The sequence below is a fragment of the Suricata suricatta genome, chromosome X, assembly GCF_006229205.1.
Source record: "Suricata suricatta isolate VVHF042 chromosome X, meerkat_22Aug2017_6uvM2_HiC, whole genome shotgun sequence".
Lineage (NCBI taxonomy): Eukaryota > Metazoa > Chordata > Mammalia > Carnivora > Herpestidae > Suricata > Suricata suricatta.
In genome coordinates, this window is record NC_043717.1 from 18,561,889 (window position 1) to 18,677,948 (window position 116,060).

The following is a 116,060-nucleotide window of genomic DNA, read 5'->3' on the forward strand; positions in this document are numbered from 1 at the left end:
GTTTACATTCCCACCAACAGTGGAGGAGGGTGCCTGTTTCTCCACATCCTCGCCAGCATCTATAGTCTCTTGATTTGTTCATTTTAGCCACTCTGACTGGTGTGAGGTGGCATCTCAGTGTGGTTTTGATTTGGGACCTCATCAAGACAAAAAGCTTCTGCACTGCAAAGGAAACAATCAAGAAAACTAATAGGCAACTAATGGAATGGGAAAAGATAGTTGCAAATGACATACCAAATAAAGAACTAGTATCCAAAATCTACAAGGAACTCACCAAACTCCACACCCCAAAAATGAATAATCCAGTAAAGAAATGGGCAGAAGACCTGAACAGACACTTCTCCAAAGAGGACATCCAGATGGCCAACAAACACATGAAACAATGCTCAGCATCACTCATCATCAGGGAAATACAAGCTACAATTTTTAAAGTAATTTGGAAGACTGTAAGGCAAACTAAAAAATCAGCTTAAAAATCATTATTTAAACTAAGCAAAACAAAACTTTGTCCCTGGGTAAAGCTGTGCAACTTTTTTATTTTTTTAAAGTTCACTCATTTTGAGAGAGAGATAGAGAGAGTGAGAGAATCCCAAGCAGACTCCTAACGGTCATCGCAAAGCCAGACATGGGGCTCGAACTCGTGAACCATGAGATTATGACCTGAGCCAAAATCAAGTTAGAGACTTAACTGACTGAGCCACCAGGTGACTCTGCAACTTTCTAACTGTGTTAAAGCAAAAATATAAGCAGGTCACCAAAAAAATGCAAGTTCTCAAAAATTAAAAGCAGTATGTATGGCCTGATCCTGCTCTGTTCTTAAATTTTTCCAATGGTTTCTCCTTCAACTTGCAACACCATTCACCTTGTTCCCAGAAGTTAAATAGTTGTGACTTTAGTGTTTTTTAATCAACATGTAAGTCAGAAGTTCTTAAAATACATTTTAAGTTGTGGATCACACCAATACATGACTTTGTTTATAAAGCAATGTGATTTCTTTTAAAAGGCAACTCAATTTTAGAAACACACACAAATGTTCAGTTGATTACACTTAAGACTATTTTCTTCTGGTGCGTCAGCATGATTTCTTCATCAAATTAGGTACTTTGTCTGCTTTGTGAAACACTGACAGTTTCATTTCCTGTTAAGGAAACAGTATCTTCAGAACTCAGATAAATCTTTGCTTTTACAATTTGAGTACTGAAAATAAACAAAGAAAAATATAAAACACATTTATGTATATTTGGAGATGCTAGTATAAGAAGAATGTTTTCAGATTTATTTAAATGCTCAGACGGGGATTACTGTGATTTTTAAAAATTACCTTTTAATATGAGTATTTATATATGAAAGACCTATTCTTGAAGCTATTCTGGCTGACGCTGTTGGGTTTGTGCCTAACTTCTTTCTTTTTGTAAAAAATTCAGAATCACATCATCATCACCATCTCTACTTCCACCTGGACTCGCAGTGAAGTCTGGGGTGACTCTGGGGCCAGCACATGTCACATACAACATCTCAAAGGCTTTTAAGAAAGTTTTTCATGACTAGTGTTTTGTTTCAGAAAGAATCCAAAAGAGGACATGGGGAAAATCAACAGGCTAAGACAAGGAGGAAGAGAAAACATTTCAAAATAGCATCACATGGGGCGCCTGGGTGGCTCAGTTGGTTAAGTGTCAGACTCTTGATTTCGGCTCAGGACATGATCTCATGGCTTGTGGGTTCAAGCCGAGCCGCGTCCCGCTTTGCACTGACGGCTGGAGCCTGCTTGGGATTCTATCTCTCTGCCCCTCCCCAGCTCTATCTCCTTCTCAAAAGAAATAAATTAACATTTTATAAAAAGCATCACATGGGTTTGCAAGCTGGGAAAGAGCAAGAAAAAGGGACTTGTAGAAACTGTAGAGAAAATGTGCTGAGCGCCAGGAAGGAGAGGTGAGCAATACGGTGACCATCTCCTCAAATGTCTGCATAGGGCTCAGTATGGCAATGACCTTAATGTAGCACCTTGTAGACAATGGAGGGGGACTACCTACAGAGTTGTTTGGTTTCTGGTGTTTTGATGGAACAGTTCAGATTTTTGGTTTTCTGTCTAGAAAGCAAAATATCAGAATTCCAAACATCATGACCTGTGATGGCTGTAGTCTTTGCCTAGCGCACTCGTTTCCCCTTTCTGGTTCCTTTGCAGAACTCCCCACGCCATCTTCTTGGCCCTGGTGCTCCAGCAAGGTTTTGGGTAATGGTACCCAGGCCCCTCTGGAACCTCTTGTGAGGAATTGGCGCTGGGCTGGGTATACTCAGGCTTCAAAGCTCCCACTATTTCCAAGTCATCCCCAAGCCGGAGACTGGAGCCTAGGGCTGTTGGATGCCGTCTTCCTTGCCTTGAGGGAGCACCTGCTGCAAACGCAGCCAACGCCCATGGGAATCAGAACCAACTGCTGAGCTAAGAGAAGTTTGAGCTGTTCCTCCTTCCTGGAATTCCTCCTCAGTCTCTGCCCTTGAACTCCTAGCTCAAGCTCCACCCCAGCCCAGGAGAATGAACCACAGCTGGTGCTTTACAGACGGCCTCATATTATCTTTTAAATTTTTTTAAGTTTATTTATTTATTTTGAGAGAGAGAAAGCATGAGCAGGGGAGATGCAGAGAGAAGGACAGAGAGAGAGAATCCCAAGCAGGCTCCATGCTGTTAGTCCAGAGCCCCAAGCAGGGCTCGATCTCATGTACCATGAGATCATGACCTGAGCCACAATGACGAGTTGGATGCTCAACCGACTGAGCCACCCAGGCACTCCTGCCACGTATTATGGACTATAGCATATGGGGGTGGCTCTTCTTACCACCTAGGAAGGTCCTAAAAGGCTCCGTAGGTGTCATGTTATTGTTTTCTTCTGCCTCCTGTGTGCAGGAGCGTGAGTCTGGCATGTCGCAGAGTGACAGGGACGACTCATTCAATTTAATTCTTTTCTTATGACAGAAAATATACTAAAAGCAGAATGGTTTTCTAATAAGTGATCAGCTTAAGTGGCTGCATAAGAAACATTTACTATGCATAACTAATATCATTTAATGTGCACAAGCAACTTGTGGGGTAGATGTTCAAGTTTATGAGCTTGGAATTCTGAAGGTCTGAGTTATAAACTGTAATGAGCACAAGTACCTCCGACTCCAGATTCTAAGGAAAGGTACGGCCTTTGGGGTGCCTGGGTGGCTCAGTCAGTTAAGTGTCCGACTCTTTTTTTTTAATGTTTTAATTTATTTTTGAGACAGAGAGAGACAGAGCATGACCGGGATGGGGGCAGAGAGAGAGGGAGAGAGATACAGAATCGGAAGCAGGCTCCAGGCTCTGAGCTGGCTATCAGCACACAGCCTGGTGCAGGGCTCAAACCCATGAACCGTGAGATCATGACCTGAGCCAAAGCCGGAGGCTTAGCCGACTGAGCCACCCAGGCACCCCCGTGTCCGACTCTTGATCTCAGCTCAGGTCTTGATCTCACGGTCATGAGATCCAGCCCCCACATTGGGCTCCATGCTGGGTGTGGAGCCTACTTAAGAAGACAAGAAAAAAAAAGAAAAGAAAAGAAAGGAAGAAAATGTACTGCTCATAATGCCTCCTCTTCACCCCCTCCCACCAACCAACAGGCGAACTTGCACCACATAATTCCCAGCATCTCTGGGGTAAAGGACGTTCAAGGACAAGGCCATACAAGCTGAATAAAGTGGGACAAATCATCCATTTTGAGTTTTGTCAGATATATTTCCCAAGCAACAAAAACTGACCATTCACTCAGATAGCACATTTTTTCAGAGAGCCTTTGGCCAACCTTAATAAGTGTGCCCCCACAGGAGAGGCCTCCATTTGGGGAACAGAGGGAGGGAGGACCAGCTAGTTGTTGGCCCGGGAGACCTTTGAGAACCACAGCTGTGACCCTTAACAAGATAGCTGACCTGGGCCTTTCATTTGCTTTGATTTCATTTGTGTTTAATTCCAAAGTTGCAAATAACAGGAAATGAACCACAGTTTAGCCAGTTAACATCAAAGGTAGGAGACCAGGAGGCCGACCGTGAAAAAGAATTAAAAGGGCAAAAAATCCAGTGAGTCACACCCATTCAATACTCCCTAGAATCACAAGCAGCACAATGTGTGGGACCCTCCAAGTGGACCCCCCAAATACAACAGAGCCGGAACTCCTTGAAAACTTCAAAGTTGCCCACAAATGGGAGAAATAACACATAAGCCACAGTTCGGGCAAATGCTCCTAAGATGGAAAAATGTTTTTTTAATAGAAATTAAATTGAGGACCTACAGATTGGGTGTGTGTACATTTCATCCATTTGTTATTTCTTGCAGAGAGAACATTCCTGGAGGGACCTTGCTGTTATATATCAGACCATAAATGTCTCAGATGATGTGGCACATCAACTTTGTAACGAGCTTGTGTGCTGTTCTTTAACAAAAATGGCAAATTTACAATTCACGCTGCTGGAGAGAAAGCAGTAGCAATCTGTTCTTCCTCTTTGGCACAACGGTTCTCAGCCTTGGGGAGCTTTCAAAACATACTGTCGCTTGGGTCCCCCCCCCCCCCCCCCGCCACCAGCCCAGATTCTAAAGTCACTGGTTTGAATAGCCAAAATTTTTAAATTGCCCCAGGTGACTCAAATGCATGGTTAAGGACAGGAAGACTCACCGTCCTCAGGGCTTCTTAGGAAGCAAGGCAGCTGCCCAGAGAAGGAAGGACATTTCTGGAGGTGGGCAGAATCCACAGTCTTGATGCCACAGCCTTTAGCTTAGCACCCTCCACTCCAGGAAGTATCCTCCGAGTATTTCTACTGAAATCTGCGCTTCAAACAGCACCTCTTAACCTTCCTATTATTTCAGATGTTTGGGGGAAAAAAACGATACAAAGGAAAACTTGCATGCTTGCCAGCCGTCGCGCTGGGTTTGCTTGACCCCACCACTTAGGCTGAGTTTGGACCAACAAAAATGTTCAAGCTGAGACTTTCTGATATGATCTGAGACCCTCTTAGAGTTTGTTTTAGTTGCAGTAGAGTCAACATACACCATTCTATTAGTTGCAAGTGTACAACATAGTGATTCCACAGTCCTATACATTATGAAATGCGCACAAGCGTAATAGCCGTCCGTCACCAAAGTTATTACAATATTACTAACGGTATTCCCTCGCTTTACTTTTCACCCTCATGACTTTTTTGTAACTAGAAGTTTATCCTCTTAATCCCCTTCGCCTGTGTGGGTGTCCATGTTTTAACAACAATCAGAGTAAATTGGTGTCAGTGTGTAGCATAGCAGTGTTTGAGATCAAATTTATGGCTAGTACCTCTGGCCAAAAGTGCACATAACCTTAACCATAAAAATATTTATGTAACGGTGCACATGAAAGAGCTTTGCTTACTGTCCAAATTTATTTTACATAACAGTTCAAGAGAACTAGGAGAGAAAAAATTATGGCTAACTCTGCTGAGAACTCATCAGAGTAACGGAGAATAAGGTATGATGAGAAAAGGCCAAAAACAGTATAAAGAAGTGAAGATTGGCTTGAAAATGGAGACACATTTTCCAGAATCTGATTTCAAAATGAGATTGAGCATTATTGACAATAACCAACACAGGGAAACAATCCCAGTGTCCAGGGATGGATGAATGCCCAAGGAAATGTAGTACGTACATACAGTAGAATGTTATTCAGCCTGAAAAAGAAGGATATCCTGGGGCACCTGGCTGTCTCAGTTGGTAGAGCATGCGACTCTCCATCTCAGGGTTGTGAGTTCAAGCCCCACTAGGGGGTGGAGCCTACTTAAAAAAAAAGGACCTCCTGTCATATGTCATCCTGCCGTATCCAAAACATGGATAAACCGCATTATGCTAAGTGAAATAAGCCAGTTGCAAAAGACAAATACTGCATGATTTCACTTATGTGATGTATCTAAAGTAGTCACATGCACAGAAGGGTGGTTAGCAGGGACTGGGGGGCGGAGGGAATACGGAGTTGTCATTTACTGGGTTTCAGTCTCGGTTTTACAAGATGAAAAAGTTCTGGAGATCTTTTTCACAACGTGAATATATTTAATCCTACTGAAGTGTACACTTTAAATGGTGAAGATGGTAAATTTATGTTATGTGGGGTTTTTTTTTTACCACACATTTAAAAAAATCTTGGTTTCAAGCATCAAAAATAGAATCCGTGGAACTTTAAAAAAATTTTTTTTAAATGTTTTATTTGAGATCCAGAGCATGAGCAGGGAGGGGAAGGGAGAGAGGGAGACACAGAATGTGAAGCAGGCTCCAGGCTCTGAGCTGTCAGCACAGAGCCCGACATGGGGCTCGAACCCACAAATGTGAGATCATGACCTGAGCCAAAGCCGACGCTTAACCATCTGAGTCACCCAGGCGCCCCAGAATCCCTGCAACTTAAAGGAAGAACGTTTTGGAAGACTGATCACTCATGGAACCTCTGGGAAGCCTGAAGATCCACAGTTAGCCTGTAAGAACGAGAAAGGCTTGGAAACCAGAAATTCAGTATTTCCTTTAAGTTGGAGAGTTTTCTGTGTTACCTTGACTGGGAAGCATCCAATAATAAATCTCGGGTTTGTAAATATTATGTAAAAAAACATAAAAACAAAAAACTACAAGAGGAAGGCTGAGCTAAAGGAAGGCCAGGGCTGTGGCGGCAGGTGCACTGCGTTCTAAATTAGGACAGGAACACTCATTCAGCTGTAGACTCTGAAACAATGAAAGAGGACTCAACGGTACTGCTAAAAGACATTCCATTGTGATGTAAGTATTTTGATCTAAGTCTGAGCCTATTCTCCCTGTATGTAAAAAAAAAAAAAGTCTCTCTTTGGTGGGAACTAACAACACAATCTGATTCATATTGAAGTTTTTCCCAAAACTCACACAAAGGGAAGTAATAGCACTGACTGTGAGAACTGAGGTGGAAATCGGATCTCAGACCAACCAGAACGACCAATGGAGACAATAGACAATAACTGTGACTCTAATGAAATTCATTTCTCAGCTGAAGGCACTGGGCTCGTGTTTCTCTTGCTCTATTCTTAGTACTAAATCGAACTGTTTCTCTGGAAGGGAAACAGTTCTCTTCAATTTAAAACAATAGATATTCACACCGCATTCCATATTTTCTGGGATCTCCGTGTTGCCTAAAATGTCATGACTAGCTTGCTTCCCCCACGAGGTATGACCAAGACCTCCGCATCTGCAGGAAGTCATGGCTGTTTTCAGAACATGGGTGTGCAGAGCCAGGCAAAGGAGCCCAAATCTACGCAGTGCAGCGGGAGCGGTAGTGATGAAGGGAGGGAGGGCTCAAAAGCTGGGTCTTACTCATCTTTGCATCTCCGGGGCTGTGCTTGCCATTTACTGGCATTCAGTAAATGTTGTTGAATGACTACGGCACCTTTAGTATCTTTATACACAGCACACCGAAAGGAGCCTAAAGTTTTAAGGTTAAAGTGCTTCTTGCATTACAACCCCTTAATAAATGCTTAAGGAACGTGTGGTTCAATGAACTGGATTTCCTGATGACCATAATAGAGGCCTTCCTGCCTACCAAATACCTATTCTCCAATCCTCTCTCAAATGAAAAGAATCCCAGTTTCTCAGATTGCATATTGTTTCCCAGCTAAAAAACTACATTTGTCAGACTCCGCTGTAGCAAGGTTGAGTAACAGTCAATAAGTAAGCTGAAGTAATGGATGGAAGTTCTGGGAAGTCTTGAAAGGGCAGTGGCATGTGCCTTTTCTTCTTTTCTTCCATTCTGTGGCTTGGGAGTATGATATGATGGCTGGAGTTCCAGCAGCCATATTAGACTATAAGGATGTTGACCATATCCTAGGGATTGCAAAGTGGAGAGTGTGGAGGGAGCCTCGGTTCCTGAGGAGCATGGAGCTGTCAAACCAGCCCTGGACTGCAACCTTCTAAACTTCTTTTATTTGAGAAATAAACTTATGTCTTTTCGGCCCTTAGTTATAAGTTCTCTATTACTCACAGCTGAACCCAGTCCTAACTGACAGCTGTCAGAAAATATGGCATTGGGGGGAAGGGCTCAGGAATCTATGTCCCCTCTCCCCTCCGTTTCTTCACGACATCACACTCGGTCTAGGGAGGGTGCCAGTCCTCCACCTCATAAAGGCATCCCAGCTTAGGTGTTTCTATGATACATCCCTGTAAAACTGAAAAGGTGGTTTAACTCGCCTGGCAGTCTCCCGGCTCCTGACTTCTCTCCCGTGCCCCAGAAGCCAGTGCGCTGCGGTGGCACTCGCTGAAGACTCCCTTGGCCTGTCTGTCTCTCTCACTCCTGACCCCTTCTAAGCCTGCCTTCTTCACACAGCAAAATTATCCAATGCCCCCTCCCAGTCTGATTACCCTGACTGACAGTAAGAGACAGAGTGACTGACCGCCTTAATCTAAGAAGAAGGGTAGACGGGGCACACATTCTCTAAGGGTGTAATTCAGAATGTCTTTGTGACAGGTGGGGGGCAGCAAGAGTGGAACGGGGTGGTAAACCAACTTGTCCAGGCCACACAGGCAGTGAGGCACAGACCTGGGATGTGAATCTAGGCCTTCTAGCTTCTGGCTCAGAGTTCTTTCCCTCAAGCCAGGGGCCATACACCTTGGGGGCTCTACTTGAGAACTGGTGTTGCCAGGTCCAGGGTCACCGTAAGGAGCGTGTGGCCGAGATGGGCACCTTATAAGCTCTGCCATTGGAGTCTATCAATAGAACTGAAGCCACGGGACTGGAAGCATGCGTGGAGGATCACCGGCTGAACTTTCAACCCAAAGGCTGTCAGTGGCACATGACAGGAAAGGGAAGTGGCTCACAGTGTGTGCGCTTGACTTCTTTTCCTGTGTAGCTCTTCCACAGAAGTTTTCTGAGGAAGAGAAGAAACGGACTAGAAAGCATCTCTAGGACTTCTCCCAGGGCTGAATTTGTGTAACAGCTGCCATAGCTTCTCGGTGATGTTCTAAAACAATAGGTTATACAGGTATCTTTTTTCCCCAATGTGGTAAAGTTTACAGAATATAAAAATTACCATTGTAGCCATTAAAAAAATTTTTTAACATCTATTTATTATTGAGAGAGGGAGACAGAGCATGAGCTGGGGAGGGGCAGAGAGAGGGGGAGACCCAGAATCCGAAGCAGGCTCCAGGCTCTGAGCTGTCACCACAGAGTCCAACCCGGGGCTCAAACTCACAAACCGCGAGATCATGACCTAAGCCAAAGTCAGACACTTAACCAAGTGAGCCACCCAGGCTCCCCAGCCTTATTTTTCACATGGCATAGTATCATTAGGGTTCATCCATGTTGTAGCATGCATCAGAACTCGATTCCTTTATAAAGCTGAATAAAGTTACATTGTATCACTAGATACAAGAATTGGGGTTTTTGAATGTTTATTTATGTGTTTTGAGAAAGAGAGGGTACAGGAGGGGTGGAGAGAGGGAGACAGAGAATCCCAAGCAGGCTCCACGCTGTCGGTGCACAGTCCAACACGGGGCTTGAACTCATGAACCCTGAGGTCACGACCTGAGCTGAAATCAAGAGTTGGACAGTCAACAGACTGAGCCACCCAAGTGCCTCTAAGAATTGTTTTTTTTAAATACATACACACACATACACACATACATAAACACTGCTACTAAATATATCCGACATTGTACAAACGGTATGGATGTTGAGGCTCGGGTCCATGCAGTGGGGACCCGAGGCGCTGTTAGCTTTGCCACGTGTCAAGCGCCAGTGAAGGCAGAGAACACGTGGGCCTGTTCTCCAACACAGCTCAGAGCTGACCTCGGATACAGACACAAATAACTTCCACAGTATGCTGAATGTTCTGTCCAAAGAGGTGATACAGATGAATGCCCCTAGGCACTGTCAGAATGACACAAGGTTGACCAATTTTTTAAAATGATTATTTAGGGGCGCCTGGGGGGCTCAGTCAGCTAAGCATCTGACTTTGGCTCAGGTCATGATGTCACGGTCCGTGGGTTCAAGCCCCATGTCGGGCTCTGTGCTGCCAGCTTGGAGGCTGGAGCCTGCCTCAGATTCTGTGTGTGTCTCTCTCTGCCCTTCCTCTGCTCGCTGGGGCTCTCCCTCTCTCTCCCCCTCATTATCTCTCTCAAAAGTGAATACACATTTAAAAATATATAAAAATTATTATTTATTTTTGAGAGACAGAGAGAGAGTGTGTGCACAAGCAGGGGAAGGGCAGAGAACAGGGCTGGGGTGGGGTGGGGGGGCAGAGGATCCGAAGCAGGCTCCACGCTGACTGCAGCCAGCCCAGTGCGGGGCTCGAACCCACAAACCGCAAGACCATGACCCCAGCTGAAGCCAGACGCTCAACTGAGCCACCAGGTGCCCCCACAAAGGTTGACCTTTGACAAAGCCTTTACAAGCAATAAAGACAGGGGTATCGGGGCCAGTGACCTCAATGGCAGGGCTGAAACCCTCACGGGTGTGGGTATTCCAGTTGTGATGGCTCCACAACAAATGAGTTGGTGGCATAAAACAAAAGCATTTACTACGCTCATGGATTCAGTGAGTCGTCACTTCCGACATGGCACAGCAGGGACAGGTTGTCGCGTCAGCTGGACCTAAGGGCCAGCTCCGTCACGTCTGACAGTTGATGCTGGCCGCTTGCCCAGGCTGCAGCTGGAACTGTCAGAGGACACCTACTTGTGGCCTCTCCTGAAGACGAGGGCTTCCTCACAGCAGGGTGACTGGGTCCCCAGGGCGAGAGCACGCATTGGGGGCCCAGGTGGCAGGAAGCCACGTCACCTTTTATGACCTAACCGCGCAAGTCAAGCAGCCTCGCTTCTCCTGCACGCACTCCGACAGGAGGAAGTCACTAAGGACAGCCATATTCAAAGGGAGGAGAATCGGACCCCACCTTCTGGCAGGAGGCATGGAGGTTCTACAAGAACATGTGGGACCAGAAATATTGCTGAGGCCCGGTTTGGCGGTGTGTGCCTGAGGCTAGGCGCGCCTTGTCACGTGGGACTCCCTCTGGGAGATGGCTGGGTCGGGGAGCAGGAAGCGGGGTAACCTTGGTAACCACCCCAGCCTTTGCAGTGACCGATTTCTGTTGTGACCAAGTGATAAGAACTACATAGCTCTCTTTCACTTACAACTGATGAAATCAGACCTACTAAAGCCCTGGGGTTCGAACACTTGGGGTGTTTGAAAACAATTTGGTGAGGAGGGAGGGAGGGAGGGGGGAGAGGAGCACACAGTACCGATCACCTACTAATTTGCATATGTCAGTGTTAGAGCAATTAACTTGATTACAGGGAAGTGACAAAGAGGTCACACCTACTACAACTTTCGTGTGCTAATTCGAGGGCCGGTCTCCCCCTCCACCAGATGGGAAGCTCTCTCAAGGACAGGACTCGCACCAAAAGACCAAACAAGCTTGACCTGTGGAATCACAGCTTTGATTTAAATCTCAGCTCTGCCGCGTCCTAGTTGTGTGTGGCCTTAAATGTTATTTGATTGTGGGAGACTTGGGTGTCCTCATCTCAGAATTATTGAAAGGAATAAGATTACTTTGCCCTGCCCTAGACGGTACTCAATATACTTCTTTTCTTTCCCACTAAAAATGGTGAATGGCCAGGTACACTGGGACCCCCCTCCCACCATTTCCCATTCAGCTTCGCAGTTTCCAGAAGTTCTTCCTCTCTACCCCCTCCTCCGATGGCAAAGGTTCCAGGGTCTTTCCCTGAGCCCAGACGGTCTGCTTTTCCCAGGGGCCAGGCCCCCAGTATTTTCACTCCTGGGTTCCCACCACAGTAGGCGAAGGAGGTGAGGAGTCAGGAAGGGATCAGAGGCTTCAGGACAAAGACAGAAAGAGGAGTTGGCATGCCCTGGGGGGCAGGGAGGAGGCTGAGTTACTAGAGCAAACTAAATCCTTTTCATTCCTTGATGACACAAATACTGGCTGCATCTCACTAGGACCCCCCAAATTATGTAAGCCGCTGGGGGTAGAGCAGTGAGGAGGAAAAAGGTCTCTAATCTTTGCAGACTTCTGGAATTTATATTCGTTATCAGTATATGGCACCTGGGAGGGGTGGCAGGGGGAGATCGTGCAGCCAGAAGACAGACAAACAAAACATAACATAGTGAGAGTGTAACGAACAAAAGAAACCTTAGCTGGCTGATCAGAACCCACTGAGCAATGATGGATTTCAGTCAAGACCTGGGTGACAAGGCCCCAGGCAGGGTGGCCTGCCTCCTGCACTACTGGGTCATCCTCTATTGGGGTGCTGTTCTGTGCTTTGGAGGGAGTTCTGCGGCATTCCTGGCCTCTCCCCACAAGATGCCTCCAGCACTCATCCTCCCAAGTCGAGACAACCAAAAATGCCTCCAGACTTCGCTTAGTGTTGTCTGGGGGCAGAGCCGCAGGACTGGAGAAACTCTGCACTAAGGCATGGGCTTTCCTGGCAGAAGGAACAAGCCCCCCCCCCCCCCACCCAGGGCTGCCCGCCTTTGTCAGTTCCAGCTGCCCCTCCCCCTGGGGGAATCTGTCTGCCACAACCAGAGGCAGTAGATCTTAGAGGGGAAAGAGGTAAATCGGGAAGCAGGGATGCTTTCTGGTTCAATACTTGGGGGCCATTGGCTCTCTGCTTCCCCACTCTCAGCCTGAACAGTCCCAGACAGTCCCAGAATTCACTTGGGTGGGCCCTGCTCCATGTCACTTCCGTGAAGACCACCCTGCTGTGCACCAAACTCAGAGATGGGCCAGGCAGCCACATTCCTATCATTCAAAACCAGATTTTTAGTTGCTTTCAGTTGTTGCAGTTAATGAGAAAAAATACATGTGCACAGCCCTACCTCAAATTTTTATCCTGTAAACTCACCATCTCTAAATATCATCAGCTTCCTAGAACTAGGTTACTGATATTAAAATTAGCCGCAAATAGGGGCGCCTGGGTAGATGGGTCGGTTGAACGTCTGACTTCATTTTGGCTCAGGTCACGATCATCTCATGGTTTGAGGGTTCGAGCCCCATGTCGGGCTCCACCCTGGCAGTGTGGAGCCTGGTTGGGATTCTCTCTCTGCCCTCCTCTACCCCCGCCCCCCATGTCTCTCAAAATAAATAAATAAACTTAAAAAAAAATAAGCCACAATGAGAAACGACTGTGCCAATATCACGTGAACTCGCTCAGTATATTTTGATGGCATTTTGAGAAATGCCCTCATCTTCTCTGCAGAGACCATACACAGCCCAGTGTGGGACAGAACAGGCCGTCAGGGCAGACAGAGTTCAGGTAACGGGTGCTGCTCAACAACGTAGGACACAAAGTCTTGGTTTTTTCCAATTTTTAAATTATGGCAACATGTGACATTTACCCTCCTAACCATTTCCAACTGTACAGTTCAGTTTTGCTAAATATATTTATGTTTCTATGCAAGAGATCTCCAGAACTTTTTCATTTTGCAAACCTGAGTCTATACTCATGAAACAAGAACTTCCCTCCTACCAGCTCCCGCCAACAACCATGCTTTCTGTTTCTGTGAATCTGACAACTTTAGATAACCTGGTATCCGTGGAAGTACACAGCACTTGTCATTTCGTGACTGGCTTATTTCCCTGAGTACAGTGTCCTCAAGGCTCATCCATGTTGCAGCTGGTGACAGACTTCCTAACTTTCTTTTTAAAAAAGTTGTATTTGTTTTGGGTTACCTTCCTTTCTAAAGCTGAGTAATACTCCACTGTATGGAGAGCTCACATTTTGTTTACCCTTTCATCTGTCAATGGACGTCTGGGTTGCTTTTACCTCCTGGGTATTGTGAAGAGTGCTTCTCTGCTAACACAGATGTTCCAGGACACATACGGTATCTGTACCTTATTAGTTATACTAACATCCTCACTGAGACAGACTTCACAAACGACACAATTCACCCATTTAAAGCATGTCATTCAATTGCTTTTCCTTTTTGTCTTTAAAATTTTTTTAAATGTTTTATTTATTTTTGATACAGAGAAAGACAGAGCATGAGAGTGGGAGGGGCAGAGAGAGATGTAGACACAGTACCGGAAGCAGGCTAGAGGCTCTGAGCTAGCTGTCAGCACAGAGCCTGACGCAGGGCTTGAACCCACGAATGTGATATCTGACCTGAGCCGAAGTCGGAGGCTCAACCGACTGAGCCACCCAGGCGCCCCTCCTTTTTGTCTTTAAAATTTTTTATGTCTTTATTTTATTTTGAGAGACAGAGACATAGAGTCGGTGGGGGAGAGACAAAGAGAAAGGGAGACACAGAATCCAAAACAGGCTCCAGGCTCTGAGCTGTCAGCACAGAGCCTGACGCGGGGGGGCTCGAACCCACGGACTGTGAGATCATGACCTGAGCCAAAGTCAGGAGCTTAACAGACAGAGCCACCCAGGTGCCCCTCAATTGCTTTTCCAATATTCACAGAGCTGTGCAACTATCACCACAAGTCTAGAACATTTTCATCACTCCAAAGAAATCCATTAGCAGTCACACCCCCTCCAGGCTTGGCCCCACGATGGTCAGTTTTATGTATCAATTTGGTACTACTGTAAGATATTTTACAGATGTGATTCAAGTTCATAATCAGCTGACTTTGATCTAAGTGGGCTTGATCCAATTAGTTTACAGGGGTAAGAGCAGAACCGAGTCTTCCCCTAAGAAACTCCATGTGTGGACTGTGAGTCTAGCTCGTACCCGAGAGTCCCAGCATGCCCTTCCTGAAGACTCGCCCTATGGATCTTGGACTTGCCTAGCTAATTCCGCCAATCACCTAAGCCAGTTCCCTGCAATAAAGTTCTCAGTTTCTATCTGTTATGTGTTTCGTTTCCCTAGTTGAACACTGATACACTCTGCTCTATTCCTACCCTCCAGAATGCTCAGCAACCACTATGCAGCTTTCTCTCTCTATGGATTTACCTGTTCTGGACATTTCAAATGTATGGAATCATACAATTTGTGGTCTCACCATACACTCTGTGACTGGTTTCTTCCACTTGGCATGATGTTTTCAAATGTAGCATACACAAGTACTTCATACCATTTTAGGGCTGAGTAATATCCCACTGTATGAAAACACATTTTGTTTATCCATTCATCTGTTGATAAGACATTTAGTTGTTTCTCCTGTTTGGCTGATATAAATAATGATGCTATGAACATCTGTGTAAACGTTTTCATGTGGACCGTGTTTTCATTTCTCTTCGGTATATACCAAGGAGGGGAATTTCTGAGTCATAGAAGAGCTCTGTGCTTAACACTGAAGAACTGCGCGACCATTTCCTCCACATCCTCATCAATACTTGTCTTTCTTCCTTATTACAGCCGTCCTAGTAGATGTGAAGTGGTTATCTATCTCCTTGTGCTTTTCATCTGTACTGCCGGAATGCTAATGATGTTGAGAATTCTTTCATGTGTTTATTGGCCACTTGCATATCTTTTCTGGGGAAATGTCTGTTCAAATCCTTTGCCCAGTTTTAACTGGGTTGTCTTTTTATTGTTGAGTTGTAAAAGTTCTTTATATGTATGCCTGCATAGAGTCTCTTATCAGATATATAACTTGCAATTATTTCCTGCACTCAATGGGTTGTCTCTTAATTTTCTTGATACTACCGTTTACATGTAGCACAAGAGTTTTTAACTTTTGACGTAATCTAAGTTATCTGTTCTGCCCCTTTGTGCTTTCGGTGTTGTAACTCAGAAACCATTGCGAAACCTGAGGTCACAATTTACTCTTTTACCAAGATTTACTCCTCGGGCGTCTTCTGAGAGAGAGTTCCAGTTTTAGCTCTTACATTTAGGTTCATGGTCCCACACAGTTTCCTAAAAGTCTTACCTATTTGGTAGTGCTTTCCCAAGAAAATATTTATGGCGCCATCAAAAGACAATTACACTGTTGTGTTTAAAACCAAATGTGCAATGTGTACTCCTCAGCGTTCTAATCTAGGCTGAGAACAATATTTGAGATGAGCCAGTACTCTCTCTGCAGGACAAAGAAATGCTTTCATACGTACGTCACTTTTGAATGGAGTGCGGTTTATGACCTATTTACTTATGAACCAGCCCAAAGAGCTTGCTTCCATAGCGTGAGGGAAGGAAGAAAGACTCTATTGTAAGAATCAGAAAAAATCCAATCACTCATTTGGTCTAAACAAGAGAGCTTAGAGCTTTCTGTGGCTTTCAAAAACTACTTTCTCTTTGCTTGAAAAAGATGAATAAAAACTGTTTTTTAATGTCTTGTGACCTGGAAATATGTAATGTAAATATAATAGTCCTTTTATTTATATTTTTCCTCTAAAGCTGAGGGGAAGACAGCATAACAGAGATGAAACAAATACCATCTCAATAGGCTGTTTCAGGGGGTACCCAAGATTACCTATGCATTTGGCGGTTCGTCAACATGCCTCACAGGACGCAGCATATAGTTGTTACTTAGGCTCAGGGTTATTACAGCAAATGGTACATGACATGACCAGCAAAGGAAAAGGACACAGGCAGAGGTAGAGGAGACCGAAGCACAGGCTTCATGGATTCTCTCCTTCCCTGCCTGGGAGGGGAGACATTGAACATGTCCCTTTCCCAGGCAGAAAAGATGCAGCCACACCTGTGTAAGTAGTGCTTCTCCCTGGGGAAGCCCATTAGAGACTCTGCACCCTAACTTTTTATTGGGGGCTGGTCATACAGACACCCTGGTCCAGCAACTACCAAAATTCCCAAGTCCTAGAAGGACATCAGGCATTTGTCATAGATCACATCATTTGCACAAGTGATATACGTGTAAGGTCTGGTGCCCCAGCTTTTTACCAGCTTTGAGAACTCAGGAGAAAATGAGTTTCCTATGGGCCATGCACGTAAGGAGGCCTTTCTAAAGATGGCGGTCTTGCACCTGCTATGTTAACCCTCTTCTGCACAGAGGCTGGAGCACTCACTCAAGCTCTACTTTAGAGTTTACATAAGGAAACATTCAAATTTGGTGTCTAGTAATATTCTGAATTTATTATCATTTCACTGAGGTGAAGTTTATCCTATTCGTGAATTTTTAAAAAGTAAGTATATTACTATAGTAAATACTGTATAGTGGCATGTTTAAGCTACTAACAGATTTTTAAAGGTCAGCAACATACTTTATTATGCAGATAGGTATTAATTTTTTAAAAAACGTATCTATTCATTAAAGCAGGACCTGAAGGATCTCATCTGGTACTACTCTAAGGCAAATGTTTAAATTCCTATTTGTACTTGAAAGTAATAAGATATTAAATCTTGCAATCTGCAGTAACCTAAAGAATGAGCTGGGGGGAGGGGTGCCTGGGTGGCTCAGTCCGATAAGCATCAGGCTCTTGATTTCAGCTCAAGCCATGATCTCACGGTTCACACACTTCTGCACAGAGCCTGCCTGGGATTCGCTCTCTCTCTGCCCCTCCCTGTCTTTCTCTCAAAATAAATAAATAAACTTAAAAAAAAGATACACATTAAACAAACACAAAAAAAGTAAAACCATCCATCCGAAACCAATGTCCCGTTTTAAGAGGCCTGTTTCCTCTGATTACTCTTCTTCCTTCTCTAAAAATGTTAGCATATACAAAAAATGTAAAACCACAGCCTTGGTACAGTAAATTCACATTTTCCACAAATAGGCTTGGGTGCTTTTTTGCATAAGATCAATATACAGAATTACTTTCAGACAGTTAATCTGTACTTTAAAATGAGGCTGCCCTCTAAATGTCCATCACCTGATGAGTGGATCAAGAAGATGTGGTATATACACATGATGGAGTACTACATGGCAATAAGAAAGAATGAAATCTTGTAGGAAAGTGGATGGACCTTGAGGGTGCCATGCTAAGCGAAATAAGTCAGGCAGAGAAGGACAGATACCATATGTTTGCACTCATAGGTCTAACAGGACAACAGGAGAAACCTAATGGAGGACCAGGGGGAGGGGAAGAGGGAAAGAGAGCTGGGGAGAGAGAGGGATGCGAAACCTGAGAGACTATTGAATGCTGAAAATGAACTGAGAGTTGAAGGGGAAGGGGGAGGGGGGAAAAGGGGTGGTGGTGATGGAGGAGGGCACTTAAGGGGAAGAGCACTGGGTGTTATATGGAAAACAATTTGACAATAAAATACTATGAAAAAAAAATAAAATAAAATGAGGCTGCCCTGTAACTATTCTGATTGTTTGGTGTGCTTGCTTTGTCTTCGTAAACTGTATTTCTCCTTCCTGCACACTAGAACACAGTACCTACAACCATGCACTCAATGGCGGCTTAATTCACCTGAATGGAAAGAGTCACAGAGACCAAAGCCTTTAGAGAGCGGCGAGCTCAGCCTCCTGTTCTGCGACCTGGAGGTCAGAAACAGAGGGACGCGCACTCTCGGACAAACCCAATGCTTATGGGGTCCCTCAAAGGCTCGAATAAAACCAAGTCATAATGCAATTTTGAACACTAAAGAACACTCGGCAGACATTTTGCCATGTATATGTCAGCACGTTAGGTCAGCACTGTGGGAACATGAACAAGAGAGATACCTGGCCTGGCCTCAGGGAGAACGGTCTGCTAGAGATCTAGGAGTTCATTCAGACAGAAAAGGTTTTCGTGTCTGGAAATTTAGTTCTTTAGATGGTGAATTCAATAGGAGTAGAAACAACTTGAAAAGTTTCTGTCGATCTCAGAGTTGGCCTAGAAAGGAAACAGAAGGTGTCCCAAAGGAAAACCAGCAACCACACAAAGCAGTTCTGAGTAGTAAGTGAAGCATCTTTAGGTCAGTGGGGCCCACGAAGACCCCGGAATGCAAAGTGAGGAGCAGAAAACAATGTTGCATTTGCCTGAGACGATAGAAAGGAGATGCAGAAGGGAGGACATATGTGTCACCACCCTCACCAACAGGAGGCAAGTGTCCTGGGGGCACTAGGACCACCTCTGGTTCTAAAGAGCAGTGGTAAGTCTCACGACGCACTAACCCGTCTGCTTTTCTCTGTGGAAACATGACTTCCGATCCCAGGGAACATGCCCCCAAACATTCTTGAGTCGTGTTGTAACGGAGGGTTGCATTCCTGAAGAGGGATTCAGAAAACAAATCAGAGACATATGACCCAGAAAATGCCATAGATGAAAGTTACAGCACAACCTAAAAATGTTTAAAATGGACAGAAGCGTATCATACTGCATTCATTACAGGAAGGGCCCCACTGAACAGGCGGAACCAAAGTTTACAAAGTAAATATGAGACTTTTAATGTTAACTTCCTTGCTTTTCTTGGAATTCTTTTAAAAATATTTTTGTTACTTCCGTTTGGGCCAATATTATATGGGTACAGGGTTTCAGGAGACACACAGTTCCACTAAGCGTGTTGCAAAAACCAGAAGTCCCATTGCCTGTCTCTCTCCCCATCCTTCCCCGGTGTGCTAATACCAACCTAAAAACCCCTCTCTTCCAGCCAATAAAAAATAAAATAAAATCCCTCTCTGACGGTCTTCCTGGGGGGGGGGGGTCTCAGGAGAAAGTCACATGTGTATTCACTCATTAACTAAGGGCCATTTTCTCCTAATTTAGAAGAGATGTGGAAGATAAACCAGACAGCTGATATTGAAAGGCTGGTATCTTCCCTGTAGCGAACAAAGCGTTTAAAATCCGAGTGTAGAGAGCCACCTCTGAGTCCTATCCTTTTCTCCATCTGTGCCTTTACTCTGTTGTCCACTTGTCCTCTACGCTCCCAAGATAGGCCAGCGCTGTAGGGAGAGTCTTCCAACGGGTACTGAGAAGAACAGTTCGAGGGCCTACTCGAAGACGCTGGGTCCGCAGACTTTCACAGGCTGGGGCGGGCGGGGAGAGGAGTCGCTTCCCAGAGTCACAGCTAAAGTGCAACAACAAAGCTCTAGAATTGATTAACAAGACAAAGGCCCTTAAATGTGAACTAAAGGTCACTCATCCAGCACTGCCAGAGAACAACTGTAAACCAGCGAACGCTTGCTTATGAACGCAAGCATTTGCTCGACCCAGAAATTTCTTTGGCTATCATTTGCTAAACATAAATAACCCTGAACTTTGGTCATGTCTAGAATCTGACCTAACTGTACCTTTAGAACTATGTGCTTAGCCAACTGTGGGCTTGAAATGTGAACCTATCAAAAGGGAAACAAAACATCAGACAGAGGTGTCCAAAGTGAAAACCAAAACCACAAGCAAATTTCCTTCAGCGGGTGGTGAACAAAACCATTATTTCTCTTTTTAAAAATCATTTTATTTCTTTTTCCGTCACGATAGGTGTACTCTTTAATCTCCATCTTCTATTTCACCCATTCCCCCACGCACCTCCCCTCTGGTAACTGTCAGTTTGTTCTCTAGAGTTAGGAGTCTGTTTCTTGGTTTGTCTCTTTTCTCTGGCTTGTTTTGTTTCTTAAATTCCGCATGTGAGTGAAATCATATGGTATTTGTTTTTCTCTGACTGATTTTGCTTATCATATACTCTAGCTCGATCCATGTTGTTGCAAATGGCAAGATTTCATTCTTTTTTATGGCTGAGTCACATCCAATTGAATATATCTACCACATACTCTTTATTTGGTCATCTACTGACGCACACTTAGGCCGCTTCCATACTTTGGCTATTGTAAATAAGGCCGCTAGAAACACAGGGGTGCACGCATCTGTCTGAACTCGTGTTTTTGTATTTTTGGCATACACCCAGCTGTGTGATTACTGGGTTGAAGGGTAGTCCTATTTTTATTTTTTTGAAGACACTACATACTGTTTTCTACAGCGGCTGCACCAGTTTGCATTCCCACCAACAGTGTGTGAGGATTCCCCCTTTTCAACATCCTTACCAAGACTTGTTGTTTCTTGTGTTGTCATTGATTTTATCATCCTGACAGATGTGATGTGATATCTCACTGTGGTTTTGATTTGTATTCCCCTGATGATGGTGATGATGATGATGAACATCTTTTCATGTGTCTGTTAGCCATCTGGATGTTTTCTTTGGAGAAATGTGTGTTCATTTCTTCTGCCCATTTTTAAATTGGATTATTTGTTTTTTGGGTGTTGACTTGTATCAATTCCTTATATATTTTGGATACTGACCCTTTATACGGTATGTCATTTGCAAATATCTTCTCCCATTTTGTAGGGTGCCTCTGAGTTTTGCTGATTGCTTCCTTTGCTGTGCAGAAACGTTTGACATTATTTAAAACAATTTTTTAATGTTTATTTATTTTTGAGAGAGAGCACACGCGCATGAGAGAGCGAGCAGGGGAGAACAGAGAGAGGGAGACACAGAATCCAAAGCAGGCTCCAGGCTCTGAGCTGTCAGCACAGAGCCAGATGTGGGGCTCAAACTTGGGAATGGCAAGATCATGACCGAAGCCAAAGACAGACACTTAACCAACTGAGCCACCCAGGCGCCCCTTGTTTTTCTTTCTTAAGACTGCTTTGGCCATTCATGGTCTTTTGTGGCTCCACACAAATTTTAGGATTGTTTGTTCTAACTCTGTGTAAAATGCTATTGGAATTTTGATAGATATTGCATTAAATGCATAGACTGCTTTGGGTCATATAAACATTTTGACAATGTTGGTTGTTCCAACCCATGACCATGGAGTATCTTTCCATTTCTTTGTGTCATCTTGAGTTTCTTTCATCAGTGTCTTACAGTTTTCATAGTATAGGTCTTTGACCTGCTTAAGTTTATTCCTAGACATTTTATTTGTTTTGGTACAACTGTAAAAATCTTAATTTCACTTTCTGCTGCTTCATTATTAGTATACAGGAATGCAACCGATTTCTGTACATTGATTTTGTATCCTGCGACTTTACTGAATTCATTTATCAGTTCTAGTAGTTTTTTTTTTTTTGGTGGAGTCTTAAAGGTTTTCTATATATAATATCATGTCTTCTGCAAAGAATGAGAGCTTTGCTTCTTCCTTACCAGTTTAGATTTCTCTTATTTCAAATATTTACCTTTCATTAAAATTAAGCTTTGGGTGAGAATTTAGTCCCACAAATATATTGCTGGTCCCTCTCACAGAGGTTCTTTTATTAGACTGGGTGGGTGCATTAAATTAAAAAGTGAAAACTCTTATACTCATGGTAAATAATTCAGCTTAATACAATCAGCATGAATACTGTTGGTCATAAGGAAAAGTGTTTCTCTACACATCAAACCTTTCGCAGAAAATGAGTGCAAAGTGCATTAATGTAGGACAATGAGGAAAACATAATCTCTGTCTCTTTTTGGCTCAATTTAAGGATTCCAAACTTTATCTTTAAGCGAATAAAAATCAGTAACACTCACTACACGGTGTTGGTTTGCTATTTAACTACAAGCAAGTCACACTTTTCCATGTGTATATGTGAACACAAGCATTTTACCTAGAGTGTGAATTTCCTCGAGGCCATTTGAATATAACGTTATTGATCCATTAGGGAAGTACTTTGCATTACAGGGGTCACCTCTGGGCTGGGATCAGGCTGCGCACCTACAATGAAAGCTGCCAGCCCAGCCGCCACACCTGCTACTGCACTGCCTCAGTGGGTGGTCCCTCAGCTGGCCCTGGTTCTTCCCTCTGCTACTCTTTCGATTTTGCCTCAAGGGGTAACACAGGCGATAAGACTGATGAAGGCATTCTTTAGCACCTCTGGTCCCTTTTTCCCACTGAAACAACTGCATACAATCCTGATTTATGACAAAGCAACTCCGTTAGGACTCCCACTACCGCATCATCATCACAGAGCAAGCAGACCACCCCACACTTGTCCCTTCAGGGGAACTTAAATGACTCTCTATGGTACAGAACATTCCCTCCAAAGTCTCTAAAGCTATTCAAATAGAATTGTGCTGATTAGTTTATAGCTAAACCAGATTCAGATTCATAGGTTTTTTTTAAAGCTTATTTATTTATTTTGAGAGAGAAACAGACAAACATAGCATGAGTGGGCGAGGGGCAGAAAGAGAGGGAGACAGAGCATCCCAAGCAGGCTCCACACTGTCAGCACCAAGTCTGATGCAGGGCTTGAAGTCACGAAACCATGAGACCATGACTTGAGCCGAGACAACACCCAGGGGCCCCTTGAGATTCATAGTTTTATCATAAGGGAACCAGTCATAAGTCACAGATTAGGAAGTGTAAATGTAAATAGAAAGCATTACTTCAGGACGGAGGAAAAACAGAGTACAAATGTACGGAAATCAGGAGTAAGCCAAGAAGACACAAACAAAAACTTTGAAAACCATAAAGAGCTAGAGAAATGCAAGATCTTATAATACACAAATGTTTTCTTCCCTACACTTGAGGGTCAATGGAAGGCATGCAAAGAGTTAAATATAAAAGGCAGACAGCACTGCATCCAAATCACCCTGGAAGGAAAAGGTCACAGGATAAAGGGCAGCTGAGCTAGCCTGCTTGGAAAGTCATGAGCTCGCTGTCATAAATGCAGGCCACATACTACTCAGAGCCAGCGTGGTGACCCCTACCTCCACCTCCCCTCCTGCAAGAGTTAAAAGGTTTCAGAGCAGTGTTTTGATAGCAATTAAAGGGTTAAAAATGGGAAGTAATATCTCACAGTTAGGAGGCACCCAAATACCTTTTGATTAATGATCTCTAGAGCATGCAGTGGTGTGAGCCATTTCTTCATCTTCTCTAGATCAAGCAATCTCAAGAACGAGGAAACGTGTGGAGTCTGTACTTTTTGGGGGTGATAGAAGAAGCCATGCCAATGGGAAAAGCCTGAAATAATAATGGAATATTTATGAGGTATTAAAATTAGGCACAGCTTTAATATATTTGGACGAGTGGCACAGTAACACAAAAGTATTTCGGCAAGAAAGGAAATAAAGATTTCTGGGTCACTACAGGGATTATTCTAGGGACAAATTTGCTTCAGCTCATTCGTCCAGTAACAAAGCTGGCAACAGTGCCGCCATTTTGGCTCCCTCAAATGTATTTAACATTAACATAAGCACATTCCATTTGGGTATTGCTATGTTGCCAAATGCTGTCAAATCTGGAAGGTCACCAATTAGGAATAAAATTGACATTACAAGAATACAAAGACAACTTTTCATTTCCAATCTGAGATTTGAAAATTGTCAGTCCTCTTTCACATGTTCCCCGGCCGGCCTCCCTGGCTGGCTGACAGGTCAGCGGGGGCTCCTGCTCTTCCCATCAGCCCTGAGAATACAGAGCACAGTGAGCCGCGCAGTCGGGGCTACAAAAGTGGATATGAGGCCTACACACACCAAACCAACACACGCGGCCACATACCATTCCTCCGCCGGCAGAGGACAGACGCCACTTCGTTATGCATCCCGCACTGGCATTCAAGCACTGGAAGATCTGGATACGCTGGGAGGCAGCAGAACACAACAAGGGGTCACGGTGACTGTCTCTTTTGTATGTCTTCTAATTTCTGCCAGGCCGACCATTACTTACAGGTTTTGTTCTCCTACTGGCCATCAGCCCTAGAGCCAGCCTGCTCAACTCCGCACTAGTGGGGCTTGGACTGTGCAGACTGCCAGCTGGTACCGCCCTGAGGAGTTAATGCTTCTTCTTTTTTAATTAAAAAAAAATTTTAATGTTTATTTTTGAGAGAGAGAGACAGAGTGTGAGCAGCGGAGGGGCAGAGAGAGAGGAAGACACAGAATCTGAAGCAGACTCCAGGCTCCGAGCTGTCAGCACAGAGCCCAAAGCCGGGCCCGAACTCGAGAACGGCGAGATCACGACCTAGGCCAGAGTTGGATGCTTAACCGACTAAGCCACCCAGGTGCCCAAGTTAATGGTTTTCTTAAACACACCCCCCACACACACACACGTACACTCAGGCACACCATGCATATACACCACACACATATACACACACATGCACACACACGTACACTCAGACACACCACACACAGCACACACATGGGCACCAGATACGCTTGCACTGTCACTCAATAATGTAAAAAAAAGCAGAATGGTTTTTTTAACTTGGAAGTTTAATTATGTACATAAATAGCAACATGAGAATGAGGAGCTCTAAGGCTGAACATTACTCCAGGTGAAAAGATTTCCAATTTGTCCACTTGGAGTGTGGTATCACCCAAGATCACAAAGAGCCTAGTATAGTTTTTCCTGAAGAAGAAAGCCAACCCACTACATTCAGAACTGACTTCTCTGCCATTTTTTCTGTAGAAATACTGGTTTACTGCATGGAGTTTCCAATGTTTACCTATAACTAAAAGAAAAAGAAAACCGTAAGTAAACTGTCAAAAAAAAAAAAAGAGGAACTCTAAAACTTTGCTTCTTAAAAATTCATTAGGTTTAAAGCGGGAAGCCATTTCAAATATTGACATTACTCATTATTATTACATGACCGCGAGGATCATAATGAGCTGGAGAAAACCATAATTATTTCCATTTCACAGATGCATAAAGTACAAATCAGAAAGGTTTTGTTTCTTCCAAACTATGTTCAGATTCACTGGCTGTGTACCTGAGCACAATGAAACAGAAGGATGGATAAATAAGGAATAAATGCCTAAATGGCACAACACACACATCTCACCCATTCTGAGAAACCAAACGACGACATTTCCATCCGCATGACGAAGGAGAGCATGATCATATCACCGTGGGTCTGACGTATACCGTTCTCACGTCAGCCCATTGTTCTCTTCCAGAGTGGAAGACACACCCTCCAAACACACACCAAAGACCAAAGCAATTCTTCTCCAGATTGCTTTTTTCCTAATATGTAATGAACCTACTTAGCAATAGTGGGTTTATAAATATTTTAGAGACATACACAGATCTTTTCTCTCTAAGAGGTCAATACATTTACTGCACTGTCAGAACTACAAACGGGGGCGCCTGGGTGGCTCAGTCGGTTAAGCGTCCGACTTAGACTCAGGTCATGATCCCATGCTTTGTGAGTTTGAGCCCCAAGGAGGGCTTTGTGCTGACAGCTCACAGCCTGGAGCCTGCCTCAGATTCTGAGCCTCTCTCTCTCTCTGCCCCGTCCCCTGCTCATGCTGTGTTTCACTCTCTTTCTCTCAAAATTAAATAAACATTTAAACAAAATAAAAAAAGAACTATAAACTGGAAACAGCCTATATTGATAAGGTAGTCCATATTAGGAAAATAGTAAGCAGCTAAGAGGAATGAGAAAGAAGGATCTCTAGGTCCTAAGAGAAAAAGATGTACATAATATGTTAAGCAAAACAAGGCAAGTTATTTCATGGGTTCAACAGAGCTAAACACAGCACTGTCTATGAAGTATTCTTAGCAAAATTGAACATAAATCTGATTAAGCCCTCAATCTAACTATTGTTTTATGGGAAATGCAGAGAAAAGCGGAACCAACAGATAAACAGAACGACACTAAATGGATGCACTGAGCCACGGCCAGGACGTGGGATCTGGGATAAATAGGCCTGTTTTTCAAAAAATGAATGGCAAGGGGAAAATGAAGGAGAAGGAACTATTACAGTTTAAAGGGGACTTCAGGGACCAATCAGTCAAATGTAATGGGGAGATCGTGTTTGGATCCTGATTCAAACAAAACAAATGCAAAAAGACAATGAGAGAGATCTGCATGCTACCTGAATATGAGATGATATTAAACAATTAGTGTTAATTTCTTTCGGTTTGATGATAAAATCGCGATGTTCCTTCATAGAGGTTCCAGTGTCCTTGCAAAACAATACAAGGAATATGAGTGCATTCTGTCAAAAAACCCAAAGCAGGTATGGATGTGCACACATCTACACACAGAGAAAAAAGTCTGGAACAGTATGCCAAACTGTTAATAGAAATTAACTCTGGGGGAAAAAAACAGAGGGCAAGAAAAGTTTAAAAATATTTATCTAAAAAAATTTCTTTACAACCAATTTACACCACTTTTATAACTGAAAACACCATCTCTCCAATTGAGATGTAAAAAAATAAAGAGTGAAATCAAGGTATGTACAGTAGCTGAACTATGGCCCAGAATATTTGGGAAAGGTGAAATAGATATTTACATAGTTTCCCTGTATTCCAAGTCTCATTGTCCCTGCAGAGAAACATACTTATATTCAACATAAAGTCTCTGGAGGGCATATGTGGCTCCCTGGCCACTCCCACTCCAGTCTCTCTTCCAACAGCAGGTCCATCCAATGCCCCTCTCGTCCTGCTCTCCAACCAAGCTGAATGGGGGAGGGGTTGGGGGAGGGGCCTAGGCCTCTGCCTTTTAACAAGCTTCGGCAGTAATTTGGCTGTATAACAAAATTTGAGAAGTACGACTTGGGGTTACCATATGAAGGGCTGAGATGTGAAAGAGGATCTGGGTTTGTTCTTTGTGACCCCAAAGGCAGAATCAGGACCATTGCATAAGAGTTACAAAAAAAACATATTTTTGCTTAGTACCAGAAACAGCTTCCTAAAAATGAGAACTGTCCAATGATGGCTGCCCTGTGGGATGGGCTGCCTATCAGTGGACATGAAAAGTGAGAACACGCAGGGCTACAGGGTATTTATGCTTGAGCCTGGCTGGGGGGGCCCAATGATCTCTCCTGAATTCTAAGATCATAAGACTCTCTGCGTCTCTAAAAATATGGAGACAGCCTGAGAAAGAAAAACCTCACACTGAGGGCTTTTGTGGATTGTAAATAGCAGCCATGATTTATAATAAATGTAGCAGTGATTTTTTAAAAAAGACTATAAAAGAAAATTCATATTCACTACAGCAAGTTTTAAAATATAGAAAGTTAAGGGCTCCTGGGTGGCTCAGTCAGTTAAGCATCCGACCTCAGCTCAGGGCATGATCTCAAGGTTTATGTGTTCAGGCCCCGCGTCAGGCTCTGTGCTGACAGCTCAGAGCCTGGAGCCCGCTTTGTATTCTGTGTGTGTCTCTCTCTCTGCTCCTCCCCTGCTTGTGCTCTGTCTCTTCCTCTCAAAAATAAATTAAAACATTAAAATTTTTTTTAAATACAGAAAGTTATATAGAAGAAAAACTATAGAGGCGCCTGAGTGGCTCAGTTGGTTGAACATCCAACTCTTGATATCGGCTTGGGTTGTGATCACTGATCTCACAGTTGTGAGTTCAAGCCCCACCTTGGGCAGCTCACTAAGCATGGAGCCTCTGTGGGATGCTCTCTCTCCCGCTCTCTCTGCCCCTTTCCTGTTCACGCTCTCTCTCTTAAAATAAATAAACTTAAAAAAAAAAGAAGACAAGCTATAAAGAACATCCATAACTCTACTATCCCAAGATTAATACTTAAATTTTTTGTTGTATTTCCTAGTCTTTATCCTCTCTAAAAATGTATTATACTATTTTTTTCCCACTTAACAAGTTATCATGCAATTAAATATTACTGAAACATAGTTATAGTGTTCTTTATGGATATATTAGAATTAAGCTAATTTTTATAGCTGAATATTTAGACTATCTGCAAAGTCAATATAATCTTATCAGGAAATCATAAGTGCTATCATATAATTTTTAATATATACAAAAACTAATATTAATAGAACTAATGTTTTGTACTTAGCTGGTACTCGTGAGTAAATACTGAACAAATGAATGAAAATAAACAGCGAATGGAGTATAAGACCAGAAGAAATCATACTGATTTTTCTGGCTTCATCTGGCATCCTAAATTTCTCTAGCCTCCAGGTTACTCAATCTTTAAAGAAAGAATAATTACACATATGAATTCCCAATGGCACTTACAATATCTCTATATAATCTTGAGTTTTTCCACAACCGTCATGCATTCAACAAATGTTTCTTTAATGACCATTCAATGAATACAAGAGTGCCTACTATAGTAAAGTGTTATTTGAAAAAACATAAAGTGAAGAAATAATGGCACTTTTCAATTGTTTGAAATAGTTTTGTAGTTTTGTAGCCAAATCCCAACTGTCAAGTTCGGGCTTGCCTAAACACCCAGGAACTTCTCAGGAATGAACACATAAATGAAGGCACTTAAGCCCACAATTAAAGATGGAAGGAAACATCATCCTGACCCTTACGTATCCACATGAAGTTGAAGCCGCTACAATTCATTACATTCAATTAAGGACAAATCATTTCAGCTGGTGCTAACGATGCAAAAAAGAACTAGAGTTCTCTTGTTCTTTACCTGATTAAAATGGGCAGAGCATGGAGTAGTCTACTTATTCCCAGGTGAATTCTTCACAGTTCCTGGCTTATAAAACCAAAAATAAGCATATTAATACAGTTTAAAAAGAAACAGTGACACTTTTAAAACAAGGGTGGAATGTCTAGAAGTGCCCATCTTCAGTATTTGGCTGAATACAACATTAACTATTAATATAATAAAACGTGACCCATTTCTGAGTTAACTGAAGGAATTAGTAGGGCTCCCTGAGGGCCTGCTGTACACAGTGACTTAGGCACAGAGCGCAGGAAATAAAGCTCCATTAATCCTCACCACAGAGATCCAGCCAAACAGCTGATTCTATTAAAATACCAAACTGAGAGTGAAAAGAGTTCTTTACTACTTCATGCCGCTGTCACTGCTAAAGAATAAAATAAAAAAGAATAAAACTATTCTTCTCCATGTATCATCCACCATAGGGGCCAAATCACACAATATGTTTACTGAAAAAGAGGTTATAATTGGACCACACCCATTCTGCCTGGCCGCCATCTGGGAACATATAATTAGGTCATGTCAACCACCAGAAGTGATGCAGGAAAGTTTCTAGTAGGAAATGTTCATGTCCTAAATGTTTAAGGCTTTACGTTCTTTACCTATATGTTTTAAACAGTTTAATTCTGAAAACACGTTAATAAGCGCTGATGCCCAACAAGGATGTGAGCTCTCATGAGGTGGCAACCAGAAGACAGCAGGCTGCAGCGGGGGAGGCGATGGGGCTGGGGTTCTGTGCTCTAGACTTGGCGCGGGCTCTCCTGGTGGCCTTCTTGCAGAGTTAGCCAGGAGAAAGCAGGAACACAGGACTAAGCCTGTCATTGCAGAGCGTGGCTTCTAGGCAACTCCAGGCTTCCTGGAGTGGGTGAAAACTGGTCTCTAAGCACAGTGATCATAGAGCCTGGCTTGCCCAAGTCATACGAGTTTATACCCAATGTTCCAGCATAATTAACAGCACCCCTTTTCACTCTCAAGTCTATTATCCTGACTTGGATGGTAAATTATACGGTTACTGTATCTACAGACCACATCCACTTGACGGTGGGTGTTTGTTGTATGATGATACACGTCTACTTGTTGCTCCAAAAAGAGCTCTGCAGGACTCCATACTGTGTACCTTACTCTATTCCCCAAGGCACGCTAACGCGCGTGCGCACACACACACACACACACACACATACACACACGTACACACACACCCAGAGGCCTTCCAACCTGCTAAGCTCTTTCCCAGGATGAGAACTTTGCAAAATGTATCCCCTGACCTAGACCAGTCAATCCCAGTATCTGCCTGGCTAAATGCTATTCATCCTTTAGATCAAGGCTTTCCCCTGTCACCTACTCTTTGAATTAGACGAGAACCTTGTATTCACATTCATAGCACCCATGTGTTTCCTGATCTGTATAATTCTTTCATTCATGTTTGAATCATTCACTAATATATACGCTTTGTGAGGGCACAATATCCCTAGGACCTCCTAGCACACAGTATTCGAACATTTGTTGAATAAACAAATGAAATGCAGTAGAACCTAGAGACCTGATGGGAGTAAAAAAAAAATGTTTGGGTATGTAATTCATGAAGAACAAAAAGAGATTTAAAAAAAGAGGCTTATGAAGCTAAGTGCGATAATCATGTCCAGCAATTGGGTCTGTCATAAAAACCAAACACCTGTCTACCTAGTTAAATATATTTTAGGTCTGAATGACCTCAACCTAATGCTCGCCAAGTACTTTTGGTGATATTCTTACACATTCTACTATCTACACTCACCAGCATCTCCATCTCAAAAATATAAGATGCTAAATACATAAGCCTTTTCATCTTCTTGACATTAAGAAAACAAACGAGCACATAAAATATTCTTCTGGTTGAGGAAAACAACTCTGTTGCTAGGAAGTTTTTCTTGTTTGGTTATGTATCACTTTCAGTGTAACAAAACATGACAGTCAAATATCTCACTCAAGAACTATTGAGCCCTTCCTTCCACCCTAGTACAGATCTCTCTGGGCAGCAACTGCCATGAGCTCACAGAAAAACAACATTCTGACTTCAAAAGACAGACTGTGACTTAGCACGAGCCAGAAATTAATTTGTTTTTGCATTTTAGACAGCTCAATTTGGAATATTTTATAATTCATTCTCATAACTAAATTCTAATACCAGTCAGGTTTCGTTGTTTTTTAAAGAAATTAATACATTTTATTTAACCCAACATATGTAAAATACTACCATTTTCAACAGATAATCAGCACAAAAACGAGAATTTATGTTCTTTTTATGTGTACCATGTCTTCTAAATTTGCTGTGAATTTCTATTTACAGCTCACACCTCAATTCAGACTAGCTGTATTTCTAGCACTCAATAGCTAGTGGCTGCCATATTGGAGGATATAGAGCTCGCGGACTAAATAACACCGTGGCGGCTAGTTCTTTATGTCAACTTGGCTAGGCTACAGAAGAAAATTTATTTTCTTACCACATCCATGAACATGAGTGATCATTTCTATTACCAAAGGTGAAACATTTGTTTTAATCAAAACATGTATTAATAATTAATATGCACTGCCATGTGAAGAGAGATTTCTAGATAAACCTCTGGGGTACAGCAGCCCCCCTGAAATGTCTGAGCCACTCATCAGTTGATTATTTTGATCAATTACTTAACTTCCCCAAATGCAGTTTCCTCATTTGTAAAATGGGGATAATAATAAAACCTGCCTCACAGACGCTTTGTGAACAAAGAGTTTAGTGCCCAGGGCCAAGCTCACAGCAAGTGCTCAATAATCATTAACTATCCTATGTAAAAGGTCACTTAGAGGAAATAAAAGGTAAGGATGAAGGACCTGTTAAAGACCCCAGTGAAATTCCAGTTCACTGGATATGGTACAGGTAGAAGCATGCCTCCCCCAAACATGTCTGCATCCTAATCCTGGAAACTGCCACTTTCCGAGGCAAAGGAGAATTAACGTGGCACTGGGATTCAGGCTGCTAATCAGCTGACCTTCCATTGGAGAGATTATTTTGGATTATCACATGGGTTCCTAGAGTCAAAGAAGGAGGCAGGAGAGAGGGTCAGAGAAATGGGATGTGAAAAGGACTCAACGTGAAGTTGGCTGGCTTTGAAAATGGAGGAAGAGGGCTGTGAGCCAAGGAAAGCTGCAGCCTCTAGACACTAAGAACCACCCTTAGCTGACAAAATAGCCAGCAAAATAGATCTTGATCCTACAACTCCAAGGAACTGAAATGAATTCTGTCAACAATCTGAATGGAGGAGGAAATGGATTCTCCCCTGGAGCCGCCAGACTTCTGACCTATGGAGTCTAAGATAATATAAATTTGCATCACTTTTAGCCAGTCAATTTGTGGTCATTTGTTGTGGCAGAAATAGGAAACCAAAACACTGGTGGGGGCTCTTGACTAAGGCAGATAAGCCCCAGGGTTCCATTTTCCATCAGGAGATGTTGTCTTCTCAAGCAGGAGCAAAAATGTGCAGTGTCCCATGACCGCTAGCATGGCCATCATGTGCTAGAGTCCTGTTATGAGTTTCCCACAGGACAAATTCATTTAGTCCCCATTCGATACTACTCCCATTTCCCAGAGGGCCAGAGCTATTTCCCAAGGTTTCAAGGGAACCTTGTAAGAGGCGGGGTGGGGTGGAGCCTGGAATACCCGACTCCAGAGTCCACTCTCTTGGCCATTAGGCTACGTTGAATTCTGCCTGGTCCACCTTTCTGATACCAAAGCTTTACGCCTTTCAATAAAAGGAGGTACACCCCACCACCCAGTATTTCCAATTTTATTTTGCTAACTAATGAAGTTTTAAAAAAAGAAAAGAAAGGAAGTCATTGCCTGGTACTTAGAATTTTTAACAGCAAAAACTAGAAAAGGCACAAATTCAGAACAAATTTAGCTCTATGGAAAACCCACCCTACTGCCCTTATTTTTATTTTTATTTTATTGTATTGAGGACACTTAACATGAGGGTTACTCTCCTAACAAATTTGTAGGTGTCCGATATGGTACCGCTGACTGTAAGCACCATGTTGTAGAGCAGATGTTAGAACATATTCATCATGCGCGACCGGGACATTACAGCCGTTGAACAGTAACCCCCATTTCTCTTCCCCGCCCTCACCAGCCCCTGGCAACCACCATTCTGCTCTCCGCTCCTACGAGTCTATTTTAGATATTTCATATATGTTGAATCATACAGTATTTCTCCGTGTGTGATAGAAATATCAAAAAGGATCATTTTGAAACTGTGTAACTTTCTCAGAGCTAAACTTGAGTGTGCTTAGCAAGCGGAGGAATTTGGAGGAAGAGAGAACAGGGCATATTGACGGAGGGTGGTGACTGCTGCTTCCCCTTCATTTTCCTGCTGAGCCAGCAGGGGACTGAACACAACTATTAAAAGCCCAGCTTTAGAAGTTCTGCTCGGTTTTCACATTAGTAACAGGTTTCTATTTCTTCATGTATTTTCCTGCCCTTTAAAGCATTATTAGGATTTTACTTTTTAGTTATCATTGGCATTTAACAGTCATTCTACAATTCTTTCATAGTAACTGGTTACATTGTTTTAAAAACCTAGTGAAAACTAAACATGCCCTTTACCGAGACACACTGCTGTGTTTGGCTAAGTACAGGAGAACTCCAAAAGGGCCATCTGTGGGCCTGAGTTCTCACACCCACAACTGGCTTCCGTCTTGGGTACTCAGACGTTGGGCTGATACTAATCGCAAAGGGTTTCATATTAGCAATGGACAATCAGTAAATAGTTGCAGGCTTTTATTAAGCTCCTAGATTCAAAGAGCGAAAACCATAATGGAAAAAAAAGTCAATAAAACCAACTACATTAAGAACTTCTGATGCTCAAAAGACACCCGAACTGAAAAGACAAGCCTCAAACTGGGAGAAGACATCTGCAAAAATGTGACCAAAACGTGAGTATCTAGGAAAAAAAATAAAGAACCCTTATAAATCATTAAGAAAGGAACAAATTACCGATACAAAAAATGCCAAAAGACATGAGTAGGTGTTTCGGGAAGAAACCAATAAACATGTGAAAAGATGCTCAACCTCATTAGTGATCAAGGAAATGTACATTAAAACTACAATCAGAAATTCTGAGGAGCGCCTGAGTGCCTCAGTTGGTTAAGCGGCTGACTGCTGACTTCAGGTCAGGTCATGATCTCACGGTTCAGTTCGTGAGGTCCAGCCTTGCATCATGCTCTGTGCTGACAGTGCAGCCGGCTTGGGATTCTCTGCCTCCCTCTCTCTCTGCCCCTCCTCCACTCACTCTCGCTCAAAAATAAACAAACAATGGGCTAAATGGGTGGTGGGCATTAAGAAGGGCACTTGTTGGGATGGGCACTGGGTGTTATATGTAAGTGATGAATCACTAAATTCTATCCCTTAAATCATTATTATGCTACACATTAACAAACTTGCATTTAAATTTTAAAAAATAAATAAAATAAAACAATAAACAAACATTAAAAAAAAAAAGAAATTTCTTGGGACGCCCGGGTGGCTCAGTCAGTTAAGTGTCTGGCTTCGGCTCAGGTCACGATCTCATGGTCTGTGGATTCGAGCCCCATGTCAGGCTCTGTGCTTAGCTCAGAGCCTGGAGCCTGCTTCGGATTCTGTTTCCTTCTCTCTGACCCTCCCTTCTCACACTGTCTATCTCTGTCTCTCAAAAATAAATTTAAAAAACATTTAAAAAATTAAAAGAAAAGAAATTCTAAGACAATTTTGACATGCCAGACAGCGAGAAAACTATCACAGACTACCAGGGTCATGTCAAAAGCGCTCAAAGCCAACTTCTACTTGCCAAAAAGGGATGATTTGAATTTTAATAAGAAATAATAATTACAAAACATTCCAATCAAATATTTATAAAGCTATATATTCATGATGATATTTAAATAACTAGTCACTATTTGTTAGTCAACTTTACAATAAATTATATTAAAAGAAAGAACTAACTGGTGACCTTCCAAGGATTAGTGGGAACTAATTCATTATTTTAAAAACTGAAAACAGAAAAAAAATGAAGCATTTATCCTGTCTTTCCTATAACTGAGTAACTAAATGGTAGATGAGGAGAAGTGGTTCCTTATTTAAGTATTCCAGCTAATATGTGAAAAATGACATGGCAAGGGTAGAATATAGCCATTTTCTAGCCCCTAGTGAATCAAAGGGTCTTGGCATTGGGCATCAACACCCACTAACATCAAAACAGCAGAGCAAAACTAGACTTATGTGTCCACATAGACCTTGCCAACAGGATCAGACACAAACCTCATCAAGCAATCATCTAGATGCAGTTGCCAATCTGCAGGAAATGCAGAGAAGAGAGAAATATAGTCAACTGCACCTTACGTGTGACATGAGCAAAGCTCAAACCAATGGAAACTCTCTAGGTCCAGTATGCCAGGTTCTTTTATTTATTCTAGGGAGAGAGAGAAAATGCAAGTGGGAGAGGGACAGAGAGAGAGGGAGAAAGAATCCCAAGCAGGCTCTCAACTTAGTGCAGAGCCTTATGTAGGGCTCAAACCCACGATCCGTGAGATCATGACCTGAGCCAAAGTCAGACACTTAACCAACTGAGCCACTCAGGTGCCCCTTGCCAGGTTCCTTTAACAGATATGTTGTAAGTAAAATAAAAAGATGGAAGCAGAACCTGTAGATTTAAAGTGATTTAAAAAGAGGAGGGGAAAAAGACTTAAAAGCATTTATATGAAGTCAGAAACACTAATAGGCAAAACTAAAGTGACAAGATGATAAAACCATAAAGGAAGATAAGGAAGTTATCCCCCTAAAAGGGTAGGAGGTAATTCTGGATGGAGGGAGAGGACTGTAACCAGAGTGGGCTGCATGGAGGGGGTTCTGGGATGGTTGCTTAAGTTCTCCGTTTTTGTCCTTAGATGATGGTCACAAGGGTGTTTGCCTTATACTAACTCACTAAGCTATAAGAAATGAACTGAGCACCTTGAGTCTGGTGCCTTAGAACACTCAGCCATCCTGACGCCCTATAAGAAATGAATTGAAAAGCTGTTGCAGGAACGCACATTCAATTGCGGTAACCAGGGAAACCTGAATATGGACTGCATAATTAGGTAGTATTTATGCAAATATTTATGTATCTTTCCTCAGTGTAATAATGTATTACAATTATATTAGTGAATGCTCATGTTATTTGGAAATGCATGCTGAATTAGGTATGAGTGGCAAGTGCAATGATACCAACAACTGACTCTCAAATAGTTCAGAAAAAGAAAATATAGGCATGAGAGAGTATCTACACACCTGCAAAGTGAGGCAAAGCAAATGTAGCAAAATGCTAATCGCTGAATCTAAGCGAAGGGTAGTCATTGTATACTATTTCTGCAAGTGTTCTGTAGTTTTAAAATTTTTTTAAATAAAAATTGGAGAATAAAGCAACACACACACACAAAGACACACACACACACACACACACACACACACACACACACACATACACACTCCAGAGGGAAGAACTATTTTAAAACTACCACAATGGCAACCACTTTCTAAGACTACTTGGTATCATCTAGTAAAACTGATGTGCAGACCCTATGAGCCAAGAAAACTCTTAATAAACCATGACACGTGTACAAAAATGCTCACAGCTGTGTGTGCAACAATATACTGAAAACCACCAAACTGGTCACCAACATGGGTATTTTCCCCCAAAGGAATATTCTACAGCAGGGAAAATGAATACAGTATAGCTACATACAGCCCATATTAAGGGGACAAAACAAGTTACAAAGGACAAAAGAGTACATATAGTTAAGACTCCATCTAGATGGTGTCTTTATATTTATTTGTATATATATTTGATATCTTTATTTATATTTTAAAGGTAAAAACACAGACAAGTTCAATTACAATGTTTTATGAAAAACAGGGAAAGAAAAACAAAATTCTAGAGATTAGTTCCCTCTCGGGAGATGGAGCAGGACTGGGAGGGCATGGAGACTTGGAAGGCATGGGCAACTTCCTATCTTTTAAAAGGTGAATGGCTGGCTGGTATATATGTGGTCATTATACAGTTGGATTTTAAACTCTGTATGCGTGTCTGTAAACAGAGTTTGTTTATTTATTTTTCCAAAGATTTTTTTAAGGGAATCTCTATACCCAATGTGGGGCTCGAACTCACCACCCCGAGATCAAGAGTTGCATACTTAAATGAGCCAGCAAGGTGGCTATAAACAGAGTATAAAATCCAAAAGTTATCTTCTATTTCAAAAAAACAAAACCAAATAAAACAAACCACGCTAGACTGCACTAGGATGGCAATATTATTCCTGGACATACCCACCATTTCTCCACAGTTCTGATAAAGAGTTTATTTTAGCTGAAGCAGATAGATTTCTCTTAAATAACCAAACATAATGACAAAACTGAAAGACCATCTCACGTACTCTTCACTGGTCAAAGACTCAGAACAAACATTTAGTATTAATTCCTAAAAGGCAAAAGGGATGTAGCAGAGCAGAAAAATACCACAGACTTATTTAGGGTCTTTGAGAGTACTACAGCGTCATGGCAAATAATATAATGGAGAACTGAGCCATCATTCATACCAGTGAAGATTGCAGGGCCCCATTTTAACACCCTGTTTACAAATTCCTTTGACTACTAAGAATCACAAGCACGTACATTTCTGAGATCACTACAGTGCTAACTCTGAACAACCATGCATAAGGCTGCATCTAACTGAGACTGCTAATTTCAAGCCTGACTTGAAAACCAATTTCCAAATAAGCTGAGGAATAAACAAACAAAAAACTCAATCATGAAGCGTCCCCCTCCCCCAGGTCCTTTCAAAGACACAGGTTCTGAGCCCCAAAGGATTCCTCTTCCAGGGTAGCTTAAATTTTTGCTCTCAGTAATAAAACAAAAACGACTGAAAGCCACAATATCCAAAAAGGGGGAAGAGCAAATAAATAAAGAAAAACAACAACGGCATTTCACTATCAAATAGTTGCTGAACTCTAAGTATATCAAATTTTGATTAGAGCCTTCTGCTGTTCTTCATTTAAAATTAGTGCTAAATATTTAAGTATTCAACATCAATTTTATTACCTTCTACTGAGATCAGACCACCATCAGGAAAATTATGCTTTCAGAGTAAACAAATGCAAGAACATTACATTCTCAAGGACTCTGAAGAGGGCAAGGGCACAGAAGACCAGAGGAAAAAAATGCAAACCAACCATGAGCTAATGAGACATCTTTACTATCTCACTCCCCAAAGTCTCACATATAAATGTGAGTAGTTTTAACATCTAACGTTTTCAAACTACCACAAAATGCTGGCCTTGTTTAACTTGCATTCCAGCCACAGTCCTGTTGTTTCTGCCCTGGGCAGAGCAGAGAAAAGCTAGCTTTGATTAGGAAGCTCTGTATGAATGTTTCTCTCAGAGCAGAGAAAAGCTCTTTCCAAGCCAGAGGCTCTGTGGGGATCCCCTCCTTGGCTTTAGTGTGTAGGGAGTCTGGGCTGCCGAGGGACATGGCAGTGAGCATTCAGAGGCCCCCAGGAGACACCTCCCCTACTGGCTTTGGTGCACCTGTATCTGCGCTAACATCACAGTGACCACATGCAACTGAGGATGCGTTTCATTTGCCACGTTCCTTTCTAGGGCGGTGTGTAGCTTACCTGACTTTCTGTTTCCTTTCCCAGATAAAACTCAGTGTAGACTGAAGGAATTCTTTAAACAGGAAAGCAAGCTTCCAAAAAAAATGTCAGAGGAATGAAAACAAAACTAAGAGTGTTTATTCTTTAAAGGGAATTGCCAAAGGGCATTTGACATTCATACAAAACTTCCTAATCAAAGCTAGCTTAAATAGGCTCCATGGAGACTAATTCCTTTAGATATCACCAATAAAAAAATGAGTCTTAATATTTCACTGGAAGATGATTTATGTAAATAAACAATGACAAGGGCTTACAATTTATTCTATAATGTTATATTCAGTTCAAAATTCTGGATTTCAATTTTTGAGACAGTTCCTCATATTTTCAGAGTATTTTTTTGATTTGAGATGAGAGAAGGCAAGAAGAACACTCTTCAATCTATTATGTAGAAGATATGTTCACATAAGAACCCTAATTCTTCCTTAAGGCATAATGCCTCCAAGTGCTTGGAGGAAATAGGATGCCTTGTTCTATGCCCATTCTTTATTGTCAGGGGAAGGAATGTTCCAGCAAACATGGGCAATGTTCAGTCAGCTATGTGGTGGTAAGAAGAGAAGACAACACCTTCTTACAATAACACAACCTCCTTCCTCTTCTGCTTATCCACCCATGAGTCAGCACGGAGAATACGGTCTGGAGCTGGAGGCTGATCCCCACCACACCCCCACCACACCGCAGCTCATGCCCTTGGTGCAGATGGATGGGCTACAGTCCTGCTCAAGGAGAGGAGGGAGCCTCTAACAAGTGAACCAGCCAGAGGAGGAGCCTTGCTTGGTTGGTTGTTTTTTGCCTTGCAGCACAGTATGTTCCCTTTGAATCCAGTTTTGATAAAACTTTCAGATAATATGCTACACGTTAAGCACATTATAAATATGGTAGAGTGGAAATTATGATCTAAGATGGCAGTGGAATGCATTTTATGGTCCCCACTTATTCAGCTCTGCTGATAATAAGCAAAAGCATGGAGGTTCCATCGCGCCTCCAACAAAGGCCACCAAAAGAGAATCTGAGCTAGAAGTGAAATGAAAACAACAGAAAAGGCAAGATCAGGCAACAGGGTTATCAAGAATTGTACAAAGCCCTAGAGAAACCATATATTTACACCAAAAGGAAGATAATGAAAAAGATCTTTCTTACCTTTTGAAAGTTCTCCTTCCACAAATCTTCCATGACTATGTATCCTCGTAAACCCCAGTCATATAATTTCTCCCCACTGACCTTGAAACAAAATATAAAAGATCCATTGCTATTCCATCCATGACTGGTAAGAACGAGAATATTCCATTTTCCTTTTTCCTGTTTCCCAAAGAACTGTATTTAAGCATATGATGACCCCAGAAGAATTGTAGCATAAGAAGAAAATATAGTCTGGTTGTGCAGTTTAAAATAATTTGCCATATGGGGCGCCTGGGTGGCTTAGTCAGTTGAGCGTCTAACTTCACCTCAGGTCATGATCTCACGGTTTGTGGGTTCGAACCCCACACTGGGCTCTGTGTTGACAGCTCAGAGCCTGGTGCCTGCTTCGGATACTGTGTACCCCTCTCTCTGCCCCATCTCCATTCATGCTCTGTCTGTCTCAAAAGTAAATAAAACATTAAAAAAATAAAAAAAATAATTTGCCATAAATTATAGGTGTATAAGGAGAAAATGTAGGAGGTCAGCTTTGGCATGTGAAATTCCTGAAAGTGAGGCACATAAAGAAGGCTTCTGCCCATCACATCTAGCACATCATGGCCCACCGAGTCACATTGGCCCAGCTGAAAACACTCATTCACTGTAGAGGCCGAGGTAAAAAAGAGGGGATCCTAATGAAGATGTTTTTTGTTTTCCCAGGTCCCCCAAAACATAAAGTCTTCAAGTTTCTGCAGGGATTTTGCCTCCTGATCCAAGAGCCTTTCTACAACATCCTGAGAGGTGGGCCCCACGGTCAGAGAATACTTCGGGGCCAAGGAGCTCACTACTAATACGATACTATAATAGTAGTGCATGGTGACGGGCAGTAGCTACATGTGTGGTGAGCACGTCATCACATATAAATTTGTAGAATCACTATGTTGTATGTCTGCAGCTAATGTAACATTGTGCGGCAACTATACTCAAATAAAAAACTTTTAATTAAAAAAATGCACTGGTCCACATTTCACTAGCTAATTTTAACTGTTGGAATTTTTTTTAGTATTGAAGTTTCCTTTTTTTTTAATTTTTTAAAGACTTTTAATATTTATTTATTTATTTATTTTCAGAGCAAGCAAGAGTGAACAGGGGAGGGGCAGAAAGAGGGAGAGAGAGAGAATCTCAAGCAGGCATGTACTATCAGCATGGGGTTCGATGCAGGGCTCGAACTCACGAACCGTGAGATCATGACCTGGGCTGAATTAAGAGTCGGACACTCAAATGACTGAGCCTCTTGGGTGCCCCTAGTATTGGCTTTTCTTTTTTTTTTTTTTCTTAATGTTTCTATTTATTTTTGTGAGACAGAGACAGAGCGTGAGCAGTAGAGGGATAGAGAGATAGAGAAAGGAGACACAGAATCTGAAGCAGGCGTCAGGCTGATGCCTGCTTCAGATTCTGTGTCTCCCTCTCTCTCTGACCCTCCCCTGCTCTGCTGTCTCTCTCTCTCTCTGAAAAATAAACAAAACATTAAAAAAAATGCTTCTAGTGGGGCACCTGGCTGGCTTAGTTAGTAGGGTATGACTCTTGATCTCAGGGTTGTGAGTTTGAGTCCTGTGTTGGGTATGGAGCCTACTTAAAAATACACTTCGAGGAATTTGCATTCATTGGTCCTATATATGACACACAATGTTGATTACTCTTGCACATGAAATTTCCACTTCAAATTTCTGAAAGCAGTTATTATTCTCTTTCTAATTGTTATAATAATCGATCTATGTATGGCATTTTAGTTTACAAAGTACTTTCACATCCATGATCTCTATTTTAAACAATAATCCTGTGCAGTAAATAGGCAAAGATTATAAGGAAATATTCAGAGGCCAAGTGACTTGTCTAACTAAGGTCACAGCACTGGTAAATCCAGTGTTTTTACTAGCTGGCTTCTTACAAGTTACAGTCTTGCAGTTCTTCTAACTGTTCTTAAAATATATGATATTCAGACCCATCAAGCATTTACCATGTATTATATGACACTATTCTTGGGGTTTTAAATTTCTGAGAGGAAAACAAGATTTGCCATTTAAAAAGGGTTTTCTTATAGTACTTGTACCCAAATGCTACTGAACAAAAAACAATGTGAGCAATTAAGTGGCTGATCCAAGGTCAGGGTATTCGTAAAAAAATTAAAACTATGAAAGAGGAATTAAATGACACTAAAACAGTAACAGAAGATCTCTTGCAATCACTGGTGTCTCTTTTGTTTTATTGTAGCCAGATATATGTATAATTTATCATTTTAGCTATTAAAAACCATTACCATTATTCATTTCCAGAACTTTCTCATCACCTCAAACAGATCACTAATGTTTTATATCTAGTGAACACAAAGTTAATGGTTTTGTTCTGGCCTACTCTAAGGACAAAATAAAAGCCCAAACTCCTTCCCACTGACTTTAAAAATAAATTAGAATACAACTCATATTTTCATTCCACTATCTTGGTTGTGAATACAAAAGCTATTTTGCAACATATGCTGTGGCACGTAAGATACAAAAGCCCTCCGCTCAGGGGGAAGCCACATATGCTTCTCAGGCAGCAGCCAGGCCTACTCTCCAGACCCTGTCCACTTACTGTCAGAACCACAACACACTGAGGTGATGCGTGCGTATTCTGATGACCAAGGGCAGGCAGACATGATTCACTGCTCCTGAGCTGGAGCTGAAGCAGGCAGAGGGACATTCGGTCTCAGCCTCCAGGGCTGCTGTAAACAATGTTAAGCCCATGCTATAAAGATCTTACTGAGGGCGCCTGGGCGGCTCATTTGATCGAGCGTCCGACTTCAGCTCAAGTCATGATCTCACAGTTCATGAGTTCAAGCCCCACATGGGGCTCGCTGCTGTCAGCACGGAGCCCACTTTGGATCCTCTGTCCCCCTCTCTCAGCTCTTTCCTTCTTGCACTCTCTCAAAAATAAAGAAAACATTAAAAAAAAAAAGATCATACTGGCATCTGCTACCAAAGCCACCAATTTCTCATAGCCAGAGGCCCTGGCCTCCCACCCACAACTGCAGCACGATCCCGGAATCCAGACTCAATCCTGTCACGAGGACTCCGGGAGCACAATGTCAGATCAGTCTGGCTCAGAGCCCCGAGAGCCCAACTGTGATGACAGTACTGCTGCTGCTCCTGGGACCAAGTCTCCAGGTGACAGGGCACCTCTAGCAACTGGGTCCCCATCTCCATTTGCAGTCTGGGACTTGAAAACCTACAGCCCACCTTGTTCTCTCCAGTTTTCCAAGGGACTCTATGTCTAGAGTTCCGCTAACTCCAGACACCACCACCCTGAGGAAGTGCAGTCTACTTCGGAGGTTCCCAGACATCCCGGACATTCAAATCCCTCAGAGAGCTTGCTAACACAGGCTGCTGGCCCTAACCGTCAGAGTGTCTGAGTCAGTCTGTCAGGGTTGGGGCCAAAGAATGTGCATTTCTATTTTTTTTCTTTAATTTATTTTTGAGAGAGAGAGAGAGGTATCAGGGAAGGTGCAGAGAAAGAAGGAGACAGAGGATCCAAAGCAGGTACTGCACTGATAGCAGAGAGCCTGATGTGGGGCTTGAACTCACAAACCATGAGCTCGTGACCTGGGCCAAAGCTGGACACTTAACTGACTAAGCCACCCAGATGCCCTGGGAAAGTGGGTTTCTAACAAGCCAGGTGATCCTGATGCTGCTGGTCTAGGAATCACACTGGGCGGCTAGCTGTTAGAGACTGAATCGTGTCCCTGAAAATTCATGCTGAAGTCTGAACCCACAGCGTGACTGTATTTGGAGACAGGGCCTGGAATTAAGGTTAAATGAGGTAATAAGAGCAGGGCTCTAGTGCAATATGAATGGTGTCATTATAAGCCAAGGACAAGACACCAGGGATGTCCATGCACAGTGAGCTGGTGGCCATCTGCAAGCCTAGATCCTAGAGAGGATCTAGGAGAAAGCAATCCTACTGACACCTTGATCTTGGACTTGCAGCCTCCAGAACAGTGATAAAATAAATTGCTGTTGTCGAAGCCCCCCCCCCCCGCCCCCGGCTGGGGCACTTTGCTACAGAACCTTGAGAACACCAAACCATAGTTCTACCCATCTCGCCTGCCACTCTGTTCTCCTACTTGACAGGATGCCACCAAGCTGAGGCTTGAAGACAAAGAAAGAAGCAACCAACTGAAAGCCCCAGGAAGGGCATTTCTAGCAGAGGGGACTGCACTGCTTGAAGCCTCCAGCAAGGCAAGGGAGGCTGGCACCAGGACCCGGGCCAGGGTGCAGGGAGCCAGGGCACAGGCCTATGCCTACAACTCCGGGGAGGCCAGGCTGTGAGCAGACACATCCAAATGGAGAATGACCCATAAGTATCAGCTGTGGAGTCAGAGTCTTTAGACTTCCACGTAAGCGTGCCAAGAAAAGTTATCCTAATTTTCTTTGACTTGTATTCAAAAGCATGTGCATTCTCTGAACACTGACACGAGTGGAAGGAGGGCCAGAACTGAGGCATGTAGTGGAGAAAAACATTTAAATTTGTGGTAGTTCATCTATGTGTGCAAAACCATTTTAGACTGGTGCTATAAAAGCTGCAAAATAAGAAAATTAAGCAGTAAAGCCAAACCTACATAAGCAAGAACAAGGGACACCCCAGCTTAGGGGGTCTAACTTACCTGGACAAATACGATGGCTTGTTGTGGATAATAGAGAGAGGCAGCTAATCCCATGAACCCGGGTGGATACACCAGCTTCTTTATTTTTGAACCTATTAAATAAAAAGTTGTAGATACCATCAGATGATTCATTATCCTTACCGTCACCATTTGCCCTGGACATCTAACACTGAATACAACTTCTTTTCTTTGGTCCTACATGAACAGAGAACGTGCCCCAAAATGTCATATGCACTGGAAAGAACCACATTTTCACAGCTCTACTGAGATAGAATTCACACAGCTCACCCATTTCAACTGTATATTCAATGGTTTCTGATGGATTCACAGAGGTGTGCAGCCCATTGCTACCATCAATTCTAGAATATTTTCCTCACTCCATAAAGAAACCCAATATCCATTCACAGTCACCCTCCGTATCCCCCTATGACCCCATCCCTAGGGAACCACTAATGTACTTCCTGTCTCTACACATTTGCCTAGTCTGGACATTTCACATAAATGCAGTTATAATATGCAGCCCTTTGGGCCTGGCTTCTTTCATCTGCACAAGGTTTTCAAGAGAACCACACCTTCTAAGGGAACAAAAACAAAGACCGATCTGAAAAGCAGCACACAGCCCTTTGGTTTCTATGGTTTATGTTCTTTTATAGTAAACTGGCTTCCTAATAAGTACCGAATACAAGCACTGCCCTCCTCTTCTTTCTGATGCTCCATGAAAATAACAGTAAAAGAATAAAATACAGATAATAAACCCACAACGAAGAGGGAATCTGTGGAGAGGCCACTGGGGGATAAGATGTGTCATCCAATATTCTGGAAGTGGTGAGCGGAAGAAGCAAGAGGACACACAGCTGTGAAGTCCTGAGGAGGGGTTGCAGTGAAGGGAGCGCAGTGTCCCTGGCAGCCCAGAGATGGCAGGTCCTGTGAAGGACGGAGAGGTCAGCCAAGGATCCAAGATGGGGGTTGGGGTGGGGGGAGATGGGGCGGGGAGATGGGGGTATTTTGGACAGACACAAATCCAAGTCCTGTGCACAGCTGACGTGCCTCTCTCCTTCCTCCATGGCATCTTAGTGCAAAACTGCCTGTGGCCAGTCTAGCCAGGCAAAATTCCACAAAGGTGGGGAAGTCTCTCTAAAGGAATGCCATGAGTTTTCTGCTGAGAACCGAGAGAGCTGGTGTGCGTGCACATGAGTGTTTGGCCCAAGAGGAGAGCCTTCCTCGCGTGGACCTGGGTGTAGGCACCCTCCACAGAGAGGCCATTCCCTTCAGCTCACCCTGAGGTAGAACGTGCTAGCTGGCAAGCCTCATCTATGCACAAAAAGTTCTTGACAGCATTTCAGTCACCTTGCTCTTAAACATGACTGTACAACCAAGGATCACTAGTCATTTGAGGAAAGCCTGAACATAAAAGAGGAGACCAGGATAGGCAAGAAGGGGCAAAATATGACCTGGTAGGAAACAAAAGAACTTAAAAGCAAAAGTAAACCTGTTATTAAGTATCACTGAATGAATTTAATAAATTCAAGCAGCTACTCCATTAAAAGAGAAAAGAGTTCTATGACAAAGGAACATTCAGAGAACAAGAAAGAGCTACTTGGAAATAACAAAAGTAAAAAGTAATCAAAAGGAATAAAATAAAATATTAAGATAATAAAAGAGATATTTAGGGTCGCTTAAACAGCTCCACTGCTAATTAATATGAGTTCAGGAAGGAACAAGAATGAGAGTAAAGAGAAACTAATTTTCAGACTTGCAAGGATTTGGAAAGTTTCCCTCCAATGAGGGCTTTTTTGAAAGTGGCTTGACCATGTAGTTCAACAATATGGCAAAGAAAACCAAAGAGAAGATGACACGGAACCAAAAAAAAGGGGAGGGGGGTCAAACCCAAGAAAGCATAGGGCCATGTCCCAAGACCACAGCCGTGCTGAGTCTCAGTCCAGACTGCGAGAGGACGTATGAGAGAGGACTCCAACTACCTCCGTTGTGACCTCAGTCTGAACTTTCTTTTTTTTTTTTTTTAAGATTTTGTTTTTAAGTAATCTCTGTACCCATCTTGGGGCTTGAACTACCACCCTCAGATTAAGCGTCACATGCTCTACCAAGTGGCCAGCCAGGTGCCCCTCAGTCTGCACTTTCTAACTGATTAAATTCCTCTTTCCTGCTTATCTTTTAATACAGGCAAAAGACCCCGTGAGCAAAGCATGACGATGGGAACAGAAACTAACCCCTCAAGCAATACGGATGACTCTGAGCCAGTAAGACCCACGTGACTGACCCCAAGACACCAGACTTGACCCTCAGTGAGTACCTGAACTTATCCACCGAGCCTTGCCCTACATTTCCCTGACATAAACCGGGAAGCATTTTCAGGACTTTGGAGACAGTATCTGAGATGCTAGTCTACTAACCTTCATGGTGTCAGCCTCACTTAAATAAACACCTTTGTTTCACCACCGCTCATCTCTCTGCCTGTGCATTTTGCCAGTGGTGAGTGACTGAACCGGGTGTGTTTAGAAGACACGCGCTTGCACCCTTGCACCCTGGCTATGTGTAGAGCCCTGGGAAAAGGGGAACGGGCCGAATAGACAGCAGCATGCAGAACCAGGAGAAACCTGAGAATGAGGTTAAGGAAACTGGAGAGGGGCGCCTGGGTGGTGCAGCTAGCTCAGAGCCTGGAGCCTGCTTCCGGTTCTGTGTCTCCTTCTCTCTCTGCCCCTCCCCCTCTTGTGCTCTGTCTCTCTCTGTATCAAAAATAAATTTAAAAAATTTTTTAAAGAAAACTAGAGAGTGGAGAGTGAAACCAGATAATCCTCTAGAAATGAACTTGGACCTAGAAAGTCTCTGCTGACAGGCACAGGGTTTTTGACATGGGACACGGCTAGATGCTAGCACAATGTATATTACTGACACACAGTAAGCACAACCCTAGTGGTGCTTATTGGTTTGGAAATTTAATGTTTTAGGTGTTTTTTTTTTTTGAGAGACAGAGAGAGACAGTGCGAGTAAGGGAGGGTTAGAGAGAAAGGGAGATACAGAATCCAAAGCAGGCTCCAGGCTCTGAGCTGTCACCACAGAGCCTGACACGGGGCTCCAACCCACGAACCTTGAGATCATGACTTGAGCCGAAGCTGGACGCTTACTGAGCCACCCAGGTGCCCATGGTTTCAAACTTTAAACAGACATGTCTCCAAAGAAGGAACTAGGGTCATAGGAGACAAAACAAATGTTATCAATCTAGACTCTTAATAAATTAACGTTTCTCTCCCTGTCCCTACTGCTTGGATTGAAAGAATATAATTACTCTAGAAGAGAAAATGCTGTTATATCCCTGATGCTCTGCCCATACACTCAAAGCTTTAAGTTCCCAAGCAGCTCACACAAATGAGGAGCAGGTGAAGGGCAGCAAGCCCGACACCAGCCATTTTTCAGCCATTATACTGTGTGAAATAAGCCAAAAAGAGAAAGAACAAAAACAGCATAATCTCACTGATATATGGAATCTCAGAAAGTCAAATGCAGGGGCTCCCGGGTGGTTCAGTCGGTTGTGCGTCCGACATCAGCTCAGGTCGTGATCTCACAGTCTGTGAGCTTGAGCCCCACATGGGTCTTGCCGCTGTCAGCAAAGAGCCTGCTTCAGATCTTCTGTTCCCCCCGCCCTTCCTTCTCGGCCTCACAGCCTCACTCTCAAAAATTTTAAAAATGTACTGAAGCAGACAGAAGGGCGGTTACCAGGAGCAGAAAGGTGGAGGAAATGGGGAGATATTGGTTGCAGGGTACAAAGTTGCAGTTAGACAGAATGAGTAAGTCTAAAGAGTAATGTGCGGCATAATGACTATACTTAATAATATTGAACCTTGGAAATTTACTAAGAGAGATTACAGGTGCTTTCATCTCAAGAAAAGGTAATTAGCCTGACTCAGGTAATCATTTCACTAAGTATTTGTCTATCAAAACGTCACATTGTACACCCTGAACATCTGAACGCTGAATTTTTATTAAAAAATAAAAATTTTTTAAAAGTGAGACAAAAAAAGAAAAGAAACCCCACCAGGAGGGATCTTCTGAGCCCACCCTGCTGCTGCCAGAACAGGGGACCCCCTATCCGAGGGGCCTCCTAACTGCAGGCCACGCAGTAACCATACCTACCCCCCCCCCCACTGAGTGGCCACCTGACGTTCCCGTCAGGCCCTTCTACTCCAGCACCCCGAGGAAAAGACCCACTGTTGAGTATGTGTGTGGGAATGTGTGCGTGCATGTGTACTTTTTTGAAAAAGAATTTAGGGTATTACATTATTGGAAACCTACTGAGCCCTCCCAGGAGAGGGAAAAGGAGAGAACACATGAAGCAGCAATCAAAAACCAAGGAATAGAACCGACAGCCGTGGGTGTCCTTATGCTGCTGCTGTGCCCAGGAGAGTACAGTCCCCAGGTCTCCTCAGGATGGTCCATCCCAGTGGGTATGTGGAGGGCGGGGCAGTAAACACCAGGGAGCACAGCAACACGGCCAGCAGCGGTGGGAGGAGGCTTTCTTTAGGGCCGGGCTCTAACCATGCGGGGGGGGGGGGGGGGGGGGGGGGCAGCGCTAATCTCACTTGACTCCACATTCCTGGCTCTCTAACAGTAGCCAAGATTCCAGCACCCTGGCCTTGGGATCTTCATAAATTCCAAACACTGTCTAAATAAGACAGGAATGCTTTTTTGGACAGCTTTACAGAAAGGAGGGGAAAGAAGTTTGGGGGGGAAATATTGGTTCAACTGTTTCTCAAGTCCATTAGTAAAAATGAATTCTAACTTTGGGAGGAAGGCACGTAAACTACGACAGGAGTTCATTCCACAGGTTGAAGGAGTGGCGCCAGTGCTGCCTGTCTCTAGATACTAAAATAACAGCCAAGGCATGTACAGAGAAACTTCTTGAATGGTTTGGTTCTTTTTTTTAAAGTGAGCTTCATGCCCAGTGTAGAGCCCAAGGTGGGGCGTGAACTCAGGATCCTGAGATTAAGACCTGAGCTGAGATCAAGAGTCGGACACTTAACTTACTGAGTAACAGAGGCGCCCCCAGAAAAGTTTTTTTTTAAATAGGAGAAATGGGTACCAAAGCAGTCACTGTAGTTCATCTTTTATAAGGGTCTGGTCACAGGGTTCATAAACTCTCTATTTTAGGAAATTCTGTAAAGTCTGAAATTTATAGTCAGTGAAACTTCAGTAGTTCATAACACATTCATCTCATAGTAAAGTACCTTATCATCCTTTATTTCTTATAAATGTTTTACAATCCAGCAGTATGGTGTAGTGATATATTTCAGTTGACATTTGTTAGCTTTTAAGTGTTTTAAAAGTTTTAATATCATCACTGATGACCAAAGCTATGATACATCAAGAAATTAACAAAATTAAAAAAAAAAGAAATTAACAAAATCACAGTTCTATTTATACTGTGATTAATACTCTTATCCAATAGTGAGACAAACAGAAACAGTTTCTCAGGTGTGACAGACTTTGTTTAACAAAAATTCACTCTTTGTGTAGCAAAGAGAGATAGTAATTTGATCAAGAGAATGTGCTATAAAGGATAAGTGTATTCCTTTTTTAACCAAAAGTATATAATTTTTTTCCACATATTCTTATAATTTTCATATATGCTTAAAATAAAATATACTGGAGAAAAGAACCCTATCAATTACACATATATTTTTTTTTACGAAAGCCATATTTCAGGAACCAACTCATTCTGACAAGTGGCAAATAAAAAGAAAGAACCACATACCTCTTATCTCTCCCTTATGAGCTGTTTAAAAAAAAAAACAACCCATAAAATTGCACATACCTCTAGCCAAAAGAAGTCCAAGAATGCCAGCAAAACCAATAACACCAAGTCTTGGAAAAAATCCAGGAGGTGCATTTTGGAGATATTCATAGTTGTCTATAAAAGAATCAGACCAGGAAACAGTTCTGTAAATTGCCCATTAAAAAACAAAACAAAAAAATCTTACATATAACTAGAAATGCTTCTCAAATAATGTGTTCTTTGCTTTATGCTAATATGCTTTATTTTCAACACATTCTTTTTTATGTGATATATAAACATGATTTACTATTCATACGGCAAGTATTCAATTTTCAAACGCTTTTGGTCTGATGACCTACTGACAACAAAGAAATGTTAGATTACCTTCATATCCCTTGACGCAACAGATTTGAATCAACTATCCACAAGGAGAGAAATACCAATTCAGGGATTGCGTGCTGTCCAAACACAGAAGCAGATAAGATTTGGACAGATCTGTCACTATCTTGAAGCTTTGCTTCAAGTTCTCTGAAAGTCAGGGACCAAATACATGAGACTCGGGGACTAATGTGTGCTTTGCCCTGTGAATTCATTATCAGAACTCAAATACAGAACACATTTGGACAATGAAGGAATCTTGTAGCACAAGTATGTGCAGGAAATAGTCAATGGATGAAATGAACACAAATAAATGCAACATGTGAGCCTATCTGTCATGCCTCAACATGCCTTATGGCTTCACTTGAATCATGCTTCCTCTCCAGTCCTCTGAGCCAGTCCCATCAAAGAACAGCCATCTGCATTCCTAACCTCCTCAGAAAAGCCCTTCCTATTAGACTCATCAGCCCATGCCTCTCTCCCCCCTCTGATGTCCCATCATAGGTTTTTGCTGTACTATCACCATTTGGTATGTAATCTGAGAGCACCTTGTGTTTAATTATTCAGGGGTGTGTTTTATGTCTCCTCAAGGAGAATGTATACCCCTGAATGGTGGATCGCTTAGACTTCTATGTTATTTTCCCTCAGTGCTAATAATGAATGTTCCTCCAACAGATATTTACTAAAAGCACTGCTAGGTGTTGGTGGATGCTGAATGAATTAACAAATGGGTTTCAGAGAAGTTGTAACTTAAAAAGCCTTCATGTCTCTTTCTCAACCCCATCTATGGCATTCCCTATCTACTTCCGGTTTCCAGCACATGAAACACAGAGTCACTCTTCCAAGCCTCTATCACGCTGTGCTTCTGTGTGGAATGCCACCCAAGTTCCACCCACATATCTTGGTGAGGCTGACTCTGTTCTGAGATTCACCTCAGAAATCCTTCCCTGACTCCTCCCATCCCTCCCATCTCTATCAAACCAGTCTCCTTTTCTTACCCCTTTGACAGTGCTCTGTAACTGTCTCTGTATTTGTGCTAGTGTTGAATAATCTATGATACACGCCTCAGTGGTTGTGACCACTCTTAACTGGCCATGATCGTCAATGCCTGCTGTGATGGTGACTTAACAAATGTACATGGAACTGAACTGACCAGAATATTCGGTAATTTTCTCCCCCGGAAAAGAGCAGATACATGCCAGTTTTCCATTTCCTAGGTTGTTTGGGAAATGCAGTGATCATTTCAAATACTACTCTACAGCTTGTGCTGTTTGCATGGATTCCTGTCTGGCTTTTACTGATTTCGCCTTTAATCTAGTTTTCACTTTCCATCTTTTGTCTGGGTCATCTGAAGCAATGTTCTACTTCCTTGTTTTTTGTTTTTTTTTTTTGGCCTACCAGCACAGTGTTTTCAATTTGAGATGTGTACCCAGAGCAGTTGATAGGAGGGCACCCAGAAGGCCTTGGTGTCCTGAGTTGAAGTGGGTAAATCACAAAGAAATGGGAGAGGAGATAAGCTAAGAGATTGCAAGGAAGCCACAGCCCAGCTTCTGGTAACATGTCTTGGCTGTGCCTCCCAGGAAATAGACAGACCACCTTGGCAGATGACAACACAACTCATAATGGAATGTCTCTTCTGAAGGGCTTTTACAGTATCTGGACCAAGAGAAAGAAAACAAGACTTACGCTGCCAATGATGCCTACGGCTAGGAGTCACAGGGATGTGACAGGTAACAACGGAAAGATCTGAGTCACATGTGTACTGATAAAAGATGAGGAGTTCTTTAGTTTCTTCAGGTTAAAAATGAAGATAAAGAAAAGCACCCAACTGTCAGGATTATGAGGAGTATACATAAATTAATATTTTAAAGCACTTAGACTAGTTCCTGGCATGTAATAAAAACTAAGTGTTTATAAACTCAATAAAATTAAGATGTCACTCATACATGATATTATTCATGGATGTCAGCAATCACGTATCAGCGCATCAACACCCTATGATGATCTTCACAAGGAAATAAACCATATTTGTGTTTGTTTTATTCAGTCATGGGAATAAACACTTGTAAAAAAATGAGTTTTTCTTTGCTGAGTTCCCCAGTAAGGGGAATGAAATAGGCTCAACGTCTATTAATTCACCAGTTTCTGATGGACACGAGTCAGAATATAGGCTGTGAACCCAGTTCATGAGTGTATGGCATAAGTGGATGTGAAAAACAATCAAGGACAATAAAAAACGCAAGGAAAGAATATAAGAACAGCACTCATGTAATAAGGCCTTCCCCAGCCACACCAGCCCAGTTCCTTCTTGCCTCTGAACTTATGTGACATGTATTAACAACCATACACATGAGCTATCCTCATTCTGAAAAATGACTGATGAGTCAGTGTGGGTTAGTGTGAGTTAGGGACAGTGCACTTGGAAAGAGATGTAAAGAAAAAATAAAATCCAGTGTATCTGAACTCATTACCCCAACAATCCTTGAAGGGATCTTGAAGAGACTTCCCAAATGTTTAGGGATATTGGTTCTCCAAAATCTGATGAAAATAATAGATCTTCTTTCCAGAAATATCCATATAGCTCTAATATTCTGCATACAACTTTAAGAAATTCCCAGGTCTCTTGGAGTCCATTCATGGAATCCCCGTGAAAAAGTCCAATGTTAATGAAGGAACTGATTATGCCTAATTAAAAATCAACTTACCTAACCCCCACTGAACCAAGCTCTGCATCTTGGGTTTAGTTTGTGAGTACATTTCCTAAAGAGGTAAAAGAAAATGAGTGAGAACGATATGCTGATTAAAAAGTAACAACAAATATAATCATTTTTACTGAATAAATTCTCACATTAATAACACTTTTTTTAAGAGAACCTTTTTTTTAATTTTTTTTACGTTTTTTAATTTATTTTTGAGAGACAGAGAGAAACAGTGTGAGCAGGAGAGGGTCAGAGAGAGAGCGAGACATAGAATCTGGGCAGGCTCCAGGCTCTGAGGTAGCTGTCAGCACAGAGCCCGACATGGGGCTTGAACCCACGAACTGTGAGATCATGACCTGAGCTGAAACTGGACGCTTAACCGACTGAGCCACCCAGGCACCCCAAAAACCTTTCTTTTTTAAAAAATAAAAAAAAGTTTATTTATTTTGAGAGAGAGAGAAAGAGAGAGAGCGCACAAGTAGGGGAAGAACAGAGAGAGAGGGGGTGAGAGAGAGAATCCCAAGCAGATTCTGCACTGTCAGCACAGAGCCTGATGCGGGGCTTGAACCCACAAACTGCAAGATCATGACCTAAGCTGAAATCAAGAGTCAGACACTAAACTGACTGAGCCACCCTGGCACACCAGTAAGACTTTTTGAACAAAGGGAAATAGTGTCTATCTGGGTATTTTTCTGTTCTTTTTTTCTTTTGTAATTTCCCCTTCACCACAAGTTGCTCAGGAGAAAGTGTATTATTGCCACAGGAAGGAGATTTCATGTAGAGTGATTTCAACAAACTCGGCCTTTTAATTCTTCTATTACATTCAGAGAGAACAGGCAAAAATCAACCCTGCTGGTAATTAAAGTGGCAATTTTTCCCTGTGAGATTAAAGTTGTCTCTCGTATTAAGTCTATAAGCCATGATTTTAGAGTCTGTATCTGAAAACTGCCCATCTGAAGCAGGAATGACCAGCTTGAATGGGACAAAGGAGTCTATATCCAAGTTTTGAGAGACATTTACCGCAATCCGGGAGCAAATGAAGTATTAACATTCTCTTAACAACAACAACAACAACAACAAAATGGCTTTGTACATGAACATCATATATCCTAAAGAAAACAAGGGGCTAGCTAGAAGGTACCCCACCTTCAAGAAGTATCAGAACCAGATGCCACCGGGAAAAGGATTTGTTTTATTTACTTTGGCCCAAGTCAGAACAAAGTAGCCTAATACTATGACTGTCATTAAACAGTAAGTGATGCATCACTGAATTCTACTCCTGAAATCAATATTGCACTGCAGGTTCACGAACTGGAATTTAAATAAAAATGTGAAGAAAAATAAATAAAATATACTTACAGACTATTAGGAAAATTAACAAAAACCAATAAATACTGAATTTAGAGGAGGACATAAAGAACATTTAAAAATTCAATACTGCTTCATTAAAATCCATTATTGGTATTTTATGCCCATAAGAAGAAAGAAAAGCTACAGATAAATATCCAGAGTGATGACCTATATCTTTTGCTCGCATCATCTTTTCACCATAAAGGAAAACTAAATTAGTTCTTAAATAAAGGGGTTAGAAATTGTTGGCCTGAAAAAGGAGCTAGGAATTAGAAATATTTCTATTGAAGAAGGCTTCATTCTGTAGAAAAATAAAGCCACTGTAACCACAAAACAGCCTTTTTATTTAGAAGTCATACAAACAAACATGTTGATGACTATTCTATCATCTAGAAAAGTATTTTGCTGCACTGAGCATCATGCACTGATGAAAAAGTAAAAAACAAAAAGCAATCTTAGGTTGAAAGGTTAAGAGACAAAGTACTTTTATAACCAAAAAAAAAAAAAAAAAGCATGAAGTAAGAGTAGTCATGCCTACATGATACGAAAATATTTGCACAAATTTGCTGACCTTATCTTAACCAGCAGATGGTTTAAAAATCTTCTAGAACAAGAGAATAAAGTCTAAGCTTTTTATAACACGTTATGTAAACATCTTTAGATATTCATAACTCAATAATGTGGTTATGATACTTAAGTATACTGGCTTAATTTATATTGGTGAGAGAGTCTATGCTTACTATTTTCTTCTAAATTGGTGAAAAGAAGTTCAGCACTGGCACAGATAGTGGAATTAAAATTTTTTTAACAAGTTCTGGATAAAAATTCAGTTTGTAACTCTCAAGCCAAGTAAACCTAGACCGTGTCACACACATCTACAGACTTTTACTGATCTATTATCAAGTTTTGAAATCCAGATCCCGTATGACAAATACTTTATGTGTCAAAGGCCACACAAGCATTCTGTAGATTGTAAATTTGCATTTCAGATGTTAAAAACCGCCAAAGTGCTTCCCTGAACATAGTAACAAGTGCCTGACCTAAGACCTGAGCAGTGACGGAAGCCAATCTGTATATGTAGCTCTTTAGCGGCGGGGCAAACAGGTCAGTACTCAGATGTGTCATCCCACACGTTTTTGGTGATCCACCCTCTGATTACAGCATTCAAAATGTTCTGTAACCATTCCTGTTAAAATGGTACTGATTTGTAGAATCTCTGGGAGGAGAAAAACTTTCCAATTCGGATATAAATGTTTACACTATATCCTTTTCCTTCTACTAGGGTTCCAGCCCCAAATCCCCCTGGAAGACGACACTGGTGGATGCTGTGGGTCAGGAATTCGAAGTGAGAGTCCTTTATCGTGCCTTTTTCTGAAAACACACAGACAACACACACAGACTTTTCACTACTGACTCTAAACAGAAAAGTGTCACTCTACTTTCAGAACAGCTGTACCTGACACCAACTTGTATATGGCTCGCAGTAATGTCGGATATGTGAGATGCTTTCTTCAAGTTGGGTCCTCGGCTCCTCCACATATTTAGATGGACTCTCAGGAACGGAGTAGAGTGAAAGCTGCATATATTAAAAAACAAAACAAGTAGAAACAAAAAGGTATAGACAGCCATGAGAGAATATAATCAACCAGTAAATTGGTAAGCATCGTATTCCTTTTCTTCCTTTAAGAAATTTTTCTTAAGTTTATTTTTTTGGTGAGAGAGAGAGAGAGAGAGAGAGAGAGAGAATGAGCACAAGCACAGTAGGGACAGAGAGGGAGGGGGAGAGAATCTCAAGCAGGTTCTTCACTGTCAGCAAAGGGCCCAATGTGGGGCTTGAACCCACAAACCATGAGATCACGACTTGAGTCGAAATTAAGAGTCAGACCCTTAACCAACTGAGCCACCCAGGTGCCCTGGTAAGCATCATATTTCTAATAACTCACAGACTCTAAGGGTTACGTGCACCCTGAATCTTACTTCTGGGGGTCTTTGCACTTATGAGTAAGGACAAGGCCAAGAAGACAGGACTATGAGGTGTCCTTATCTTCTTCCCATTCTAGAGGTGGCAGACAAAGCAACCCCCTTCATCCATTTTATCACATTTGGGATTTCACCTTAGGTTCCATTTGGAAAAACAATTCTATTACTCTAACATGGGAAGGGAGAGCTTAAAAGCTGAGTTCCAAAGATCAGTCTGGTGCTAATCCATGCAGGACAGTAAGTTTCTTCCCTACCCAGAAAAGAAACTGTACACAGTTACTAATGGCTGCCTTCTTCACCCTCAAAAAATCTCAGTGTCGCCCATGTCCCAAGGTCTGAGAAGAAGAGTATAAAGGGCAAAACATAAACTAATTAGCTTTAGGTAAACACCATTCAAGTAAACTGGCACATGACTAGAGGTACTATTTGTGACTATACACTAAGTCAACAAATACCCAAATACCCAAACCAAATACCCAAAATCATCAGTGGGAAGTAAAGACAAAAAAGACTATAAACAATGGAGAGAAGATTTCTTGCTTTATTTATTTTGTATTTATTAAGCACTTACTTATGAGCCTCTAATCTCACTAAGAAGAAGAATGAACCCAGGTCTTTAATTCCTTAGAAAGGGAACGATGCAAATGTTCTCTTGGCTTGCAAAGCAGCCTAGGAGCAGGCAGATCACTCAGAGCTGAGCTGTGCTTACAACCTACTGGGACATGGCAGACTCCCCACAAAAACATTTAGGAAATATTCTTTAATTATGCCCTTAGCTAAGTACCATTAATTAAAGTTTATTTTTTGAAAAAGCTATATGTTAGTTTTCCACGAAGAAAAGCTATAAGGAAATATATTTCCTCCTTTTAAGTGTCCTCTGAACTGTCATATCTCCTGATAGACCATTTGTATACTTCCTATAGTAACTACAGCAGATGCTCAAAATATATCATGGCATGAAAGGTGTGTTACCTCATTAACCTTCATGGAAGTTTTGTGAGGTGAATCCTTTTTAGATGACGCATAGACTTTGAAGGTGAGCAGACTCAGGCTGGCCGGCCCCACAGACCTCTGAATTACCTGAAACACAGAAGCAGCCTTAAGCCTTCTATCAATGCAACCAACTGAATGTGCATAACATGAGCATTTTTGTAACCTCAGCGACCTTTTCCTTTTTGTAGCCTCTGCGACTTCTGCCCCTGGAAGGCTTATGGCGCTTTATGAGAAAGAGACGTGTTCTTAAAGTTCTACGGAAGTCAGAAAGTAAAAATGTGTACTCACAGACTTCAAATTTCAGGTCACCTTTAATTTCCAAGACAGTAGTTCCTAAGTTTTTCTACTTAGCCTGTTAAGTAAAATAAAAGATACACACACAGCCTGTCAAGTAAAATAAGATACACACACATACATACACACACGTGCACTTTTAAAAATAACAGAGAAGTGCTATGGAGTGAACTTAAAATTATAAAATAGTCTCTTTCTCTATTTCTCTCACATATACATGCCCTCCCCACACCTACAACAATGGAAGAGGTTTCTAGATTTTTTTATTTTAGAGAAGGAGAGAGCGCTCAAGCTGGGGGAGAGGGGCAGAGGGAGAGAGAGACAGAATCCCAAGTAGGTTCCACACTCTGCACAGAGCCAGACATGTGGCTTGATCCCATGACCCTGGGGTCACAACCTGAACCAAAATCAAGAGTTAGACGTCAACTGACTGAGCCACCCAGGCATCCCAACAATGGAAGAGGTTTCTAAGGATCTTACCTAGCAATTCATTGAACACAACAAAGATGATTTCTGTAATTCTAATAATTTAACTTTCACAAGCTTTCCCTCTCCATTCCCATTCAGATTCTCCCCTGATCTCAGTTCCCCAACTCAGTATCTTTTTGTGCCTTGCTCTCCCTCACTGGGTTGCTCACACCCAGGGCTTCAATATGAAGCCAGTGACTCCCAGATCTGTAGCCGCAGCCCAGAGCTCCCTCCTGAGCTCCCAGCTTGCTTATCCAATTACTCCTGGAGATTTCTACTTTTTCCAAGCAGGCCCAAAATGGACGCATCAGGATCTTGTCTGTACCTCCAACTCCACACTTGGCCTGACGGTGGGTGTGTGCTGTGGAATCAAGTCAGAAGGCTTTTTCTCCCCAATAATAACCCCCGACATTTACATAGCACTTGACCCTCTAGCATCTTTACCCCAGACCTGCCCCCCCACCCCCACCCCCCGTCTCCCTCTCTCCCTCTACTTCTCTCAGGCATGGTGTCACCACCTGACCAGACAACCCTATCGGAAACTGTGAGGTCATCTTCACCACCACCAGCCCATCCTACTGGTCATTAGGTCCTGTCAATTCTGACTATTAAATGATCTCAATTCACTCTCTCAACTTTATCCCCTCTGGTAAAATCTTCCCTTGGGCCCTCATTTTTTTTTCTTGGATGGTTTTTAGCTGCATTTTAACTGCTCGCTTGGCCCTCTGAACTCAAACCACCACAATGCAAAATAATGATCTTTCTAAACTACAAACTGATTATCTTCTGCTCTTATTTGAGATCCTTTGTTATTTATTATCTAGGACTTTGATGGGGCCAAACCAAGCCCCTTATGATCCGACTCTGAAGACCTCTGACCTCATCTCTCTGCCACACTGCCTTCTCCCACAGCTTACGCACTCCACAGCATATGAAGATGTTGCCCAGCTCCCTGCGTTTAAACGAGCCGGTTGCTCTGCCTGGAATGTCTCATACTGGCTTTGTCTTTCTGTGCAACTGCCTAAAAGCAGGGAGATACACTGCTTTTTGCTTTTCTTTCCTTATTTATCCATTTATTTATGTCTATCAAGTTCTCCCTACTAGATTGAAAGCCCGTTCACTGTGGCGCCATGTCTTACTCTGTTTCCCTAGTGCCCGTGACTGTGCCTAGGACAGAAGGAATGCTCAGTAACTGGTTGTTGCCTGTACGAATAGATGGAAGAGAGGTCGGAAAACGAATGGTTGACTTATTCCAACTACAGAAGCATGATTCAGCCACATGGAAATCATATCACTGAGATTTGCAGTGCCTGCAATGTGAAAGACTATGCTATTCCATAATATTCACAAAACATGTAACGCTAAATAAAATATAACAAAAATGTCTATTGAAATGTATGCCTGGAGGTCTAAACAAAAAGAGAAATTCTCATTTTTTAGAAGCAAATAAAGAGCTAGGCGCTATTTAAAAGAGCGATTACGGGGTGACTGAGTGACTCAGTTGGTTGAGTGCCCTACTCTTGATTTCGGCTCAGGTTGTGATCCCGGGGTGGTGGGATCGAGCCCTGTGTCGGGCCCCGTGCTGAGCGTGGAGCCTACTTGAGATTCATTCTCTCTCTCTCTCTCTCTTTCCCTCTGCACCCTTCCCTGTTCCCACTCTCGCTCTAAAATGAAACTAAAGAATTTTTAAAAAGAATGGTTATGACTTTAACTGGTTTAAAAATAGTTAACATACCCTGAAGAAGTTAAGTGTTCACCTCGAAAGGACTTCAAGGCAATATTGCCACACATTTCTTTTGCTTCCAGGGGAAAAGTCAGTGTGGTTGCTCCCGGCACCCCAGGACAGGGCCTGTGAGGCTGCTGGTATTGGGAGGTGCTAACTCAGTGCCTTCTGCCCCCGGGGACTGTCCACGACCTACTGACAACAGTGCTTTGAACTTCAGACTTTCCACTGAGCCAGTTAGCCCCACCCTGGACTTTGATCCCTTCCTTATCGGCAAGAGCTGGTACCTCACCTTTTCCCCTGCCCATCCAGCACTGGTGCCTCCAAACATTTGGGGTTCACACTGGCCTCTACCTTCATCCTAGTTTGATGTAATGCCTCATGTGGACCTTTTTAATTCTAAATTCTGGCTTTCGATCCTTAATCCTATCTACTTCTCACATATTTCACTTTTCACCTCATGGCCTTCTGTTGGTTAAATTCAGGTCTCCACCTGTGAGTTCTTAGTGATTATGATCATTCCCTTTCATCTTTTCAATCTCGGCATGTTTACTTTTGAAATTTAACATTTTATTAGACTCTTGATTACTCTGACTTTATTTTTCCCTCTCGTCCACTTGTCTAGTTTTAATATTAAGCAAAGATTGGCCCTTTACTGCTCTTGTTTTCTTCCTCTTCTCCCATCAGCCTTCCGCCTCCTCCAAAGCCACCCTCACTCCGCAGCCACGGCAAGAACTGTGGGCGCAAGGGCAGAGCACCCGAGAAGGGCCCTCCAGCAGCTGCTCTTTCGGCTTCCTGAAGGCTCTCAACAAATAAAGAGAAAACAAACCTCACGCCAGGACACTTGGGACATCTACAGATTAACACTCCCTAGGGCCACAATTCTCTTAGCAGAGAGCACACAATTTACTTCAGGGTTTCTCAATCTCCGCATTATTAACACTGGGGGCTGGCTCATTCTTTGATGTGAGGGCTGTCCTGTGCACTAGAGGCTTCTCAACATCCCTGGCCTCTACCTACTGGATACCAACAGCACCCCTCCCAATCGTGACTCAAAAATGTCTCCGGACACTGCCAAAGACTCCTGGGGGGCATCCCACCTCACCACCCCCACCTGCCACATTGAGAACCACCGATTTGCCAGAATAAATATTATTTTCTGACATCTCTCACCATCCAGACTTCAAGAAAATATGTGTGTTTTATTTTTTTATTTAATTTTTTTAATGTTTACCCATTTTTGAGAGACAGAGAGAGACAGAGCATGAGTGAGGGAGGAGCAGAGGGAGAGGGAAACACAGAGTCTGAAGCAGACTCCAGGATCTGAGCTGTCAGCACAGAGCCCAATGCGGGGCTTGAACCCACAAACTGTGAGATCATGACCTGAGCTGAAGTCAGATGCTTAAACAACTGAGCCACCCAGGCGCCCCTGAGACCCTGGATTTTTAAAAGATACGTATTTGGGGCACGTGGATGGCTCAGTCGGTTAAGCATCTGACTTCAGCTCAGGTTATGATCTCAGGGTTCGTGGGTTTGAGTGCCTGTCAGCTCAGAGCTTGGAGCCTGCTTTGGATTCAGTGTCTCCCTCTCTGTCTACCCCTCCCATGCTCACACTCTCTCAAAAATAAGTAAACATTAAAAAAATTTTTTATAGAGCCTGGGCCTCAGATCTAGCACACAGTGATAGAAATCAGCATAGTCTTGCCTGAGAGGTGGAGCATGGGGACAGGATGGACTTATTGAGAAGGTACAGGGAACATTCTGGGATGGCAGGAATGATCCATGCCTGGATTGGGGTATGGGTCACAGAGGTAGATATACATTTGTTAAAACTCAAATTATTGTAAGATCCGTACAACTTAACATCTGTACATCTCACTATATGTAAACTATATCTCAAAAAATCCACGTACACGTAAACTGCACCACGTTTGTGCCAAAATATGAGTGGTAACTGCAGGCCAAGGGTGATTCCTAAGGAATCTGCCCACAGTAAGGAATCAGGTGCTAGTGACCTTTGTGACGGGAACCCACAGAAGGAGCCTCGAGAACAGGTCCACAGGCAGACGAGCCTGATGCTCCTCTTAGTGACAGACTATCCCATCCTGCCTCAGCCAGACCAGATGTTATCATGAGTGGGGGTCCTGGAGGCAGGGGTGCCCCTGCCAGGTGGCGATCGTAACTTGCTAGAACTCATCTTAACTATTCAGGCCAATCTATTTGATATCAGAATTTAAGAAGGGAAAGGCTGTTTAAATGGGCAGAGATCACTCCAGGAAAGTATAAGAGCAAAAGAGGAGACACAGAAGAACCTTCTTCAATTTTCCATTCCCTGAAGAGAGAAAAAGAACACTAACCTGGAAGTTAGGTGTCTTGGGAAAAGGTTTAATCAACTTCCAGAGTCTGGGTCATCAGCACTAATGCTCGGGCTTTATCACCTTTTCTCCCGCAGACACTACTGCCGGGTGGCCTTGTGTGAGACTGCAACAAAGGCCTTCTCTCTCCACGATGAGTCTGGACCCACTATGGTACAACCAGTCTGAAAATGCCTCCTGAGAGGTGAGATCTCCCGTGGATCTTTTCTGATGAGGAGCTGGAGCCTCTAAGCTGTGCCTACACCTGGCCAAAGCACCACTGTCCCAGTGACAGGCCTTGAGAATCTAGTTTGCAAGGTTCACCCTCTACCCAGGGCAGATAGCTGGGCTCTGAAAATGGGTACAGATGCACCTTCCAAGAGACCAGACATGCTCTGATTCAGCTTGGATGAGTTTGGCTTGATAGGCCAAAGCCAAGCCCATTGTTAAGAGCCGCTTCTTCAGTGAGTACTAAGCTGCAGGTACAGACTAACTAGATGGAACAGCTTTGTTGCTTTAGATCCAGCTTAGCCTGTTAGATGGGGGTCTCAAAGTAAGGCTTGCCTGAGGTCTGAATACAGTTCTAAGACACCCTCAGTCATAGAGAAAATGAAAATTTGACTCAGACAAAGGTGAGCTAGTGACCCCTAGCTTTGCAAAGCTCCGGGGGAATGCTATTGAGTTCCTTGGTTTGTGCGGCTAAACCTTCTTTCTTTTTTTTTTAATGTTTTATTTATTTTTGAGACAGAGCATGAAAGGAGGAGGGGCAGAGAGACAGGGAGACACAGAATCTGAAGCAGGCTCCAGGCTCTGAGTTGTCAGCACAGAGCCCGACACGGGGCTCGAACCCACAAATGTGACATCATGACCTGAGCCGAAGTTGGCCGCTTAACCAACTGAGCCACCCAGGGGCCCCAACCTTCTTTCTTTCTGATTCTATTTCCCAGCAAGATATCTTTTCTAATTTTATTTTTTTTATTTTTTATTTATTTATTTTAAGAGAGAGAGAGAGAGAGAGAGAGAGAGAGAGAGAGAGAGAGAGAGAGAGAGAGAGAACAAGCAGGGTAGGAAAAGACGGAGTGGGGAGAGAGAAAATCCTGAGCAGACTCCACACTGTCAGCACAGAGCTCGAGGGAGGACTCGAACCCACAAACCAGGAGATCATGGGGTGAGCCGAAGTCAAGAGTGAGACACTTAACCAACTGAGGAACCCAGACGCCCCTCCCCATGAAGAGATCTTAAACTCTCCCTCATTAAAGTATATGCTCCAACTCAGACATATGGGTTATCTTTCAACATTTGGTTTTACACAGCCCACAGAGGGTTAATCGGCCATGTAAAGTGACCACAAGGATTGGCAGTTGATTGGATGGGGCCCTAACAAGGGGTGGGCCACCCCTGTCTAACAGGCTTTCTGCTTCTTCCTCTCTCCACTGAAGCTCATCAAGAATGGAGGAGAGCAAAAAAATCTGGCTGCAGAGCAGGGTTACATATGATCTAACGATTAGGTCAACTACGATTTCATTTCAAAAACAAATATTTATTGCATACCTACTCCATGTCAGACACAGTGCTCAATATGCTACAACACTTAAGCAGTCATGGTCCTTGCCCTTACAGAGTTTCCAGGAAGCTAATGAGTTTACTCAAAAAGAGTAGGGTGACAATTTAAAAAATAAACTCCTGGAAAAAAAAAAAACACCAAAAAACCTCAGGCCTAAGACTGAGTTTATCCTTCAGCTCCAGCAGCAAAGGAGATTCTTGGACACAGTTACCCAAAATATGAATCTGGTGAGGTCATAAACACTCAGCTCATAATGGGTAAAAGCGACACTGTCCTTGCAAATAAAAGTGCACTGCCTTGGACTCTGTAGCTCTAGGACCACCTTCTGATTGTGTCCCAGTAAAACTGTTTTAAATTATTTTTTAATATTGTTTATTTATTATTTTTGAGAAACAGAGAGAGACAGAGTGCGAGTAGGGGAGGGCAGAGAGAGAGGGAGACACAGAACTGGACGCAGGCTCCAGACTCTGAGTTGTCAGCACAGAGCCCAGCACGGGGCTCAAACCCACAAACTGTGGTGAGATCATGACCTGAGCCAAAGCTGGATGTTTAACTGAATGAGCCACCCAGGAGCCCCTAAAACTGCTTTAAAGACAAATAAAAACCTCAAGCTAAATAAGCCACTTTGAGAATTACTCAAGGGTCCTCACGAATAGTGGGGCTCACCCCTGACAACTTGCTTTCTTTTCAAACTTCATGGGGAATCCAGTATATAGTCTCTCCCATTTTTAAGAAGCGTGATCCTTTATTTGCCCCAAATTATAGATCTATTATTTTATTAGGCCTTTCATTTAAAATATATACCAGTTTCCTTTTCGGATAAAATGTAAGCTTCACTTTGCAGACCTGCATACACAAGAGACTTCAGAATCACTTGGGGAGTCTTTTTTTTAGGAGCATAGATTCCAACACATTCCCTCCCTGCCCCCGCCCCCGTCTGATTCAGTAAACCTCTGGGGGGTCAAAGAATCTATTCCCACAATCAGCCAACTTTAGAAAATCAGTATTTCACAAGCAGATGCTTGGGGGAACAGTTATTAAACTTAAGTTAGTATAAACACTCAAACATACTTTTAAAAATACTCGAAATAATTAAATGAAAATTGTCCTAAATCTAAAAAGACACAGTGACTGGCCACCTATTAGAGAAGTTATGGGATTTATTTACATTCAAGAAAATGTTCCCCATCTTAAATCCAATACAACCAACACCCTCCACCCCTAATTCTCATTCTACCACCCATCCTTCTATTTCTCTTCACTGACAAATTTACTGTAGAAACAGACTGTGGTTAGGAGGCAAAATAGTGGATACCAATGTGCCTGGCTGTCTCAGTCAGGGCATGCGATTTGATCTCGGGGACATGAGTTCGAGTCCCATGCTGGATAGAGAGATTACTTAAATAAATAACTATTTCTTAAAAAAAAAAAAAGAATAGTAAATACCCGTAGCAGGCTGGCGAATGACCAGAAGGGCCCAGGAGGGCTTCTAGAATACTAGGTAAGCTGGTATGGTCAGTTTGTAGAAATTCACTTGCGATCTGTGCACTTTTCTGTATGTGAGATTTGAATACAAAGTTAGAAAAACAGACTCTTACTTGCTTTCTCTACTTCATTCCCTTCTCTCCCTTTACTACTCAAGGTACCTGAAATTGTTCTTCCCAAGGCCACCAGTGGCCTCCCAGTTACTAAACTCCAGCAGACATCTGGCATCCTGGCTGCATCCTGAAACTGGCGACCCGTCCATCATCTTCAGACTCTCTTCCTTTCCTTCAGCTGCCAGGATTCTACTGTGGCTCCACTATACATGCTTTGTACGGCACTCCTTCCCTCTCCTTTTGGACCTTCGCTTCCTCTGCCCATTTGAAGGTTGGTTAGAGTAATCCTTAACCCTCTCTCCTTGCTCTAGAGCAATTTCATTTAAATCTAAGTCTTTAACTTCCACCCTACAGCTACTGATGCCCAAATCTGTACTCCCAACCCCAACCCCTCCCTAAGCCAGGGGCTTGTGTATGGAACTCCCCAAGGTCATCTTCAGCAAGTGTTTCATCACTACCTCATAATGAACTTCCTTTCTCCAAAACCCTGTTTTTCTCCGAGTTTCCCCACCTCATTTAATGGTCCTCCAAGCCACACAAAGGACAACATCAAAGGAACTCTTTAATGAAACAATGAAAACAGACTTCAAAGACACTAAGATGTGGTTGCTGCCTCCACAATCTAAAAAAGTGTAAAATAATTATACCACTTGTGATGAGTGCACTAACCAACAGAGGACAGGAGGAACACAGAGAGAAGAGTAATGTACCACAACTGGAAATTCTGGAAAACCACTGCAGAGAGAAGGCAGCCTCAACAATCAGAAAGTTTACACAGGTCTTTCTTTCAGTAGTCACCCAACAGACTGATGTTAAGACTTAGTGTGATTAGGACCAGCCTCTGAAAAAAGTAGCAACAAAAGAAACCAAAGGTTTGGAACCTGAGGATGATTTTTGACACGCCAAAACCTTTCCAGCTATACCCATGAGTAGATACGATCTCTAAACACAGCGAATATAGAACTACAAACCAGGCCGCTGCTCTAGTAATATAAAAAACAATCTATATCAAGAAGTTCCCTTTCAATATCAAAGTCAGATGAGGTTTTCATAACATACTCAAAATAATTTGGCATCAAAAAACTGCATAAATAGGGGTGCCTGGGTGGTTCAGTCGGTCAAGCATCTGACTCTTGATTTCGACTCAGGTCATGATCTCATGGTTTGTGAGTCTGAGCCCCATGTCAGGCTCTGTGTCAGGCTCTGCCCTGGTGGCACAGAGCCTGCTTGAGATTCTCTCTCCCTCCTCCTCTACCCCTCCCCTGCTCAGGCTCGCTCTCTCTCAAAAATAAACTTTTTAAAACTGCATAAATAAACCTAATTAATGCTTTAATTATTACATTTTAGCTGTATATAACTTAGCGGTCATATAACCTGTACACTAAAATGTGCAGCTATTTCCAAAGTTATTACACAGGACCATTTTTATACCTGTCACTGTGGAAAATAAGTGCATGTGGGGACATTTTTACAGTAAATGTCATTTAAAGTTAGAGAGTCTCCTATTTATAGAAAATGAGGCATACTTACGTCTTTTTCCTCCAAATGTTACACTCGCTCTTTGATCTCCCATCAACCTTTTCTGCAAGAATTTCCATCTGAAAGCATTTTTCATTAAAAACAAAATGCTATTAATCTGATTCCTTTTCAGTTGTGTAAGAGAGAAAAATCTGAAATGGATTTTTAACAAAAGGTCTATGAAAACTAACAATACTTTTGAGGAAATTCTTGTTCCAAAAAAAAAAAAAGAACATAAAATGAAAAATAAACTATGTGAAAGAATTTAGAGTAAAACAAAATGATGAAAACAATGAACAATTTTGCCCAAATCAGGCTACATTGCTGCCCTTAGAAATATGTTGAAGGGACACCTGGGTGGCTCAGTTAAGTGGCTGACTTCAGCTCAGGTTATGATCTCGTGGTCTATGAGTTCGAGCTCTGCATCAGGCTCTGTGCTGACAGCTCAGAGCCTGGAGCCTGCTTCAGATTCTGTGTCTCACTCTCTCTCTGTGACCCTCCCCTGCTCATGCTCTATCTCTGTCTCTCAAAAATAAACGTTAAAAAAAATTTTTTTAATGTGTTGTAAACTGAATGACAACTAAAGAGAAACTGTATGAGTCCATATTCATGAAATACAAAAACTATGACTTCCTGCTGTAATGAGCATTACATAGTACCTGCATTTTATATAGCAATCCTGTCTCATCTGGAGGGCCGCATGCCAACTGATAACAGAGGCTTTCTTTCTCTGAGAAGTGGGTTAGAGGAATACAGACAATGAGATCCTGAAATTAATCTTTACTGTTTTGATTTTAAAATGAACAGTTGGGGTGCCTGGGGGGCTCAGTCCAGTTGAGTGTCCCACTGTTGATTCCAGCTGAGGTCATGATCTCACGAGTTTGTGGGATCGAGCACCGTGTTGGGCCCTGCACTGAGAGCACAGAGCCTGCTTGGGATTCTCACTCTTCCTCTCTTTCTGCCCCTCCTCTGCTTATGCTTTCTCTCTCTCTCAAAAATAAATAAACTTTTAAAAAATGCATAAATAAAGCTAATGCTTTAATTATTACATTTTTTAGTTATTATAAATTAGTGGTCATATAACCTGTACACTAAAATGTGCAGCTGCTTCCAAAGTTATTACACAGGACCATTTTCCACCACTGTGGAAAATAAGTGCATGTGGGGACATTTCCGGCATGCTCTCTCTCTCTCTCTCAAAATAAATCAATTATCTTATTTAAAAGAATTTTTTAAGTTTGTTTTGAGAAAAAGAGTATACACACACAGAGTAGGCACAAAGAGAGAGAGATACAGAGAGACTGAGAAAAAGAGAGAGAGAGAGAGAGAGAGAGAGAGAGAGAGAGGTAGATTTCCAAGCAGGCTCCTGACTGACACAATGCAGAGCCCTATGTGGGGCTCAAATTCACAAACAGAGAGATCATGATCTGAGCCAAAATCAAGCATCAGATGTTTAATCAACTGAACCACCCCTAAATAAACATTTAAAAAAATAAATAAAAGGAACAATTATTCAGTATTACTTATACACTATTGTTAAAAAATAGTTATTTTCTCCCCTCCCCTTAGGACGCCCACTATCAAAAAACCAGAAAACAGCAAATATTGGCAAGGACATAGAGACAGTGGACTCTTTGTGCATTCTGGGCGTGACTACAAAATGGTACCACCACTCAGGAAAAGTGTGGAAGTTCCTCAAAAGATTAAAAATAGAATTACCATCATCTGGCAATTGCATGTCCAGGTCTTTAACCTAAAAAAGTGAAAACAGGGTCTCGAGGGTATATTTGCACACTCGCGTTCACAGCAGCTTTATTCACAACAGCCAAAAGGTAGAAGCAACCCAAGTGTCAAGGGCATTATGCTAGACTAAATAAACCTGTCACCAAAGACAAATATTTTATGATTTTGTTTACACGAGGTAGCTCAAGTAGTCAAAGTCACAGAAACAAAAAGTAAAATGGTGGTTACCAGGGACTCAGGGAAGAGGAAACGGGGGAATGGTTTAGTGGATATAGACTTTCAGTTTCCCAAGATAAAAAAGTTCTGGAGATTATTATATATCCATGTGAATATATTTAGCACTGCTAAAGTGTATAGTTAAAAATGGTTAAGGGTAAATTTTTTGTTATGTGTGTATTTTTATCACAATACTAAAAAATGAAAATAAAAAGCAATAAAAAAGCCAAAAAGCAATGCAGACAGAAAGAAAATGATCAAACAGTGAGTCAGAATTTATTGCAACTATTTATATTACAAATTAATAAAGGGAATTTACTTTTGACAAATGATCATATGGCTTACGCTTCTAAATGCTTTCAGATCAAATTTTGAGCCAGAAGGATAAGCAGCCTCCATAGATTTGAAATAATAGTGAGAGAAGGAGATTAGAAAATGGCAGTGTTTAAAGGGGAAGGGGGATTTGTCAGTTTTTTGGAAATGTGAAACTGATGGGGCGCCTGGGTGGCTCAGTCAGTTGAGCATCCGACTTCAGCTCAGGTCATGATCTCATGGTTTGTGGGTTTGAGCCCCACATTGGGCTCTGTGCTGACAGCTCAAAGCCTGGAGCCTGCTTCGGATTCTGTGTCTCCCTCTCTCTGACCCTCCCCTGCTCGCGCTCTCTCTCTCTCTCTCTGTCTCTCAAAAATTTAAAAAAAAAAAACTTTTTTTAAAACATTAAAAAAAAAAGAAAATGTGAAACCAAGAGAATGCATAAGTATGCCCAGAAACAAGTCTGAAAAGATGTGAACAATGGTTAGCTATACGAGTGGTGGAATTAAGGTGATGCTTTAGTATCTTCTGTATTTCCTGTAGTTTTCACAACATACACTGGTTTATTTTGCATTATGCAAAGAACAAAAGTGGCTGGCTCCCGAGTATATTCTAAAGAATTTGCCACAAAGTATAAAGATAACTCCAAACCAAGAGGAACAAAAATATTTTTATCCATAAAGACATGTTTTGAATAAATCTATTGATCGGTGACACCATGTTTTAGAAGAAATATATGGACAGGATAACTGACTCTGTCCCCTCAAAAATGGCCGTGTGGATGGCCATCATTTTCATTTGCATGTATAAATTTGGGAGCGCTTACACTTTCCCGAAAGCAGAAACCACATTTGTTTCAGTCTGTTTCACAGTAAACATATCATGAAGCCAGTATTTTAAGAGTTCAGACTTGAACCTACAAAGAGAAAAACAGTCTTCCAAATATGACACACAGAACTATTTTATGTGAAACTCAATTCTGTAATTCTGTAGTAGAGTAACTGGTATCTCCCAGTTCCTCCTCGGCCACTACAAGCAAACTGATCTAAGGAGACAAGGCTGTCTTCAAGATGAACATTATCTTTGGCTTACATAAAACCAACTTCATTTTTATCTTTGGAGGGCAGAATTCACCATAAAATTAAGTCAGCGAAGCAACTACGTTTCATTTGCAACTGTTTTATATTCTACTCTTTAAAAAAGAGTTACCAGTTTTTGTTAAATTCATGCAAAAAAACAATAAAGTTGTCTGATAAACAGGAAAGAAACCTCAAGGCCAGTAAGTGAGATCACTGTTCCTTCAGGCAGGTTTTGAGTCATCTGGTGGGGCTGTACTGCTTTCACAGACTTAGAATACACATGACATACCACGTTTCAACATTATCTTGAACTTCCTCATTCGGACAGAAATTTACCACCGCTTACCTAAACCCCTATATATTTTCTCTCTCTCTCTCTCTCTCTCTCTCTCTCTCTCTCTCTCTCTCTCTCTCTCTCTCGGAATGGCACCACAAGATCTATTCAATCTTTTCTGAGTTAAGAAAGGAAAGGAATCAGAAAAGGTAGGAAAAAAATGAGAGGGAACAATTTACTTCAGGAAATGTCTTTCAAACGCTTCTCTGTTTTCAAGTAACTTAAAAAAATCTACACTTTCTAAGAGGAAGAGCTACTCTGTCAAAGCAAAGTCCATCTAAATCCAGGTTTCGTTTCCTAATAAACCACTGAGCACACAGACACTGGAACTCACTGATGACAACTGCCTTCAACCTCATCTCGTTTATTCACGCCATGTTCGACCTTAAGGAAAAAACCTACAAAATTGTTTTAGGAAAAGAAAAGTTGCTGTGTGAGGTTCTACAGCTGATGATAACCCGGCTTCATAGTGAAAATCTCTGCAAAAATACAGAACAAAAACAAGGAAAGTCAATATTTGGACTATGCACACCAATGTCTAACAGCGCTCCCAAACGGTGTGACTCCACAAACAGGCTCAGGGTCAATATTTGCCGAGTGAGGTAAGCCATCAATAGAGGACTGAGGAAGCACGTTGGGGCCCTCGTATCGCCTGGTGCTGACTTACTTACTCGCCAGTTTAGCCCGTGTCATAATACAACACATGAATCAGCACCTCTAAGGGGAGAGGAGATTCATTTCAGGAAGCACAAAGAAGAACATTCTGTTATTTCACAAGGACTGACGTCTGTGGGATGGGGGAAAAAAGAAAAAGAAACCCTTACTATTTTCATTTATCCTATTTAGAAAGACAGCTAAATGAATGAACAGACTCTCTGAAAAAAGAAACCACTGGATGTCCCTCGCAACCAGAGCTGTTAATACACACTTGTGAATCTATCTCTGGCTCTTCATTGTCACCCAACCAAAGACATCCTTAAGTTGGAGCCAGTGTGGGCTTTGAATAAAACACACTGAGTTGCTTCAAAGAGTCAGAAAGAAGTAAGACAAATTGCCTTTAAAACAATATTCAAAATACAATGGTATTATAATGCTATAATCATAAAAATTCAGCTTAATATTCAAAGTTATAGTCTCTTAGCATATTGAAAACTCTCCAGCCCTTGCTCTAAATTCTTGCTTCTACAACTATTTTAGTATAAAATGAATGCAAGTTTTAAAACCCACTACATTAAGAAGTTGGCACTGTTCACGGTTTCTAACAGAACTGGCATGAAGCCACGCACAAATTAGGAAAAACTCAAAGTAGAAAAGCAAGTAACTCCCAAATTCTAAGACTTATCTTTAGACTGAGATTTCTTTCCCCTGAAAATATCTACATAAACCTTCATGTTGCATGCACAAACCATAAAATTCCACTTAAGCATTATTGGGGAGAATCAACTCTTTTGTTTCATTTCAAAAATCTTTTGGCACTTTCCTGCCATATTATAAATAAGTGCCAAGTTTGGGAAACAGATACATTTCTTTGCTATAGAGATGTCGTATGCATCTAATTACTTGCAGTAAATTTAAATGTACCATATAAGCAAATATCAAAGTTCATTTCTTAGCCTCTAAAAAGGTCCAGTCTAGCCTAGAAAACACGTAGGTCTTGAGCAGATATACAGAAAGATCCTCTAATCATAAAGGCCTACAAACATGCATAGGCCTCATAGGATAATAAATTCATTTATCATAAATGTCTAGTCCATTATCTACTGTTCTCTGTTTATCTCTCTTCCCCATTCTTTGAAGGTACAATTCATCTACTTCTTCCTTCTCCTCTTCCAGTTTTAGCTGCACACCGGGGGCTGCAGGCATTTTAGATTGAAGAGGGCTATAGTGTCCTGAGCAGAATTCAGGTCTAAACGAGAAGTGAATTTATCCAAGTTTCACCTACTTTTGACAGTCCTAAGTTCAGAGGGCTAACCTGAAGCTCTAGATCCTTTCAAGATCCAGATGTGATGCAGGAGGGATTGAAAATAGCTCACATTCATAGAGTGCTTCGATTACCGTTCTTTTACCATCATTTATCAGCACTCGTGATCCTATTCCTTTACTGTCACATGTGATCCTGTCTGAACCCCCCAGTAATCATGTGCAAAATGGAGGAGCATATTACTGGCCCCACAGGACTATGATAAGGGGACTCAGAAATTTAAAACCTCATTAAAGTTGTTCAGAGAGAAACCAGAAACAACTATAAACTAGAACCTGAGCCCGTGCTTTCTGACTGCATCAAGGGCTGGGTGGGTTTTCTTCTTCATGATCTACTACGCAACATCTCTGAAGGGTAAGAAAGGGAAAGGATCCAATTAATCTTGCACAGAAATATGTATTTACATGAGTAAATATGTATGCATTATATACATATATGATAAATATATGTACATAGGAAATACATAAATATGTATGTATAAATATATGAATTGACTATAATTTCTCAAGAAGTCCTTTGAATATGCTTACATTGTAGGGAGGAATCTTTATTATCTTTCAAAATACGTGCCATTTAAAATAATATTCAGGTAAAGCTGCAGCATTTCTTTTACAATTTCCAAGTGATTTTCCCTTTCCATTTAGCAATGTTATTCTCCCCTCATTTTGGGGTTTTCTTATGTTTATTAATTTTTAAAAGAGAGGGGAGAGGGGCAGAGAGAGAGGGAGGCAAAGAATCCTAAGCAGGCTCCATGCTGTGAGCGCAAAGCCCAGTGCGAGGGGAGGGAGCGCTCGGGGCTCCAACTCACAAACGATGAGATCCTGACCTGAGTGGAAATCAAGAGTCAGACGCTTCACCGACTTAGGCATCCGGGTGCCCACTCCCTCAGTTTGTACTAATGATATACTATTCAAGAGAAGAAAACTAACTTCAGGAAGTAAGGTAGGCAATAATGGCATTACATCAAGACTAAGCAGCCACAGAGAGTAGGTGAGGTAATAATGCCCTTGAGCCAAGGACACAGTCACCTCAGGCTCCTCTAAGCAGGGAGCTCTGGGGGTAGGTCACATCTTTGCCCTTCAGGAAGAAACCGCCAGTTTTTAGGGGGTCAACTCTGTCCCTCAAGCTGTCTGATGATTCCATCTCCAACACACATGCTCATACCCTTGGGCTCCATGGAACTGATCACTACATGATAATGTCCACAGATACCTCAATGAGTCTGTCCAACCTCTTCAAAATCAAATGATCACCTCCCTCCCCCAAATCCACTTCAGCCTTCTTCTACGTTCCCATCTCACTGAATCTTTCTAACAGCCAGCCAATCTCCCAAGCTAATTTCCCAAGGGTGGTGCCTGGCAGCACCCTTAAATTCTCCTTTTCCCTCATCTGCCACATCTAATCAACAACCAAATTTTGAAATTGAGAAATACTTTTGGAGAGCCCCGAGACTGCGCACCACTGTAACACTACTGCAGCAGTTCCCTACAAGAAGCCAACCAAAAGTAACAGCTCACGTTCATCAGGCCCTTATTTTATACCAAGCACTGTGCTAAGCTTTGGGTCTGAGTGAATTTCATCCACACACAAAGATGGGAGGCCAGCCTTGTTTTTACAGATGAGGAGACAGCTACAAGCCCTTTAGTATCTTGCCCAGAGTTAACAGGGTGAAGCCTAGGGTCCTAACATAAGGCCGAAATCTTACTTCTGTGTCCTTGCACTGTTGTTTCTGCTTGGCTGGGAAGGCCCTCCAGTTCCATCCGCCCAGCTCCAGGGGTCAGAGCGAGCACGTACTCCTCCACAAAGTCTCCTGATGCCCCCTGCTGGCGCTCGTTTGTCTAAGTCAGTAGCTGTCAAGGTTGGCGCTCACCCTACAAACTAGTTGCCTTCATCCCATTCCTAGAGATCGCGATGGCGTTTGTCAGGCTGCAGCCCTGGCAGCAGGACTTGCTCTCCAGGTGATTCTAATGTGTAGCCAAAGTTGCGATCGACTGCTCTATATGTCCCCCAAACCTTTTCCATCAGAGCACTTACCACACGACATGGGAATGGGCACTTTGTGAGCCACTAACCTTAAGTTTCACTCACCTGGTGGAGCTGAGGATGGGGGAGTGGGGAGGGTGGAGCTTTTTCAACTAGAGGTTCCAAGACCTCACTTAAAAAGTAAATCAGACCCTTGGCACGCCTGGGTGGCTAAGTCAGTTAAGCGTCTGACTTTTGCTCAGGTCATGGTCTCCCAGTTCTTGGGTTCAAGCCCTGCGTCACGGTCTGTGCTGTGACAGCTCCGAGCCTGGAACCTGCTTCCGATTCTGTGTCTCTCCCTCTCTCTGCCCCGCTCCCGCTTGCACTCTATCTCCAAAATAAATAAACATTTAAAAAATTTAAAAAAATTAAAAAAAGCAAATCAGACCCATAGGCACAGGGCCCTAGAAAATGTCTCTCAAACAATTCTTGTGTGCAGCCAAATCTGCAAATTGTCTCCTAGGTAAGAACTGGGACTTTTCATTTGCCCCCACCAGGGTGTGGCACAGTGCTCAGCCATAGCCAGTCTACCATACACATCTGTGTAAGGAATGAAATCTAGTAACACGAATCTGGGGACTGGGTGTATATATTCAATTCCAGCAGCAGCACCCAGAAGAACTGCTTCCTGGAACAGAAGGCAGATATGCACTGGGCAGCTTTTCAAGTGTGTTTTCTAATCCACCAGTGCCCCCTACTGACCCGAAGATGGATAACTAAATCAAAACCACAGTTACAGTTTAAATATTTTACTTGTATATGTGCATAACTAGTCACACACACACACACACACACACACACACACAGAGTACTTTTTCCGCCAACACCTATACTATCAATCCCTTTCCCCTCCAGTCCTGGCTGCCCCAAGCTGGTAACTCAAACACAGGTCAATCCTACCACTTCCAGGACACAATCATGAGAGAGCTTGAGAAGAGCTCTCAGAGCCATCAGAGCCTCTTACTGACGTCTTTTGTTCCTTGGTCCCTGCCTCTTCCAAATGGCACCACATTCATAAAACCACTCGCCTTTGGAAAACACAAGAAACCATTCATCCACCAAGCTGCCTCACTTCATGCTCTTCAAAGTATGATGGGGGACCAGCAGCATCTATACCATCCAGAAGTGTGTTACAAAAGGGAGCCTCTGAGGCCCCCACCCCGGATCTACCAATGAGCGTTGCACGTACATTAACTTTTGAAAGGCACTGGTTCTCACCTTCCTCAACTACTAAACCTAACATCGCCATTTTATGACAACTATTTTTCTAAGTGACTGTTTTCCTATCTTGAAATAAAATTCATCACCCACTACACGCATAAGTCCAAAAAAAGAGGCCCGTATCCCGATTTGATGGAAACGTGGTGAACAAAAGGGAAAGATTTATAATAAGAATTATATTTCAGGATATATATGTTCAACATGACTAAATTAAGAGTGTGCAGAACAATGCAAGGTCCCAAAATGTATCCCAAATGGGTGGTACGGTCCAGCTGCGAATCACTGGCCTGCCATTGCTCCCACCCTTTTCCTTCCACCTCACAGGAGGAAGGCGACATCTTTCCTTCTTTTTGAAGCTGGGGGATTCTCTCTTAGAAAAGCCTGGGTGGCTCAGTCAGTTGAACATCCGACTTCGGTTCAGGTCATCATCTAGCAGTTTGGGAGTTCGAGCCCCGTGTCAGGCTGTGCTGACAGCTCAGAGGCTGGAGCCTGCCTCAGATTCTGTGTCTCCGTCTCTCTGCCATTCTCCCACTCATGCTCGTGGTCTCTCACCTCTCTCTCTCAAAAATAAACATTAAATTTTAAAAATTTTATATTTAAAAAAGCCTCCTCCCTACATTCCTTCCTAAGGCCATAAACACTGTCAAATCCTGAATGCAGGAACAACCACAAAAACAACTCTATAATCTTGACCCAACAGGCCTCTCTAGTTACCTACCATATTCCTCTCTCCTTCCCTTGAAGGAGAAAATCAAACTTATCAACCCCACCACCAATGTGTCCATTTACGCATGTCTCAGTCCCCAGCCCACATTCATAGAGCTTTCACTTCCATCAGGAAACCCACATGTATAAAGGTCATGGAAGCTCTCCAAATTGCCCAAATTAACAAACACTTCTCCAAATTCACCTAGCTTATCTCTCTATAATGGATATTGTTGCTTGCACATCCAAACTCCATTCCCCACTGTGTTCATAAATTCATTTTTCTCCCAGATGGTTAGGATAAATTGACCCTATCCCTGGTTGATTGTTAGTCCCAGCCCATCAGAGCATGGCATGTGACTGAAGTCGGTCCAATCAGGAAGAGCATAATCCAAGCGCGGGAGTTTTGTCCGCTCCCTTGCTCTGGTGAATGAGAAAACGTGTTACCACTGCCAGCTCTGCTGCAACCCTAAGGGAGACCAATCTTACAATGGAAAGCCAAGAAAAGGACCAGGTCCTTGATGACACTGTTGACCCACTGGAGTTCATCCATCCTCCCGACTTTGTGAGAGAATTCTCCTTACTATTTAAGCAACCAAGTTTTCCCAGCCGAAAGCCTCCTAACATAGTCTGTCCGTGAAACCCTTTTTCCCTTGATTTTCTAAACATCACCCTTTTGTACACCTACTTATCAGAAGTTGCTTCTCAAACAGTTCTAGTGTCCCCTCTTCCTCTGCCTATTCCTTACATCTAGGGGTCTGCCGAGGTTTGTTGTGATCTTTTCTACTCAAACTACATGTTTGAACAACTGAAGCTGAGCTATACCAGCACTTCCCAAAGCAGTACCCCTGCTGATGCTCCCCAGATCATCCACCTGAGGAACTCCTGCTTTCAAAACCAAACATAAATGTCTCCTCTGTGAAGCCTCCCCTGAAGTTCCCCGTAGTTCTATGCCCTTTTTTTGTGCCACAGATCTCTCGGGCAGTCTGGTGAGTCCTATGGACCCCTTCTCAAAATAACTCTTCTAACTGAGTAAAATGCCAACTATACTTCAATAGTCATAAAAACATTTCTAAAACCCCAAATCGGATATAGTAATATAGGCTTATTAGCTCATTAAATGAAAAGATTTAACAGCAAGTCTTACAACAACTGTTAATTTTGAAGTTGGGACAATCATAAATGATACCTTGAGATCTGCAATAACCGTGCTATGAAAATGCCTATGATATGTATTGGTCCTGTGACCTCTATGGATGATAGGTATTGCTAATACTAGTGTGCTTTATTGTGTACTAGCTTCTTAATCACTCCCAATGAACCACACCTCCTCATAGCCAGACTCTTGTATGGCGTCCCCGTACTGACTCTGGGCTTGGACATGTGGCTTGTTTTGACATCAGCATATGTGATGCAAGCAGATAAGTGTTTGTACAATTGGACTTGCCCTCTTGGAACCCAGTGATCACGTGAGGAAGCCCAAGGTACGGACAATGAGGGGCACCAAGCCCCCATACATGGCAATAAGGTCACCTTACAGTCTGGCCACCAGCTGAATTCAGCCAATGGGGGATGCCAGCAGAACTGCTCAGGCAAACCCACTGGTGGGGAGACATAACAAATCATTATAGTTCCAAGGCCCTGGTTTGCAATGGCTTGTTACCTAGCAGTAGCTAACTGATACAGTTACCTATACCATAACTGAAGGAAAAACTACATTTCAGCTGGCAACTGGTGAAAATAAAAGTTTTTTTCCCATCAGGATTTAGGGATTTCCCCTAAATTTTCTCTACAGACCCCCGGAGGGGCTGAAGACCACAGGTTAAGAACCTTTGGTGCAGAAGGGACCCCTGAGGCAGAAGAGATCCTGCTCTCCTTTCTACTACCCCGGTACATTGTTGATACCCATATAAACTGATCACAACACATCCTTTGTTGTTACAACCCTAAAATTGAGCTGAACTCCTTGCACATAATAGGTGTTCAACACAAATTTATCAAATGAATATAAATTGCTTATGGGATCTGTCACAGTAACTAAACTGTGAGCTGCCTGAGAACAAAACAAAAGCAAATACTTAGATGGCACTTCTATATGCCAAAGGCTCATCCAAGTGCTTTAAACATACATACTTATTCCTTATAGCAACCCTATGAAGTATATGCTATTTCCCCAATTTTACAGATAGGAAAACAGGCACAGAAAGGTTAAGGGATGTGCCCAAGTTCACCCAGCTAGAAAGTGGCAACACCAGGATTAGAAGGCTGAATCCATGTACTAATTTTATAGCCTGTCCTAATGTGCCCAAAGCCCATTGAAGAAACACAATAAAATTTTTAAATGACCAGTACAATTTCGAGATTTCATTAGCACTACTTTACAGGTGCTGTGCTTCTTGAAGACTCAATTTTGTAGACTAATTTCTGGTAGCTTATGATTTGTTTCTCACGATAGAAAACATCATTTACTTTTTTAAAATAGTAGAATAGTGGCTTCAAGTGAAAATACAGATTTTTGAAACAAAATCTTCACTGTGAGAGGCCATCTCTTTCAAAGGACATGAGCTTGTAAAACGTAAAAAAGGGCGGGCGACTTGTCCATACTAAATAATGTTCATTTGGGAGGGGAACAGAGTCGCAGCTTACCCCCCTTCCAGCCATTCCCACATTCCCATTCCAGCTTTCCCAAATCCTGCAGCAGCTTCTCCGAAGGTGACCCTCCCCCATTCACACATCAGGTTCTGAAACCAGATCCTGCCAGGCAACGAAAGCCGAACCCTGCAGTGCCCTGAGCTGGCCTCTCCTTAACCACGAACCCGAGGGCACCATCGGGGGTATGTGTGTGAATACTTTGGGGGGGACTTTAACTTTTCAAAGTGTTTTATTCACGAGAGAAAGACCCACAGGGCCCACCCACCGACCCGGGAATCTCACGCCTCCGCCCAGCAACCTCTCGCCCCTAGCTGACCGATGAAAGAACCGCTGGGTCGGGACGCAGCTGGCCCAGAGGCGGGAAAAGCCTCCGGGCTAGCCGGGCCTGGCCCCCGGAGAGGCCCACGAGAGTGCGGGCAGGACTCCACGAGGCCGGGAGGGGGCGGTGACAGCTGTGACCAGGCTCCACACTCTCACCTTGAACATGTTGCTGGCAGAGGTGGCTCCCGCGGGGTCACCCCGGCCTCGGCCCCGCCCACTACAGAGAGGCGGCTACGGCGGCCGGGTAGGGCCCTGATTCCTCTGACCTCAAGCGGGCCGCGGTGCGGGTGACTGCCGTACAGCCAATTCGATCCCGCGAAGGCTTAGTTCGGAAACCTCGTCCGGGAGCCGCGTCGCCAAGCTGCAACGCGTCGTTCCTCAGACAGCCTGGGAGCGCAAGCCCCGCCTCCCGGAGGCTCCGCCCCTGCGCCCACCGTTGCTAGGCGGCAGCAAAGCGCCAGCTCCGTGTGGGCGGCCTGCGGGGGCGCGAGGAGGGTGGTGCCCGGCGCCGCGCTGCTCTGGGAATCGGCCTTCGCTGCAGCGATTGGACGCCCAGCGACTTGGGCTGGGAATCCTGTGCTCCGAGGACGCCGGGCGGGGGCGCTCGAGGGGTATCGGACGGCTTCGAAAGTGTCGCGGCCGGAAGCTGCCGACCTCTGGGGCCTGGATTCATCTCACAAAAGGTTTTCAGATTTTTTTTTTTTACCGTGGGGTGGAAGGTTTTAAATTTAATCTAATTTGCCATGTCCTTTACTCTCGAAAGGCCCTGACATTTTTTCGCTTTAAAATACTTAAGCGTATGCCTGTCGCTGGGAATCAAATGTCCCTTAATACTACTAGAAATAGGTAATAATGAGAATAATTATTTATTTTATTAACAAGAATAGCAAACACTAACATAGTGTTTACTATGTGCTCAGCTCTGATCTAAGCTCCTTACACATGTTCATCTAATCTATCCAACAACCTAGGTAGGTGAATATGATTATTATTCCCAGTTTAGTAGATTAGGAAACCAAGGCACAGAGAAGTAATTTGTACAAGGCCACACAGAAAAAGTGGGAACCCGGGATCCAAACCTAGATAGTCTGCCTTTAAAGACTGATCTTGCCTAAATAATTGTTATAGTGTCTCATAATGGGGGGGTTCATATTTCAATCTGTATGATGCTTCCTCACCCCATAGAAAGTGTAAATTCATCCAGGCGGGCATCTGGAAGATTTTTGTGGTTTGTGTGGTTGGTATGTCGTTGCCTTCTAGCCCAAGGCCAGAGACAAGAGTTCAACCACTTACAGTTGAACAAGTTGAGTATATGTCTCACTGATGCGAGGAAAACTTGCCGCTTGGCACAATGGGACATCTCAGTAAGGGAGTGCTAGAAAGATGTATAATAAGATTTGGGCTTTGGTTGGGTGATATGGAGCAAATTTGAGGAAGCCCAGCTTTGCTCTGGGTTGGGTGTTGTTAAGAAGCCAGCTGTGAGTGCCAGGCCAACTCCCAGATGCTATGGGCTGATTTTCTCTTTATCGAGAGAATTGTATATTCCAAGCCATCACCATCCACATCCCCAAGGACGAATCTTGGGAAGACTCTGAAGGCTCTGCATCGGTGATGGAAGGTCACATGTATATAAAAGTGTGAAGTATAGTGACAAATTAGGGCAGGAGTTCTTAATTCAGAGGGTGTTTGAACTTGGGAAAAAAATTACAACTTTATTTTCACTCATCTGGAACTGAACTTTAGCATTTCTTTCAATTATAGCGTAAGGAATAAAGCACAGTAGTATCAGCAGTACCTGTGACTTTGTCACCAGTAGAAAGCACAGATATTTTCATATAATGTTACAGTCGTGGCAGACATCTTGACATACCATTTCTGCTCATCACTGCTTTACGAGTACAGTAGTTTTTAGATCTCTCATTTTATTTAATGCATAAAGAGGACAAATTCCTATAATTTTGATTTTGAAAGTATTTTGACAGTGACTTCAGTATAACTGTTGTCCTTTGTGATCCTATGTATTTTATGTTATGCATGTATAAAACATAATTCTTAGGGGTGCCTGGGTGGCTCAGTCAGTTAAGCTTCTGACTCTTGATTTCCACTCAGGTCATGATTTCACAGTTCGTGAGTTCGAGCCCCATGCACGGAGACTGCTTGAGATTCTTTCTCTCTCTCTCTCTCCCTCTCTTTCTGCTCCTCCCCAACATGTGCACACACACTCTCTCTCTAAAAATAAATAAACTTCAAAAAGTAAATAAATAACATAATTCTTAGAAGGAATCTGCTCAGGGACGCCTGGGTGGCACAGTCAGTTAAGCATCTGACTCTTGATTTTGACTCAGGTCATGATCCTAGAGTTGTGGCATGGAGCCTGCTTGAAATTCTCTCTCTCTCCCTCCTCCCCTCTCCCCAACTCATGCTGTCTCTCTGTAACCAAAAAAAAAGAAAAAAAGAAGAGTCTGTCCATATGGGTCCATGGCACCAAAAGAAGTGCTAAAGAGCCCCTGCTTTAGTAGAAGAGACTAAGCAGTGACTTCGAATTTGGGAACTGCATCCAAATTGGAGTAACGTGTCAAAGGATGGGAAACCAGAGGTGGATCAGTTCATTTAGTACACACCCTCTCACTTTACCATGGAGGGAGCTGAGCTACTTGTCCAAAGTCTCACAGCTGTTCCATGCTAAAACCAGGAAAGTTCTTAGACACGCGTGTAAAAACCGTCCACTCTCACTAGGCATGGGAGACTCCATAGTTAGCAAGCTGCCTCCGGCCCACAACGAGCTTATTGGGGTGACAGCCAAGAAAACAACTTATGATGCAATGTGAGAAGTACTGTAAAAGAAACACATGTACGGTATGATGGGACATTGGAGACAGGGTGAGCAGTTGTATGAAAAAGAGAGGGTGGAAAAGGTCAGAGAAGAAGCATCAATTAGCCTGAGCTGATGTTTGCTGGTGGTTGAGAAGTCACTCCAGGGGGAGGAAATGGCATGATCAGTGGCACAGGTGTGTAAAACATGGACCGATTTTGGCGACAAGTTCTTGCTCTCACAGTCTAGAGAGGAATGCTGATGAAAGTTGGTATTTTGATATTTGAGAGAGTAGACAGTAGACTGAGAAAAGTCTGGAACACCATTCTAAGGAGTCTGGACTTAGGTGTGGAGGAAATGAAGTGTCCCTGAAGGATTCCGAGTCGGGGTGAGAAGGCTAGATTATTGCTCTACAGAACCAACTCAGCGGCAGTGTGGAGAAGGACCAGCGGGCCGCAGAGACTGGAGACCGAGGACCAGTTAGAAGGCTCTGGATAGATCCAGTTGTCTTTTCCATATACCTCAGAATATTTTATGTACATAAAGCATGTAAACCGTGAGCAACATTAAGAAATCCATGCTGCCTTCCTTTGTAAACGGCTCTGGAATTAGCCCAACAATCCTGTGGCAGTCGAATTTTGGCCGAACAGTGCAATAATACAGATTCTGACGTCAAATGCTGAATCTCTGTACTTTCAGAGTACTTCTTCATAAGGAACATGAAGCACTTGAAGCACTTCTCAAAGGCATCAGTGACTGATGTTCCGAAACCAGATAAGCCACACTCAGGAGAAGACCACAAAGTGCATTTGTCAAATACGGTAAAAGGAAAGGCACTACAGCAGTAAGTACCCATCTTTTGCCTTTTATCATTTTCCACAACGGGTCAGTTCCCATACGGTATGTAGCCAGCTAACATCAAACCCTTCTTGTTTTGTAAATTAGAGGGTTTTTTTTGTCTGTTTTAAAATTACTTATGGATTGAATAGTAATTATTATAATTACAGTATTTCATAATTTGCAAAGCATGTTAACACACATTTCTTTGATCCTGACAATTCTGTGAAGCAGTCTTATTATTGTATTTTATAAGTGAGGAAGCAGCCACTGGGAGAAGGTGATTTGCATAAGGTTAAACAGCTAATGAATGGCATCAGCCAGGATTGAAAGCTTTGTTTCCAACTCGAGGCCTTTTCTACTCTGTCTTGTCTGCATTTGCCAGCTAATGGTGACATTATATAAGAGTACCTATCTCTCTTTACATGCAGCCTTGTGAGGGGTAATGGTGGAGTTGGGGGGTTTTGGAAAGGGTGATCCCTACAAGTCACTAGCGCTGATGCATGATGAAAAGTAAAATAATTCTGTGACCTGACTGGGAGGAGCCTGGTTAAACAAAGACCAGAGAAGGGAGTTTCTTTTTTTAGGGCGTGGTTGTCTATTCCCAGAAGAAAACTGGACCTACTGTAACTTTGACTATTCTGCATGCTCTTTTCATAGCACTTGGACTAGTCATACAGTGTTTTAAAGAACTAACTGTAATGGAATCACTTTAGGTCATGGATGTTTCTAGAAAGCAAGTTTGTCCCTTCACACGTTTTTCTTTATAATGTATATGCCTTTTGCTGATAAAGTTTTAGCTGGGACTTTTTTTTATCTCAAGGGAAATATTCTCAAATATTTTATATCCTCATTCTGGCTAGATTCTGCAAATGACCCGTTCCAATTACCACATCTAAATGTTCCTCATTAGGTCAGTCTTCGGGTGGGGGGGTTGGGAGGGTGCAGGGGCAAGAAGCATAAATTCAGAGTTACCCAAGATTTTAGGAAAATGAAATCTACTTCACTCATCTTAACTTCTTTTTGTCCCCTCACAGAACTAAAAAGGATATTTCAGCCCGAAGGATACAGAGAGCTTGGTTCTCTCATATGGACAGAACAATATTTCACCTCCTAAAGCATACTATTTGTGCAGCCGTATGTATTTTGCTTTTTGTTTTCTCAGGCAGATTTAATTACTTACAAGATAAAAGGTCTGTTAAGTAAAGATAGAACATGGAACCCTTTTTATATCTCTTCTATTTGAATCTAATAATAATGCATGCGGTTCTAGGATTGCCCTAAATGAATGTTTCTGGATTTATTTGTAAATGACGTAGGTGCCTATCATTTCTTTTTCTGAAACCAAAATAAGACCTTTAAAAATTTTTGATTTCTTATTTGAAGATGTGGGCCAGTGATCAGCAACAAGAAAAATCTCTCCATTAAAAGTGCCCTTACCTTCCACCCAGCAATTTACTTCTAGGAATCCATAATACAATGTATGTACCATTTCATCACAGTATTGTGTGTAACAGCAAAGAAAGTAAACCATATGATGTTCACCTGTGGGATTCTGGTTAAATAAGCACTGGTGCTTTCATAGTGTTAAACGTCACGGCCTTGCATGTGTTACAAAGGTAGCTAAGATGGCTCATTGGCGAGAAAAGGCCAAGTACAGGACAGTATGAGTCATATGGTCCTATTTAAGTAAGAAGCAAAAACAAAAACACCCCAAAGGTGGATACCCCCGGCCCCACTCTCCAAAGGAACGACACTGGCGATGCTGGCAGAGTATTAAGCTCTCCTTCATACAGTATTCTGTATGCGTGCGTACCAAGTATTCCAAGCATCTCACCCCTGATTACAATAGTCTATAATTAGTAATAGTCATGGTAAGGGAATCTTAGCAGCTCTGAGCAGTTTGTACACTTCTTCCCCGTCTGACCCACAGACCCATTTCTGATGCCAGTAAAAGCAGAATCCCTCAGAGAAAACCCACTCAGGTACACGGGTGCCATTTCAAGTCCATTACCCATTCATTGTCTTCACATACGGAACTTGCATTTAATTATCATAATACTGGTTTTGGTATAACTTTAGACTCTTAGAGTAACTGAAGGAAGAAATTAATTCGTTTTTTAAAAGTCTGTTATCCTGACGCTTCAAGTTCCTACCTTGCATTAATAATGCTTTGTCATCTTAAAAGGCCTTTGGTGTACATTTTTATGTGATTGTCACAGGGATAAATGTTGTCAGGGTCATCTGGGGCGGGGAGTAGGGGCTTTAGAGTCAAAGAGATCTATGTTTGCATCCTGGCTTGTCCATTTATTACCTGTGTGCCTCTGAATAAGTTACAGATACTCCCAGAGTTTCAGCCTACTCATTGGAAAGATGGGAATGATAATATTGAATAATATTGCGGAAGTGTAAAGATGAAATGAGGTCATGTATAGAAGGCATTAACAGAGTATGTGGTATATAAAAAGGTGCTTAAAAGCTAGTGACATTCCTTTTATTTTCCTCATTTTACAGTAATTCATTCAATGTCAAGTATTTGTTAAGCACCTGCTGTTTTCCAAGGACTGTCGTAGATGCTAGGAATACATGGTAAAGTAGAAAGACATTATCCTATACCTTCACGCACCTTACGGTCTAGTGGAAGACACAGATTACTTTATAGTTAGTTACAGTACATTGTGAAAAGTGTTGTCAGAGGGAAAGAACAGTGCCTGATCTCCAGGAGGAACACCTACTCAAACGTGGAAGCTAAAAGGATGAAGTAACTGACTCAGGGCTACACAGGTAATAAATGGAGGAGCCAAGACTAGAACCCAGGTCTTTGGAACACCAAGTCCGGTATACTATTCGCTTTACCTCACCACCTCTGTTATTTTCAGTAAATTACGTCTGGGTAGGGTACCATTTTCCATTAATAGCATCATCATCTATTTCAGGAACTTTGTGCAACACATGAAATACTGAAGGAAGTGAGCCCCTTAGAGGCTAAGCTTGTGAAAGATCCTAGCCTGAAGTGTAAAGTTAGATTCAGGTAATATTTCCCTACTGATTTATTCCAAGAAACCCTTAGTTAAAATGAAGAAACCTTAGAAATTTGTTTTCTTAAGTCCTCATAAGTCCTCAGTATATAATTACAGAGTAAGTGTCTTGTTCTTATTTACATTGATTACGTGCAGAAACAGAGGCATGACTCTTGGGCCAAAAGTGGCCTTGAGAGTGGCTCATGTCCCATGATGTGTCCAGTTTGACACACGAATGAGAACAGTTGTGGGCGCGCACTGAAGTACGGCTCTTTCGTTTCCGTGATCCATTTCGTTACCCGTTCTTTCTGCGCCCTGGCTTGGCCTTAATCCGGCATGCAGGAAACTATGGGAGCTACCTTAAGTACACTGAGGAGAAGTAACGAAGCCCCCAGCCTGATGCCAGATGACTAATTTTTGGTCTTTATTTCAGATTTAGTGGCGAAACATTTCCACCTGTCATCGTATTTAAGGTTTTTCTTCATACCGAAGGCCATGGTTCCAAGTATTTCAGTGGGAAAAAATTCTTAAAGCCATCAAGTGAGGTGATGTTTAGTGATGTACATTTTATGTTACTTTAGCTTAACATCTGTGTAGTATCTGAATTGCACTTGAACCATACAGTTATTTCACCATTAAAGAGCCCAGCAGGCAGGTGGTATTTTTTTGAGCATCATGTTTCAGAATGTCTCTGTTTATTAGCTAAAACATATTTGCAATGAATTACTTATATAAGGCCCTAAAAAATACTCATCATTTTTCTTTGTATTAAAATTTGGGGGGCACCTAGGTGTCTCAGTCAGTTAAGCGTGTGAGTTCAGCTCAGGTCATGATCTCACGGTTCATGGGTTCGAGCCCTGCAATACCCCAAATTCTTGGTATATATACTGTAATTCTATCTACAGCATAGGATTCATCTGAGGATCTTGTTAAAATGTAGTTTCTGAGGTACCTGGATGACTCAGTCGGTTAAGCGTCCAACTTCGGCTCAGGTCATGATCTCATAGTTTGTGAGTTTGAGCCCTGCATTGGGCTCTCTGCTGTCAGCACAGAGCCTGCTTTGAGTCCCCTGTCCCCCGGTCTCTCTGCCTTTTCCACACTGTGTTCTCTCTCTCGCTCTCTTGCCCTCTCTCTTTCTCTCTCTCAAAATAAATAAATACACTTTAAAAATGTAGTTTCTGATTCATTAGATCTGAGACGGGACCTGTGATTCTGCATTTCTCGCTGGTTCCTACGCGCAGCCACTACAGCTGGCCCGTGGACCCCACTTTTAACAACAAGGATCTCAGGTGTAGGTTTTGCTCCTTTGGCTCTTATACATGGCATTAATTGGGAAAAACATGTGCATTCTCAGAGTTTTATAAACTGTACATCAAAGGTTATTTTCCTGTAGCCTTCTGGAAATATTTTACTTGAGAAGTATGGTCCATCTGAAATCATCAGGAATGGAATGTGTTCAGGGTAGCACACCACACAGCCTGGGACTTTCTTTTCTTTAAACAGATTTATGTGTTTATTTTAAGGAAGGGGGAGGGGCAGAGAGAGAGGGAGAGAGAGAATCCCAGGCAGGCCCCACACTGTCGGTACAGAACCCAATGCTGGATTCAAACCCACACACTGTGAGATCACCACCTGAGCCAAAATCGAGCCAGACGCTCAACCATCTGAGCCGCCCAGGCGCCCCTGGGAGTTTCTGACCAGATTCAGGATGTATAGCATTTATTCTCTGAAGAATATTAGAAAGAAAAAGAGACTGCTTTTCTCTGTGTCCTTAGGCAATATCAGAGAAAATTGAATTCAGTTTCAGAAGGTATCAAATGGACTATGTGCTTTCATATGGAATATGGTGTTCCAGAAACAATATTTGTTCATGTAGATAGAATAACTTCAAATGCAAAAGTTGATATTTATCCTACATCCGAGGAATAAATTCATGCCACATTTATGTACAGAATAAGCTTACCGTTGTTCTTATAAAATATCATCAGTTCTTGGTTTTCTGAGGTTACATAATGAGACTTTTCAAGGAACTGAAAGTCTCCTAGATCTGCCCCTGGTGGCCCCTACCGTCCACAGGCTGGAGCAAACGAAAAACTTAGAGGTCATGACGGGAAAGCACTGTGTGTATATTGAAACTTATTAAAATGCCATATAATAACTTCAATTTTTATTTAAATTAGAAAGTAACTGTTGGAAAAAAAGGAAATAGCACAGAGATTTTTTTTTTAAAAGAAAATTGCCTCATGCCTTTCCTCTCTGTGCTGTGAGTTTCACTTTTCTGGCGTGATCACTCTTAGTAGTTTACTGTGTATCCTATATTTTCCATAAGAATACTTATCCAAATATATATTTTTTAATTTTGTTCTTATTATAAAAATGTGATAGTACTATTTAGAGTTTTTTTTAACATTTATTCATTTTTGAGAGAGAGATAGAGCACACATGGGGGAGGGGCAGAGAGACAAAGGGAGACACAGAATCGGAAACAGGTTCTGGGCTCTGAGCTGTCAGCACAGAGCCTGACGCAGTCTCGAACCCATGAACCCACGAGTGAGATCGTGACCTGAGCTGAAGTTGGACGCTCAACCGACTGAGCCACTCAAGCGTCCCAGTTTGAGTTTTTCACTAAATATTTTAAGATTTAAGTGATCAGAACATGAGACAACAGTTTAGAATTCCCTTTTTCCTTTAGTTCAGCTTCATAAGAAACGCTGGTAGCACTTGGATACATGGTTGATGGAAAACCTGTAGAAGCAGAGTTCTTCTCACTGTACGTTTGCTCGGGTCCTTTGAATGTAGAAATTAGGCGTTGAGCAAACCAATCCAACCTTTCTAAGTTCACTTCTTTCTCTTTTTTTTTTCAAAGATTTTATTTTATTATTTTTTTAAACATTTATTTACTTTTGAGAGAGAGAACAAGCACAGGAGAGCAAGTGTAGGGGAGGGGCAGAGAGAGGGAGACACAGAATCCCAAGCAGGCCCCAGGCTCTGAGCTGTCAGCACAGAACCTGATGCGGGGCCTGAACTCACGAACCGTGAGATCATGACCTGAGCCAAAGTTGGACACTCAACCCACTGAGCCACCCAGGCGCCTCTTAAGATTTTATTTTTAAGTAATCTCTTCACCTAACATGGGGCTTGAACCTACAACCCCAAGATCAAGAGTCACATGCTCTACGAACCCAGCCAGCCAGGTGTCCCCATTAACTTCTTAATACACAATAAATAACTCAGTTTTAGTTCAGACATATAATCTAAGTTCCCTTATGAGGAGAAGGAGTTTCACAGAGTTTTGTTATTTTCTCTTTTCCCTGGTTGTTATTTCCAATTCTAGTTTCATTTCCTTACCATTTCCCAACGGTATTTCTCATGTTCTCTCTCTCTCTCTCTCTCTCTCTCTCTCTCTCTCTCTCTCTCTCTCTCTTTCTCTCTCTTTCTCTCTCTCACACACACACACAGACACACAAATGAAAACAAGTAAAAAGATGTAGAATAGCCCAAGCCACTTTAGAGAAGGACAAAAATTTATACTAGCTATTTCAAGACTTAAAAAGCTAAAATGATCCTAACAGTATCGTGAGGGCATAAAGAGACATGTGGATCAGTGAGATCGGCTAAAGAATTCAGAAATATACCCACTCGTAGATGACCAGTTGATTTTCATCAGAGGTGCCAAGTCAGTTCAAATGGTGCTAGAACAATCGGATAGCCACATGGACAAAAAAGAGATCTCGTTTCAGTTACCTACTTCGATGATCTATTTCCAGAGCAATGCTTATTTTCAGAGGGTTGTCACTATAGTTCATCCTCCAACTATATTTAGAATATTCTAAAGGGGTGCCTGGGTGGCTCAGTCGTTTAAGCCTCCGACTTCGGCTCAGGTCAGATCTCACGTTTGTGGGTTCAAGCCCCGCGTCACGCTCTGGGCTGACAGCTAGCTCAGAGCCTGGAACCTGCTTCCGGTTCTGTGTCTCCTTCTCTCTCTGCCCCTCCCCCTCTCATGCTCTGTCTCTCTCTGTATCAAAAATAAATAAAACGTTAAAAAATTAAAAAAAAAAGAATATTCTAAAGCCTTGCAACTCAGAGTGTGACCTACAGACCTGCAGCACTGGCATCCCCTGGAACTTACTAGAAATGCGGACTGTCAGGCCCCACCCCAGACCCACTGAATCAGCACCTGCATTTTAACAAGACCCCCCAGGTGACCCTAGGCACGGTGGAGTTTGACAAGCACTAAAGGTGCCCTCCGCACACACCACGGCCTGGAAAGGCTCTGAGTGATGGCCAGTTCTTAAACATTAACATCCAGCAACCATCAGTTTAAACTGAAGATCCCCGTTCCTTTTGAGGACTGGGCATTGATGTAACAAGGAAAAACATGATTATTAATATTAGCTGCCTTTATTGAGCACTATCCAATACTATGTTAAACATTTCGTGTGCATTATCATTTCATTCTCATAAATTCTAGAATGTACAGCCTGTTGTTATCCTCAGTTTTAAAAGACTAAGTAACTTGCCAAACGTCCCACATCTAGAAAACGAAGGAAGGGATATCAAGATCCAGTAATCCCAATTCTAGAGCCTGCGCTCATAACCACTCTTGAGTCAGGAGGCCCGCTAAGTGCGTTATCTCCCACGGCCCCCTGATAACTCCGGAGAGGTGCGCCCATTCGGTCTGCGAGGAGGCTGGAACTTGGAGGGGCTTGTAGGAGCCGAACTGAGACTTGCATTCTTCTCCAGCTGTCCGCTGCCCTGTGCACACTTTGAGGTTGAAACAACATCGGCAGTTGTGGTGGTTTTATTAATTCTGAGCCCGTATGTCATTGAACTGCTCCAAACCCAAAAAGCCGGTTCCCGTGCAGGGATACCAGCTAGCGCTGGCTTCTGGAGGGGGAATTTCCAGGCGGGCGGGGAAGTGACTAGAGATAGCAGAGTAACTTGACAAGCCCAAGTGTGGATCGGGGCCAGCACGGAGCTGCAGGGCTGGGGGGGGCTTCTGGGCCACAGTGATGCCAGGTATCAGGGGAGGTGTCAAATTTAGAGATGCCCCCCTTTGACCTTTTGAGTCACCCACTAGGAATGGAACCTGCCACTTGAATTCTAGTCTGATTGGCTGCTGTCCTGGGCTTCTTGCCCTTCCCCTTCACCTGGGGCTGGGCTCTCCTATCCCTTCCCTTCCTACGCCCACATACTCTCCCTGAATCTGGATGTAGGCTGCACGATGCTTGAGAAACAACATCCTGGCCGTTGGAGGGCAAACTTTTTTCAAACCCCTGTCGCAAGTGGGCAGTGCGCCTGCCCTGCGCTGCCAGGCATAGGGTTTTTTTGGCCGGATACTGGGCTGGGCCCGACACAGCTGAGCCACACCGCTGAGGCACTGTGCAAATAAGGAAACAGGCTTGGAGGGATTGTGGGTGGCGGCTGAGTGGAGTAGAGTGGGGAGGAACCGACAAGAAATCCTCTTACTACATAACTTGAGCTAAAGTAAAATATAGTTCTATCTGAAGAAATTCTAAAAGCAGAAATTATATGGCTTTCAGACTTGTTCACTGTACATTTTATTTGCTTTTACCTCTAGTGTCACTGTGAGGGCTAATGAGAACCCACAGGAAATTAATTGCAAGAAAGCATAATGGAGATATGTGCCAATACTGCCTTTTCTTTAGATGCGTAGTGTATAAAGAAACTAATGAAACGGAAAACAAAGATGATCTGCCTAAAGGAAGGTTCCATCACATAAGCTGTTTCTGTCCCTTCCGGATAGCACATTAGGAATAAAACTACAACCATTATAATATTCTTTACTTTTCCATACGTGTCTGTGTGCTAAGCTTTGGAATTAGAAAAATACATTTAAAAATATCCTCAATAACAAAAGTGAATATTGAAATGGGAAATACATTCGGACTTGTTACATTGCGTGTTAAGTAAAGAAGAACAGAGGTTCCAAATTTCTATCTTGTCTCAGCCGGCCTCATGTCTACATTATAACATGAGTTCCCATACTTTCACAAGTACAGATTCTGAGATACACAGGAAAAGAGAGACTAATCTGGAATCCAAAGATATTTGGGTTTTCATCTACGCCAGTCTTTCTTCTCATAAGCATATGCTTTGTGGCAAGAAGCACAGATATGTAATATAAATATGTGTTAGAAGAGTCAGCACATACTTACGGGGGGTGGGAACAAGGGTGGGGAGTACTTAAGTCTCTACTCACGGTCTATGTATAGCTCTTAGCAAAGGATGGGTGTATGTTGAAGGGTACGGTGCAAACAGGGCTGCGTGAGATTGGGCCTCGTATTTTTCGTCCCTCCTCTACCTCAGTCCTCTCAGGTGCTTTCCTTGAGTACAAAATGCTGACATTTCAAACAGACGAAAAAAAAAAAACCACTTTGCTACTCTCTGACCACTGAAAATGAAGTCTGAGAGGGAAGTCTAAGCAATCTGAAACGTCCCTGTTTCCATTTGGGGGTGAGGATTAACTAACACATGAAAGAGAGGCAGCCCCAGTGATTCCTTTCAGTGCAGTTCCTCGGGCGACCTATGTAATAACCAAGAACGTTTTCTCTGTCTTGACAGCACGAATGATGTTAGAGATTTGTTTTGTTTTTTTAAGGGAAAAGAATGGTTTTTTAAGGGGGAAGAACAGATTTTTTAAAAAAACTAGTTCTCTGAGGATTGTAGACTCAGTACTGCTCCAGCTACGGTTTAAAACTATGTAGACATGGTTATGGAAACAAATTTTAAGTGGCTTAAGAATTTCTCTACAGTCTTTTCTTTGTAAATGCAGTATTTTTATTGACCAGCCAGCTGCCAGAAGGAAAGAACAAGATTTCATGTGTTTGTCAGAAGCACCATGTGAAGTGTGCCCTGATAATTACTGCTATTACATTACTGTTTAAAAAGCCTCTTTTCTGTTCTCTTTATAGGCAGTGGCTGATGCTTGCAAAATAATGGGGAAAAAGACATTTTGTCGTCAAGTTATGGAGGATGAATGTTTTTTCCAGAAGTTCAAAATAACCGATGTAATTGATATTGTTACCATGAAAGATTACATGCAGGTAAGGAATTGAGGATTTAGATATTAGAAACAACAAGTTTTTTAAAAAAGCCTTCTGGCCTCGTAGTCCAAGAAGAAAGGATCATACCTGTTTTTTCACTGTGGCAAGAGACACATGATATAAAATTTACCATTTTATTTTATTAATGTTGATTTATTTTGAGAGAGAGATTGCACATGAGCGAGTAAGTGGGGAGGGGTAAAAAGAGGAAGAGAGAGAATCCCGAGCAGGCTCCATGCTGTCAGCACAGAGCCTGACGTGGGCCTTAAACTCACAAAGTATGAGATTATAACCTGAGCCAACATCAAGAGTTGGATGCTCAACCGACTGGGCCACCCAGGTGCCCCGAAGATTTGCCATTTTAAATGGTATAAGTCACTGGCATTGAGTACATTCATGATGTTATGCAAACACCCCCCCCCTCTAGTTCCAGAACCTTTTTGTCACCCCAAAAGGAAACTTCACAGCTATTAAGCTATCACTCCCCATTCTTCCATCCTTCCAGCCTCTCTCAACCACTGAGCTACTTTCTGTCTCCCTGAATTTACCTATTCTGGGTAGTTTTGTTAATGGAGTCATATAATAGTTGGCTTTTTTACATCTGGGGAGTGATAGCTACTGAATGTGGCCTTTCTTTGGGGGGTGATGGAAATGTTTTGTAGTTAGATAGTAGTGATACAATGTTTATTTACTAAAAGCACTGAATTGTATACTTTAAAATGGTTAAAATGGTGAATTTTATATTACGTGAATTTTATCTCAATAAAAAAGTCAAAAAATCAAACACATGGTGCTAAAACAGTGCAAGATGGAGACGTGACCGTACTAACGAGGGGTTCTGTTATTGTTTGGATACTATGTGCTACATAAGAGAATATTCCCACAGGACGCTTAAGCAACAAAGGACGTCTGTTGTCCTGTGCCAGAAGTGCACAGATTGCTGGGTCCTGGGCTGGCTAATGCAGCCGCTCAAGGGCGTCAGGGTTCTGGGTCAGCCCCCCTCCAGTGCTCTTCCCTTCCTTCGAGTGGTAACAAGAGGACTATCATGTTCTCAACCTCCTCCAAAGGCAAGAACAAGGGGACTCCTAAGCCTCAGTTTCCTTTTTATCTCAAGAAGAAAAGTCTTTGCCAGAGGCACCCAGCAGACTTCCCCTCAGGTTCCTTTGGTCAGAACTGGATTCCCTGCTCCCCTTAAACTGATCACTGATAAAGGGACCTGGGATCCTTTTCCGTGACTGACTTAGAACAATCGTGGTTCATACGCTGGGGCCCTCCTTCCTGGAACATATGACTGTTCCATACTTGAAGAAAAACAACAACACGGGGCTCTGGAGGCAAGGGAGAAGTGGGAAACGGTGGACGGGCAGGCAGTCAACAATGTGTCACGGCCTCAGTCTGGGCCGAGCAGGTGTTGCGCCCCCAGGCAGAGCCTCTGTGCAGGAAGGACCGCAGGGCCTGAGAGCAGGTCTGTGCGGCTGGAGAAGAGAGAGCAGAGGCTTTGGTGTGTCGGCAGCCTGGAGGGCTGGTAAGAGAGCTTCGGGCAGCCCTTTGGACCAGAACGAGGTCCTTTTTCTTGATCCCGTGTGCAACTCGAAGCTGGTGCAGTGTGTTAAGAAATGAGGTGACCTAATCTAGTAAGGGAAGAGACCCGTGTGGTGGCAGCGGAGAGGATGGATTTGAGGACACCAAGAGCTTTCTCTGAGTTTGGACGCTCCTGCTGCATTTCAGGAGACATGGTGGTATCTTGGTTGAGGGTGGTGAGGCTAGAGACACAAGACATAATTGGAGAAGAAAATGAGTGGGGCCTTGGTGACAGGGAGGCAAGCTAAGGGAGGGTGTTGGACATGGCTCCTCGGTTTCTGGTTTGCATAACAGGTTGGACAGCAGTGCTAAATCAGGGAACTTCAACTAGATACCTAAATAATAATAATAATAGCAAATGCTAATGTAATACCAGCTCCTTTTGTTCTCATAACAATCCTAAGAGGTAGGTACTATTATTACCTCCATTTTACAAGTCTTAAAGAAACCAGGGATCCCAAAATTCTGGCTCATAATAATACCTATTCACCCAGTTGCGTCAGTGTGGCACATGAAATTACTGCAGTGCCTCAAAGACTCCCAGTAGTGTTTTCCTTCCTTTAGAGCCTTAACCTGGAAAGTGAGAGAATTGAACCAGGAAATTAGTAGCACTTGGGGATGCCAACTGTCTTTGCTAAAGACATGGGTCACATACTTGCAGACTGTAGCTATGCGAAGGATTGGTGTCATAGGAGGAAGTTCCCAGATAGATTGGGAGAGAGAGACGTGATGACTGCTGACATTTATTGAGCCCTTTGTGGATACAGCACTGTTTTTAGCTCTTTATTTGCATATTATCTCCTTCAATCTTCAATTTGTAAATTATGTGACCCTTTAACAGATGAGAAAAATGGAGTTTAATAAGATTTTTTTAAAAACTTGCCCAAGGTCACATAGCTAAGTTCAGAGCAGATCACTAACAGTTCTGAGATATTTACCCATTTTACTACTATACTCTCAGCAAGGAAAACCTACAGCACTGTAGTGCAGGGCCCTAAAAACGACCATGCACGGGTGCCTGGCTGGCTCAGTCAGCAAAGCGTCCAGTTCTTGATCTCAGGGTTGTATGTTCGATCCCCACGTTGGGTATAGAAATTGCTTAAAAAAAAATCTTAAAAAAAAAAAGACTGTGCAAGCTGAAACCGTACAAAGCAAATTTAATTATCAATGGTAAAAAAAAATCATGATTGTTTCATGCCTTTAAAAAAATCTTGTCAAAACATTAAAAACTTTTTTGCTATCTGTTATATAGGAAAATGGAAAAAAAGCAAAACATTTATCACACTATAATTTAAAACATAGGAACATTGAGGATCAAAAGTGTTTTATTTCTTCATAAAAAAAAACCTCAACTGTAAACATGCTAAAAACCATTGAATTATATACTTTAAATGGGTACATTGTGTGGGATGTGAACACCAATAAAGCTTTAAAAAACAGTTTATCGAGAGTAGTTTCAACAGTGTTTGCCTTCTTGTTCTTCTCATGTAACTTACAATATGTAGTGAGCATCTTTTCTATGCCTCAGTGAATTGTCCTGCTCCTTTCTTTTCTTTTTTTTTTGATATAATTTATTGTTAAATTGGTTTCCATACAACACCCAGTGCTCATCCCAACAAGTGCCCTCCTCAATGCCCATCACCCACTTTCCCCTCTCCCCACCCCCATCTACCCAAAGTTTAGATTACCTACCAACATTTTACCCTTTGCACTTTGTTTTTAAATTTTTTAATGTTTATTTCTTTATTTTGAGAGAGAGAGAGCGGGGTAGGGGCAGAGAGAGAGGTAGAGAGAGAGAGAATCCCAAGCAGGCTCTACCCTGTCAGCGCAGAACCTGACTCAGGGCTCCATCACGACCTGAGCTGGAATCAGGAGTCAGATGCTCAACCGACTGAGCCCCCCAGGCGCCCCATCCTTTGCACTTGAAATGTTGTGAAATCTCTCAAAGTTCCTGTAATGTGAAGTATCTTTTGTCGGCATCACTTCCTCTGAGACAGCTTCATCCTTGTTGTCACAACCACTTTCCTCATTTGTGCTGGTAAGTTCACCTTCATCAAGTTCCTCTCTCTGCCCATCCACAAGCTCTTGAATGACGGTGTTGTCAGTATCCCCTTGGTCACCTATTTCTTCTAGAACTTCATTTACATTTCCAGCATTACCACTTTTTGTTTCTCTGTTGGCCTGTTCTTTTGTTTATCTTTCTTGTGTGTTTGTTTTTTGTGTTTTGGTAAATGTCACACGGGTGTATCACCAGGAGGCAGGGAGGTGATCCAGCTACACACTTTGCTGTCTGTGTGTGAACTGAATAAAACAGATCCTCAGTGACCAATCACTGACACGCTTTGGAAGGAGGGACCTGCTTTGTCACTAACCACCACACACCCCTGTCATCTATGGACTGAAGAGCTCTCAGCAAAGTTTCCATTCTATACAGTTATTAAGTTATATTGTGGAAACTGAAATTGAAAAGTGTTGTTGGAGGATTGGGCTTATTCAATCATATGGTAGTAATTAAAATTTGTACCTGCCTAAATAATCAAAAGAAAGACTGCTTGTGTGTGTGTGTGTGTGTGTGTGTGTGTGTATGTGTGTGTTATACCCTAAATGCCTAGCTGATATTCTATTTCCCAGCATTGTAGATCCTCTGACCCTATTCCTTTTATTTATTTATTTAAAGTGTTTTTTTATTTTAAATTTATTTTTGAGAAATGTGGGTGCACAAGTCAGGGAGGGGCAGGAGGGACAGAGGATCTGAAGCAGGCTACACTGACAGCAAAGGGCCCGATGCAGGCTCAAACCCACAAACCGTGAGATCATAACCGGAGCTGAAGTCGGACACTTAAGCAAATGAGCCACCCGGGTGCCCCTGGCCCTATTTTTATGTCTTAAATAGATATTTTATAAGGTTGAATTGATTATATGTATTTGCATTTTAACTTTCCTAATATGATATTTTAAATTCAGAAAATAAATAGAAGTGGAATTTCTACAAATACTACAAATGAAAATAGTGAAATTCGCCACTTAGTACCAGAGATGAACTCATTATTTCTAAAAAGGCTTATGCCAATGTCCTCTCAACCAAGCATGTTAGGTACAAGTACCACCAGGCCTGCAGATCATATATTTGCCATTAAAACGTTTATGCATTAGTAGGGCTTGGGTGGCTCATTCGGTTAGGCGAACATCTTTGGCTCAGGTCATGATCTCACAGTTTGTGGGTTCGAGCCCCCCGTCGGGCTGTGTTCTGACAGCTCAGAGCCTGGAGCCTGCTTCTGATTCTGTGTCTCCCGCCCTCTCTGGCCCTCCTCTGCTCTCGCTTTGTCTCTCAAAAATAAAAAACCAAAAAAAATTTTAATGTGTATACATTAAAAAAGATTTCGTGAGCGTGGTACTGTGTGCGTGATACTGTGTGACAAGGACCCTGCCTGCTGGTGGGGGGTGGGGGGCAAGTACACAGAGAGCTAAAACATCAAGTAGTCAGAGGCCACACAGTACAGCGATGAGGTCAAGGAATGCTTTTTGGCTGAAGTGACGTTGGATATTGGAACCCTGAGAAATGTGTCTAAAAACATTCTAGAGTGCCCACAACCAATGATTCTTACCTGTTTTTTTCCATATAGTACTCCAGTCTTCTGGATGAGACCCCTGCATTTTATGGTGGCAGGAGTAACTACTGGCGAAGATTAAACCTCAAAAATATCCCCAGGACAATGATAATATATGACATAGTTCATTATGCAGAGTCTGGAATAATCTCAAACCGTCTACAAAAAGAAATGAAGTATCTATTACAGAAGCCACAGACAGAAGAGATGCGTAAGCACCAGCTACGGATTGTTTCTGAAGTTAGGTAAAAGTGACATTTTACCAGGGTTGCGATACTAGGGGCATTTCTGAAAATGTTCACGTTCTGCCAAATAGCTCATGAAGGATAGTAATAGGGCATATGGGAAAAACCGGGTTGGGGCAGAGTGCTCAGAACTTCTGCATCTTTGTAAACAGAACACTAACAAAAAGGACAATTGGAACCTGGGGAGATCGCTTGTACCACCAGACAGGCAGCTCAGGATGACTGGAGGCCATCGTGGAAAATATGTACAACAATAGAGTGGAAATGCTGGCATCTCTTTAATTAGAGCAGGTAGTGGCCGGAGCTAATGCAGATGGAAGTGTGGCCCTGGGCTAGTGCGATGGCCTCGTAAGTGGACACGAAAGGCCTGTGCCAATAAGCGAAATCCCCTCCAAGGTGGGGAGTATGGTGGCGGGCTGTAAGGGTGGCTCATGGCCTGAGGGGTGCCTCTGTGAGGAGAAAGCCCTAGAGGCAGGTGCTAATTCTCGTTTTCATAATACAGCCAAAAGGGCTCCCGTTGCCTGTGCCGCACAGAGCTGAGGACCTTCTTTCCTTTTCTGCCCAAGGTTATAATTCTCCTCTTGCTATCATGGCTCTCCTTGCTGAGGACAAATTGCATGTAAATTACAGTGACATTATTCCCTTCTTTAGCAATAGCATGTGAGCCAATTCACAGTATAGAAACTCATGTTGTAGCAAAATAGACTGCATTATGATCTGAAACAGTGTGCACAGAATATGACTGCTCTCATTACATTCCTTTTTTCTTTCCATTACAAGTCTCACCGAGCCCGTCTTATTTACAAATGAGGCTCTCTTTCTTCAGAAAAAGAAAGAGAGCCTCAGATTGAAGAGGATATAGTGGTAGTTGATTTCCACAGAGTCAGACTTGAAATGAAAAAATACTCCATTAGTACACAAAGAAGACACTGGTGATCCAGTATCAGGCAAACACGCCGGGTTTTTTCAGGGCTAGAAATGAGTGGTGCTGACCCAATAATATAACTTAGCCCATATATTTTATGATCAAGGCTATGCATTTGCCAGACAGATGGCCTGGTGTAGGGTGCAGTCTGTCATCATGAAATAGATTTTCTCTAACTCATCCATATAAGCACTGAATATAGAACTTAACCCTATTACCACCAAGGTCAAATAAATGATGTAACTTTCTCTGCCACCACATATAACCCTAGGCTCCTTGCTGTTTGAACTCTTGCTATTGATTGTCTAAGAATGAGTCACTGGAAACGCCAAATTAAGTAGCCAAATTCTAAATCAATTAAAGAGGGAAAAGTACTTTCTTACAGGTTTCTTTGAATGCAGTATTAGTTTGGGATCTGCTAGGGGATCAAATATTTGAGTATGAGTAGTTTATTTGGGAGGTGATCCCCAGAACCATTGAGGAAAGGGAAACAGAGGGGCAGGCTGCCTCAACAGTGTTAGCAAGCAAGTTATCTCTGTGGGTAGGTCGAGTTTCCTGCCTCCTGGGAATGTCCAAGCCATTGTAGAACATGCTACTCAAGTTATCTGCCGGGGGCAAGGGAGTTGGGATATATATACGCCAGTGCCCAGCGGTCATTGGCTAAGGACTGCTTAGGAGGGGAGGTATTAATTCTCGGGCACTTTTTCCACACAGGGGCTCTTGTTTTCACAAGCAAGCTCTCGGGCTGAGTGCGGCCGATGCTGTCGCTTGGAGGTTGGGCCCATGTGCTTTGCAGTGGTAAGGCCTAGGCCAGGCCACCACCTGCATCTGATCCCAACCCTGATAAAAAAAAAAAAAAACAGCTTGTTTTTTCAGCCATTATGAAATTTACTAGTGTTTTGTATTAGTACATGGTATGCTAAAAAAAAAAAAAAAAGATTCAAGTGGCTACTACATGGTATTTTCCAGGAAAACTGATTTTAAATTGATACCCTGTTTTATAATTCTCATCATCATTGTGGTCCACATCCTCATTTATACAACCTTCATAGGTGGCAGGTAAAGAACTATGCTCTGTGATTTAAGCAAAAATGATAAGTTTGGCCTAAAAAGTTACATGCAATACTGCTCCAAAAACTGAGGTCTAGGATGCATCTGCTGGAAGATGCTTTAATGAAATAGGGAGCTTGCTTTACATTTAAGTGCTATTTGGTGCATATTTTTCTGTCTATAATACAAATCTTTTCTAGACGGCCTTCATCCTTCCCTACTATCCAACCGCTGTATCGGCCCTACCAACAACAGAGTCAGATGAGACACCTGGGTCGTCGCTCCAAGCAAGCTCAGATGAAAGTTGAAAAAATGAAAAAAGCTTATAAGATGGCCGAAGGGAGAGATGCTTCTGTGGGAACTGTAAGTTGAACTTGTACTGAATTCACTGTTTTGGACACTATTCAAACTGTAAGTAATTCTACTTCTCTAAGTAGAATTTTCCTAACCTCCAAGTTCAAGATTGAAACACCTTTGGTATCTTACTTAACATAGTCTAAAGCTATGTTCCTGTTGGTGCCACATGTTTTAACGATTCTTCAACAATAGAGCTAACCTGACAAATACCAGCTGTTTGGGCTCCCCATCAATATGAGGTGGCAAAACCACAACTACAGCAGTGAAAAACTGTCGCCTTTGTACATCGACACTGTCAATTCAGCACGACGCTAATGGTGCTTTTCTCAAAACCAAAGCCCTTACTATCTAAACATATAAAAGCTGTATGTGTAAAGTTGCCCTCAGTATATTCCTTTGTTGTGGAAATATTGACAACTAACGTGTATTGATGTATTATTTTGTAATTTTTAACGAATCTACTCTAAGTGTTTTATGATGAGGCTAAGTATAAACAGTCACTAGGAAAACAAAGTAGTAAAACCCAAAAATTTTTTTCACTTTTATTTCTAATTCCGCCCAGGACTCACAGACAGATACACCACGTACAAAGCAAAAACAGTAAGTCATCTTCTCCTCACCATCTTTTGACCTCATGAAAGCTGAACCATGTCAGATGAAGAATTGAAAAAAGAAGAAAAGGAATTAGTTGCCTGGTGGCAAGACTTGGGTTTTAATAGTTCTACATCATATTAATGCACAGCTAACTGATAGAAACCCAAATTATTTAACAATGTGTTTGTCTTGCTAATATGAGTATTAAAGAACAATGAAATCTCAACAAGCCCTTGGGATGCTCGCTTTACCAACTGTGTGACTGACTTTTAAGCCCTTTTTGTATTACCATAAGCACAAATATGTTTTTCCTGACAAAATTTTAAACTGAATAAATTATATCTTTTCCAATATGATTTATTGTCACATTGGCTGACATGCAACACCCAGTGCTCATCCCAACCAGCGCCCTCCTCAGTGCCCATCGCCCACTTTCCCCTCCCCCAACCCTGTCCACCCTCAGTTTGGTTTGCCTTCCTCATCAATTCTTGTTCCTGACATAGTATAAATTATTGAAACTTTTTGTGATCTATGCTATTGGATTATATCAAACCTTACCAGAAACTATGATAACTAAACAAAGTGTATTCTTTATTGAACTTTAAAAATACAGTTTTTTATTTTGTTTAAAATTTAAAATGTGGAGTTCGACTGCTGATTTAACTCAGGCAAAGCAGCCTATAAACGGTTCTCATTTGCTTTTAAGACATTCTCCCTTAAAAATTTTTTTCAATATTTATTTATTTTTGAGAGAGAGAGAGAGAGAGAGAGAGAGAGCAGGGGAGGGGCAGAGAGAGAGGTATACACAGAATCGAAGCAGGCTCCAGGCTCTGTGCTGACAGCAGAGCTTGAACCCATGAACCGTGAGATCATGACCTGAGTAGAAGTTGGATGCTTAATAGATGAGCCACCCAGTAACCCCATAAACATTCCCTCTTTTTTAAATGTTTATTTATTTATTTTGAGAAAGACAGCACACAAGATGCGGATTGGCAGAGAGAGAGTGTGTATGAGAGAGAATCCCAAACAGGCTCCATGCCGTCAGCCCAGAGCCTGCTGTGGGGCTCGAACTCAAAAACCGTGAGATCATGACCTGAGCCAAAATCAAGAGTCAGATGCTTAATGGACTGAGCCATCCAGGCGCCTCTGTTAAAACATTCTCTTAAATGATAAGGAATATTGGAGTAAATGTATATGATTCCCACTAGAATATATTTAACATAAACATGTACTCTTCAATATTAATATATTATCATTTGATATCCAAAACTAGGATGGATAATCGCCTTGTTTTCAGAGCTTGTACTGGACACTGGTTGAGTAGAAAACATGTATTTGTCCTCATGAGTCATACATAGTGTCATTCATTAAATTCGGAAGCCGTCCCTCATTCAATCAAATGTATATTGGGTTCAGTCTACCCATAGTATGTGTAACAACCAAGCTAAGGAAAGAAAAAGACAAAGGAAGGACAGACTCTTTACATTTCAGGGCACCCACTTCTCATATTTCATTAGCTCTGACTTTGTCCCATTGAAGTGCCTCACTACAAGGGAGGCTGGGAAATGTACACTTGTTTGGGGCAGTTATGTGCCCAACTAAAAATCGATTGTCATAAAAGAAAAGGATAATGGATATTAAGGCATAAGTAGCATCAGCTGCCAGACAGAGATCATGTCTTCTATTGATTTGATTATTTTAACTCAGATTAAACAGTGTAACCACATCACAGAACATCTTTTTAAAGGTAGAATTACACATGATCTCATCACTATAATATAACAACTGGTTTCATTTGCTTATATCTTTCTAACCTAAAGACACACATATTTGAGGACACCTGGGTGGCTCAGTTGGTTACGTGTGTGACTCTAGGTTTCGGCTCAGGTCATGATCTCACAGTTTGTAGGTTCAAGCTCCACATCAGGCTCTGTGCTGGTGGTGTGGAGCCTGCTTGGGATTCTCTCTCTCTCTCTCTCTCTCTCTCTCTCACTCTCTTAAAAATAAGTAAATAAACTTAAAAAATAAATACACACATATTTTCACATGGTAATCATAAGTAACTTATAGATATAACATTTTTACTTAATATTATATCTAAACATAGTACATTTAAAAAATAATTTTTAATGGCCACATGTTAGCCCATTGGATTGATGTGGCATCATGTACTTAACCATACTCACATCATTGGATATTTTAGTGATTCTAATTTTTCATTGTTGCTGGTAATTAACACTAGAGTGAACATCTTCATATAGTCTTTTTACTTTTGGTTATCCTTCTGTTACTTATTTTTAACCTAATTGCACTGTAATCAGAGAACATAATTTGATACCGATTCTGGGAAACTTATGGACTTTATAGGCAAGTATATGGTCACTTTTCATTCATGTTTCTTGTACTCTTAAGAAAAAAATGTACATTTTCTGTAGTTTGATACAAGATTCTATTCATGTCCTTTTGATCAAGCCTTGTTAATTGTATTATTTACATTTTCTATATATTCTATATACTACTATTTTTGGTCTGTGTGACAATTACTGAGCAAGGTATATGTTATATCAGTTTCTCCTCATAATTCTGTCAATTTCTGCTTCCTGTTATTTAAAGATATCATCAGGTATATATATAATTTCAGAAAGGGTATCTCTTCCTGGCAAGCTGGACGTTATGTTTATATAGTTCCTATCTTTATTCCTAATTACACATTTGCCTTGAAGACTCTTCTGCCCAGTGGAGCCACCCCACTTTCTCCGGCCTTGTGTCTACCTGGCATATCAGTTTCCATCTTTTTGTATTTTCAACCTTTTTATGGGTCAGGGCCTGGCTAGATGCTCACCAGTTCCACTTCTTCCTGGGAAGACAGGGCCACATTGCCCAGTTCTCTGCAGTGACGTTGGGACCGCTGAGGCATGTGGGCAAAAGTGATGTATGCCACTTCTAGGCTTGACCCCTAAAATATCATGTGTATACTTATATGTGCTCTCTCGTCTGCTCAAGGCAAAGAACTCCAAGATGGTAGAACTAGGATCAATGGCTCCCAGATTCCTATGTCACTGATTGAAGGAGTGACAGCCACAGCAGCAGCCTGGCCTGATGCACTGGGATGTGAGCAAAAATTAAACCTTGTTGTGTTAAGCCCCAGTGAGTTTAGGGGTTGTTTGTTCCAGCAGGTAATATTAATTACAAAAATTATTTTAGGGGTACCTGGGTGGCTCAGTTTGTTAAGCACGTGACACCAGTTCAGGTTGTGATTTCACACTTCGTGGGTTCGAGCCCTGCATCAGGCTCTGTGCTGACAGCTCGGAGCCTGGAGCCTGCTTCCGATTCTGTGTCTCCCTCTCTCTCTGTCCCTCCCCAGCTCATGCTCTGTCTCTCTCTGTCTCTCAAAAATAAGTACACATTTTTTTAAAAAAGTAGACCTTTAAAACAAAGATGTTTTTTCTGTTATTTTATTTAGAGTTTCTATGGTTTTTAAGATGGGATGGTTTTTCAGAATAATTGTCCACCATTTCCTCATTAGTGAAAGTACACATTGTCACTTCATTCTGTTGAAGTCTATCCTCAGGATAAAATCTTGAGAGTGGTACTACTTACGGCATCAGAGATTTTAATTGCTTCTCGGCCTTTTGGCCAAGATCAAGTGTAGAGATTTTAAACATTCTTTTAGCCGTTCGTACGCATCGTGTTATCACTTTCCAGCCATTCTCTTTGTGAGTGGTGACTATTTGTTTATCCACTTCGCCGTGGCAGCATGTGGCGTGAAAGATGGGCTTTAAAGCAACCAAATTTGGCTCTCCCTCTCCTCACCCCATCTCTCTCTATCCATCCACTAATCACGTATGTAGAAATCAGGGAAATTCTTTCCTTAAAAGTTTTGTTGTGGCTTGAGATGCGAGAGAATTAAGGAGGAAGGCATCATTTGAGAAGGCGAGAATGAAGATACATGTAGAGGAACTTCCGGCCAGAAATGCTGGCTTCGGGATCTATCTTAGTTTCAGCTCCATCCCACCCCAATAAAATAACAGTAAAGAGACTTCTTAAGGCGTAAACCTTCAATAATAGCAGAGAGAGTAGCGACAACATTTTGTCCGTTGGAAAACGTACAAGTGGTGATTGACATAGCAGGCCTGAGAAACTGTAACTTAAACTGGCCTTGAGGAAAGCTAAGAAACAAACCACTTTACACCACGGGACCCCCACAAGACTCGAGGTTTGCAATAACAAACTAGTTACCTTTGGAAGTGCAGGGTGAAGGAAAAGGATTTGGCTGAAAATCTGTGTAAGCAGTGAAAACACCAAGTCGCTTTCCCACTGTTAGGGGTTGAATTGTGTCCCATCCTCTCCCCCAGAAAAGATATTTTGAAGTCCTAACCCTCATTACCTCAGAATGTGACCTTATTTGGAAAGAGAGTCGTGGCAGATGTAATTAGTTAAGATGAGGTCATCCTCAAGTAGGGTGGGCCCCTCATCCATTAGGACTGGTGTCTTCAACAGAATCAGTTAAAGTAAGAATTGAAATGGTTGCCTCTAAGGACCAGGAAACGGTGGAAAGAGAGGCAGAGTCTAGTGGATTTTCTAATAATCATTGTAGAACTGTTTGACATTTAAAACTCTGTGCAAGTATGCATTTGATTTTTAAAACTAAAAAAACAAAATTCACACAAGAATGCAGGAGAATTGTTGGGACGGGACACGAGTGTGCCGGAGTAGGGCTGTGCTTAGCTGGCTCAAGCTGGTTGTGAAATTTCCGGAAATTTCATGAGCCACTTGTTAAACACAGCCATTATTAAAAATGACATTGTATAAACTTCCAATTAAGTAAACTGTTACATTAAAGGCACAGCTAGTGACTCAAAACTCATCACTTCCTAATTATTTTACTACATTTTATGATGATCCTCTGATCTCCATGTGGTTTATATATACAGTGCCTCTGTCTGGTAGCAATGCCTAAACATTGTGTGCGTGGACACCTCTTCTCCCTTCTGCGTTGTGCTATCGTGTTGGTTGTTTATTTCTTAAACTTTTTAATTAAGTATAACTCATTTCTAGAAACTGTATAAAACAAATATGCAGTTTAATGAATTCCTGTAAGACAACAGAGCTTTGTAAGTACCATCCACGTCAGCTCCCTATCTCCTACGAGTAGTCAGAATTCTGACTTTTATGGTAATCAGGTCATTGCTTTATAGTTTCATCATGTAAGCATGCATCCACAAATACAAACACTATGGTTTCGTTTCGCCTCTTCTTTTTATGTGGCTTTTACCTCTTTTTAATCTGTAGGTTCCCCATCCACCTCTCTTTCCGCCCTTACAATCTGCTGACAAACTGGATTGTTGATCTGTAGCATCTCCCATGATCTGAATTTTGCTGATTGAATTCTTCTGGGATGGCTTAACATGTCCTTGTGCTCTCTGGATTTCCTGGAAGTTGGTAGCTGGATCTAAACACTCACTCTTTATTATTAACAATAATGACAACGAAAATACGAATCCAGCACCTATGTATTGAACATTTATCACATGTCTGAACGGGACGCTATAAAAATATATTTTTTAAGTAATTTCTTAAGACCTTTCATTATTTCAGGCAACTGACAGAATCTTCTTGCGGGACAAACTGTTATAGTTCACGCTGTAATGTTGCCTTGGTTGCGCAATCAGAAGGCATTTCCAAGTGTTAGGCCCTGTGTGCGAAACATACATTAACTGACAGAGGAACTGCTGATAACTGTATAGCAGGAGTGCCCCGGCGCTGCCCACGAGGACTGATTAACTGCAGAACCTCTTGTGTGGAAACCTCTTTCTGGTTTTCCGGGCTGATTTTGCACTGGTACATATGCCAAGCACTACTGACAATGATTGCAAATCTCTTTTTTTTTAATTTATTTTAATGTTTTATTTATTTTTGAGAGAGAGAAAGCGTGAGCCTGGGACGATCAGAGAGAGAGGGAGACACAGAATTCGATGACAGCCTCCAGGCTCTGAGCTAGCTGTCAGCACAGAACCTGACATGGGGCTCGAACCCACGAACCATAGATCATGACCTGAGCCGAAGCCAGCCGCTTAACTGACTGAGGCACCCAGACACCCCAAGACTGCAAATTTCATAGGAACTATTTGCAGGGACTCAGCAATAAAGGGTTTTTAAAAAGAAGAGGAGGAAATTTCATTACATATTTCTAAATAATTAGAAGCTTACATTTTAAAAAGGACACCGAATAATAAGATTTTATAACTTGATGCTCTCTACGACTTTTTCCTATGATAAGGCAATAGTAGACTCTCTAACTCATGCTAATTACTTCTAGAATAACACTGACAATTTGAAGAAATGTTAATTTGCTGAAAATCAGGCATCAAGGCTTCCTGCTCATGAATAGTACTTGACTAAATTATTTTAACTGTGGCTTAATTTAAAATAGATTTCTGGCTTATTTTCATAGTTTCCTAGTGAGTATCTTATATATATGTATATATATATTATGTTTATAAAATTAATGAAGCTTTAGGAACACAAGCCTATTTCACCTCTACTATTAAATCTTTGCTTGGAAGTAAGGTAAGATGTTCAGATTTGTGGACCAAGAAGATAGGAAAGAGTGAAGATTGCCCAAAACGTCAAAATTTTCAACCCTACTCTATAATTTTACAATATTATATTCAGCTATGATTCATAGAAATGACATTAGGTTTAAAATATTCATGTGTATCATTTTTTAAAGTTCTCCAAGAGGAAGTCATTTCCTTCTGTATTTTTGGAAAAGTGAATATTCATTTCTCCCTCATAATATTAAATTATGACAATCCTTAGCATGCAAATTAACCTGTCAAATTATGTTCTCCAAAATTCTCTAACACGTGCAGAGACATGAAAACTCCTGAAAGTGAAAATACTAAGATACAGTAGTTCTGGACCAGACTAACAAAATAAACAGCAAAAATCACACCATTCCATCATGGAATATTAAGAAAGAATCAAACATAACCTGAGTTTATTCGAGATCGATAATTGTTACAGGTTTCTATAAATAAAAAGCCTCCAGTGTTAAGAGATGTTGGATCAGCATTTCCGGAAGTCTATGACTAATGCCATTATACTCTCTGTCCCAGGGAGTTTTATTATGACATCATCTCTTGAGAAACTTTAAATATTAATCCTTAGGTTATTCTCAGCATGCAATCCATTACTTTTTTTCCTCACTGAGAATACTTTCTCATTTAGCACAAGTACGTTAATGTAATTCTTTTAACATACTAAAGAAAATAAGATCAGAGCATGATAATCAGGTTATACCAGTTTAAAGTAAGTAAAAATGCTCTATGCAGAGACCACACATCGCCAGTCTCTTTTTGCCTTCCTCAATTATTTCTGAAAACATGGCATCAAATGAATATTGTTTTTGGCAAAACATGTCAGTGTCACTCCTAGGAATAGATCTCTACAGCCTCAACAATTGGAATAAATTAAATCATGATGCTCATATTTTCCTCCAAAAAAATACAACTCTTTCTCCAGAAGGTAATTTTTCTCTCTGTCTCCAAAATGAGATCCCCCTCCCCTCCCCGGCTGCGGCAGGTGCTGCAGACACAGTACCCAAGTCCCCCTGCCTTTACCGCTTTGGTGCACACGGCCGAACTGCCAACCTACCGGCCCCTGGCCACCTTTCTTTTCTTATTCATAAAATTCTATATTCATATTGAATGGCCTAAATTTTAAATTTAAACCTGGGAGATTGTGATTTTGTAAGTGGTCAGCCTAGAGAGACAGCCACAAAAAGTAGAGGAAGATTGAAAGAAGGTAGAGTGGATCGAAAGACAAATGCCAAACATGGAAAAGGAATAACTATTGGGAGCAACAGGGAAAACTGATGTTGTTGGTAAGCAGCCTGACCTTTGTTCAGGGCATTTTTGCCTCGGGAGCCCACTGCTGCTGGGTGTTATGCAGCAAGCCACAAAGGGCCAGTTACTACCCTGCAGGAGTGGCTCTCCCTCAGTGCTTGAAATACGGTGTGTAAAGATCCCAGCTCCTTCTGCCTTCGGTGGAGTAACTGAGGGGTGTGTGTGTGTGTGTGTGTGTGTGTGTGTGTGTGTGTGTGTGTGAGATACACGTTCTCAGAACCACCCCAGCACAATTAAATTCTAGTCCCCCTTCGTGGTAACAAACTTAATAACACACACTGTTGGCTGTCTTGTCTTCCTTGTCTTACTTCCCTAGTAACTTCCTCATTCTCCTACTGAAATTTTCGCTTGTTTGTTTTTGTACCTTCCAAATAAACTACTTGCACTGGAATCCTTAGAGTCAGCTTCTGGGGAAAACCAACCTAAGGCTCACCAGCCGTCACTGCTTTGGCTCATTCATTCCTCAGTATTGGAATTCAGTTGCCATTTCCTGATTTTATAACGCAGTGAAGAGAGCAAATGTCAACTTAGTTAGCAAATGACTCTTCAGCCCCTTCTGGCCATCCTCTCTTTTTACTTTGTGTCAGACATAGTCACTTTAATTCCTGTGCTAATCCTCCGAGGTACAATCGAGTTTGGCTGCCTAGAGAGAAAAAAAAATGGGGTCCCTGGTGTCTCTATAGTCAAATCAAGGTTGCAATCAGTACTTGGAGATTTCACAAGTGTTCTCCCGGTTTAAAATTCTGTGAGTCATGGCACCAGTTCTATAGCAACTATTCCAGAAAACTGAAAAGGAGGAAATACTTCCCAACGCATTTTGAGGACAATATAGTGCCCAAACCAGACAAAAGAGTACAAAAAAGAAAACCACACAACAGTATCACTCATGGACTTCGACACAGCAATCCTCAAAAAAAAATTTAGCAAATGGAATCCAGCAATGTATAAAAAGAAGAATACACCATGACGAAGTAGAGTTTATGTAAAGGTTCAGCAAAAATCAATTCGTGTAATCTATCATACTAACATGCTAAGGTAGAATAATCACATGATGACATAATTGATGTAGAAAAAGCATTTAACAAAAGTAAACATTCTTACTAAACACTCAGCAGCTCAGGAAATAGGGGAACTTCCTCAATTTCTTAAAGAGCACCTAAAAAAACCAGTTCTATAGTTAACCTTATACTTAATGGTAAAAGACTGAATACTTTTCTCTTTAGATCAGGAATAAGGCAAGAATGTCTACTTTCACCACTTTTTTAAAATGTTTATTCACTTTGGAGAGACAACAGGGGGCGGGGGGGGGGTGTGCAGAGAGAGATGGAGACACAGAATCCAAAGCAGGCTCCAGGGTCTGAGCTGTCAGCACAGAGTCTGATGCAGGGCTTCAGAACTGTGAGATCACGACCTGAGCTCAAGTCCAACGCTCAACCAACTAAGCCACCCAGGTGCCCCTAACCACTCTTTATAAAAAAAAGTTTTTATTTATAATACAGTTAGTTAAAATACAAAGTGATATTAGTTTCAGGTGTACAATATAGTAACTTAACATTTCCATACATTCAAGTGCCCTCCTGAATGCCCGTCACCCACTCCGCCCATCCCCCGTCCTGCCTCCCCTTGGTAACCATCAGTTCTCTGTAGTTAAGAGTCTGTTACTTGCTTTGCTTCTCTCTCTGTTTTTCTTCCCTTTTGTTCATTTGTTTGGTTTCTTTTTTTAAGTTTATTTATTTTGAGAGAGAGAGAGAACAAGAGCAGAGGAAGGGCCGAGATCAGAGGGAGAGAATGAGAGGGAGAGAGAGAATCCCAAGCAGGCTCCACACTGTCAGCACAGAGCCCCGTTTGGGACTCAAACTCATGGACCGTGAGATCATGACCTGAGCCGAAGTCAGATGCTTAACTGAGCCACCCAGGTGCCTCTGTTTGTTTTGTGTCTTAAATTCCACATATGAGTGAAAGCATGTGATATTTATCTTTCTCTGCATGACTTATTTCACTTAGCAATATACTCTGTAGCTCCATCCATGCCTTTGGAAATGGCAAGATTTCATTCATTTCTTTGACTGAATAATACTCCATTTTATATATATACCATATCTTCTTTATCCATTTATCAATCAATGGACACTTAGGTTGTTTCCATATCTTGGCTATTGTAGATAATGCTGCTATAAACACAGGGGTGCATGTATCCCTTTGAATTCGTGCTCTTGTATTCTTTGGGTTAATAGCCAGCAGTGTAATTGCTGGATCATAGGATAGTTCTATTTTTTTTTTTAATTTTCAATGCTTTTTATTTATTTTTGAGAGACAGAGAAAGACAGCGCAAGCAGGGGAGGGTCAGAGAGAGAGGGAGACACAGAATCTGAAACAGGCTCCAGGCTCTGAGCTAGCTGTCAGCCCAGGGTCTGATGCAGGGCTTGAATCCACGAACCATGAGACCATGACCTGAGCCGAAGCCAGACGCTTAACCGACTGAGCCACCCAGGCGCCCCACATAGTTCTATTTTTAACTTTTTGGGGAACCTCCATACTGTTTCCCACAGTGGCTGCACCAGTCTGCATTCCCACCAACAGTGCTCAAGCATTCCTTTTTCTTGAAGTCCTCGCCATCACTTGTTGTTTGCTGTGTTGTTGATTTCGGCCATCCTGACAGGTGTGAAAGTGATATTTCATTGTGGTTTCGATATGCACTTCCTTGATGGTAAGTGAGGTTGAGCATCTTTTCATGTGTCTGTTAGCCATCTGTATGTCTTTTGGGAAGAATGCCTATTCATGTCTTCTGCCCATTTTTTAAACTGGATTATTTGTTTTTTGGGTGTCGAGTTGTGTATGTTCTTTATATATTTTGGATACTAACCATTTGTCAGACATATCATTTGCAAATGATCTTCTCCAAATTCCATAGGTTGCCTCTAGTTTTGTTGATGTTTCCCTCACTGCGCAGAAGCTTTTTACTTTGATGTAGTCCCAATAGTTCATTTTTGCTTTTGTTTCCCTTGCTTTGGGAGACATAGCTAAAAAAATGTGGCTGCAACTGATGTCAGAGAAGTTGCTGCCTGTGTTCTTCTCGAGGATTTTTGTAGTTTCAGGTCTCATATCCATTTTGAATTTGTTTTTGTGAATGGTGTAAGGAAGTGGTCCCATTTCTTTCTTTTGTATGTTTCTGTTCAGTTTTCCCAGCACCATTTGTTGAAGAGACTATCCTTTTTCCATTGAATATTCTTTCTTCCTTTGTCAAAGATTAATTGACAATATAATTGTGAGTTTTCTAGTCTGTCCTGTTGATCTCTGTCTTTTTTTGTGCCAGTACCATGCTGTTTTTTTAAGTTTATTTATTTATGTTTTGAGAGAGAGAGAGAACAGGGGAGGGGCAGAGAGAGAAAGAATCCCAAGCAGGCTCCACGCTGTCAGCATGGAGCCCAATGTGGGGCTTGATCCCATGGACCGTGAGCTCATGACCTGAGCTGAAATCAAGAGTCAAACACTTCACTGACTGGGCCGCCCAGGTCCCCCAGCCCTGTACTGTTTTGATAATCACAGCTTTGTAATACGACTTGAAGTTTGGAATTGTGATGCCTCCAGCTTTGCTTTGCTTTTTCAAGATTGTTACAGCTATTTGGGGTCTTTTGGTTCCATACAAATTTTAGAATTATTTGTTCTACTTCTGTGAAAAATGCTGTTGCGATTTTGATAGAGATTGCGTTCAGTGTGTAGATTGCTTTGGGTAGGATAGACAGTTGAGCAATATTCATTCTTCCAACCCATGAGCATGAAATCTCATTCCATTTGTGTCTTCTTCAATTTCTTTCATCAGTGTTTTATGGTTTTCAGAGTACAGGTCTCTCGTCTCTTTGGTTAGGTTTATTCCTAGCTATCTTATTATTTTGGGTGTAACTGTAAACAAGACTGTTTTCTTAATTTCTCTTTCTGCTGCTTCATTATTGGTGTATAGAAATGCGACAGATTTCTGTATATTGATTTTGTATCCTGCAACCTTACTGAACTTGTTTATCAGTTCTAGCAGGGTTTTTTTTTTTTTGTAGTTTTTAGAGTTTTCTATATAAAGGATCATGTCATCTACAAATAGCGAACGCCTAACTTCTTCCTTACCGATTTGGAGGCCTTTTATTTCTTTTTGTCGTCTCATTGCTGTGGCAGGGCCTTCCAGTGCTGTGCTGAATAGAAGCGGTGAGCGTGGACGTCCTTGTCTTGTTCCTGATCTCAGAGGAAAAGCTCTCAGTTTTTCCCCATTGAGGATGATGTTTGCTGTGGGTTTTTCAAGGATGGCCTTTATTATGTTGAGGTTTGTTCCCTCTAAACCTACTTTACTGAGGGCTCTTATCATTTTTTTATCATGAATGGATCACTTTCACCACTCTATTAAGCACAGTACTGGGAGTCCTAGCCAGTGCTTTACTGAGAAAATAGAAAAGAAGAGAAGAGAAATAAGATCAAAAAGAAAGATTGAAACTGGGCTGTTTGCAGATGGCATTGTTGTCTGCATATAAAATCCTAAGGAACCTACAGAAAAAAAACCCACAAAATTTGTAGGACTGATGAGTTCAGTAAGGCTGTGAGTACAAGATAGACAAATCTCCATCTATTTCTTTTTTTTAATCCATCTATTCCTATAAACTAGCAATAAACGTGTGCAAACTGAGAATTAAAACAGGGCCACCTGGGTGGTTTAGTCAGGTGGGTGTCTGACTCTTGATTTCAGCTTGGATCGTGATTTCAAGGGTCACGGGTTCAAGCACCACATGGGACCCCTTGCTGACGGTGCAGAGCTTGCTTGGGATTTTCTCTCTCCCTGTCTCTGCCCCTTCCCTGCTGTTCTCTCTCTCTCTCACTCACTCTCTTTCTCTTTCTCTCTCTCTCTTTCTCTCAAAATAAATAAATTAATTTTTAAAAACCCAATATTGTTTAAAATCAGTCTCTGCCCTGCAAGAAAACAAAACTAGGTAGGAATCCTAAAAAACAAAACAAAAAAAAAATGTGAAAGATCTGTATGCTGAAAGTTTTTAAATGTTGCTGAAACCGAAGATTTAAATAAATGGAGAGACATACTGTATTCATGAACTGCCAGACAATATAGTAAAGATGTCAGTCCTTTCCAAATTGATATACAGGTTTAATGCAATTCCTATCAAAATGCCAGCAAGATTTTTTTCATAGATATAGACAAGCTCATTCTAAAAGTTATATGGAAAGGCAAGGGAACTTGAATAGCTAAAACAATTTTGAAAAAGAGACATGAAGTGGAAACAATCACTCTATCAAGATGCTGATCACTGTAGAGCTGCAGTGTTCATGACAGGGTGTGATCGGTGGAGGAGAGACACACAGATCCAGGGAGCAGAATAGAACCCAGAAATAGACCCAAAAAATCCACCAAATTGGTTTTTGACAAACATGCATAAGCAATTCAGTGGAGGAAGTATAATAGTCTTTTCAACAAATGGTGCTTAAACAATTGGACAGCCCTAAGTGGGGGTGGGGGAAGAACATCAGTAACTTGAACCTCACGCCAGTGTTTCTCATATTTGGAGCTTATCTGATCCTCGTTACTTTTTCATATGTCATTAATAGTGCTTCCAGTAATCTTTTCAGAAAGGGACAAGACTCCTTAAATGTCAAAAAATGTTTCCCTTTGCCCATGAAGACCAGCTGGAACAGGGGCTGAATTATACAGTCACATTACTTCTTCTGACAAAACTCTGTTTTCTCTCCTTTGGTTCCAGACATGAAGCTCAATGCTGGTGAAACTAATAATACTTGTTGGGGCCCAGTAGGCCAAAAAACCTCCCGCATAGCCACCGTTGACGACAATGCCTCCAGGGCACAAGAGTCTATCTGGGTGACTGTGAAGACTAGGCCTCCGGGGCGCAGGTGGACTATTTGGGAGGTTGGGGAACAAGTCGAAGACTGTGAAACAACATTTGCCCTCCTGGGCCGCACATGTGGCTTCTGTTCATCCTGTCTATGATTTTCTCGTTGCTTTGCAAAAAGGCGTATACCTTTAAGTTTTGAATCAACTTGGGTCAGTGAGTGGCGCCAGCTTT

At 42.1% G+C, this 116,060-nt stretch overlaps 2 protein-coding genes and 1 long non-coding RNA gene across 4 annotated transcripts; 2 read left to right on the forward strand and 1 right to left on the reverse strand.

The window, feature by feature from the left end:
* Nucleotides 1–10,890: 10,890 nt before the first annotated feature.
* On the forward strand, nucleotides 10,891–11,475 carry LOC115283574. The gene is made up of 2 exons (XR_003905018.1): nucleotides 10,891–10,989; nucleotides 11,318–11,475. It is a non-coding gene; the product is annotated as an uncharacterized LOC115283574 (long non-coding RNA).
* Nucleotides 11,476–24,968: 13,493 nt separating this feature from the next.
* On the reverse strand, nucleotides 24,969–80,411 carry APOO (apolipoprotein O). Of its 2 annotated transcripts, XM_029930697.1 has the most exons (10): nucleotides 65,931–66,203; nucleotides 65,731–65,837; nucleotides 57,861–57,968; nucleotides 56,365–56,484; nucleotides 53,565–53,619; nucleotides 50,521–50,616; nucleotides 44,694–44,785; nucleotides 40,019–40,099; nucleotides 29,118–29,183; nucleotides 24,969–25,228 (listed from the first exon to the last, which is right to left on the reverse strand). In XM_029930697.1, the coding sequence occupies exons 3-9, from the start codon at nucleotides 57,873–57,875 to the stop codon at nucleotides 29,148–29,150; spliced, it is 495 nt and encodes a 164-aa protein (XP_029786557.1). In that variant the 5' UTR covers nucleotides 57,876–57,968; nucleotides 65,731–65,837; nucleotides 65,931–66,203; the 3' UTR covers nucleotides 24,969–25,228; nucleotides 29,118–29,147. The 2 variants fall into 2 exon arrangements, with proteins under 2 accessions (XP_029786557.1, XP_029786555.1); XM_029930695.1 differs by lacking the exons at nucleotides 65,731–65,837; nucleotides 65,931–66,203 and adding an exon at nucleotides 80,143–80,411.
* On the forward strand, nucleotides 80,301–101,503 carry CXHXorf58 (chromosome X CXorf58 homolog). The gene is made up of 8 exons (XM_029930694.1): nucleotides 80,301–80,669; nucleotides 83,498–83,642; nucleotides 84,673–84,772; nucleotides 86,572–86,666; nucleotides 87,089–87,200; nucleotides 93,591–93,722; nucleotides 98,927–99,156; nucleotides 101,332–101,503. The coding sequence occupies exons 2-8, from the start codon at nucleotides 83,518–83,520 to the stop codon at nucleotides 101,501–101,503; spliced, it is 966 nt and encodes a 321-aa protein (XP_029786554.1). The 5' UTR covers nucleotides 80,301–80,669; nucleotides 83,498–83,517.
* Nucleotides 101,504–116,060: the final 14,557 nt, after the last annotated feature.

Coding starts and splice junctions, on each gene's coding strand:
- CXHXorf58 (XM_029930694.1), top strand. CDS start 83,518: ATGAAGCACTTGAAGCACTTCTCAAAGGCATCAGTGACTGATGTTCCG. Junction 83,643..84,672: donor AAAGGAAAGGCACTACAGCA/GTAAGTACCCAT, acceptor GTCCCCTCACAG/AACTAAAAAGGATATTTCAG. Junction 86,667..87,088: donor AAGTGTAAAGTTAGATTCAG/GTAATATTTCCC, acceptor TCTTTATTTCAG/ATTTAGTGGCGAAACATTTC.
- APOO (XM_029930695.1), bottom strand. Junction 56,485..57,860: donor CTTCCATGAAGGTTAATGAG/GTAACACACCTT, acceptor TAATATATGCAG/CTTTCACTCTACTCCGTTCC. Junction 53,620..56,364: donor CATATACAAGTTGGTGTCAG/GTACAGCTGTTC, acceptor TTACCTCTTTAG/GAAATGTACTCACAAACTAA.